Below are 143,810 nucleotides of genomic sequence, written 5' to 3' on the forward strand. Positions count from 1 at the left end.
TTGCAGGGCCTCCCTCTCCTCCTTAAACCTCCTTCCTGCTGTTGCTGGGCAGAGCAGGGAGAGGAGGAGGGAGCAGAGGCTGAGTGAGCTGTTTGTTCAGAGGGGATTGGTTAGACCAGGTGCAGATGCCTAAGGCTGTGGGGGCTGTGATTGGCTGCTACCCCCTCCCCCTACTCCATGTCTCCCTCCACAGAGCCTGGGGGCTGGGACAGCAGAGGGAAGGAGAGGGGGGAGGTGTGGGGGCCCCCAGGACCAGTGTCAGCTCAGCCTAGAAAAGTATGAGCTTGCTGAGGGTCTGAGCTGCCCAGTAGCCTGAAGCTGGCTCTGCCCTCGGATAAACAGCTTGTTCTCCTCACTGCCATTCAGGCTCTCTGATCACAAGGCTGGACACACCATCTCCTCTCTCAGGGGATCTCAGAAGACATGGAGGAGCAGCTTGGTCTTTGCCTCCACCCCAGCCTTTGAGTTCATTCACAAGTGCATGTGCAGGCTCTGCCTCCACTTTTTCCTGGCTCTCCACGGCAGGTCCCAAAGGCCTGGGTCAACCACCCTGCAACTGCCCAAGCCAAGGGCAGAGGCCGGCAGTCCTCCTCTGTTCCTCCCCTCCCTGGGTAAGTGAGAGCTTCTGGGAAAATCCCATACCCACCTCTCCCTGGTCCCAGGCTCACCAGTGGCTCCACACCTCAATCCTATAAGCCAGAGGCATGACCCAGGTCACCAGCCTCTCACACCTCAGCTGTCATGCCCTTCCCCTCTTAGGGAATGTCTCCCTCCCTTCCTCATGAAGAAAATTAAGGACTCCAAGCCAGGTTACTTTGACTGCCAACCCTACCCTTGCTCACACCTCTTCACTCTACTGAAAGGCAAAAGCATTCCACCCCAGACTCCATGGACTCCTAACCTCTAGCACCTCCTCTACCACTCAGGTCCCTGCTCTCCAGCCCAACCCACGTACCCCACAAGGTCTTCTTTAGAATAAAAAACAAATTCTGTGTTTTCCATCCACTCAGACAAACCCCATTGATCCAAATCCCATCCACACTTCAAGCCAGCTTCTCCCCCCTGTAGCATGCCACGGTAATGGTATCGGAACCTGCAAGGGTCTTCTCATCTCCACTTCACTCCTCCGCCCGCCACAGACTGGGTCCCACATCCGCCACACAATGACCCTTTCCTCACTAAAGGCAACAATGACTAGGAGGTTTCCAAACTCAGCAGGTATATTTCAGTTTTCATCCAACTGCACCTGCTTATAAATTTCACAGTTGATTCTTGGTTCTGATTTCTTCAAGAACCTTTTCCCCTGGGATGCTGAGATGGTGAACTCTCCTTATTTTCCTACCAGCTCTCTGGCCCACCTGCTTCAGTCTCTTTCTTGAGCTGCCTTTTCTTCCCCTGTCCTTTAAGCAGTGCTTCCAGTACTTTCCACTCATGGCATGCCTGAAAATGATTATGTTTGTGTAACACAATGGAGGAAAGTGGTGGGAATTTAGAGCTCTGAGCCGCCTGTTGGCAGTTGGTGGGGCTGGACAGCCTGAGGGCTGAGTTCAATAGCTGCTTGCATGGGAATCTCAGCCTTAGCAACTGCCATCCTGGATCTGCTCTTCTGGCTCTACACATTCTCCCTGGGTCATCTGGCCAGCTCTCTTGGTTTCAACTGCCCAATCTCCACTGATGACTTCACATCTCTTTCACCGGTCCAATGTGTTCCACTCTTCCCCCTCTACAACTGCATACCCACTCACGATTGGACCTGTTCCCTTAGATGCCTGAAGATGTCTCCAGTGGATCCTGCCCAAACTATAAGTTCATTTTCTGTCCCCCACCCCATCCTGCCCTTGCGTGCCTTTGTCATTTAAGGCACCGTCGTTCACATGGTCACTCCAGATACAGACCTGAGGGTCACTCCTCAATCCTCCTGTGCCCCTCCTTCCCACATTTGACCAGCCACCAGCTCCTCTGGGTTTCATCTGCTGGGTATCTCAGGTCCACCCCTCCTCTTCATCCCAAACTTACACAGCCCAAATTCAGGACTTCTTTCTCTCATGTTTCCCTGCTCCTATTGTGGCCCCTTCCATCCATACACCTTTGCAGCTCCTGCTCCATCTGGCCTTTCTACACACAAACCTCATAATGTCATTCCCCCTCTTGGTTCCCTGAGCCTCTCAAGACAATGGCATGTTCTTTATCATGCCTGTGCAGCACTCGCAGCCTTCGGTCTCATCTCTTACCATTTCTTGCCCCTGAAATCCATGCTCCAGAAACTCCAACCCACTTGTAGTTCCAGACACACCCCTGGATATTTGCAGGCTCCCTTCTTTGTGTCACGCAGCCTTCAGTTTGCTAGAATGCCTTTGCTCTCTCACAGGCCCCCTCCCAACATGGTACACTTCTTTACATTCTTAGAGACCAGGTCAGTCTTTACTTCCTCCGGGAGCCTTCCCCGACCACCTGGTCTCCTCACGATGGCTTCCATCCTAACTCACGTTGTCACTGAAAGATCACTTCTCATCTCGTGTCAGTATTGACTCTGTGTGTTTCCACCCAGAGACAATCAGCAGGGTCTGAGTATGATTCACCTCAGGTTTCCAGCATCAGCCAGCAGTGGGCATGGCACACATTAGCTTCCCAGGGAGTCCTGACTGACTGAATAAAGGAGTGAATGTGCTGGCCTTTGAGAGTTGGGCATACTTGAGCAGGAAAGAGAGGTGCATTGAGGGGTTCTTGGGGAGGGATGGCAGAGTCAGGACACGCTGGTTGGGAGTAAAGGTCATATAATTGAATGTGTATATCCACCGATTCTACCTGCATATCTACTCCAGGCAATGGTGAAAAGGTAAAGAATGAAGAAGCAGATAGATAAATGCCTTAAGGCAAACACCGAGGAACACTAGGTCAAGGCCCCTGCTGCCACCTACTGGCGGGGTACCCTCAGCTCCTGTTCTGAGAGGGCAAATGACTGTTATTGCCCCTCCAGAGCAGGCTGGCTGTGTCACACCCCTGTGCCTCTGCACAAGCTCTTTCTCCTCTCTCTGCATGGAATTCCCACCACCCTATCTGCCCAGGGGGAGGCAGACTCTATTCATTTTTGCCATGCTAATTTAAGGCTAACACCTTTAGGAAGGCTTTCTTAAAACCCTCTTCAGTGGTATCCGCACATCACCCATTCCAGATTTATACACACACTTCGGACATTTTGGGGTTGTTAAGACTCTATGTATCTGGCCCCTTCAAGACTGGGACATCCCGAGGGAGAGTAGATTCTGTGTCCAACTCTTTTCTGAGTTCTCAGAGTCGGTGGGGACAGGACTGGGCTAGAGGAGCTCTGCTCGGTGGAGATGTGCCCACGTATGAACTGATGAATAAATAAGTGCCCGAGGAGAGGTGTAAGCAAAGCATCATGTTAGCCTGAGGGAGAGAGGGGAATTGTGAGTGGGGTTTGGCCATCAGGGAGCTGGCATTTGAGCAAGGTCTTTAAGGACAAGGATACTGACCAGTGGGGGAAGGAGGGAGTAGATATCCCCTGGACGGCACATAGTACGAGCAAATGCTCCTACGCAGATGAATGGCAGGCTCAGGTGTTTGGGGAGAAGGGAGTGTGGTGTGGTGGGTGTGGCAGCTGGAGGGTCACTGGGTGCTGGGGGCAGCGAGAGGTGTGGCGGGAAAGGCAGGCTGGGACCAGGCATCTGAGGCTGCTGTGCAATGGCTCTCACAGCGCCAGGGGTCTTTGGGTCAGTGCTACCCGTCCTGTGGCGCAGGAGACCTCTGCTTGTTCTTCATGAGTGTGAGAGCTCAGGGTTCAAGAGACCCCTGTTTAGGAAGATGGCTAAGACAAGGCAAAAGGAATTTTTAAAACTTGGAGATAGCAGGAAACTTCAAAGAACATCAGAGGATCAGAGCTGCAGGTAGTGTGAACCCAAGAGTGTGAGAGACCTATTGCAGGTGAATAGCTCGCTTTCCAAAAGGACTGATTAAGGGTGGGCTATGGCTTGATTCAACCCGGAGGGGATCACTGGGAGCTTGATTCAATTTCCATAGTTGCAGGGCCCCAACCCTTTGGGGGAGCACATGTGCCTTCCCGGGTGCGAAGTCACGTGTCACCACACGTGTTCGTGTCCCTGTTCACCAATCCTCACTGATCCCTAGGGAAGACGAAACGAGCAACTTGTGGAGGCCAGACTGTTGCCCAGACCTGTGTGACTCCGGAGCTCATGCTCTTTCCCTTCCCCTGGCCCCCTCACCTGCACGTCGCCAACGATGTCCTCCATGACTACATCGTACTGGACCACGAAGTCGGCCATGATGCCTGAGCTGGAGAAGGCAGACTGGTCTTGCAGTGTCGGGCAGAAGGTGACTCGGACACAGGTCTCTCCCCTCTCAATTCTGGTAGATGGGGGCGAGTCAGCCTCACCTGCATGGGTGGGGAGGGTTGGGGTGGGATGGCATGGAGGGCCCGCTAGCAGGAAGCCAAGCAAGGGGACGTCACAAGGAGCAATATCTGGGGGGAGGAGGGGGAGGAGTAGCCCCTGCACCACCTGCTGCTCCTCTTGGGTACCCACCCTTCCACCTGCCCAAACGCCTCACTCCTTCCTCTGCAAATCCTAAAACCAAGTCCGCCTGCTCTGCCTCTTCCAGCAAGCCCGCCAAGCCTGGCAGACCCGGCCCTCCCTTCAGCTCCCAGGCTCTGGCAGCTTTGCCCTGGCTCACTTGCCGTCCATCCTGAGGCCCAGGGTCATGTCCTCAGGTAGACCAGCAGCCTGCGTCTCCTGCCAGAGAGGCCATGTGTTGTGTGTTGTGTGTTGTGGAGAGAGACAGACACACAGACAGAGCCTAGGTTTCCTCCTATGCCCCTGACTGCTGTGGGAAGTTGCAGTCTATCAGGGTTGTCCTCTGGGGTAGAATTTCATGTATTTTCTTCCCTCTCTGCCTTCTGACTCTCAGAATCACGTGCGTGAATGTGCCTTTTAGCGCCTCATGAAAAAACACACAGATGAATGTCTGGTCCCGGATGTTTGCTGAGCTGGCCATAAGATCGACTCCTCTGGAATTTCTGTCCAAGACAAATGTCCATTTAGACATGTCTCTGTGCCTCTTTTTTTCCAGAAAACGAAAACTTGGGAATTCTGCCACCCACCACCCCCCCTTCTGCTACAGCTGTCAGGAAGTTTAGGGGCAAACTGAGGCCCCATACTCTCTGAGGCGCCCGCTTACATACATTCCCTTGACTTCCTTCCTTTCAGAGGTCTTTGTTCTGTTTTTATCCCCACAGGATTGGCTCTACCCTCTGTTTTAACCTTTAAGGAGCAGGGGGAGGGAGCTGCCATTTTTAGCTTAGGGTGTAAGAGTGCAGGCTCCAAGGACTCAGATGCTGCCTGTGGGGCCCTGGAAAAGTACTCACACTCTCTAAGCCTCAGTCTCCCCATCTGTAGCATGGGAAGGGTAGCTCCTGTTTCACAGACAATGGTTGTGGGGATTGAATGAGACTCTGTAAAGCATTTGCAACCATACTTGGATCTCAGTAGTTGCTCAGTAATTCTAAGGATTGCAGTTATCGACAAATCTTTGTTACTCTGCACCAGTGATTTGCAGGGGGGATTTTCTCACATTCTCGCCATGGTCCTGGGCCCCAGATGGCACCTCCTTGTTGTGCAGAAGGAAAAGTGAAGCAGAGCAGTTGAGTGATTTGCCTGCACCCTCACCTTAGGGGAAGGTCAAAGCTGGGATTTGAGCCCATGCCTGTGTGTCCATCTCTCTTCTCCATGTACCACACTGTCACTCTGGGTTATCAGGGTCAAATTAGGCAGGAACTCCAAGTTAAACAGCTGGGTGAGGGTGGCCACATGACATGGGTGAGTTCTCTGTGCCTGTCCACTCCTCTCTCAGAGCAGGTGGGTGGGCCAGGTCAGTGGTGCTCCGACCTGGCCAGACACCAAGCTCACCTGCAGACTGGTCCAAAACAGGTTCTTGGGCCCCTCCCCTACCCACTGAAGCGGACCCCAGAGGGTGGGGTCCAGGAATCTGTGTTTCTAACATAGTGATTCTGATGTGGCCAGTCTGGCCTTCAAATGCCTCTAGATGAACGTTAAAGCCAGGCTGGCAGCCAGGGCAGCTCTCTGGCCCACAGTGCCTGAGATGATATCCTCAAGGACAGCCTGCAGTTTATGCATCCTCCCACTGCCTGTCCATTCGCAGCGGTGCTCCCAGAGGAAAGCACGATTTGGCCAGTGTGGCTTCCACAACACTTAGTGGAATAAATGGAGAAAGTTTCCCAGAGCAACTTGTTCAGTTATTCCCTCATTCACACTTATTTACTGATTCATTCATTCCTTTACTTACTTTACATTCACCCACTCTTTCCTTTACTCACTCATTTCCTTTCTCACTCACATTCAGTCTGTGTCAATCAAAATACTCTCAAAAGGAGATGGCATGCTCAGTGTGTAATGTGAAGAGAAACTAGTAAGACATAATTTTTGGAGGTGTGAGCAAGGTTAATGAAACCACAAAGGAAGGTTAGATACCCAAGAACTGCATCATCCAAATGCCATTTCCACCTTAAGAATGGAAGGGTCAAGGGGAGGGAGCAGTGATCAGAAAGTGGTGAGATTTATAACCATGGAAGAGGGGCTGCCCACAGGAGCTATCGCCATGTTTGTGGGAACTAGACACATCCAAAGCACAACCCAGTAGATAGGGAGGCATGGGCATAAATAGCCCAGACTCTCGCACTGACCACCCTCCATCCTGTGCCAATGTCCCTTGTTGGCAGAACAAGGGAGCCCAGAAGATGCAATCAACAAAAATCAGTCTCCTGGGGCACAGAATGGGATGGACGTGGGTGGAGAGAAGGTGGAGAAGCACAAATGGGGAGTAACAAGGAGAGACTCTAACTTCTGCCCCCAAGCTGCACTTGTTCTTGCTGTGCCGGCCCAGCCACTTGTCCTACATCAGGATCTTTGATGAGGGCATGCAGTTCACAGTGAACCAAGCGAAACAGCGCAGCAAGAACCACACAGTTTACAATCTCATGGATATCCACGTCGCACCCCACTCCATCTGTCTATGACAGCATGGTGAGAGTGAACTCAACCTCAAAGGCTGCATCAAAGGTGGCTCTGGCCTTTCAGCCCAGGGAAAGTAAGTAAAGAGGGCCCCGTGCCCTACTCCATGGTCTCAGCTAGGAGCCCTCCCTTGTCCCCTCCGGCCCCCAGGCAGGTCACCATGCCCTGGGCTCTATCTGGCCCATCTCTGACTCTATGGCACGAACCTCTTCTATCCAGCCAAGCAGAGTGACCTGCACATTATGGGTGCCAGCTCAATAAAGGGACACATTTTCCTGAGTGTTCAGCCCTGTGCCTGGGCTTGTTAGCACAGGTGCTTGCTGGGGGGGGATTTCTTGGGGATGGGACAAGTGGGAAGTGGGGTGCAAGAAGGAGGGAGCACTCTCTCTCATTGGGCACTGCACAGCCATGGCACCATCTGCTTCCATGTGTGTGGCCTCATTTAATCTTCACAGCAGCTCTGTGGGGTGGGCATTACTGTCACCAGTCTAGGGATGACAAAGCTGAAGCCCACACAGGAGCAGAGAGTGGTCCCAGGTCACACACAACAGGAGCCAGGACTGAAAACCAGGCCTTCCTGCCTGCCCCTTAGCATCCCCACTGTGGCGGTGGCAATGTCACAGGCAAGTCACCTCACCCAAAGGCACGTCCTCATGGCTCCCTTTCTGTTGCCTTCACACTGGCAGCCTCTTCTCAAGGTGGACTCTGACCTCTGACTCCCACCTCTCTAACTCCTCAGAGAAGAGTCAGAGGCCACCGGAGGCATCACTCCCACCTCCAGGCACCACCTGCAGCCAGAGGTCTCTTTGGTTGGGCTGGCCTCGGCCTTGCCCTCATAGCTCAGCACCCAGTTTGGACACGTGGTCATCTCCACACGCATGCTTCCCTCCACACAAATGTGAGCATGGACACGCCCCTGCCTGGCCTCAACCTTCACAGTCATGGGCACAGTGCACCCTGCACTTTCCCATCCACTGTCACTCACGTCAATTACAGTAGCTCTCACCTACTGTGTGCCAGGGAGTGCTCTGGGTGCTCCCCATCCATTATCTAATCTGCACTGGCAGAGACCAGGCTGGGTGAGCTAATGCTGTTCACATCTTACAGGCAGGAGATCCCAGGCCAGAGAGGGGCAGGGACATGTCCCCAGGCACATGGAGACTGTGTGAGGAAGCTGGAGCAGTCTAACCCCCATCACCTACCTCCCAGTCCAAGGCTCCTTCCACCAGAGCACACTGACTGCTGCTGACTCAGAAGCCATAACTAGAATGTGTGTACACAGTGCCCTTATTTGTACATATCAATGTGTGCCTGTATCTGTGCACTTGTGCAGGTGTTCCTCACACACCATCCGTGACTAATAGCATGCCTATACACTGAAGGACAGTGAATCACTTGCTCATCTGGGCTCCCACAGCCCTTCGTGGTTTCTCTCGGTGCTGTCATTGTTTCCCTCACTGGACTGGCTGTGTCTTGAGAACAGGATACCCTTGTACTCAGTACAGGGTCATAAACACTGTAGTTTGTTGACTGGACCGGTGCATGTCCTAATGAGTTGAGCCTCTGTGACAGCTAGGATGCTGCATTGAACCTCTGGAGAGCCCTACTGGAGAATCAAAGCACAAGCCTTAGAGTTTTAGAGCAAAAGCCTTGCCCTTTGTCAAATAACTGCTCTCCTTTTGAGAAACAGTTCCTGGCACCTGGTGATTAATTTAACAAAATTAAATTACTGGCCCTGGTAGACTTTGAATGCCTAACCATATGACCTCAAGTGACTATGCAAGCTGAGCTGCCCATCCTGGCTTTGATGCCCTGTGATCCACCACACCATAAAGTTGAGCAGGCAACAGCAACACACCAAAGGGCGGTGGTATAAACAAAGTCAGTCTGCAGTGGGTCCTAAAAGCTCAAGTGAGTTACAGGAGGCTCACACTCCCATAGCACCTGCTCCTGCCACATTGCTGGCTCTCCCTCAGCTCACACATAGATCCTTGCGGCAAGTTCCCAAAAACTGACTTACTGAAGAAAAACTCCAGGAGCATGGTTTGCAGATGACGCTGCATGATAAGCAGGAACTAGGTGGTAGTTACAACCCCACTCAGGTGCAACTCTGATGGGAAGTAAGGAAGGGAAAGTATCTGGGTGATCTCTTTACCCAGAAAGTGACCTTACCAGGGGCACTGACCAATACCAATTAACATTCTGGACAGATGGTCAGAGACTGGGAAGGAACAACACTGGAGAACTGATAGCAATAACAATAATGCAACAAAATAAGTAAAGAGCACTTATTGTGTGCAAGGCACAGTCTAATTTCTCTGCCTACATATATATGAGGAGTAAGTGAATGGATCTCTCAGGATAGGCTGAGTGTGACAGTATGTGTCCCATCTAAATGCTTTCCAAAAGGAGCATGATGATCCGCCCTGTGGAACTCTGTCAACCTCTTTCTCCAGATACACCAGTGCTTGTTTGATGAACCAATGAACAAAATTGCCGTAGTAGAAGGGATGGGTGTTACACAGGAATTCAACATGGATTTATCTTCGCTTAGGCTGACTCGGCTACCAACACTGTTGGTGGTCAGTGTCTCAACAGCAGAAACCCCAATATGTCCTCATTCCCTGGGGAGACCAGCAAGTGACAGAGGGATTACACTGGACCCTTCCCATCAATTTATCTTTACTGAAATAATCATGTATTCTTGAATGGACTTGCCTCCCTTCCCTCAGTGCTTTTACCAGCACCATCATCCTTGGCTTTTCTAATAACTTTATACCCTTTATATAGCATTGAAATATCCTACACAATACACTTTATATACCACTGAAATATCCTATACAATATTTGTTCTGGACAAGGAACACATATCACAATGGAAGAGGTAAAACAATGGTCTAGTGACTATGATCTTCCCTGTTTTTATCACATACACTATCACCCATAAATATCTGCCCTTACAGAAGGGTGAGGTGGCCTATGGAAGGCTTAGTTATGGCAACAGTTAGGAAACAACACTTTGCAAGGTCTGAGGGCCTACAGAATTTAGTGTATTCTTTGAATCAACAACCAATATATGATGTTCATTATCCCATAAACAGAATACATAGGTCTAGGAACCAAATGGTGGAAGTGGAGGTGACACTTCTCATCACTTCACTTAGAGAAACTCTTTTATTGAATATATTGGGGTGACATTGGTTAATAAAATCATATAGGTTCTGGGTGTATGGTTCTATAATACATCATCTGTATGTTGTATTGTGTTCACCACCCAAAGTCAAGTCTTCTTCCATCACCATTTATCTCCACTATACCCTCCTCTACCTCCCTCCCATCACCCCCTGGCATTCACCACACTGTTGTCTGTGTCCATGAGTTTTTTCTCTTTTTTCTTTTTTGCTCAATCCCTCCACCCTCCTCTGACTCCCAACCCCCCTCCAGCCAACAGCTGTCAGACTACTCTCTGTCTATGAGTCTCTCTCTATTTTGCTTGTTAGCCCATTTTGTTCATTAAATTCCACAGATCAGTGAAGTCATATAGTACTTGTCTTTCTCTGACTGGCTTATTTCACTTATCATAATACTCTCCAGGTTCACACATGCTGTGGCAAAGAATAAAATTTCCTTTTTTGAGGCCAAGTAAAATTTGGACCTACTTGTTCAATTTTCCCAACACCATTTATTGAATAGACTATCTTTACCTCATTGTATGTTTTTGCCTCCTGTGTCAAATATTAATTGACTACAAAGGTGTAGGCTCTCTGTTCTGTTCCATTGATCTACATATCTGTTTTTATGCCAGTAACATGCTGGTTTGATTAGTATGGGCTTGTAGTATAATTTAATATCAGGTAGCATTATTTCTCCAACTTCTTATTCTTTTTCAAGATTCCCGTAGCTATTTGAGGTCTTTTGTTGTTCCATATAAATTTTTGGAATATTTGTTCTAGTTTTGTGAAATACACCATTGGTATCTTGGTAGTAATTGCATTGAATCTATAGATTGCTTTGGGTAATATGGACATTTTAATGTTGTTAATTCTTCCTATTTATAAACAAGATATATGCTTTCACCTTTTAAAATATATATATATCTTTATTGATTTCAGAGAGAGGAAGGGAAAGGGAGAGAGAGAGAGAGATAGAAACATCAATGATGAGAGAGTCACTGACTGGCTGCCTCCTGCATGCTCCCCACTGAGGATCAAGCCCGCCACCCAATAGTTCATTATTGATGTATAAAAATGCAACTGATTTCTGGATATTTATTTTGTATCCTGCTACTTTACTGAATTCATTTATCAGTTCTAGTAGTTTTGGGCAGAATCTTTAGGATTCTCTTTATATAGTATCATGTTATCTGCAAATAATGACAGTTTTACTTCTTTATTTATAATTTGGACACCTTTTATTTCCTTTTCCTGTCTGATTGCTATGGCTAAGACTTCCAATACTATATTGAATAAAAGTGGTGAAATGGACATCCTTGTCTTGTTCTTGATCTTAAGAGAAATGCTATTAGCTTTTCCCCATTGCATACAATGTTGGCTATGGGTTTGGCATATATGGCCTTTATTATGTTGAGGTATGTTCTCTCTAGTCCCACTTTGCTGAGAACTTTTATTATAAATGGATGCCAAATTTTGTCAAATGCTTTTTCTGTATCTATTGCTATGATCATGCGAATTTTATTTTTCAGTTTGTTTATGTTGTGTATCACATTAATTGATTTGCAGATATTGAACCAACCTTACATCCCAGGAATAAATACCACTTGATCATGGTGTATGACCCTTTTAATGTATTGTTAAATTCAGTTTGCTAATATTTTGTTGAGGATTTTTGAATCTATGTTCATCAGGCATATTGGCCTGTAATTCTTTCTTTCATAATGTGTTTGCCTGGTTTTGAACTCAGAATAATGTTCTCCTTGTAAAATGAGCTTGTGAGCCTTCACTCCTCTTGAATTTTTTGGAATAGTTTGAAAAAGACAAGTGTTAATTCTTCTTTGAATGTTTGGTAAAACTCACCTGTGAAGGCATCTGTGGACCAAGACATTTTTAAAAGTGTGAGTATGGCTTTTCAGCTGGAACTGCCCTCTTCGAGTAATTTGCCAAAATGACCAACGCAAAGGGAAAGAGGAGAGGTACCTGCTATATGTTCTCTAGACCTTTTAGAAAACATGGACTTGTTCCTTTGGCCACATACATGTGAATCTACAAGAAAGGTGATATTGTAGACATCAAGGGAATGGTCACTGTTCAAAAAAGAATGCCCCACAAATGTTACCATGGCAAAACTGGAAGAGGCTTCAATGTCACCCAGCACGCGGTGGGCATTGTTGTGAACGAACAAGTTAAGGGCAAGATTCTTGCCAAGAGAACTAATGTACGTATTGAACATATTAAGCACTCTAAGAGCTGAGATAGCTTCCTGAAACATGTGAAGGAAAATTATCAGAAAAAGAAGGAAGCCAAAGAGAAAGGTACCTAGGTTGAACTGAAGCATCAGCCTGCTCCATCCATAGAAGCACACTTGGTGAGGACCAATGGAAAGGAGCCTAAGCTGCTGGAACCCATTCCCTATGAATTCATGGTGTGATAAGTGTAAAAAATAAAAGACCTCTATACTGATAAAAATGTTTTTTTTAATTGGGTAAAAGTGCCCGGCCAGGTATGGCTCAGTGGTTGAGTGTTCACCTAGGATCCAGGCGATCTGGGTTCAATTCCTGGTCAGGGCACATGCCCGGGTTGTGGGCTTGATCAATGACTCATCATTGATGTTTCTATCTCTCTCTCTCCCTCTCCTTTCCTCTCTCTGAAATCAATAAAGATATATTAAAAAATAAGTATAATAATAATTGGGTAAAAGTGTGGTGTCCCTTCCCCCCAAAAAAATAATTAAAGAAAACTTTGTGTCCTAAAAGAATAAAAAATAAAAGTGTAAATATGGACAAAAGTTTGCCATCCATTTTTTTCTCACAAATGGTTGGTCTCTAGTAGGTATTTCTTATTTTATCCACTCCCTCCCCCTCTCCAACATTCATTCTACCTTGTTTTATTCAGTTCAGGTGAAATGTTGCGATAATGCTTGCATTTGCAACATGGAGGCGAGGGGCAGATGAGTGGTGGGCAATCACCCCCAAGAGGGTGAAAATTGGTTCTGGGGGGAGATGAATGAAAAATCAGCTATTTTGCTAGTTTGTGGTTCACTAAACCTCAACCCGACCTGACAAAACCTTATTCCTTAGTATCTAATTTGTCTTACTGGATTTTCTTGGGTATCACATGAGTAGCAATGATGCTGAGGTCATGGAATATACAGAAAATGTAAGCAAGATCAAAGTTACAAAACCATAGAAAATAGCTGTGATTTCAATCCATTCATCACTCACTGTCATAGTCATATCATGAGAAGTGGCCTGCGTGTGTCTACTGGATGCCATTGACTATCTTTTTTTAATCGAATTTATTGGGGTACAGGTTTCAAGTGTACAACTAAAAAAAAAAAAATCATCTGCTTGATCCTCAGTGACTTTGTGTGGTATTTGGTTTTTTTTTAAGTAAATAAAGATGGCTTCTATTTAATTCTACAAAAGTTATTCAATTTATCATTTTGTCAAGTACTGAAAAGAAATAATGTTGACAATACATAAATACCTAGCATCTAGTTAAAAGTTATTTTCCCATATCAAGCAACACTTTAAAGTTCACTAAAAATAGTTTTTATGAAAGTAATCTAAATTGTCAATTATTTTACTTTGTCTGGAAAAATAAGTTTTGAATTAAAAAAAAAAACTGATTACACTGTCTTATCATCATAGTTATATAAACTGCATCACATAGTTATATAAAAATCATAAATAATGTCATACTTTACAATGTATATAAATTACATTTAAAGTTGCTCAGCAAAAGCTATCAGCTTTTTAAGTTTTTAAACTAACTTTTAACTTAAATATTTTAGTCATTATTAACCCTGTATTGAATTTTTAAATCTTTTTATGTATAAGTCACAAATGTACAGTTATTAAATAGATATACAGTATATCTGTGGTACTGAAATTTCATGGGGGGAGAGCAGTAGGACAAAAAATCTCTTAAAAGGCTTCTTAGGGGGTGATAATGAAAAATAAGTGGAGAAACTGCTCTAGGGGCTTTTCCCACTCCTACCCAAGATGCATAATACCATCTAGAATTATTTGTATATTAATTAATGATATACTGAAGACTGAAAATTGTGGGAGTTCATTCATCACAATTGTGGCCTACCAGATAATAAAGGTGGCAAATCATGAACTGGAATATGTACCCATTTCCCCTGCCACTTCCTCTTCCTGGCTCTGGCCACTCCCCACTTGCCTGTAATCAGACTTGATTTCCTCCTCTCTGCCCCACATACCCTCAGTTCTTACACTTGGCAAGTAAGGAAGAGCCAACCCCTTGACTGTCAAATTCTAGGCCTTGTAAAAAGGGAGAAGTGGAGAGCCCTGTAAGCCCAATAGTCCGTGGAAGGAGGATAAGTGGGAAAGGAAGAGTACTTCATGACTATGACTCACCCTTATCTCTATCAAACACTTTGAACTCTATTTTTATTAGAATCAGTCCCCAAGTTTGTTGCCATCCCCCATCATCCCATATCTGTTTCATTTTCAGATGGGTATCACCTGGGAACCTGAGGGAGCCCTGGACATGGTACCCACCCACTTGAGTCCTTTCTAGGCTTAAGCTGCCTCTGACCTTGTCCGCCTCTCCCAGGTACCACCAAGCCCCTGAGGATATCATGGCCCATGGAATTAATGAAAGAACCTCTACTTCCAGCGAAGAACACAACAGTGAAAACAGGTCTCAATTTATGGCCACAGGCAAAGAGCTGCCTTACTCTTGATGGAGTCTTTAGTTTTTTTAAAATATCTGTTCCCTATGCAATAAACATTGTTCCTTAACTGCTTATGGGGGAGAGGCAGCCATTGCTAGGGTCTCACTGTCCATAAGGTTGTCCCATTGATTAGGGGTCGGGTAATCTGGCTATTAGATGGTGAGGGATTCCTGGACAGAAAACTCTAGGGAAATACTCCCTAAAACAAGGCAAAGGTAAATGTCTGACTGAAGGCCCTGTGCCTTAGTGGGGAGTATAGCTGGGAGGATACCTTTAACCACACAAGGGGATTTGGCACCTGGCTCATAGTGCTCCTTTCTACCCCACTCTTGCCACCAACCCAGGTGATTTCATTGTCCACATAGATAACCCAACCAACACAATGGCCTCCCAGGCCATTGACCCCCTCATCTCCAGGAACCGTTATCTTTTCTCCCCTTTAACCACCCACTCCTTGAATGTTAGCATCACTCAGAGCTCTCTCTGCTGTCTTCTTTTTTACTGATTTTTAGAGAGAGAAAAACATCAATTTGTTCCACTTATTTATGCATTCATTGGTTGATTCTTGTATGTGCCAACTGCAGATCGAACCCACAACCTTCGTGTATCTGGACAATGCTCTAACCAACTGAGCTACCTGGCCAGGGCTGCTAAACTCTTAAATTCAATCATCCCACTGTCTGACTAGTCCCCCAGTTCATCCTTCTCATTTTCTTAAAACCCCTTCCCAGACACCTCGAACACTGCTAAACATATAGCAGGCACTTGGTATATTCACTTAACATTTTGCCCTGTTCATGGACTTCACTGGGACTACTGTCCACAAACCACTGCACTGTATCCCAATCTGTTACACAATCTCATCTTCCTCCCCCAAGCCTACCTGGGTCCCACAACCCATCTCTTCCACCGGGCACCTAGCATGCATCGGGCATCGTGGACACAGTAATGAAGATACTGACTTACACACTCACTGCCCTTAGTCTTGTGCCCTTATTCCAGAACCAAAACCTTGGAATAAACTAACACTAATGCTCATCTTGATTCATACAAGATTACTGAGCACCTTGCCATTGGGAAAGGGTCTCCCAAAAATCATGGGCTCCATTCTTTATTGGGGCCTCTCTACTACCAGACATCTTTCCACAGTCCTTGAAGTCCTTTCTGGATTGTCTTCTCCCAGGCTTTCCCCTCCTGTCTCCTCAGGGCCTGGGCTGCATGAGTCAGTCTTCAACATCTCCCTCTCTATTGGCTCCTGCCTGCTCAAGCCTCTCTCTTAGCTACCTACCTGTCTCCTTCCTGTCTCCCCCAAACTTCTCAAAAGGAGAGTCTATACTTCATGTCCAGCCTCCTCTACCTCTTTCTGCTCCAGACTTACCCATCTCAGGGCTCTTCTTCAAAGAGTGCCCTCTGTGCCAACTATCCCCGTGACTCCCCACCCCACCGAAATCCTGCCTGCCCTGTAAGCTAGAGATGAGGCCCAACCTATTACACAGAGGTATGCTAATGTCGCTCCCTTGACTCCAACAATGTCACCTCAAACTAAGTATAGATTGAGGTGGAAACTTTTCCAATTCATTTTTAAATGGAATACCAAAATGTGACAGCCCACCAAAAAAAAAAAAAAAACAACAACAAAAAAACCACGACCAATAAACTCAGAAATGGCAAATAGATTTAATATAGAGTGTCAAATTCAATTGATTGATAGTGGCTGCCTAGGGTGCTGAGTATATTTCTGAGGATGCACCCTGGCATGAAGAGAAAGACTGCTGGGATTAGCAATATCTGAAATCACAAGTAAAAGAAAATTAGAAAGTCAACTGCTACCCACCAAACAGGAAGGAATAAAATGTCAAAAGCAGTGTTTTCCCACACTCTCCGTATGGTCCTCCGACCTTGGCCTTCTTATAACCACCCAGCTCCTCATCCCATCCCCAAGAGCCCTGGCTGCCCTCTCCAAATCTAAGTAGATACCTGAAATCTCACTTGTAGGAAAAACCACAGGCACCAGAGCTACCATTGCTGCTGGCACCAGCTCCACTGAGGCCAGAGAAGAGCCCAAATGTGAGAGTGGTGGTCAGGCTGGCACTGGCACCAAAGCTGCCACTTGTACTGGCACTGCCACTGGCACTGCCACTGGCACCAGTGCTGGCACCACCACTCTCTTGGGCTTTGGCTTTAGCTTCAGCTCCCGCCTGGATCCGGGCTTTGGCCCAGGGTCCAATATCAGCTTCGTCCCAGTTGCAGGGCCCAGCAGCATTCTCAGAGCCAAGCCCAATGCCCATTCGAGCTCTAATCTCGGCTCTCGCCTTGGCTTCAGCTGCAGCCTCAGCCGCAGCCTTTATATCTGCTTCCATCGCCTCTCGGTACTGAGCTGCCCATTCCTTGGGATCCTTCTTTTGTACCTAAAACAGAAATAACAACCCTCAGGAGGACCAGAATCTGAGAAGTGAGTACCTACTGTATTCTAGGCAACATTCTACCTGCTATATACAATACTTCTAGTGATTATGCACTGAATATTCCATCCTTGCCCTGACACTAGCTCTGTGACCTCATACATGTCACCTAACCACCTCTGTGAGCCCGAGTTCTCTCATTTGCAGTAGGGCAACAACACGTTAGTTGTAAGGATTAAATGATTCAGCTAAAAGTGTTTGGCACACTAACAGAGGCTTCAAAATGTTCATATGGAAGCTGCAGGCTACTCTGCACAGCCTACCCATGCTCTTGATATGCCAAGCTTGGGCAGTTCTCCAATTACCTTGCAGGCAAACTTGAGGACTTTCATCTTGCTGGTCTCATAGTAGGAGCGCAGGCCCCAGAAGAACTCATACTCAGGGGGGTTGCTGTTAGGAACTCGGGCGTAGTCCAGGTACCTTGAAAAGAGAGGTTCAAAGCCCTTAATGTCTAAGACCACCCATGGCCCATCTATGCATGGACTGGACAGGCTTTAGGTGGCAACCATCCCCACTAAATACTACAGCTTTTCTTCCAATATTGAGCCCTGTCCCATCAGTCCTGCCCAGTAGCCATGTGAAGGTACGGGGGTACACATGTAGGGTGTTTGTTCATAGGAGGGCCATAAGCTTTGTGCCCTTTGTCACAATGACCCCGGGTTCCTGTTGGGTGTGTTGTAAACAGAGAAGCCATTTCTTCAGGCCCCCTGCTGAGCACACCCCACTGCAGGGTCTCGTCTGTGGCCTGGCTGAGCCCTGGGACAGTCCATCATAGAAAAGGACTGTGAAAGGAAGAAACAGTCCACCAAGAGCAGCAGACACCGTATACACTCCCAACCATACGCGTGCGCACATGTGCTAGTGCACCAGTATAGGTGCACACGTGTTCCCGCAGGACCGAGGACAGGGTGGGCCCTGGCCAGAAAGTCAGGAGGGCCGGGCTCCAGGCCTGAATGGGCCCCGTACCAGCCAGGGCCATGCTCAGACTTCCAGTCTCTGAGCCCTAGGTCAAGCAACTGAAAATGGAGCTGGGATGACAGCACCTATTCTGCAGGGTAGTTATGAAAATGAAATGAGATGTACATGTCAAGTCCCTAGCACAGTAGCTGGCTGCCTACAGCTACTATTTTATGACATTTTAAAATTGAAATTAATTGCTACGAAGCCCTGGTTGGCATGGTAAAAAGAACCAAGGCATTGGGGCCTGAATCTAAAAATGAATCTTTAATTTGCTACCTGTGTAACAATAAGCAAATGACTTCAACACTCTGAGCCTCAGTGGCCTCACATATGCAATGCTGCTGATGACAGTCCCTCCCTTGTAGGACTGTTCTGAGACACATGTGAGAGCACATGCAATAGGTCAAGAAATACGTGCTCTTGTTTTCTGTCATCACCTTTAACATAAGCTCCCACCTGCATACACACACACAAGCACACATGCATCCATCGTGGCTATTATCACTCAGTTCTAAAACAGGCAAAATGGACAGCACATACCAACACCAGTCACTTACTTCTGCTTCACAAACTCATCAGTAATGAGCTTCTTCACATCCCCAAAAAGCGAGTGATGAATACTGACAGCAGAAAAAGAAAAATAAATGAATAAATAAATAAATAAAAATCAGGATTGTGGCACTTCCCAGATGTGTGCAGAGGCATTTCCAAGGTGGAAAAGAGGTTTCCAGCACAAGAGGGAAGCACCATAGAAGATCAAGAGACAGTAAGCTCAAGGGAGCAGGGAGCTCAGGACCATTTCCCCATCCACCCAGGTCAGAGCCATGGGCCCTCTACCCAGTCCAGCACCCCAGCCCACTCCACCAGACCACCAGGCTGATGCAATCCTGGGACCATCCTCTCTTGCCAAAGGACAACACGGACAGCAAGCACTGAGAGAGCCCAATCATACCCAGGGCGCAGCCCCAACTTGCGCAGCACCTCCCAGATGACAGCTGCAAGGGGAGGCAAGAGGAGACAGGGACAGAAAGTGAACACGTGGAATTCTGACCATGGCCACCCATTCAGCTGCATGCTCAGCCACTCACCCTCACTGGACCGATTTCCGTTCATGAAGATGATGCTAAGCAGCACCATGAGGAGACCCAGCTTTGGGGAGTCCTTGGTCCTAGAGGAACAATAGGACAGAGAGAATGTTTATGTCCCACAGCCATCTGCAAAAAACACACCAGCCAGCTCACTAGGCTTGCCTCTCCCAGATTCCTCAGATATGGGAGATTCTGCCCAGTCTATGCTTCAAGCTCTATGTGACCCTGGGCAAGACACTTAGACCCCTGAGCCTCAGCCTCCTATTCAGTAAAACGGGAAAAATCACATCCTCCTCTCCCCAGGTTGCTGAGAGGATGGAAGAAGTCCTGGCAACAGGGTTCAACCCAGGCACTCAGTCAATGTGAGTCCTTATTTCTTTCTCAGAACCCTCAGCCACGAGAGAATTCACAGCCCACTGATCCTCCTGCCCTCGAGCATCACGATCCACCCACACTAGGAAGTCCTCCCTTGAGAACCACTCTATCAAGACCAGTAGGAAGAGACAAACAATGACAGGTCTGCTTTCCTGGGGAGCTTCTGGACAAACAGACAACCTGACAGTACGAATGCCCCACCCCAGGCTTCTACACACTTCAGTCAATTATAATCAGGCACCACTTTTGTGGGCAGGGTTCCAGCTACATGCGGAAGCTGGAACAGGGGCTTTTTAGACCCCATCTTTCCTGACTCTCCAAGTGGGTTTGGGGAGAGAGGACAGGGATGGGGGAAGTATCATGGACAAAGGCAGAAGCCTCTCTCCCACCCCAGCCCTTTCCCAGCTTACGTTCCCAGTATGCCTGCATCAGTGGGCTCCAAGGTGCTGAGAAGAATGTACAAGTGGTCATTCTTATCAATTTCCTTCAACTGGATCCCAAATACCTGTGGATGGGGAGAAAAGGTTGTGAGATTACAAAATTCAGCTTCTTGGGCATCCCACAGCTTCCCATGTACCTCGGTGTGTGTGTGTATGTGTGTGTGTGTAAAATCAGTGAGATAATGCACATAAGCACTTAGCTATGAGGTCAGCACACAGCAAACAGGCAACAAATGTGCTATTGTTATCAACACCATCCCTATGATTAGCAGGAATCTAGGGAGACTGTGAATGGTGAATGGGAGAGGTGAACATCTGAAATACATTCCAGGACCTGTGTAGCAGCAGACAGAACCCAGGATTAAGTTGGGTGGCTTGAGTCCTAGCTATGATTTTACCACTGACTTGTTACGTGACCCTTGGCAAGTCTATGCACCTCCCTAGGCCACAGTCTACCCATTTGCACAGTGATGGGGCTGGCTTACTGAGTCTCTGTGGTCCCCCCAGAAGGGACAAGTACAGCTTTGTTTGATTCAAGGTTTCCCCAATTGCGTCCATCCCCCAGGGCTGCCCCTTCACCTTCTCCAAGGAATAGCCTGCTCGTTCAATGATTTCAGGGTACACATCAGTGTATTCTTTGATGATGTCCTTCAGCATGTCTGCAAGGGGAGAGTGTTGCGAGCACCTGAGCTGAAGTGAAGCCAGGTGGTCCCCATACCCAAACTATAGACCCTTTGCCAACTCTGCTGTTGGTGACATAAACAGGTTCTGCGCTAATGAACAGAGATGCTAGCACTGTCAAGTTAGAACTTTGGGAGGACAGAGGTAGGAGCATAATAGCAAGGAATGCCCCCAGCACACACTGGAAAAGGCAATGGAGGGCAGAACTGGGGGGAGGGAGAGTTAGTATGACTCTACCTGAGCGCTTGATGGGAATCTTTGTCTGGTCTTTAACCAACAGGTACTTCACCAACTCATTCGCCTGGGAGAGGAGGAAAAGGTGAAAAGATCAAAATATACTTGCAGAAGCCCTGAAAGAACAGCAGAGGAAAGGGCAGGCAAGGCAGTGGGTAAGGCAGAGTGGAAAGGACATGGGTCTTACCCTCCCTTGCAAAAGGGCCACATCCCGAGATGGTGGTGCTTCAGGCTCTTGGGATGACTGGAGCTTGGCAGCTCTGCGGCGAGCCTTGCCCCTACGGGCCTTAGGTGACCTCAGGGAGAGCAATGCTCTCCGGGCCCAAGCAGCCAACCGAGTCCTTGATGCCCTGCGGGCCCAAAAGGCTATGGGGCCCCTTGAAGCCCTGCGGGCCATTGAGGCCATTAGGGCCTTTGAGACCCTTCGGCCACCTGTGGTTCCAGAATCCTGACTCTGATCACTGCTGCCCTCCTCTTCCCCATTCAGATGCTTCACCTGTATCAACAGAGAGGAAGCACATAGCACCAGACGAAGCAGATGGTCCTTTTTCCTCATTCTCTCTCTTCCAGAAAACCCCTCTAACCCAACCCCTGTAGTAACAACCTGATTCACTAGATATTTGCCATGTTGAATCTTGGGTTTGTCTTTCACTGGCTTTCAAGCAAGAGTTTCACTGTTGAACCAGACCAGGAGCAATCCAAGGGTAGAATCTGAGGCTTCTCCTCGTCCTGTATCTACCACCTGCTCTGCTTGTACCAACCTGAGCAAGTTCACACTACCTAGGACTTCACTTCCTTCCCTATAAAACTGGATCACTTCCAGGATTTAAGAGATAACCTGTGTGAATGTGCCAGCTCAAAGCCTAACACATGGTAGCTACCATGTAAATATAAACTGCATTACATTCAGATCACAACTATGTGTATTCCTGTCTCATCTCCTCCAAAATCTGTGCTCTCTCTGAAGACATGAATTGTATCACATTCCCCACAGCCTTGACGAGCACAGGAAACTTTCTAAGTGTTTGCAGAACATATGAACCAACTGAGAGAAGAGGAACTGAAAGGCAAGGATGGTTATTGAAGTCTTACCTTTCGGGCTTTCTTGGCCTTGACCTTGGGCCGAGTATCCTGATTCTCCTGAGCCTGGGCAACTGTACCCTCAGGCTCAGGTTCATCTGCTGGAGCCTGAGAGGCAGCAGCCTCATTCTCGAGAGCCTTTGTATTGACCTTAGTATCAGCCACAGAGCTGACCTTTTTGGTCTCAGTGGCAGGCACTGTCACAGCCTGAGGGTCAGCATTCTGCACCTTGGTGTCAGCTGCTGGACTCTTCTTTTCAGCTGCCAAAATCTGGGTATCAGTCAGCTTAGTGGTAGGTGAGACCTTAGTGGCAGCTGCCTCCTGAGCTTCTGGGGCCTTTGAAACCTCTGTGGCCTTTAAGACCCCTGCAGCATTTGAGACCTTCACAGCCTCTGAGACCTCTGGTGCCTTTGAAGCCTTTGGTGTCTCTGACACCTCCAAGTTCTGGGTCACTGTCAATAGGGTCTGCACCTTCAAGCCGCTTTCCTTTTCTTTAGTTTCAGCCTGCAAGAGAAAGCAGGAACCCTCACAGAACTTCTCACACCAGCAAGTAGGCAAATCGCTCCAAAATTTCAGGCTTTCATTTCTCTGACCTATACTAACTCCTACTTGCAGCATGCTCTGACCACCTCAGCACAACAAGGCCTCCCCTTCCTCTGAGCAGGAACTGATGGCAGAAGAGTGATGGACCTGCCCTCTCTCCTTCCTTCCTACATCCATCTTTCCTTCTTCCTTCCCTTCCTTCCTCACTTCCTCTACTGGGGTGGGGGACACCCAGGCAGGGAAGTGGGTGGAGAAAGACAAGGATGGGAGGGGAGGTGCCAAGGGATTTGGGGCAGCAACAGCGGCTGGAAAGGAAAAGCAGCTAGGGAGAGAACAGGAGACCACCTTACCTTGGAGCGGGTTGGACCCGTACCAATCTCGCTGGTGTCAGACATGTCTCAAGTTGGCCTGGCAAGAGCTGAGCCTGAAGGAGAGAAGGCCTGGGTTAAGGGGAGAATCCACTGAAAGTCCTCTCTGCTGTTCTGCCTGGAGGCTGATCCTCACCTTCCCTAGGGCCCCTATCCCAAACCCCTCCCCCACCCCCAACGATTCTGTTTTCAGATTAAGTAATCCACTGCCTCCAGGTCTCAATTCTCTGCAGCCGCACCCTCCCCTTCTCCAGGAAGATGTGCCAGCGCGGCAGCTCTGAGGACCCCGCCCCTTTTCCCAGTGCACCCACCCCCCCAGCCGCAGGTCGACAGTGCGCATGCGCGCCCGCTGCTAGGCCCATCTCAGCCCCGCCCGCTTTCCCAGCACAAGCCCTTTCTTTGAAGTCCACCGTGCACATGCGCATTTTGCAGCTGGCCAGTCTCGTTGCGGGGCCCGACTCTGCACGCCCCTTTCTAGCGATCCATAGTACGCATGCGCAATTGTCGCGGACTCAGTCCAGCACTCTTTCCCAGCACACGCCTCTCTCTAGGTCCGCAGTAGCATTAGGTCCCGCCCCCTCCCCAGCAAGCCTCCTTTTCAAATTGTCAGTGTCTGGTGGTCCCGGCCCCACCCCTACTCACACCCAGCCAGAGTCCACAGGACCGCCTGGTCCCGCCCTTTTTCTTAACACGCCCCCTCCAAACCCGGGCAAAGCACATCTTGGTTCTGCCCCTTCCCTAGTGCACCCCCTCCTCAAATCAGTATTGAGCTAGTGATTCCATCTTGCCAGCCAAACCGGGTTTAATCCCCTCCCTTCCCAGCCGGATGGATCCAGTACGATCCGGTCCTTAGGGCAGGTTTTCTCCAGATTCCCAGAGGGTGGGGCCGACCCCTACAAGCCCCGATCCAGAGCTGGGCCCCACGGCTGCTCACCTCGTCCTCCTACAATTCCAAGAGCGTCCACTCTTCCCGAGCCCCTCCGAAACTCGGAGACTGCCCTCCCCCCTCCAGGCCGGAAGTGGTCCCGCCCCTTTCCGCCTCCCTAGGGGGCCTCGGTCTCAGCCAGTCTGCCCTTCCCCCCGCTCCCTGCTCTTCATTCCTTATACCCCCCTCCGTATTCCCTCTGCCTGGCTTCCTGCTCCCTATTCCCCCAACGCATTTCCTATTTACCCCACAGGATTCCCTATTCCCCTCCTTACATCCTTCTCCATGTCACCTATGCACCCCCTTCCCCAGTATTCCTTAACCCTTCTCTGCATCCCATATTTTCTCCTCTGGATTTCCACTTCCCCTAAGTATTCTTCATATTCCATGTCCGCCATCCAACGTGCCCAGCTCCCCGTTTTTCTCCCCCTTCTCTGCTAGTCTCTGCTCCGCAGTCTGTACAGCCTACTATTCTCTAAGTCCTCTTGGCTGCCTACATCCCACGCCAGGTCACCTCTCCTCCAGCTGCACTGATGCAGTCCTAATTGCCCACCTGCCTGGCTACAGGTTCGAGGGGGCTGGAACCACTGTCTGGCTGCCAGGAAGCCCCAATCTCAGCCTCCCTCACCTTGTCCTCGAGCGAGTCCGGGATGCGTCTGCCCTCTCTCAGTCCCTCTCGAAGTCTCAGCCTCCTGGACTAGAGCAGCAGCCAGCCCAGCACAGCCCAGCCCCTTTCCGCAGCCCCCTGCCACCCCCCTCCTCCTTCCTCGGGGGTGGGGCAATGAGGCCCCGCTCAGGGCTGTCTGACGACAAAGCTCGTGTTTATGCCACTGTACCAGGCTCGATCTGAAGCCCTTCCAACCAAAACCACCCCCTCAAAGCGATTCAGTCGTTGAATTTATTTATTTTTATATCTTTATTCTTTCTTATTACAAAGGTAATGTGTAGTCGAGAAAATTCAAATAATGCAGAAATATGTAACATACCAATTGAAGGTTACCCTTATCTCATCCCCCAGAAATAACCACTACTCACATTTTTATATACATTCTTCCAGATTTTTTTCTGTTCATACACTAATTTGGGTTTTCTTGCCCACAAAGGTACACTGTACCTACTGTCCCGTGACCTGGGTTTTTTTCCAGTTATATATTCTAATCGGTGTTTCATACTGCACATTTTTCTTGACAGCTGCATAATCTTTTCTAGTGTAGATGTCCCATAATTTATTTAACCAGTCCAGGATGCATGGACAGATTGTTCCCTCCCCCCCCCTTTTTTTTACTATTACAAACAATGCTACAAGGAACATCCTTGTATCTGCATTGAGCTTCTGTTGTTGTTGTTATTTATGGTTTAGTTTGTGCTGTTGTTGTTTTTGCTGACTCAAATGCCACACAAAAGCCTTCCATTTTGATACGAAATTTGGTAACTTACTCTCAGAAAGTACATGAAATAACATTCCCACCAACTGACCTCTCTCATAAGTTTGTGTCACATATATTACAAATATTTGTCATGTTATTTATGATAGTCTTTGCTATAAAGAAGGGTTTAATTATTATGTAGTGAAATGCATCAGGTTTTCCTTGCTTACAACTGGATTTTCCCTCATGCTTATAGATGCTTTGCACACTTCTGTATTAGAACAATCCCTGCTTTATTCCAAGCACCTTTATGGCTTTATTATTTACATTTAAATGCTTGATCATTCCAAAATTTGTTTTGTATAAGGATTCAGCTTATTTTCCAAAGTCATAGTCTCTTAGACCATGTGCAAATTAATCCATCTTTCCACCTCCACCAACCACTGATTTGAAATGGCACCTTTATCACATAACAAATTCACTCAAGTAAGTCACAGCCCCTCCTTTTCTTCCAGTTCTAAGTACCCCAAATTTCCATCTCTTCCAAATCATGGCAAGCCTTAAATGCCAAGATATGGACTTTGGTCTTGATCCTCAGAGCACTGAGAGATTATTGAAGGATTCTAGGCTTGGAAATGACATAGATTTATGTTTTAGAGAGAACACCCTTGCTGCCTAATTCATAAGGAGTGTGGATTAGACGACTTCCTGAAAAGAGGGACAATAGTCATCAGATAGGCAGTGATTGTGGTTTGGTCTAGAGTGGTAGCAATAGAGGTGGTGAGAAGTGATTGAATTCAGAAGATATTAAAGAGATAAAAAGCAACAAGACTTTATGAATAATTAGATGTGGAGAAAGGGGTGAGGAAAGTGTCAAAGGGAACTCTTGGGGATCTGACTCGAGAGATCGAATGTGTGGATGGATGGTAACCTCTTTCACTGATATATGGAATATTATATAGGGGGAACTGAGCAATGATTTTGAGGTATCTGTGGGACATCCAAGTGGAAATGTCCCATAGGCAGTTGAATATACATATCTGAAGCTCAGTAAAGAGGCTTGGGCTGAGGTTATAGATCTAGGAGTCATCAATATATGAATGGTTCTTTAATCTATGGGGAAGGGCAAGAGCACCTGGGAAGGATGTGCAGCCTTAGATGGGGCCCAGGGAAGAGCCCTGGAGACCAGCAGTAACTACAGCATAGGTGGAGGAAAAGAAGCCCATGAGAGAGACGGATAAGTAGTGGCCAAGGAGAAAGAGAGAAAATCAGGAGAAAGTAGTGTCACAAAACCAAGGGAAGAGAATATTTCAAAAGGAGGGAGGGGTCAGTAGTGTGGAATGCTACTAAGAGGTGAAGAAAAAGCCTGAAAAAATGTCTAAGGATTTTAATAATCAGGTGGTGGTCTGGTCTCTGGTGACTTCAGAGAATAGTTTCAGTAGAGGTTTGAACACATAGATTGCTAATTGATTACCTTAATATCCATTCTCCTCTGCTTCCTTAGTAATGGAACACCTGATATTTAGCTGGACACATAGCCTCCTGGAATTAAATGGATGTGGACAAGGGTCACACCCTAAGGATAGTGGAACAGTAAACTAAAAAGAACCTGGATCTCTAACAACTTCATAGTGCCACCCTACCAGCTTTGGACTGCCTACCTTTGGGTTTCTTTTAGGTGAGATAAATACATGTGTGTCTTATTTAAGCCATTGTTATTTGGGAGTCTGCCATGCAGCAGTTCTCTGATTGAAGTGGGTTGAAATGGGAATGGCAGGTGAGGTATTAATGACAGTGACTATAGACTACTCTTTCAAGAAATGCCTCAGCCTAATTTCAAGGCTTTCCAAAAATCTAGCTCTAACTAGTTTTTCTTGCTATTTTTCTGACTACTACCTATATATTCCAACCAAACAAGGCACAACTATTACCAGATGTGCCCTGCCTTCTCTTGCTTAGGAGCCTTTGCTCATGATTTCTTCCCCATGGACACCCTCTGTTACATCTACCCTCTGTTTCAACCTCCACCATTTAAAATTCCACAACATTTTTTAAAAATGTATCTTTATTGTTGAAAGTATTACAGATGTCTCCCTCCCCCCCCCCCATTGACCACCTCCACCCTGCTCCTGCTCCCTCCCCAGGCCTTCCCCCCGCACTATTGTCTGTGGCCATGAGTCATACAAGTTTATTGGTTAATCTCTTCTCGCCCTTTTCCCTCTGAAATACGTCAGTCTGTGGCATGCTTCAGTGTCTCTGGATCTTTTTTGTTCGTCAGTTTATTTTGTCCACAACATTTGATGTAGCCTTTGGGATCATTGAGTAACTTTAAAGGAATACAGAGTCAGAACCTTAGGAGATACTGGATTCAAGGGACTCAGGCAAAATTTCAGTCCAAGTCCATTAGAGAGGCATTCCGATAGATTTTCAGTCAAACTTCCCCAGTCCCCTCTCGATACCACCACTTTCATAACCCAATACTATAACCACCCTTATCTTATGTCCTGGGGATCAGAGGACAGGGAGAAACCTTCAGGAGAGAAAAGACGAATCCATTCACAATCTTCACCCTTTGACCAGAGAAATTTCCTCCCTCCTTCTCCTTATAAACTTAGAATCTTTTGACCTTCAGCATCTACCCATAAACTCTGTAAGTAATTGAGTCCCAGACTTGTTTCCAGCATGCATACATCAGCAGGCAAATACCGGAGATCATGTAGATCCTACATATCAACTACTGGAAAAGATGAAAAGCTGATTTATCACCAGGCAGCTCTGTTCAGGAGATAAGGAAAGACAAACTAAAGATTGGTTAGTGCAGAGTATCAGGGGATGAAACTACCTAATCCCGGAGCATCCAAGATTTCAGATGCCTGGAGCTTAAATGAGAAGCCCAGAATATCCTCACCACCAATCCTCTCCTAACACATTTCCCTTCCCCTAAACTATACAAAATCAGTAAGGCTGAGAGCAGGTGGTAATGATTTCCTTCCAAGGTTTCCTACCATTTCTTTAGTCATTTAAGTCGTACAGCACAACATAGCAATCAACTTAAAGTTGGACATCCAATTTTCCTGTGCTTCACATTTCCTCAGCCATTCCCAGGACTGGGAAAGGCATAATTGTCCCTTCTCCTAGACCCCACTCCCCATCACTGTTGGGCCCTTTCTTCCCCTCAACATACAGAGGGTGCAACTTCCCCTCCTTTCCATTTTCAGGCTCCTGTGTCCTCTCTCGAGCTTGGTAGAATCTCATTTTTCTCCTCCTTTTATGTGCAGGGCAATTTAATGTATTTTGTATCACTCTAAGCTCTGAGGGCTATCATTCCACAGCAAGAATGATTACATATTGTTAAACTAAAGGCACATTTCGCATAGATAAGAAAACCTGCTACCCACCTTCGGACTAACACTCCTCCTCTGCTCTTTGCACACTGAGCTCTCCCTCAGCACACATCTGTGAGGTAGGTTCAAGCCATTCAACAGACATCGAGCACTAACTATGTATTAGGCACCTCTACAGAGGTGGCCCTTGCTCTTGAGGGGCTTACATTTCTACTATGTGAATATTAGCCTCATTTTACAGAACACAGAATTGGAGTTGAGGGAGGTAACTTGTCCATAGCAAAGCAACTAGTGGATGATAGACAACTTGAGCCCTGGTCAATGTGATGCCAAATACCAGAGCCTTCACCACTATGCTCTACTGCCTCCATTGTTTTAAGTCCCAGAATATCCTTTCCAACCCTCTTCATAAACATATGTAAGATGCATTACAGTATGAATTTCTTCTGGGGAGGCAAGTTTAACTGACTCTCCAGACACTCATTTTAATATTGTCATAAAGTGTCATAAGATATATGATTATTTTGTTATTGTGAAATAAGTATAATTTTTAAAGATTTTATCTTTGTTAAAGTAGCGTGTGTACATGGTAACAAATGAAATAGGGCAGAAGAGCCTATGATAAAAACCAAAAGTCTCCTGCCTTGACCCTCCCCTTCTCCATTACTCCCTCAAAACAAACTTTTTAACAATTTTTGTTTTTAGTTCTGCAGCTGTTCCTTCACAGTTCTAGATAATATGTATATACTTTGTTTCTTGGTTTATAAAATTTAGACAATAGCCTGTTGATTTCCCAGTATGGCAATGAGAATGTTGTTGATGTACATTGCCTTACTTTTCCATTCACTCCACTGTTGTGTTTAATATTGATATTTCTTTTTGTTGTTGTTTTTTATTATTTTAGTAAAAAACAAAACCTCCCTCAAGCCTCCATTCTTTATTCCACACATTTTTGACAGATAACTTCGACTGCCCACGTTTTAGGACAAGGATTTCAAGGCCACTACCCTCCCCATGCCACTTCAGTCACCCACATGGCCAGTTTCATCCTTCCTTTACATGGTCCAGGCTATTAACATTTACATTTTGTTCTGCAGCCACAACCAGGCCTTCCCTGCTTTGTCCCCAGGTTGGTTATAAAACCTAAACACCAATAAATAGCACCTACATTATCATGACTATGTAAATATTTTTCAAAACCCAGCCAAGTTGTGAGCCAGGAATACACTTCCTTCTCATCAGGTCCAATGTCACAATCTTTGGGCCTCTCAAAGAAGAATGTTTCCACTACCAAGGTCAAAAGGAGTCTCAATTATATTCCATCAGCTGCTTAGAATAATTTTATATTTTATTTTGCTTTATATTTGGATCATTTCTTCTTAAACAGTTGCAGAGACAGAGATGGAAGGAGGGAGGGATGGAAAGATGGAGGGATGGAGGGAGGGAGAGAAAGAGAGAAACAAAGAGAGAGAGAAGAGGGAGATTCTAATAGTCTTTTTTCTTTTTCTTTTCTTTTTTTTTTTTGAATTATTGGCCTGCATTGTATTCATTCATTTAACAAATATTTATTGAGTGTCTACTATGGGCCAAAGCACTGTCCTAGAAGCTGAGGATACAGCAGTGAAGAAGACAGACATCCTTGCCCCATGGACCTGATGTTCTAGTGAGGGCGAGAGAAAAAGAATCAGATAAATACGTAAATATATATAACAAGCTAAAATGTGATGAATGCCATGGAGTAAAATAAATCAGCGTAAACAGGATGAGGAATGCCAGAAAGGGTGGGAAGTTACTGCCATTTTAAATAGGTTGGTCCAAGAAAGACTCTCTGAAAAGGTGAGAGAGCTAGCCTGAGGAAAGAACATTCCAAACAGAAAGAACAGCCAGTGCGAAGGCCCCGGAGTGGGACAGAGCCTGGCATGTTTGTTTGTTTTTTCTCATGCTTGCCATTTTTGAAGAACATAAAGGTCAGGGTTGCTAGAGTGGTGGGGGAAGGCAGGGAAGGAAGTAATAGGAAAGGAAGACAGATAGGTAATGGGGCTTATAGGGCCCTGTAGGCCACAGTGGATTCCACAGGAGGGTTGTTGTTTTTTTCTCAAATTACAGCTGACATTCAATATTATTTTGTATTAGTTTCAGGTGTACAGCATCTTAGTTAAGCAATCATATGCTTTACAAAGTGTTCCCCATGATATTTCCAGTATCCACACAGTTTATGATTTCATTTATATGTTGAATCTAAAAATATGTATAAAGGAACAAACAAAACAGAAACAGACTCATAAGTACAGAGAACGGACCGATGGTTGCCAGAGGGGAGGGGTGTTGGGGGGGCTGGGTGAAAAAGGTGAAGGGATTGAGAAGTACAGATTGGTAGTTACAAAATAGTCACGGGGATGTAAAGTACAGCATAGGGAATATAGTCACAGGAGGGTTTTGAGCAGAGGTGGGAGATCTGACTTGGGTTTTAAAAGGATCCTTTTTGTTGTTGTGAAAATATACTGGTCGGGGGTGGAGCGGGGAACGACAAAGGGGGAAGCCAGAGGACCAGTGAGGAGGCTGCTGCAATAGTAATTGCTTGGGTTGGAACCACTGTTTCCTGGGTTTGCTGTTCTGGGCACCTGTTCTGCAGATCCTTCTTCAGCTTTGGAAAATTAACTTCTAATATGTTTTTGACAAATTATCCTTCATTTTTTTCTCTTCTCTCTGTCTAGAACTCTTATTATTCAGACGTTGAAACTGCTGGGTTAATCTCTGTCTCTTAAATTTTCTTTCATTCTTTGTGTTTCTTTGGTTTTTGCCCTACACTCTGGGAAAATTTCTTAATTTTATTTCCCAGACCTTCTATTGATTTTTTTTTTAATTTCAGCAACTTCTTTTCCATATCGAAGGATTCTTTCTTTTCTCTGATTGTAGCTGTTTTGTGGCATCTAGTTGTTGTTTCATTCATGACGTATCTTCTCGTTTGGGTTGAGGATATTATCTTTCTTTCCTGAAATTCTCTTTTGTTTCCAAGATTCCAGTATTGCTCTGGGCTTAGTAGTTCTATTTGTTTATTTTAGTCACGCTACAAGCTCCCTTAATTTTCCTGAGAATGCTTGGTTATCCTAGTTAAGGGAAAAGGTAGCCAATGTGGGTTTCTCTGTTATTGTGTAATCAGGCTACTTTCTAGCTAGCGCTGTCCCCCATGAGAAAATTCTGACCAAAAAAAAATTAGTGTGGACTTGGGGGAGGTGGCAACTGACAGATAATGAGTCGCCCAAATAGCAGAATGAGAAGGCTTTGTTCTGTGGTATCGAATGCCCTAGAACAAGTTGGAGTGTTCCCCACACAGTTTGTAAAATGCCATTAGAGATTTTGACTGAAAGTGCTATAGCTGCATGTACCCTATGTGGGTGGAAAGAGGTTCTGACTGGTGCTAATGTCCTGCATGCAGAACTTCAAGGAACTTCCACTTTCTCAGCTCCATTCCTCTGTCACCCTCCACAGTACCTACAGACACAGTCCAGAGCATCTCCTGGTTCCTACAGACAGACTGACGCCTATCAACTTGGCATCACCTCACCTCTCCCCCACCTAGGTCTCTGGAAGGACAGGAGCCACCCCATATTTTTTTATTTCAATCAGGTCTCATCCCACTCCAGTCCTAGCAGTTGATATGTACTGAACATTTACAATGTACCAAGCATTCCAAAAATACAGCCTCAATATTCCTAACAACTTTATGAAGTAGATGCTATTTTTATCCTAATTTTATAGATGAGGAAACTAAGGCCACAAAGCAGTTAATTAACTTATTCAATATTACAGTCAGTAAGTAGCAGAACTGAGATTCAAGTCCAGATGGTTTGAATTCAGTACTTCTATTTTGAACCACTTTGTCATACTCTCAGTCTTGCCCTAGCTTGTCTTGGCCTCTGACTATTCTGGAGACTGTGTCTCACGCCTGTGGGACCCCTAATTTTTATGGGACCCTAAGTAAGTCCCTCCTGTCTCAAGGTTAAAGTCAGTGCCAGGAAGGACCAGGATTGGGGCCTTGCCCCACCAACCCGTCTCTTGTATCTGCTACCTTTTTAAGATGATCAATGCTAAGTGACCTTTCTCTGGCCTCAGTTACTGGGCTCCTGTGGATGTTTATAGGAAAGAAAAACCCCACCCTGAGCCAACATAGCAAACAGACAAACCCAACACTCTAGTATGTTTAGTTTCCATTCATCTTACAGCTGGATGAGGGGAAAAAGGGAGGCATGGACTGGCCCCTCTCCAGGCAAGGTGCCAGCCCCAGCTCTTGGACAATCCTGGCTTGTGTGGGCCTCAATGCTACATTCAGAGACTTCCCCACCCTTCAGGATACTCCCTCCCTCTCAAGAGAAGGGATACCTGGAGGTTTAAAAGAGCAAGAGTTTGGACACTGGGCTCAGACCTTCTGGACGTGAACAACCCAGGCTAGAGGTGGCATCATGTCTGGGTGGAGGTGCCTCATCTGTGTCAGCTTTTTTCTGACTATTCTCCTTGAAATGACATACCAGGGACCTCCTGATCCCCCCTCATCAAGCACAAAGGTCAGTTTGGGGATAAGGGAACAAAGCTCTGGGATTTGTAAGGAAATTAGCTCCTTGGGGGGGGGGGGGGTAGGAGAAGGTTATTCAGTCTGTTTCCTCAGATCCATGACTGGTAATCTAGGACCAGAGGAAAGAGTTACTATTCGCTGAGCATATGTCAGATGCTGCATTAGGAACTTTAGAGTTATGATTTCATTTAGTCCTGACAGCATCCCAGTGAGGTAGGCTTGATTAAGCCCATCACATAGAGGAGGAAACAAAGGCTCAGAGGTTAGGACACAGTTAGGAAGTGGCAGAACCAGAATTTGAACCTAAGTACATCTTGTCCCAAATGCCCTCATTTCCCACTGTTCCACACTGAGAATAAACTAAGTGTGCGTAATGTGTGGGTAGATGGAGAGATGATGGCTTCAGGAAAGATGAAAGAGAAGATCGGTATCTTACTTGCTGTGACCTCAGTCTCTGGGCAGTTGACACACCCATAAAATGTGGGCAATAACAGTACATAGTTCATAGAGCCAATGTGGAGATTAAATAAGATTATGGATGCCAAATGCTCATTATGCTTTAGTTGTATGATTGCGCTTGTCAAGTACAATTCTTTATACCTGAGATCTTAAAGAGGAAGAGCCACACTCTGTGCCAAACACCCGAGGATGTGTTTTTATTAATTTTTAGAGAGTAAGGAAGAGAGAGAGAGGCATTGATCGATTACCTCCCACAGGTGCCCTGACCAGGGATCAAATTCACAACCTGGGTATGTGCCCTGATCGGGAATCGAACCCGCAACCTTTTGGTGCATGGGATGACACTCCAACCAACTGAGCCACCTGGCCAGGGTTGCTCTATTACATTCTAAAGCCTTGTTTCTCAAAGGAAAATCCATGGATCTGCAGCATTAGCATCACCTGGGAGCTTGTTAGAAAGGTAGAATCTCAGGCCCCACCCCAGAAAATTGCTGAATGAGAATCTACATATTAACAAGGTCTCCAGGAGATTTATGTGTACATTAAAATTGGAGACACACTTATTCAAAGATCCCTTGATTTGTGATATTCTGTGAGTCTTTGATTCTGAGACTTGGTAAAGCCCACTGAAACATTAGGCAGATCCACGAAATGGATGATAGAGATTGTTTTCCCTCTCTAGACCTCAGTTTCTCCACTTGTACCCTCAGGCCTGTCCAGGAGTCCTCGGTGCCCAAGTACTAGTCTATCTAGGCCAAGGATACAGTCTAGCTAACCCACCTCCCTGCCTTCTTTCCCAGCTGTTGATGACGAGTTATTCCATGCGTTCTACTGTGGTTTCCCGCTATGCCCACACCTTGGTCACTTCCGTCTTGTTCAATCCACATGCTGAGGCCCATGAAGCCACCTTTGACCTGGATCTGCCTCGCCTCGCCTTTATCTCCAATTTCACTATGTAAGTCTGCTTCCAAACTCACTGCTTCATTCATTCGCGTGCACATTCGTTCATTATTTTTTAGCAGAGCACAGTGACGAAGAGCATGCACTCTGAGATCAGACTTCTTGAGTTTGAATCCTGGTTCTGACTGCTATAGGACTCAGGACAAGTTACTTTACTTCTCAGAGGCTCATTGGTAAAGTGGAGATAAAATTAGAACCCATCTGCAAGGATTAAATGAGTTAATATATGCGAAAATACATGCTAAAATCAGTGCTGGGCACATAATAAGTCCTTGATAATATTAGCTGGATTATTTTTTTAACAAACACTTACCAATGTGGACTGTGTGACTTACACTGCACTGGGTACTACGGAAAGAGGAAGATGAATTGCACATGGTCCCTGCTCCCAAAGAGTACATGGTCTAGTGGGGGCCTGAAAAAGCAAGCGGATAATATTAATGAAGTGTGCTGGGAATAAGGAGAAGTGTGAATACAGGGTGGTAGGACTGGTGAGGCCTATCAAGAGACAGTGCTCAGTTCCCTACCCCTAGACAGTCAGAGAAAGCCTCACAAAGGAGACACCTAAACTGAGGCTTGAAATATGAGATGTTCACCACGCAAGCAGGGCCAGGGCAGTGCTGGGGGGTGTGGGCGAAAGGAGCACAGGAGCATATGTTCCCTCATTAGGGAAACTGCAAGTACCTCAGTGTCACTGGAGTGTAGGGCACAAGCTGGGGCAGAGAGAGGTCAGAAATGAGACTAGAGAGGTAAGGAAAGACTAGGTGGTGGAGGGCTTCCAATGCCAGACCAGGTATCTAGCCATTACCTTGTGTTTGGACAACCATTAAGAAACAGTTGACCATGTACACCCCAAATATGTATATTTGTTAATTTATAAATTACATAAATATACTCTAAGCAAATATATTAGATACATTATAAAGTATATGCAGAGATATAAAGGATGAGGAAGAAAAACTCTATAAGTAGAATGTTATTCCTTTCCCACACCCTCATGATTTGTCCCCAGCACCCCAAGGAGCATGAGCACCTCACGTTAGAAATAACTGTGGCCCATAATGAGGAGACATAGTATAGTTTTAAGCAAAGAGTGATGACAGTGAAGTGGGGTGGATTGGTGGGGCCTGCCGGGAAGCAGGGAGCTCAGTCGGGAGGGCCGCTGAGGGCTGGAGTGCTGCAGTGGCAGTGGGATTTGAGAGACAACAGGGAAGAAACAGCCTGACTATATGGGTAGTGAGTAAACTGGTTTCAGCTTGTCTGACCTGGTAGATGACAGTGCCTTCCTTGATGTGGTGAACACGGGAGAAGGAGTAGATAAGGGGAAGTTTGGGGGGCGGTGCTCATTAGCCCATATAGGACCTTAGTGTGAGTTAGAAAAAGGTGCTTGGCTTTGAGGAGAGGGATTCAGATTTGGCAGATGGGTGAGGCTGGCACAGGAAGAATTTCAGCCCTTGTTCAGACTCCCTCACCAGAGTGAGGGAGGTGGCCTTCTGCAGTAAACTGCCTGTGAGCCTCAACAGCAGGCCTGGAGCCTGGGCTTTGTCATCAGGAACCTCCTAGTCTAAATGGACAGATGGCACTACTCTGGAGAGAGGACAGGTTGGTTGGAGGAGGTGAGAAGTGTACCCCTGGCCAAGGAGTTCAGGGGAGAGGTATGAGGTAGTCAAGGAGGGCTTCCTGGAAGCAAGACTTTCATGTGGGTAAGATTTGAAGGGACCAGGATCACTGCGTGTGGGGGACCCAGGGGGACCAAAGGCAAACAAGTTTGGAGGATGGGGGCTAATCAGAAAGCTTGTTGATCAAATGATTCAAGAGCCAAGCAGGCAGGCAGAATTTGGATTTTTGCTTCAATAGAAAAAACACCAAAAGAAAAAAAAATTTAAACTAAGCAAAGCAGGCTGGAGGAAATGTTCTTGGGCAGACTCTGTGGAAAGTATGCTGGCTGGAGGCAACAGACACACACAGAGACCCCAGTGTGTTGCTGCCAGACCAGCTCCACCCTACACCCCCACGCCCCCCAGGAGACTCTGGGGCGGTTCCAGCTAGGCCTACCCCCACGCTAGTCCAACCACTGGTCTGTTTCAGCTGCCTAGAAACACTTCCCGCCTGAGTGGTCTCTTCTGAAATCTGCGTATCCTCCTCAAGTGCTCCCAGAAGCTGCTGCTTTGGTCAAATAACTTTCTCCCCCACCACCACCCCAATACCTGTGCCTCAGTTTCTCCACTTGTAAAATAGAGACTGTTGTTCCTGCCTCTTACAGAGTCTCACTAATGTACTCTAGGACACTGAGCTACCTGTCACTCCTCAAAAGCTAGCTTTGACTCAACCCCCCACTTTTCGAAATTTAGCCATGACTCTCATTCTCCACAGCAAAAGTGTTCACGGCCCTGAGTTTACTGAGTCTGGTGTTCAAAGCCCTTTATTCTCCAGGCCTACCCAACCACTCCAAAATTCTCTCCACACTTCCTTTCCTGCTCCTCTACTCCAGCCAAATCTGACTGACTACTGCTGTTCCCTGAAACACATTCTGTGTTTTCCTGCTGTCTGTCTGTCTGTCTATCTCCCTGTCTGTCTGGAATGCCCATTCCACAAATAATTGTTGAGTGCCTGATGTGTGCCAAGCTATATTCTAGGCACTGGAGATACAGCAGCAAATAAGACAGACAAAAGCCCTGCCCTCAAGAAGTTCACAGTCCAGTGGAGAAAAGAGACAAGGAAAAAATAGACAAGGAAATATAGATCAGCTTGTGGATGAGAAGTGCTACAAAGAAATAGAAAGTAGAGCAAGGGAAATAGAGAGTGAGTGGGAATGTGTTATTTTAGAGTGATCAAGGATGTCTCTCTGAGGAAATGACATTTGAACAAAGACCTGAAAGAAAAGAAGGTATAAGACTTGCAAAGATCTGGAGAAGAGTGTTCCAGGCAAAAGGAACAGTAATTGCAAAGACTCCGAGCAGGAGTGTGCTGAACAAATTCAAGAAACAGCAAAGAGGCCAGTGTGGCTGGCGCAGAATGAATGAGGGAGGTGTAGGAGGAGATGGGGTTAAAGAAGTGACAATGAGCCAGGCTGTATAGGGCTATGGGAGCCCTAGTGAGGACTTTGGTTTTTACTCTGAGTTGAGATGGGAGCCACAGAGACTCTGAGCAAAGAAGGGACACTGGCTTAGAATTTAACAGGATCTGTCTTACTGGTGTGAAAAAAAATAGATAATAAAGAGGCAACGCTTTAAAGAGGGAGGCCAGTTAGGAAGCTAATGCATTTATCTGAGCAAAAGATGTTGGTAGTTTGGACCAGGGTAGCAACTGTGGGAGTGGTGGGAAGTAGATTGTGAATGTATCTAAAGATAGAGCCAAAATTCCCTGATGTATTAGATGTGGAGTGTGAGAGGAAGAAGGGAGTCAAGCACAACTCTAAGATTTTCAGCTGAACAACTACTTCCTGAGATAAGGAAAACCAGGGCAGGAGCAGATTGGGGAGGTGGAGGAGATACCAGGAACTCAGTTTTGGATATATTAAGCTTTAGGTGCCTATTGGACATTCTAGTGGAGATACCAAGTAAGCAATTGGATATATAGATCTGGAGTTCAAGGGATAGGTCCACACTTGAGATACATGGATTTAGGAGTAATCTCTGTATAAATGATATTTAAAACCATGGGGCTAGATGACCTCACCTAGAGAGTGACTGTAGAAAGAACAGAGAAAGGGAATCGGAGGGGAGAAGAAGGGAAGGTCAAGAAGAGAGGAAGAGAGCCCTGGCCTGGTAGCTCAGTTGACTAGAACACCATCCCAGTAGGCAAGGTTGTGGGTTCGATCCCCTGTCAGGGCAAATATAAGAATCAACCAATAAAAAAGAATCAACCAATGAATGCATAAATAAGTGGAACAATAAATTGATGTTTCTCTTTCTCCCTTCCTCTCTCTCTAAAATCAATAATTTTTTAAAATTTAAAATAAAAAAAATAGAGGAAGAAAAGGAACCAGAAAAGGAGACTGAGAAGGCAAGGCTGGTGAGGATCATTTATCCAAATCCTCCCTATCTTTCAAGCCCAGCACCAAAGCCACATCCTCTAGGACCCTTTCTTGAAGACTTGAGCAAAAGTGCTCTCTCCCTTCTTTGAGGTCCTTTCCACTCTATTACCTTCCTTAGAACAATGGGGAAAACAGGGGTAAACAAGTCCACTGGTCTCCCAGCAGTCTCTGAGCTCCCTGAGGTGCAGGACCTCTCCCTAGTCAGGCCCAGATGCCTTTGCAGCAATTCGCATTCTGCTTTCACAATTTTTACTGCCTGTACCAACTACCATATTATTTACTTAATATATTTTCTTTAAATAGATAAACTGTTTAAGACTACCTTAGTTAGTCTTATCCTAAGCAAAAATATCTGTGAGCTCCTGGGCTCAATGTGCTACTTATATGTTTAATATGCATTACAGTTAATAACATAACAATTGTCCTATAAATGTTCGGTTGTGTTCTACCTAAAATTATTTTATGTGCCAAAACATGGGATTCATTTAACACTTTGGGAAACGTGAAGTCCTAACACCAGATCCACCATATGCCAACTGCTTCTATTTCCCCGTGTGACAAACGGAGATGATGGTGACTGCACACCTGCTTCACGCCCTCGCCTCCCCCCTCGTCCCTGCCCTCGCTCTGCCTTTACAGCACTATTTTGCCCTTTTTCTCTCCCCATTCTCCTCCTCCATCTTCCCTATGTGTCTCTTTCCCTCTCTGATCATTTCCTTTTTTCATTGCTCTCTCTGTCTGTCCTTCCTCTTTCCCGCTCCATCAGGACTGTCAACAATAAAGTCTACGTTGCAGAGGTCAAAGAAAAGCACCAGGCAAAGAAAATCTATGAGGAAGCCCATCAGCAGGGAAAGACAGCCGCTCACGTAGGCACCAGGTACGCTCCACCCAGTCTGAAGCGTGGCGGGTACATCTTAGCTGTGTGATCAGGGCCTTACACGTGTTCTCCCTGGCTCTCAGTCTCTACTTCACTAAAGTGGGGACAGTGATCTCTACTTCATGGCATTACATGAAGATTATATGAGTTAGCCTGGCCTGTGATAGAGTAGGTGCTCAATAAATGGGAGTTTACTTCTCCATTTCCACTTTCCTCCTGCCAGCAGGATGTGGCTTGTTTAAGAATTGGCACCTTCCGGTGAGGTTATGTTCAAGTGCCTTTTCTAAAGCAAATCCCCTTTCCTAACTGAGTTCCATTCTGCTGGTGGGAATGTATTGTGTTCCTTCAATGTTTCCTCCTAGTTTCCAAAAGAGTTTCATCAAGCGAGACAAGCTTAGTCTAAAGCATGGAACAGGGGTGGGTGTGAGGGGCTATTTGAAGAGGAAGAAGAATCCTATGTGAATTGAAAACTCTTTTCCTAAAATGAATCATTAGCCCCTTATTGTTCTATTCTAGATTCAGATTTTCACTGAAAGAGTATCCTAATGATAGAATTCCTGAGATAGAATTTCTCAGGAAGAATATTTAGGAGTGAATGAGGGAGAGAGACAGATTAATGAATGGATGACTAGCTGTGGGCAAGAGACTTGGTAAAAAACTAAAACCCTTGTCCGGTCTGTGAGGCCAGGGTGGGGATGGGCAGAACTAGGTCATCTAATAGCTCCCCTCCCCCTCATGACATCCCATCCCCTTCCCACCCTCCTCCCTTTCATGCCCAGGGACCGGGAATCAGAAAAGTTCCGCATCTCCACCAGCCTGGCAGCAGGCACAGAGGTGACTTTTTCCCTGGCCTATGAGGAACTGCTGCAGCGGCACCAGGGCCAGTACCAGCTGGTGGTGAGCCTGAGGCCTGGCCAATTGGTGACAAAGCTAAGTATAGAGGTCACAGTATCAGAAAGGACGGGCATTGGCTATGTTCACGTACCACCTCTGAGGACCAGCCGCCTGCGCACCAACACCCACACAAGTATGTGGGCAGATCTATGGGTCAGCCATCAGACTGGCCTTCCCTGAATGGGAATCTTTCCCTTCTCCCTGGGCTTCCTTCTAGTACCACTTCTGCTCTGTGCTCACTGACAAGATCCCGCCCCATTCAAGCAATGAGAAGAGAACATGTTAAGACCCAAAGATTCGGGGTTAAAACTTGGTCTGGTCCTTGCAAGCTATGAGAACCAGCAAGTCCAACAACTTCTCAGAGTTGTGATTTTCCTCATGAAAAAATAAAGATTAAGGGAGGGGTTGCTGGGTGGGCTCAATGAAATCATGTGTTAACAATGCTGAGGGCTCTGAAAGCCAAATCGTGCTTTCCTCTGGGAGCACCGCTGCGAATGGACAGGCAGTGGGAGGATGCATAAACTGCAGGCTGTCCTTGAGGATATCATCTCAGGCACTGTGGGCCAGAGAGCTGCCCTGGCTGCCAGCCTGGCTTTAACGTTCATCTAGAGGCATTTGAAGGCCAGACTGGCCACATCAGAATCACTATGTTAGAAACACAGATTCCTGGACCCCACCCTCTGGGGTCCGCTTCAGTGGGTAGGGGAGGGGCCCAAGAACCTGTTTTGGACCAGTCTGCAGGTGAGCTTGGTGTCTGGCCAGGTCGGAGCACCACTGACCTGGCCCACCCACCTGCTCTGAGAGAGGAGTGGACAGGCACAGAGAACTCACCCATGTCATGTGGCCACCCTCACCCAGCTGTTTAACTTGGAGTTCCTGCCTAATTTGACCCTGATAACCCAGAGTGACAGTGTGGTACATGGAGAAGAGAGATGGACACACAGGCATGGGCTCAAATCCCAGCTTTGACCTTCCCCTAAGGTGAGGGTGCAGGCAAATCACTCAACTGCTCTGCTTCACTTTTCCTTCTGCACAACAAGGAGGTGCCATCTGGGGCCCAGGACCATGGCGAGAATGTGAGAAAATCCCCCCTGCAAATCACTGGTGCAGAGTAACAAAGATTTGTCGATAACTGCAATCCTTAGAATTACTGAGCAACTACTGAGATCCAAGTATGGTTGCAAATGCTTTACAGAGTCTCATTCAATCCCCACAACCATTGTCTGTGAAACAGGAGCTACCCTTCCCATGCTACAGATGGGGAGACTGAGGCTTAGAGAGTGTGAGTACTTTTCCAGGGCCCCACAGGCAGCATCTGAGTCCTTGGAGCCTGCACTCTTACACCCTAAGCTAAAAATGGCAGCTCCCTCCCCCTGCTCCTTAAAGGTTAAAACAGAGGGTAGAGCCAATCCTGTGGGGATAAAAACAGAACAAAGACCTCTGAAAGGAAGGAAGTCAAGGGAATGTATGTAAGCGGGCGCCTCAGAGAGTATGGGGCCTCAGTTTGCCCCTAAACTTCCTGACAGCTGTAGCAGAAGGGGGGGTGGTGGGTGGCAGAATTCCCAAGTTTTCGTTTTCTGGAAAAAAAGAGGCACAGAGACATGTCTAAATGGACATTTGTCTTGGACAGAAATTCCAGAGGAGTCGATCTTATGGCCAGCTCAGCAAACATCCGGGACCAGACATTCATCTGTGTGTTTTTTCATGAGGCGCTAAAAGGCACATTCACGCACGTGATTCTGAGAGTCAGAAGGCAGAGAGGGAAGAAAATACATGAAATTCTACCCCAGAGGACAACCCTGATAGACTGCAACTTCCCACAGCAGTCAGGGGCATAGGAGGAAACCTAGGCTCTGTCTGTGTGTCTGTCTCTCTCCACAACACACAACACACAACACATGGCCTCTCTGGCAGGAGACGCAGGCTGCTGGTCTACCTGAGGACATGACCCTGGGCCTCAGGATGGACGGCAAGTGAGCCAGGGCAAAGCTGCCAGAGCCTGGGAGCTGAAGGGAGGGCCGGGTCTGCCAGGCTTGGCGGGCTTGCTGGAAGAGGCAGAGCAGGCGGACTTGGTTTTAGGATTTGCAGAGGAAGGAGTGAGGCGTTTGGGCAGGTGGAAGGGTGGGTACCCAAGAGGAGCAGCAGGTGGTGCAGGGGCTACTCCTCCCCCTCCTCCCCCCAGATATTGCTCCTTGTGACGTCCCCTTGCTTGGCTTCCTGCTAGCGGGCCCTCCATGCCATCCCACCCCAACCCTCCCCACCCATGCAGGTGAGGCTGACTCGCCCCCATCTACCAGAATTGAGAGGGGAGAGACCTGTGTCCGAGTCACCTTCTGCCCGACACTGCAAGACCAGTCTGCCTTCTCCAGCTCAGGCATCATGGCCGACTTCGTGGTCCAGTACGATGTAGTCATGGAGGACATCGTTGGCGACGTGCAGGTGAGGGGGCCAGGGGAAGGGAAAGAGCATGAGCTCCGGAGTCACACAGGTCTGGGCAACAGTCTGGCCTCCACAAGTTGCTCGTTTCGTCTTCCCTAGGGATCAGTGAGGATTGGTGAACAGGGACACGAACACGTGTGGTGACACGTGACTTCGCACCCGGGAAGGCACATGTGCTCCCCCAAAGGGTTGGGGCCCTGCAACTATGGAAATTGAATCAAGCTCCCAGTGATCCCCTCCGGGTTGAATCAAGCCATAGCCCACCCTTAATCAGTCCTTTTGGAAAGCGAGCTATTCACCTGCAATAGGTCTCTCACACTCTTGGGTTCACACTACCTGCAGCTCTGATCCTCTGATGTTCTTTGAAGTTTCCTGCTATCTCCAAGTTTTAAAAATTCCTTTTGCCTTGTCTTAGCCATCTTCCTAAACAGGGGTCTCTTGAACCCTGAGCTCTCACACTCATGAAGAACAAGCAGAGGTCTCCTGCGCCACAGGACGGGTAGCACTGACCCAAAGACCCCTGGCGCTGTGAGAGCCATTGCACAGCAGCCTCAGATGCCTGGTCCCAGCCTGCCTTTCCCGCCACACCTCTCGCTGCCCCCAGCACCCAGTGACCCTCCAGCTGCCACACCCACCACACCACACTCCCTTCTCCCCAAACACCTGAGCCTGCCATTCATCTGCGTAGGAGCATTTGCTCGTACTATGTGCCGTCCAGGGGATATCTACTCCCTCCTTCCCCCACTGGTCAGTATCCTTGTCCTTAAAGACCTTGCTCAAATGCCAGCTCCCTGATGGCCAAACCCCACTCACAATTCCCCTCTCTCCCTCAGGCTAACATGATGCTTTGCTTACACCTCTCCTCGGGCACTTATTTATTCATCAGTTCATACGTGGGCACATCTCCACCGAGCAGAGCTCCTCTAGCCCAGTCCTGTCCCCACCGACTCTGAGAACTCAGAAAAGAGTTGGACACAGAATCTACTCTCCCTCGGGATGTCCCAGTCTTGAAGGGGCCAGATACATAGAGTCTTAACAACCCCAAAATGTCCGAAGTGTGTGTATAAATCTGGAATGGGTGATGTGCGGATACCACTGAAGAGGGTTTTAAGAAAGCCTTCCTAAAGGTGTTAGCCTTAAATTAGCATGGCAAAAATGAATAGAGTCTGCCTCCCCCTGGGCAGATAGGGTGGTGGGAATTCCATGCAGAGAGAGGAGAAAGAGCTTGTGCAGAGGCACAGGGGTGTGACACAGCCAGCCTGCTCTGGAGGGGCAATAACAGTCATTTGCCCTCTCAGAACAGGAGCTGAGGGTACCCCGCCAGTAGGTGGCAGCAGGGGCCTTGACCTAGTGTTCCTCGGTGTTTGCCTTAAGGCATTTATCTATCTGCTTCTTCATTCTTTACCTTTTCACCATTGCCTGGAGTAGATATGCAGGTAGAATCGGTGGATATACACATTCAATTATATGACCTTTACTCCCAACCAGCGTGTCCTGACTCTGCCATCCCTCCCCAAGAACCCCTCAATGCACCTCTCTTTCCTGCTCAAGTATGCCCAACTCTCAAAGGCCAGCACATTCACTCCTTTATTCAGTCAGTCAGGACTCCCTGGGAAGCTAATGTGTGCCATGCCCACTGCTGGCTGATGCTGGAAACCTGAGGTGAATCATACTCAGACCCTGCTGATTGTCTCTGGGTGGAAACACACAGAGTCAATACTGACACGAGATGAGAAGTGATCTTTCAGTGACAACGTGAGTTAGGATGGAAGCCATCGTGAGGAGACCAGGTGGTCGGGGAAGGCTCCCGGAGGAAGTAAAGACTGACCTGGTCTCTAAGAATGTAAAGAAGTGTACCATGTTGGGAGGGGGCCTGTGAGAGAGCAAAGGCATTCTAGCAAACTGAAGGCTGCGTGACACAAAGAAGGGAGCCTGCAAATATCCAGGGGTGTGTCTGGAACTACAAGTGGGTTGGAGTTTCTGGAGCATGGATTTCAGGGGCAAGAAATGGTAAGAGATGAGACCGAAGGCTGCGAGTGCTGCACAGGCATGATAAAGAACATGCCATTGTCTTGAGAGGCTCAGGGAACCAAGAGGGGGAATGACATTATGAGGTTTGTGTGTAGAAAGGCCAGATGGAGCAGGAGCTGCAAAGGTGTATGGATGGAAGGGGCCACAATAGGAGCAGGGAAACATGAGAGAAAGAAGTCCTGAATTTGGGCTGTGTAAGTTTGGGATGAAGAGGAGGGGTGGACCTGAGATACCCAGCAGATGAAACCCAGAGGAGCTGGTGGCTGGTCAAATGTGGGAAGGAGGGGCACAGGAGGATTGAGGAGTGACCCTCAGGTCTGTATCTGGAGTGACCATGTGAACGACGGTGCCTTAAATGACAAAGGCACGCAAGGGCAGGATGGGGTGGGGGACAGAAAATGAACTTATAGTTTGGGCAGGATCCACTGGAGACATCTTCAGGCATCTAAGGGAACAGGTCCAATCGTGAGTGGGTATGCAGTTGTAGAGGGGGAAGAGTGGAACACATTGGACCGGTGAAAGAGATGTGAAGTCATCAGTGGAGATTGGGCAGTTGAAACCAAGAGAGCTGGCCAGATGACCCAGGGAGAATGTGTAGAGCCAGAAGAGCAGATCCAGGATGGCAGTTGCTAAGGCTGAGATTCCCATGCAAGCAGCTATTGAACTCAGCCCTCAGGCTGTCCAGCCCCACCAACTGCCAACAGGCGGCTCAGAGCTCTAAATTCCCACCACTTTCCTCCATTGTGTTACACAAACATAATCATTTTCAGGCATGCCATGAGTGGAAAGTACTGGAAGCACTGCTTAAAGGACAGGGGAAGAAAAGGCAGCTCAAGAAAGAGACTGAAGCAGGTGGGCCAGAGAGCTGGTAGGAAAATAAGGAGAGTTCACCATCTCAGCATCCCAGGGGAAAAGGTTCTTGAAGAAATCAGAACCAAGAATCAACTGTGAAATTTATAAGCAGGTGCAGTTGGATGAAAACTGAAATATACCTGCTGAGTTTGGAAACCTCCTAGTCATTGTTGCCTTTAGTGAGGAAAGGGTCATTGTGTGGCGGATGTGGGACCCAGTCTGTGGCGGGCGGAGGAGTGAAGTGGAGATGAGAAGACCCTTGCAGGTTCCGATACCATTACCGTGGCATGCTACAGGGGGGAGAAGCTGGCTTGAAGTGTGGATGGGATTTGGATCAATGGGGTTTGTCTGAGTGGATGGAAAACACAGAATTTGTTTTTTATTCTAAAGAAGACCTTGTGGGGTACGTGGGTTGGGCTGGAGAGCAGGGACCTGAGTGGTAGAGGAGGTGCTAGAGGTTAGGAGTCCATGGAGTCTGGGGTGGAATGCTTTTGCCTTTCAGTAGAGTGAAGAGGTGTGAGCAAGGGTAGGGTTGGCAGTCAAAGTAACCTGGCTTGGAGTCCTTAATTTTCTTCATGAGGAAGGGAGGGAGACATTCCCTAAGAGGGGAAGGGCATGACAGCTGAGGTGTGAGAGGCTGGTGACCTGGGTCATGCCTCTGGCTTATAGGATTGAGGTGTGGAGCCACTGGTGAGCCTGGGACCAGGGAGAGGTGGGTATGGGATTTTCCCAGAAGCTCTCACTTACCCAGGGAGGGGAGGAACAGAGGAGGACTGCCGGCCTCTGCCCTTGGCTTGGGCAGTTGCAGGGTGGTTGACCCAGGCCTTTGGGACCTGCCGTGGAGAGCCAGGAAAAAGTGGAGGCAGAGCCTGCACATGCACTTGTGAATGAACTCAAAGGCTGGGGTGGAGGCAAAGACCAAGCTGCTCCTCCATGTCTTCTGAGATCCCCTGAGAGAGGAGATGGTGTGTCCAGCCTTGTGATCAGAGAGCCTGAATGGCAGTGAGGAGAACAAGCTGTTTATCCGAGGGCAGAGCCAGCTTCAGGCTACTGGGCAGCTCAGACCCTCAGCAAGCTCATACTTTTCTAGGCTGAGCTGACACTGGTCCTGGGGGCCCCCACACCTCCCCCCTCTCCTTCCCTCTGCTGTCCCAGCCCCCAGGCTCTGTGGAGGGAGACATGGAGTAGGGGGAGGGGGTAGCAGCCAATCACAGCCCCCACAGCCTTAGGCATCTGCACCTGGTCTAACCAATCCCCTCTGAACAAACAGCTCACTCAGCCTCTGCTCCCTCCTCCTCTCCCTGCTCTGCCCAGCAACAGCAGGAAGGAGGTTTAAGGAGGAGAGGGAGGCCCTGCAAACTCCCAGCCCCTGGCAGCAATGGAGCTGGGCCCCAGGCTCACTTTATAGAGAGAGGTTAAAACAATAGTTACAGTTCCTGGAGCCCAGGCAAAATGTCCCCAGGGGCCCTCAAGACTGTGCAAGCCCAGCTCTCATGGACAGGAACTCACATTTTACAGAGATCCTGCTCCTTGGAGCCCTGGGCCGAAAGCCAGTCTCCACAGTTCTGGGGCAGGTCCTAGACTGACAGTCTAAACAGAAGAGATACAGTTCTGGTGGGGGAGATGGACACTGAAGAAACAATGGCACAAATGCCTATTTAACTAGAAACAGTGATAAGGCCTAGGAAGGAAAAGAGCTGTTTGTTATGTAGGAGAATATGAGGGGACTGGTTTAGAGCAGCTTTCACAGTTCTTGTGGTTTCACTTCTTTTGTCCAGATTTACGACGGCTATTTTATTCATTACTTTGCCCCCAGAGGCCTTCCACCTGTTGAGAAAAACGTGGTGTTTGTTATTGACGTGAGCGGCTCCATGTTTGGTACCAAGATGAAGCAGGTAATAAGACACCTGGGGACCTCTCAGACCTCCTCTTTTTAAGTCTTAGCAAGTAGACATTGCTGAAACATTGGTTCCCTGGGGCTGGCGCCCCTACCATTCCATCACCCTTGGATCGTATAGGCCTGGGTCTACTTTAGGGCCCTGGTACCTTAAGTAATCAGGAACCATGCAGACCTGGAGCTACATAATTTGAGGCACACTGAAACACTGGACTATGGGGCCTGAACCGTTGAAACCCCGCACCACAAAACTCCTGGGCTGGTAAGGTCCCAGAATCGTAGAGTCTTTGACCTAGAGTACTCTGGTATCATAACACCCGAATCAAAAAATAAATGAAACCTTTGTCATTTTAGACTATGAACATTTCCAAGGCTTCAGGTTTTCTTTATTTTTTACTTCATAGCCAGAAAAATACAGTGTGCTAGCATTATAGTGCTTAGAAATCATAGAGTCTTGCATCCAGCTAGACTTTAATCTTGTAGCCCTTCTACCAGAGCACCCTTGAATCAGAGCGGTAGGCCAAAAAGATTTTGACTTTAAAGCCTGAATCCTTAATGTTCTGGAAGCAGTATTTATAACCACAGTACTCTGGGACTCTAGAATTATAAGAGTCAAGTGTTCTGGGACAGTATAGCCTTTATACGTAGTTGTTCTGAACCACAAAGCCCATGGTACCTGAGGCTAACCTACTTCTGTTTTACCGAAGTGTAGCCACACTTGAGGACCCTAAATATTGAAAATTGTCTCCCTTTAGCCTTCATTGTAGAAGATAAGATATATGCAACTGCAATCCTTTCTAGCCTTGCCTTTTCTCCTAAGGAGGCAGAAAGCTGAGGAGAACTTGTGAAGATCTTATTCCAGCAACACAGATGCCCTAAAAGAGTGAGACCTAATGATAAAACTGCGATGCTTCCCTTCCCCAACCCGTTACCACCGCCATCTACAAGTCTTGTGTATAACAATAGTGGTTTCAGCTGAAAGAACTGGAAGGCTAGACACTATTTATGAAAGAATCTCTAGGGATACACAAGACAAACAGAGGACATAAAAACAAGGACTCCATAAGAAATTTTAGGTTCTGACACCTGCACTTGTAGCAATCAGCAAACACAATTTAACTTCTCGCCAAATAAACATAAGACCTCACATTATAGTCCTATGTCAGTACCTTTTACCTGATACATCATATCTGACTTTCAGCAAAAACTTACAAGACATGCTAAAAGGAAAAAACACAATCTGAAGAGATAAATCAACATTAGAACTAGACGTGTTGAAATGATCAGAAGCGAAAATTTTAAGTAATTCACTAATATGCCAAGGGCTCTAATGCAGAAAGTGGACAATGTAGAAGAACAAATGGGCAATGTAAACAAAGATAGATACCCTAAGAAAGTAAAAAGAAAATGCAAGAAATATAAACTACTCCAACAGGAATACAGAATGCCTTTGATGGGCTCATTAGGAACCCAAACATGGAATCAATGAGCTTGAAGATATATCAGTAGGAGCTTCCCAACCTGAAAAGCAAAGAGAAATAAAATGGGGGGAAATCCTTCAGAATATCCAATAATTGTGCACAATTACAGAAGTGTAACATATGTGGAATGGAAATAACAGAAGGAGAAAAAAAGAAAGTAACAGAAGAATGGTTGAAGGAATAATAGATGTAAATTTTCCAAAATAAATGCCAACCACCAAACCATAGGTCCAAGAAAGTAAGAGAACCCTAAGCACGAGAAATCCAAATAATCCACAGATAGGCGCATCCTACTCAAACTGCAGAAAATCAAAGACAAAAAAGGAAATCTTAACTCTGTTCTAAGAAAGCCTGTATTGTGGAGACTTAGTGCAGTGCTCATGTAAATTCTAATAAACAAATGGTTTTTGCAGCCAAAAAAAAAGAAAAAGAAAATCTTTTTTAAAAAGCTAATAGGAGCCCGGCCGGGCATGGCTCAGTGGTTGAGCATTGACCTAGGATCTAGGCGATCGGGGTTCGATTCCCGGTCAGGGCACATGCCCAGATTGCGGGCTGGGCAGCCAATCAATGACTTCCTCATCATTGATGTTTCTATCTCTCTCTTCCCCTCCTTTCCTCACTCTGAAATCAATAAAGATATTTTAAAAAAAAAAAGCTAATAGGAAATAACACCTTACTTATGGAGGAACAAGGATGAGAATTACATCAGACTTCTCTTGAGAAACCATGCAAGCAAAAAGAATGTGGAGTGAAATGTGTAAAGTGTTAAAAGAAAAAACCCACTAGCCTAGAATTTTGTGTACAGCATCATTGTCCTTCCAATGTGAAGGAAATAAAGACTTTATCAGCCAAACAAAAATTGAAGGAATTGTTACTAGTAGACCTGCCTCAAACAGGTAAATATTCAAAGAAGTTCTTCAGAGAGAAGAAAAATAGTATAATTCAGACACTTGGATCTACATAAAGAAAGGAAGAGTGTTAGAGAAGGAATAGATGAATAAATAAGTAAGATAAAATATTTTACATTTTAATTAATTTATCTAACAGAAAATAGTTTGTTCAAAATAATAATAACAATAATGTATTCAGGAAATATAGCTTAATAATAAGTGAAATTAATAACAGCAATGTTATAAGGGACAGCAGGGAAGAATTGGGACTCCTGTTGGAAGGTGCAGATGCTCCTCAACTTATAATGGGGCTATGTATCCAATAAACCCATCATAAGTTGAAAATATCATAAGTCGAAAATGCATTTAATATACCTAACCTACCAAACATCATAGTCTACCTTAAATGTACTGAAAGTACTTACATGAGCCTATAGTTGGGCAATTATCTTGAATTTCATCTCAAGAGTAATTGCCTTTTTCTTTTTTTTCTCACCAGAAACAGGTGACATAGATTGACGTTTTGTGACATGATGGGATGTGAAAACACAACACACAACATCCAAAAATATTGGTAATACAGTACACTGTGGAGTATCTGTTGCTTACCCTCATGATTGTGTGGCTGACTAGGAACTGTGGCTCACTGCCACTGCCTAGCATCACAAGAAAGTATTGGTCTTCATATTGCTAGTCCAAGAAAAAATCAAAATTCAAAGTACAGTTTCTACTGAATGAGTATCCCTTTTACACCATCATAAAGTTGAAAAATCATAAGTTGAACCATCTTAAGTCAGGGACTGTCTGTACTTACACTACACATGAAGCTCTATAGTGTTATTTGAAAGTGGATTTGCATTAGTTGTAAAGGCATATTGCAGACTCTAGGTTAACTACTAAGGAAAAAAATTAAAACATAATGGACATGCTAAAAGATAAGAGTAAATGGGATCATATAAAACAATTGAAATCAGAGAAAGTAGCAAAAGAGTGGATAATAATAATAATAGGGCAGCAAATAGAAAACAGTTTAAAATATGGCAATTATTAATCTAACTATATTAATAATCACTTTAACTATGAATAGTCTAAATACACCAATTAAAAGACAAAGATTGTCAACATTGATTTAAAAACAAAACAAAAACAAACAAATAAAAAACAAGATTTAACTATATGTTGCCTATAAGAAACCCATTTTTAAATATAAAGACACAGATAGATTAAAAGTAATAGATATGATGGAAAAAAGATGTTCCATGCTAACACTAATCAAAGCTGGAGCAGCTGTATTAATTTCAAACAAAATAGACTTCAGAGCAAACATATCATCAGGGATTAAGAGGTACATTATATAATAAAAAGGATCAATTCTCCAAGAAAACATAGCAATCCTTAATGTGTATGTACCTAACAATAAAGTGTCAAAATACACGAGGCAAAAACTGATGAAATTACAAAGAGAAATGGATGAACCCACTATTATAGTTAGAGACTTCAACTGTCTTCTATCAGAAATGGACAGATCCAGCAGGCAGAAAATCAGTAAGGACATAGTTGAACTGAACAACACCATCAATCAATTGGATTTAATTGACATCTACACAATACTTCATCCAACAACAGCACAATACACATTCATCTCAAGCTCACATGGAACATTTGCCTAAATAGGCTATATCATGGGCCATAAAACACACCTTAACAAATTTAAAAGAATATAAATCATATAAAGTATGTTCACAAGCCAAATGAAATTAAACTAGAAATAAATAACAGAAAGATAGAGGAAATCTCAAAATAATAAAAGATTAAACAACATACTTCTAAAAACATAATCTATCCCTGGCTAACAAGAGCATCTCAGGAAAAGCCATCCTCTATGTCTTAGCTGTTTCAATAAAAACAGTATTATGGTGTTCAGCTCCCTATCCCAGATGTGTGACCTATCCCCTGAGTTCATTCTATGGCAGGAAAGACTGATTCACTTAGGAACATTCAAGCTTTCTTCTGTCAGTTTAAGATATAGAAAAAGGTGGGCCACAAGTGTCCTTCCTGTGGTTTCTGGAATTCATAAAGGGTTGAAGGTATAATATTGTGCTTAACATCACTGGATTTAACACCTCCAAAATGTGAAATTGAGTCCCTGGTCCATCAACGATTAGCATGTAACCTTAAGCAAGTCACTCCACCCCTCTGAGCCTCAGTGTCATCACCTGTAAAATGGGAATATTAGTATCTTCTTCGTTGTGTTGCTGTGAGGATTAAATGAGCTGATGCACCTAAAGTATTTCTCACAGTCCCTGGAAAATAGAAGCATCCTATAAATGGTACCTAATACTAGAACCTACACACCTTATTTACTGAACCTCCTTCCTGTATGCCTTGCCCTATGCTAAGTACTGTCATGGAGAAGGGAGCCAGGAGGAAGAAGCATTCTAAGCCCTGTTCTCAGAGGGCTCAATATCTGGATGGAGAATGAAAATATTCTGCATAAGACAGCCAATAAACAGTCTGGGAAAAAGAATGTCTGGGTGTGAAGGGCATGGGTCAGAATAGGCAATCAAGGAAGAGCTGCCCAGAGAAGGAACAGTGAAACTATGAATAAGTAAAAGGGAAGAGGGAAGGTCTACTATCTAAAGGACACAACAAGAGGAATAGTTGTGGAGACAAAATAGAATTTGGGCTATCTGGGGACTGGTGAAAAGACCGGCCTGGAAGAAACAGAGAGTGAGGTAGAACAGATTGGATGGCCCTGCTTGTGTGGCTAAATGGTTGAGCATTGACCTAGGATCCAGAAGATCGAGGTTTGATTCCCGGTGAGGGTACAAGTCTGGATTGTGTGCTCGATCCCCAGCAGGGGGCGTGCAGGAGGCAGCCGATCAATGTTTCTCTCTCATTGATGTTTCTCTCTCTCTCCCTCTCCCTTCCTCACTCTGAAATAAATAAAAATATTTTTTTAAAAAGAAGAACAGATTACACGGAACAGAACCAAGCATGCACAGTCATTGAAAGACAGTTATAAAGACCTGGAATCATAAAGGTCTTAAATTTTAGAGTCCTGGAATCATTGAATCCTGGGTCATGGGGTCCAGAAACCATAGAACACATGAATCTTAGCTCTCCAAAAGCATAGAGCTTGAACCTTCCAGACCACCACTGTCCAAGAGAACTTTCTGGATGATGGAAATGTTTTAAAATTCTGAGGTTTCCAATACAATAACCACTGGCCACTTGAAATGTGGCTACTGCAAGTGAAGAAACAGAATTTTTAAATTTTTATTTGCTTTTAAATAAGTTACGTTTACATTTTAAAAAGCTCCATGTGGTTAGACGCTACCATTGGACAGTGGTGTTCTGGGCTTTGGGCCATAGAGCCTATAGAGCATCTTGACCTGAGAATCCCACACTTACAGAGTGTTGGAATCAGAGAGTCTTAGACCTTAGTACCTTGTATAGAAAGAGCCTTTCAGTCTTGAGCAAGACCTCAAGTCTTAGTCCATCTCTTTTTCACTTTATCCATATCCTACAGACTAAAAAGGCCATGAATGTGATTCTTGGTGACCTGCGGGCCAACGACTACTTCAACATCATCTCCTTTTCTGACACGGTTAGTGTCTGGAAAGCTGGAGGCTCCATCCAGGCCACCATCCAGAATGTACACAATGCCAAGGACTACCTGGGTCACTTGGAAGCTGATGGTTGTAAGTATTAGACCTACCCACCCAAATGGGCAGGCTGTGGTGATGTGGGAAATTCTTAAAATGCTTTCTTCATTCTCTCATCCACCTCACCTCTCACAATGCCTGGAATATCTCTGTTACATTTTACACAAATATGTGCCTCTGTGTTCCTTTTCCTAGTGGAAAAAGCACAGCTGATTCTTCATGTATTTTAGGGTGCATTCCCCCTTTGGACCTGAGTTTCCTCCTCTTTAAAGCACGTAAAAGAATTTGCTAAGACTTTTTAAAAAAATCAATAATCTAGATATTTATTTTCAAGCATTTGAGCAAGTTGCTGCCCTGATTCTGGCTTTTGATTAATTGTTTCTCAGACAATTACTAATGTCTCCCCACCACCATCACTTCCTCTCAACTCAGCCCTTTCTTTCCCTGTAGCATGGAGGTGTGGGGTGCTATCCTTGAGAAGCTGCCAATCTGACTAGAGAAGGAGACATTCCCTCCTAGAAACAGGCAAAGCACAGTCTGAGTTAGAGAGTGAGAAAATCTAAGGACATGTGGGTCCCAATGACAGATCTCAGGGAGCCTGTGTGGGATTGGGGACTTGGGAAGGATAAACAGCATAAAAAATGTGAGCAAAGATCAGGTGATATGACAGCCTGGGAGGTTGGTGAGGTGTCCAGTGTGTCTGAAATGGGGGTAGAAGTAATTAGAAAAAAATGGTCTCACAGTCTGCTCCCCAATTAGGGACCGACATCAACACAGCTCTGCTGGCAGCTGCTTCAGTGCTGAACCATAGCAACCAGGAGCCTGGGAGGGGCTCCAGTGTGGGGAGGATCCCTCTCATCATCTTCCTGACAGATGGGGAGCCCACAGCCGGCGTGACGACTCCCAGTGTGATCCTCTCCAATGTCCGTCAGGCACTGGACAACAGGGTGTCCCTTTTCAGCTTGGCCTTTGGGGATGATGCTGACTTTCCACTGCTACGTCGCCTGTCCCTGGAGAATCGAGGAGCAGCCCGGCGCATATACGAAGACACTGATGCAGCTCTACAGCTACAGGGCCTCTATGAGGAGATCTCCATGCCTCTGCTGGCAGATGTGCGTCTCGACTACCTGGGCGGCTTGGTTGGGGCCTCCCCTTGGGCCCTTTTCCCCAACTACTTTGGTGGCTCAGAGCTGGTGGTAGCAGGCCTGGTGCAGCCAGGTGAGCAAGAACTGGGCATCCACCTGGCAGCCCGTGGCCCCAAAGGCCAGCTTCTCGTGGCCCGCCATAGTGAGGTGGCCACCAACAATAGCCAGAAGGCCTTTGGTTGTCCAGGTGAGCCAGCCCCCAATGTAGCCCACTTCATCCGACGCCTCTGGGCCTATGTCACCATTAGAGAACTCCTGGAGGCACGCTTCTTAGCCCGTGACACCACCACTCGACACCTGTTGGCTGCCAAAGTCCTCAATCTGTCCCTTGAATACAACTTTGTCACACCTCTGACTTCACTGGTCATGGTGCAGCCCAAGGAAGCCAGTGAGAAAGCCAGGAGACAGACTTCCACCACAGCTGGACCAAGTACCATCATGCCTTCATCCACCAGCAGGCATGGCCTAGGGGCAGGCACAGCCCGGCCTGCCTTGGTGCCCAAGGTCTCTCCCAAATCAAGGCTCGCAAACCCAAAGTTCTACTTATCCTCTACTACTCCTGCCTCTACAAAGAAGATGACCAGTTCCAGGGAATTAGAGCCACTGGGTCAGAGCCCTAGTACGCTATCCACCCCAGCACACCCAAGGACCAAAATTCCAGGAAAACACGATTCTGGCACCATGGCTAAGCCAACTCTCAGGACAAAACCTGCTGCCCTTGTGCCTTCAAATTCTGGTGCCTTATTGCTTCTGAAGCCCAGCACCCCATCTCACCAAAATCCTGGGACCCTATTACCTATAATTTCCGAGACACAAGTCCCACCTTTGAATTCTGGCTCCCTACTCCAGTCCAAAGTTGGCACTATGAAACATGTCACTCCACTGCATTCCAAACCTGGCACTCCATCACAACCTAAACTGAATGCCACATCACATCCCCAGCCTGGGGTACTCACATCACAGTCACCTAAAAATCTGCCACAGCCCAAGCCTGGAGTCGCCACACTTCAGATCCCCAAATACCCACCACACACCAGACCAAGGGTTCCTGTTCCCAAGATCCCAAACAGCCTGTCGCACCCTAGACCTGGAATCCTCTTACCCAAGACCCATAAAGTCCCATCACCTCTTAAACCTAGTGTCTCACCTCATCAAACTTCCCCAAGCTTATCATTTTCTAAAGCTAGCATACCAGTCCCCAATAAACCCAAAACGCCATTACCCTTCAGGCCTGCCAGACCCAGGCCCCCACCTCCTCGGAGCCTAAGCACAGTCCCAAGCACAATCTCAAATCCCACAAGTCCCAATAGTAACATGACTGCCTCTGTCCTTGGAGAACCCCTCCCTACCCCCTTTCTTCCCACCCTGCCCTCTCTGCTGCCCCCTGGAAGGCTCTGGCATCGGCATGACCTGCTGTCAGTGCCCCAAAGCACAAAGGAAATTCTGGGACAGTCTGTGTCAGGAGTCTCAACAATAGGTCTACCCAACAGCTCCAGGCCTATGCCAGAAGGCAGCCCCCCAAACCTGCCAGTCTTGCTGCCTTCTAGCACCCTCCCCGAGGCAGTCAGCCTGCTCATTGTCCCTGAGGAGCTAGAGCTGCTGTCTGAATCAATGGTGGAGTCCAAGTTTGTGGAGTCCTTGAACCCACCGGCTTTCTATACCTTCCTCACTCCTGATGAAAATGGTGAGTACCATGAGCAAGAGGACAAGACGTGAGAGGGAGGTATGAATGGAGAGTAGCAGGAACTGGGAGTATGTGACACTTGTGCAGATTCCAATGATAGTACAGCTGCTTCATTGCTTGCTTGCTTGCTTGCTTACTTTGAAACTTTGAACCAGATACTTAACTTCTCTGGGCCTCAGTACACAGGCACAGAATCAGAGGCCCTGGGAGAGAAGGGCTCTTAAGACTGAAGAGGCTGAACAGAAACACCTGGCCCAGCTGTGGCTTTGACTTTTGCTTTGTTGGAAAAGGGAACTGCTAGTGCTTTCCAAACAGGAGAGGGATGTGGAGTTATAAATGGGAACATCACTGTGCAAGGCATGTCTGGTTGGTTCTTTTGTGGTCTGTGAACAACACTGTTTAATAAAAGGGGTATAAAAATTAGGGAAGATAACGACAGTTATCTTTCAATTTCCCAGAGACTGTGAAATAATAACACAACATTTTTGAGCTCTTCCTACATGCAGGTGCTGCTGTACTTTAGCCCCACACTTAACCCTCATAGGAAATTACTAGTATCTTCATTTTACACATGTGGAAACTGAAGCAGAGAAGCGCTGTAACTGGCTCCATGTCACATGGCTAGTAGGAGATTTGGGCTTAGATCATCTGGTCCCAGACTGAATATGCTTCACCACTCCATTATTCTGCTTTCCTGAGAGGAGTCATACTTCCTGGGTGACCTTATAGGGCAGGATTAGAATCAGTTGGGTGTGCAGGAAGTCACAGAGATACAAATTTGGGCATGACATCTTTGACATGCTGCTCTCCCTCACTCCCCCTTGCCAATAGCCCATCCATCTTCAGTTCCTGACAATGTTACTTCTAATATATTTGCCAGTGCATCCACTTCTCACCACCCCAACTATCACTATTGTAGGACAGAATACCATTGTGTTTCACTGTTCCAACCTCCTCACTGGTCTCCCTGCTCTCTTTAGAGAACCACTTGAGCATTCTTCCACTCCAGCCAATCAGATCTTTTAAAAACAGATGTTACTTTATTTCCCTTCCCTGCTTAACCCCCTAAGGTTTTTACCTTCATACCTAGAATGAAGTCCAAAGTCTTATTTATGGCCTACAAGGCCCTTCATGACCTTCTCTCTACCCCATACCTCTCTGACCTCACCTTCTCCCACTCATTTTGTGAACTCTAGCCCCACTGGCCTGCTCTCTGTTCCTCCAATGGGCCCTGCTCCCACTCCCACCTCTACTCAGGTACCTCTTTTGAAGCTGTTCCCCCAGCTTGGCAATCTCTCTGACCACCTTGCCCTGTCCCCTTCCTACCACCCTCATCTTTTCTGTTGTCACTCACACTCCAGCTCTGACTTAGATCTCAGCTCAGATGCCTTTTCCATTCATCCCACTACCCCAGATTATATCAAGTATCTGTTAACTCCCTCAATCACTCTATTATTTTTTCTTATAGCATTTATCACCATTGGTAATTATTTCATTCATGTCTGCCTCCCTGACTAAAATATGAACTTCATCAGGTCAAAAATCATGACTACCTCTCTCACCACTATATCCTTGATACCTAAACAGTCCCTGAATGAATTAAGTGCTATGAGGAAGAATTTTAAACATAACTGAGCTTGAAAGACTACTATGCTGTGGAGAGTATAAGGTTCCAGTCTTGGCAATATGCCAGTCAAATTGGAAGCCAATGAGGACACTCCTGGTCAGAAAAAAAGTGTCCCCTCTGGTAGGTCCAGGGCATCTTTGCCCTGAGAGTGTGAATGATTCCTTTTATTTCTTTTGCTCTTGGCAGGAAATCCACATTGGGAAGGCAATTCTGAAGAGATCCTGGGAGCAGCTGGAGGCAGCATGGAATCTCAGGGAAGGTCTGCAGGGCTAGCAAAAGGTGAACAAGGAGCTCCGCTGACAAAGATCCCTAAGCTTTCATTTCCATTCCATTAGAATTCTCATAGGTAATGTGTGAGTCCAGAGGAGAGGCAATGTATTAGTTTGCCATTGCTGCATAACAAATTACCACAAACTTAGTAGCTTCAAGCAACACCCTTTAATTATCTCCCAGTTCTATATGTTAGAAGTCTGGGCACAAGTTAGTTGGATTCTCTGCTTAGGGTCTCAGAAGATTGAAATAAAGGAGTCTGTCAGATTAAGTACTCATCCTCTTCCATGTGCATTCAGGTTGCCCGCAAAATTCAGTTCGTTCTGTGCATAGGATCCTTATCTGCTTGCTGGCTATTGGCTGGAAGTCACTCTCAGCTTCTAGAGGCCACCTGGGCCACTTTCAGGTCCTAGAGGTCCTCTACATTCTTTGACACATGACCTTCTCCATCTTTAAAGACAGCTATGAAGAATCTCTTTCATGTAAAATCCTTCTCACACTTCAAATCTCTCTAACTTCTCTGACCCAGATTTAAAGGGCTCATATTATCAGGTCAGGTCCACCTGGATAATCTCCCTGTTTTAAGGTCAACTGCACCACATACCATAACTTAGTTATGGGAGTAATATCTCATCATATCACAGTCCTGGAGATTTTACAGGGTGTGTAAAACCTTAGAATTTCTACCTACCACAGGCAGAAAGTAGGAGAAAAAGCATTTGAGTTGGCCAGGAAAGATAACTAGAAATTGACCCTTGGTAGCTAAGGAAAAGAAAACATTCCAGGTGGCAGGAAAACAGAAGCTATGGGTCACTAGCAGAAGGCAGGGTATACGTAAGACTAGTTCAGTTAAGCTGGAGCATAAACAGAAGACTGGAAAGCTAGGCAGGGGCTAGATTCCAGAAAAGATTTCAGTGCTGAGCTCAGGAATTTAGCCCATATTTGAGAGGAGGTGACTGAGAGGCCAGGGTGTCCCAAAGCTCCTGGGAATGTGATAGATCAGTCCCTTATCAACACAGTCCCCCTCTCTTTTGCAGGCATGTTACCAAGCATCTTCACCTTCTCATCCTCAGGTAAGCCAGCCACCATCACTATGCTGTTTGAGTATAGGACAGCTTGTGCACCAAAACAGGGCTGGGCTCTCTCTCTCGGGAAATGGACATGGCCTCCTACATTCCTCTCCTCTCCCTTGCCCTCTCCTCTTCTCCCATTACTTTTAGGGCCATAACTTCAGAATTTCATCTCCTGCCTTTCAGTGGATGGTGACCCTCACTTTGTGATCCACATCCCACACTCAGAAGAGAGAATCTGCTTCACACTGGATGGGCGCCCAGGGGACCTGCTACAGCTCATAGACGACCAAAAGGCAGGTGAGAGCCCCAAGGACTCCACTCCACATAACACCACAGCCAGATATACTTATGTCAATACCCCCAGACATTTGTGGACTAATCCTCACAAACACACAGCAGTGCAACTCACTAATCACAAGTAAACACCCAGACACATGAAAACACACATGACTATACTCTAACACCAAGATACTCACAGATATATACACATACCAGGGCACATAGTAAACTCACATGAACACACACTCAGACACACATATTTTGACACCCTCCATACCCCACAGTAACATACAAATATGTACCCAGGTCCAAATTGACATACAATACATACCCAGATATACACAATGACACAAATATCAACACACTCAGACGTACATACACTGATACCCCAGATTCATCCCAATACTCAGGAATTCAACACATACAAGCACACATACTCTGCTACTCTAGACATATGAAACACACCAATGCACTCAAATACTTACCACGACACACCCAGATACACATCAGTATCTACCAAAACACAACCAGACACACACAACATAAACTATTCACCAAGACATATAACACCAACATATCCAGAGACACACATAAACACACAACCAAAAAATATACACTTTAACATAGCACCTTCCCCAAATATGCAGATGCACTGATAGGCCCAGAGATACCCATGTAAACATAACCAAACACACAAATTTACACACTCAGATGCAAACACATGCATGCAAACAGCCCCACTGGGGTGAGCATGTGCAACCTACATTTATGCCCACACATTGCCCAGGAAAGAACAGCTGGATGGGTTGTGGTAGAAGCATTTTCCCCAGGAACTAGCTCTCTAACCACAAATCTGCACCCTGGGCCCTGAGACCTCATCTCTCTCTGTGTTGTGGGTGACCAAATAAATGACTGTTTGAAAGACCATGCTCCACGCACTGACTCTTCTCCCTCCAGGGCTGCATGTGCATGGACAGTTGCTTGGGGCACCACCGAGGCCAGGCCACAAGAACCAGATCCGCACCTACTTTCAGATCATCACAGTCACCACAGACAAACCCCAGGCCTACACTATTAACATCACTCGCAGTTCCATATCTGTGCGAGGCGAAGGTACCTTGCTTCTGTCCTGGGACCAGCCTGCCCTGCTGAAGAGGTCCCAGCTGGAGCTCCATGTGGCTGCTGCAGCCCGCCTCACCCTCCGCCTTGGACCCCATCTCGAGTTCCTAATCCTCCGGCACCGCTATAAGCACCCCAGCACCCTACAACTACCACATCTGGGCTTCTATGTGGTCAATGGCTCGGGCCTTAGCCCCTTGGCCAGTGGCCTGCTGGGTAAGTGCTACTGAGGCTGAGAGGGTCCAGGGAACACCAGTCCCAAGAGAGACTCTACCAGGGTGAAAGGCCAGTGAGTACCCAGCACCCAGACCCCCCAACCACAAAAAGGAACAGAGCCAAGGTCTGCCTTGGGGAGCTCCTGGCCTGGGGAGAATATAGACCCAGACATCAATAGTGATCTCAGGAGCTATCAGTACTTGATATAAAGTGGCCCAGGGCACTGGTGGAACCCAGGGTGGGGCACCTCACTCAGCTCAAGAAAAATCTCCTGGAGAAGAGAGACCCACAATCTGAAAGGCTGGCCAAAAGTGGTAGAAGAAAGGCGTGGAGGTTAGAGGAGCTGGAGCTGGAGTGGTTGGAGCAGAATGCCCAGACAAGGAATTTGGATTTATCCTGAAGACAGTGGAGAGCCATGAACAGTTATAAGCAGGGGAAAGATACAGTCAGATATGAGTATAACAAAGATCTTTTGGAGACTTCCGTGAAGGGGGACTGCAGAAAGTCAGGCTATATGTCAGGATACATTGGCAGAGCCTGAGCAGAGGCCCATACCGAAGAGTTTGCGCAGTGATGGTGGGTTGGACAGATAGTCTTACTTCCTCTGGGCCTCCCCACTCGTCTCCTGTCCTTCCTTCCAATCTGCCCTGTCATTGCCTCCAAGTCTGACTGCTCCCCTTCTGCAGCCATCTCATCAACCTTGATACACTCCTTCCATGATACACTCTTGTCCCATTTGGCTCCTCCACATTTCCCACAATGCCCAGCCTCTTTTTTCCTCCAGACCACTGCTGCACCTCACCCCTCCCTCTTTTCCTTCTAGATTTCCTGCTTTAAGATCTTCTCAGAGTTTTCAATGGAGACTCAAGCCACTACCTTGACTGGTGCTGCATCTTTCTCCCTCAGGGCAGTTCCAGCATGCAGACATCCAACTGGTAGCAGGGACTACAGGGCCATGCCTGCGGAGGCAGCAAGGCCCAGATGTGCCTGTGGTTCTAGGCAAGAAGCTACTAAAGGACTCACCAAGGCTGCTGCCCCGTTGGTCCTCCTGTTGGCTGGTGAACCGCTCTCATGTACAACAGCTGCTGGGACACCCCTACCTTGCCTATGTCCTGTGATCGCCCCTGAACCCCAATGCCAGGAAACCTGAGTTAGGAGATCCAGAGGCCAGGGTATGGAGTGAGCCAGGAACAAAGACCTAGGAACATGAAAATACACACAGAGAAACGCTCTCACACATGCACTAAAAGACACATATACAAAGACATACAAACACACACAGACATGTGTACATATGGACATAGAGACTTAGGGATTCCTGCCTCCTCACAGTTCTTCTTGTCTCCAGTATCCACTCTCTTCAATCCATGCTTCATACCAACTTTAGAGGTGACTTTCTTAAATCTGACTGAGTCACTGGCCCTACTCACAATCTTCTCTGGCTCCCATGGAGTATTTAAGGCTCTTGGAGTTCCCCTAACAAATCATGCTCTCTCCCATCACTGGGCCTTTGCCTGTGTTTTTCCTTCTGCATGAGATCCTGTTCCTTGGCTTTATGTAGGTGGATTTTACACATCCTTCAACTCTTGGTTGTCATCTTCTCTAGAAGGCCTTCCCTGACCCCACTCCTAGGTAGAATTCAGTCCTCGTCTGTGTTCTCATAGCTCACCCCGTCCCATCCAAGCTCACAACATTTATCATACTATGAGTAATTATCTGTTTACTTGTCTGGATCCCTGACTTAGACTGTGAGCTCTTTGAGGGCAAGGACCTTTTCTGAATCATCTATGTATCCTCAGTGCCTGACACATAATAGGTGCTTAGTAAATATTTGCTAAATGAATGAATGAACAAAAAGAGAACCAATGATACAGCAGTAAACACACACATATACATACTCACAACCAAAGACACAGGATCACAACAAGGACACAGATGTGAATGGGGAAACAGTGTGATAGAGACATTCAGAAACACAAGGCTTAAGGATCTCAAAACCAAGACAATAAACATAGGGAAATAGAGGCATACAAAGAGGAGGACAAGGAGCCAGAGTGACAGCATCAGGGACATAAACCCAGAGTTCTCTTGCTATACCTAAGTAACCTCATTTTGAGGTACATTTTGAGATACTGTCCCTATCACAGATAAAGAGGCAGAGAGACAAAAACAAGATCACCAGGGATAAGCACACAATAACTATTGTGAAGAAATTAAAACATAACAACATACAAACTAAGAAATAGATATGCACAGAGATCCAGACACAGGAGCAGAGGGATCAAGACACAGTGACACAAAGACACAAGGACACAGAGGTAACCAGGGAGACATTGGTCAAGACCATAGTCCAAGACACCGAGGATAGAGAAGTAGAAACACGGAGACACACTGTCATGCTGACTTGCATATATGGGTTGTAGATGAGAGGAGAACACAGAGACATGGGGCCAGAGACCTATAAGTATGTAGAAACGGACATTACACAGACCTATATGTGGTGACAAAGACCCAAGGACACAGTCACATGCAGAGGAACACACTAAGAGTGAGACAGGAGTGCAAACTTATATATTCAGAAATTCAGTGACAAAGACATGGGGATGCACACACATGAACAGTGACAAAAACCAGCAAAGAGATAAGGATCAGACCAGGTAACAGAGATATAAGGGCAGGCAAGTGAATTCCAGGTAATAATGGGGACATTGTGACACAGTGACAAGGACAGGAATTTAGAGACAAAGGTCCTAGAACAAGTACAAATGGGGATGTGTATCCACAAATACAGTCATATGGATACAAACTAGACATAAGAACAGAAACACAGGGACACATCTGGTAAGATCAAGACAGGAACAAAGAAACCTAGACACATAGAAACAGACACACAGAACATAAGCAAATGGGCAGAGACACAGTGACAAGAATATCTATCCAGAGAGACAGGGATGCAAAAAGACACAGAATCAAGATATACCTGGGCACACCCAGAAATAGACACGCAAACAGACAACCAAGGCCACAAATGAAAATGAAGGGATGGGGACAGTGAATCAGACCCAGGGACACAGAGACAGTGGCTTGAAAATAAGAAGACATGGATCCAAACACCAGACACAAACAGAGGGATGGGGACAGAGATGGTGAGTCAGTTCAAAACAAAACCAGGGACAGAGCAAGACAAAAAAAGAAACAGATGCAGAGAGACACACTGACCAACAGACCCATAGAAACAAGAACACAGAGAACAAGACAACTTAAGACACAACATAAAGAAATAATAATACAAAGACACTTTCAAAAGCTAGGGAAACTAAATGGAGAAGTGGGATAAATACCAAATCACAGACATGGAGAAGAGCAAAGTCCCAGAAATGTACTGAGTCACAGAGATGTCAGGGACTCACCAACAAAGGGCATATGCAGATTCATGAACACAGATGCTGGAATACAGAGGCTCCGAGAAAGATGCCCAAACACAGGAATACAGAGACTCCGGGATACACTTAAACTGGATCACTGAGGTTCAGGGATATGCAAAGACTTGGGGAAATACAGACATAAGAACACGCAGACACTGGAACACAGAGGCTCATGGGCACCCAGACACAGATGCACAGATGTTGGATCACATGCAAATACACAGGGACATGTAAAGATTCAGGGATGTGCCAATTGAGGAATGTACAATGACTCAAGGCCACATAAATACTCAGAAACATGCAAAAATTCAAGGACATTTAAAGTATCAAAAACTCAGCGATGCACAAAAAGGGATGCACAAACACTTGAACACAAAGGCTCATTGGATGCCCAGACACTGAGACACAGAGATCCATGGGCACACTGAGACACGGAGACAAAGACACTAGATTGCAGAGGTTCAGGATGTGCAAACACTCAAGTACATTCAAGGACAAGATGCACAGGCACTAAAACACAGAGATCAGGGCCACACTGAGATAAAGACATAGAAGCGGGGTAATACAAACAGAGACTCAGGGACACCCAGAGACAGGGATATATAGACACTGAGTCACATAGATTAATAGGATGTACAGCACAGGGATGCTTAAAGAATGGGACACAGAAACTCACAGACTTATGGGGGGACCAAGGACATGCAGATACTGGATCACAATAAACAACGGAAACTGCAGACACCAGAACACAGACATTGGGACACGGAAACCTTGGGAAACTGAAATATGCAGGCACTGGAACACAACCCAAAACTTGGTACACACAGCCATTCAGAAACAGGCAACCACTAACATCCACAGAGACACTGACACATGCAAACACTTAACACACATGGACATTAGAACAGACATCAGAACACAGAGGGATGCTCGTGCACAGAGATGATGGAACCAGATATTGCTACACAGGTACTGGTACATACAGACACTGGGATACACAGAGAGACAGATAGAACCTATGACACACACACACATACACACACTGGTTTACACACCACTGGGACACAAGGAGACTGGGGTACAGAGACTGAAGCACACAAAAACGAAACTCAAAAACATACAGTAATATGCCAACACTGGGAAACATAGACAATAGCATACAGTCACTGAGGCACACTTTGACTCACAAGCAGTGGAACAAGCAAACAATGAAATATACAGACACGGGGCTACAGATACTGAGGTCCACAGAAACACTGAAACTAAGAGACACTTGCAACATGCAAATGGTCACTGGGGTACACAAATGCTAGGACATATAGAAACTGAGGAACACAGATATTGGGATGTATACAGACACCAAGACACACACAGACACTAGAACACACAGTCATTAGGACATAAACAGGTAATAGGATACCCAGGCATTAGAATACAGAGAGGCTGTGACCTACATTACAGATACTAGGAAATATACAGACACTGTGACTCACAGTCATTTCAACTGGTGAACAGTGAGGGTAGAGTTAGAAATTGGGACTTACAGATAGTGAGGTTCAAATACACTGGGATACATAAACATTGAGAAACACAGACACTTGGGTATATAGACACTGGAACAAAGCCCCTGAAAAACATAGACACTTGGAGGTACAGAGACGCCGGGGGATACAGTCACTGAGACACTCGGGCACTGGGAAACAAGGTGCACAGACACTAATACAAATAACCACTGGGACATACAAACACTGGGACACACAGATACTGACACATACATATGTTGTACACAGATAATGGAACACACAAACACTTGGGTCCTCAGAAACTGGGACATACAGACACTGAAAAACACAGATACTAGTAGCAAACACTTAACAGATACTGGGACACACAAACACTGGAATATACAGACACTGGGATATAGTTTCTGAGGCACACAGAAACACTGGACTAGGGTGGTGACAATGAGTTAGAGAGATGAGGGCAGACTGCAGAGATAATAAAGATGTAGAAGGGAGAAATTATGACAACTGGTTTAATTGCAGGTGAGATAGAAAAAGGAGTCTAGCATGACTTCCATGTTTATTTCTAGCTTGGACAACTGGCTGAATGATGCAGCCATTTTTAAGATGAGGGAACATAGGAAAAGAGGTAGACTTTGGTGGAGAGCCTATGTTAGTTTAAGGTGTCTGTAAACTTCCCAAATATTTATTCATTAATTAACCTCACCTCTTTTTCCAAATGTCTTGAGATTTCATAGATCTCTTTGTTAGGATGATTTTGGTTACAAGCAATAGGAAATCCAACTCAACTTGCCTTAATAAAGGAAATTTATTGGCTCATATAACTGAAAACAAATTCAGAAGTAGGGTGGATTTCAGATGAATGCTGAATTAGTTCAGCTGCTCAATGATGTCACCAAGGCAACATCCAGCTTCTTTCTATCTCTCCACTCTGCCTTCCATAGACTCACTCTATCCTAAGCTTGGCTCCCCTAATCGCAGCAGCAACAATCACCAAACAAAAGTCCTGAGCTTCACTCTAACTTGGATACGTATCCACTTTAGAACCAATCATTGTGTTCTGGGATATAGGGTTGTGTTCCCTGGCTTAAGCCAAATCTGGGCCCATTCTTAGATGTAAGGGTTGGGTCAGCCCCACAAGGCTACATGGCTGATGCATATTAGGTTAGGGGTGAAATGGATGCAGGGTAAAGCACCAATCAAGTCACTACATTAGAACAAATGGTATAGCTATAATAAACACTGTAAACCAGGTCAAAGGAATACGTACCCAGTAGAAATTGTACCAGAAGACCTATGCAGGATAAAGCTACTGCAATGCAGGCAAAAAAACCTAGAGCTTTCTAGAAACCATGACACAAAATGACAAGACAGTGGTGAACTCTGAAGGTGATCAGCATGTAGCTGCTTCCTCACAGTAGCAAATGACTGCTGTCCTAACACTCACAATCCTCTCTATCTTTTATGTAAGTCAGGTAGAATCAACAATTTGGCAGTGCTGCTATTAACAGAGGATAAAAGTGAGGCCAAGAGGGTGTGCATGATTTACCTGAAGGACAAACCAAGTCAATGGCAGAGCCAGGACTAAAACCCCCAATGTGTCTTAGCTGTAAGCAATAGAAATAAACTCTGGCAGATTTAAGTAGAAAGGAATTTGTTAAACAAGTGTTAAATAACACAGATTCTGAGAGAGCTGAAAAACCAGATACAGAGACAACAGAGCCAGAAATGATGCCCAGAATACCACCTCAGAATTTCCCCAGAGGAGACACTGCTCATGACACCACTGGGAACTGGATGCCACCGTTTGCAGTTCCCACCCAACTGACCCTTCCACTGCCTCTAGAAACAAGATGTAGCTACTGAGGCTGCACTAGCCCATCACCAGAATGGATTCCATGTAGCTCCTGCTTCTTTAAGCATTAACTCCGGATTATAAGTCCAGGATAAGTCAATCCAATTGTTGGACTCTAATCTTGTCCAGGTCCTAGTTGCAAAGGAGGCTGACAAGTGAGTAGGTGGCTTTTTCAGCTTCCATGATAGCAGGTGGGTTCTGCCTCATAAGGCAGGGGATTACCAAGAATAAGAAAGGAAGTGGTAACCAAAAATAGTGGTAAATATCCACTATGCCTGGTTTACTGCCACCCTACCCAGGACTTCTACAATGGAGTCCCTTATTCTGCAACCAGTGGCTCAATAAGTATTTCCCAAGAATGGTAAGCTAGCAACACTAGAAGGAAAATTTAGTGGGTGGGAGAGAGATTTCCTCACTGTCCTCCTCCCAGGCTGGCTGTAGTGTTTCACAAACACAAGATCCCTTTGGCAAACAGCACCAAAAACTCTGTAACAAGGTTTAAGGATGAAAGAACTTCCAGAGGAAGTGAAGCTTGGTCTGTATCTTCAAAGATGGGTAGACTTCAGAGAGGAAAAGAAGAGGAAGAGAACACTGCATTTAGTTTCTATCCTCAACTCAGTTCTCTCTTATCTGGTCCCTGCCTGGTCTCTGGTTGTCTGAGTACCTATTCATATTGCAGCTAAAAAAACCTTTGGGATGTCTAGAGGACAGTTGAACATCATCAGTGTCTCTGAGGTCCCAGGACTAGAGCTCAAGGGCCACCCTGAGGCCAACAGCAGACAGGCACATAGTACAAATGGCCGGATGGTGCAGACTGAATGAGGTCCAGCAATGGTCTTCTCCACTGTCCCCCACTTGAATGGGTGACCACATACACCATTTTCTTCTCCCGTGCTATGTGACCACAAAAGTCAGTCAGTTCCTCCCTTTAAGTTTCAGACTTTGCTCTGTGAAATGGACAGAATCGAGCCTATTTTTCAGGGCTATGAGATTGAAATAAAAAATAAGTATGTATTTATGTATGTATTTACATGTACATTACATACATTTATAGCGCACAGCTCAAGAATTGACATATACATGATACCTGATGTTATTATTATTCCTCACAGAATGTCAGAGGTAGAAAAAACTTTTAAAATTACCCTCTCCACACTTCAAAGGAAAAAAAGTATAGGACAAAATCCCTGATGAACATAGATGCAAAAATACTCGACAAAATACTAGCAAACTGAATTCAGCAATACATTAAAAACATCACACACCACGATCACGTGGGATTTACTTCTGGGATGTAAGGTTGGTACAATAGCCACAAATCAATGATCGTGATACACCATGTAAAAAATGAAGGTTAAAAATCATATGATCATATCAATAGATGTAGAAAAACATTTGACAAAATCCAGCACCCATTTATGTTAAAAACTCTCAGTAAAGTGGGAATAGAGGGATCATACCTCAACATAATAAAGGCCATATATGACAAACCTACAGCCAACATCATATTCAATGGGCAAAAACTAAAACCATTTCCCTTAAGATCAAGAACAAGACAGGGATGTCCACTTTCACCACTCTTATTCAACATAGTACTGGAAGTCCTTGCCACAGCCATCAGACAGGAAGAAAACATAAAAGGTATCCAAATTGGAAAGGAAGAAGTTAAACTGTCATTTTTTGCAGACGACATGATACTGTATATAGAGAACCTTAAAGATTCCACCAAATAGCTATTAGAACTAATAAGTAATTTTAGTAAAGAACTCATGCAACTCAAAACTAAAAATACAAGCAGTCCAGCTAAAAAATGGACACAGGGTCTGAATAGACACGCTCCAAAGAGGATGTACAGGTGGCCAAGAGACATATGAAAAAATGCCCAATGTCACTAATCATCAGAAAAATACAAATTAAAACCACAATGAGATATCACCTCACCCCTGTCAGAATGGCTACAATCAATAAACCCTCAGACAACAACTGTTGGCAAGGATGGTGGAGAAAAGGGAACCCTTGTGCACTGTTGGTGGGAATGCAGACTGGTGCAGCCACTGTGGAAAACAGTGTGGAGCATCCTCAAAAAATTAAAAATGCAACTGTCTTATGACCCAGCAATTCCACTTCTCAATATATATTTGAAGAAACCCAAAACACTAATTTGAGAGAATATTTGCACCCCTCTGTTCATGGCAGCATTATTTACAACAGCTGAGATACGGAAGCAACCCAAGTGCCACTTATAGACGAGCGGGTAAAGAAGAGGTGGTACATATACACAATGGAATATTACTCTGCCATAAAAGAGAATAAAACCTTACCATTTTGGACAGCATGGGTGGACCCAGAGGGTATTATGCTCAGTGAAATGAGTCAGTCAGGGAAAGACAAATATCATATGCTTTCACTTATATGTGGAATCTAAAGAATAGAACAAAATTAATGAACAAAGAAAACAGAAACAGACTCATAGATACAGAGAACAGATTGATTGATGGTAGCCAGAGAGGAAGGTATTTGGGGGCTGGGTGAAAAAAAATGAAGGGATTAAGAGGTACAAATTGGCCCGGCAGGGCGTGGCTCAGCGGTTGAGCGTCGACCTAGGATGCAGGCTATAGGGGTTCAACTCCAGGTCAGGGCACATGCCCAGGTTGCAGGCTATACAGCTGATCAATGACTCTCTCATCATTGATGTTTCTCTCTCTCTCTCTCCCTCTCCTTTCCTCTCTCTGAAATCAATAAAGATATATTTTTTTTTTTTTAGAAAAAAAGAGAGGTACAAATTGGTAATTATAAAATAGTCATGGGATGTAAGTACAGCATAAGGAATACCATCAGTAATATTGTAATAACTCTGTATGGTGCCAGTTGGATACTGGAAATATCGAGGGGATCACTTTGTAAACTATATAATTTTTAAGCACTATGCTGTACACCTGAAACTAATACAAATTAATATTAAATGTAACCTGTAATATTAAATTTAACAGTAATATTTTAAAAAACTGACTCTTCACCTTGAGCCTGAACTTGTCTATCTGTATTGTTCTCTATTTCTGCCATTTTGTTCCTATACCTACCTCCACCTCTCTATTCAGGTTGATTGATGACTCCGGTACAGAAACTGCTTTTGAATGCAATCAGTGTCAGTGTGGGTAATCCAGGAAGGATGCTCTGGGGCTGCTAAACTAAGCCTGAAGTTGTGCCTCTTTGATTGGATCCTTTTTACTTGTTTTCCACCCTTCTTACATCTGCTCACCGGGTAATGAAGAAAGGCTTGAGGTTTGAAATACTACAAAATGCTAAATATATCCCATTTCCACAGGAAATTAGGGCCAAGGGCCAAATAGACTAACTTGAGAAATTAAAACCATCCTAGATAGCGTAGAGTTGTTTAACATTAAGATGTCTCAATATAACAAGATTCTCCTGGTTAATCACAAATACTGATGATACACTCAACCTTTTTCCAGGTAAACAAAATACTGACATGTGTCTCATGTTCAGGACTCTTCACATACTATCCCACAGACATTTGCTTGCACAGTAAGCGACATTTGCATAGCGAGAGTACTCCATGACAAGCTCCCAATGGATAAAGTTGAACTTGATTAAACCTGAACAACAGCAAAATTTTATATAATTTTTCACTTAGTTTGATTTACAGGCTGGCATTTTTATCATTCTCACACCAACCACATATGCGAAAGCAAATTAAGGTCAAACTTACAGAGAATCTATTAACTACTAAATTCAGAGAAACACTAAATTCCCAATTCAGCCTTTTCCTCACTCTGACTGTTATCCTATTTTTCCAAGATTTTTGTGATCTCTTTGAGCATCAGCATCATTCCTTGACTCAACAAACTTTAGTAGCCTATCCTTGCCAGGCACTCTGCTAAGCACTGCCGTTGCAGAGACTGATTGGACTCACTTCCTACCCAAGACAACTGGCCCACTGAACATGACAAATATCATTCCCAGGACCCGTGAGCCCTTCAAAGGGCCTGAGAGTGTTTGAGACCTGAAAATAAGTGTATTTGTTCCAACATACAAAAAATAAAAGTGCAAAATTGAAAGTAGTAAATGTGAACTCGAATGTCTACAAAATACAGTATTGGGTCAATTTTATTAATTGTTCAATTTAGAATTCATTAAATTTGGAGTATCCATTACATTTGAAAACAAATTGTAGATTAGATTTTCTCACATCACAAAAGTTCCCAAGTCAGCAGAATTTCTTATAGCTGAGAAATCTAACCCAATTACAAATTGAATGAGGTACTTGTAAACAAATATTTTCAAAAAGCAAAACTATAACAATCTTTTCAAAATGTTTTACAGAAGGAACATATATTTAATGAGATATGTAGAAGCATTTTAGTTTGTTTAAAAAGTTACCAAGTGAAGTCACCAAAAGCAAGAGTACTCTGTAAAGATCTTAGTGAGGGCCTGGCTCTAACCTTCAAAAGAATCATGGGCTTCAGGCAAGCATGATGGCCTTTTATCTTTTTGCTTGAATACCCTTTAAAAGGATCTTGAAAAACTGTGTACTGCCTTGTATATTTTTAAATGACATCTGAAATGTTTTCACCATATTTAACAACTTTCAAAGGATGTCATTTTCAGTTCGCTGTAAACATTTCAATTCAACTGTCACATCATCCTTTTAAATCTATCCAATGGAATCTAAGTGTCATAGCCATGTGACTATTAGAAATTTTATAGCATTTCTCCTTCAACTGGGTTTACATTCCACTTCTCCCACAGAGTTTTATCTTAATAAAATATTCTTATGTTTGACATTATTTCTTGATTGCCTGCTACCACACATCTCAGCAACAACGACAACAACTACTATAACATTTTTTATCTCCTTGGATAAGTCCCTAAGTATTAAATTTTTCACCCAAGATTGAGTTGTTATTATTATAATTGTTCGCATATAACTGATAAAAATAACATAAATTACAAATTTGAAAAAAAAATAGCATAAAAGTTTTAAAAAATTGAAAATGCATTCCTTAATGAGATAAGTGGAGCTTTTTAAAAATTGGTTCATGTATCCATGGATCAACATAATTTACTGCTAGAATGAAACAGCATTAAGCAACGCTTCTATTCCTGTTTTTCATTTATCCAGATTTAAGCGCTGATAAGTAATAAGTAGATGGAAATGAAAGAAGTTTTGTTATAACAATGTCACTCAGTTCTTTGAACTCCTTATGATTATATGCTAAAATTACATAGTGATCCACCTTCAAAATTATTTATAATGATTTACCAACTGCCAAATCCATTAGGTTCTTCTTTTCCATTTTGTTGAAAGCAAAGAATTGGAAAGCATCTGGTTCACAAAAAGATTTATTTCCTGGTAGTACAGTAACTCAGTTTCTCAACACTAAAACAAGTATTTCAAATTTCCCCTTTTTGGATACCCAGAGGCTTTTTGACAATCCAGGGGTAGGGCACTAGGGTAAGATTATGGACTGATGTAAGATCTGCCCTTTGTAAAGGGAAAGAAAGAGGATTGTGAAAGGGGAGGTAGTGAAAGAGAACCAGTACTCAGGCAGATCAGTTTTAGAAAAGATGAAATATTGAAGTTGAGGATCTGAAAATTAATTCCTTTAAAACTCTTTCCATGAACCCCTTGTAAAGTCTTTGTGTGACACCAGGAGTAACTATACCCATTTGAAGGCTGTTGGCCTAATAGACTGAGCGTAATTCTCAGGTGACCAATACACTGTTAAAGAAAATGCATTTGGTTTTCCAAAGCATTCTCTCAAATATTTGCTTCTTGCCACTGCCCAGGGAGCTACTAGTGGCTGGAAGGATTGTGATTTGCCTGTGGCAGATAAAGAACCTGTGGCACAGAGAGAAGGAAGGGTTATTTGTACAAAAAGCACAGCCAATTATTCTAGTTCCCTGTCTCCAGCAGCAGAACTTCTAGGGACACTCCACATTGCCTCTCAAGCTCTTGTCCTAATCAGTCAGACATCCATAACTACTTATTGGGTGCCCAACATTATGCCCAACAAGCCTCATCCTCTGTCTTTTTTTCCCCACTAAACCTTTCTCTCTCGGTGTCTAACTCACCTTAAGTTAATTTGCTGACATTTATTGAGCATTCACTGCCACTCAATAGTGCTTTATGTAGCAAATCTCATTTAACCCTCACAAAATTACAATGGAGTGGGTACTACTTCTACACTGTTTTAAAGGTCAGTCCTTATCATTGGGGATGCCTGACCACCTTAGGTGAGATACTATTCTATTTTTTCACCACTGTAAAATAGAAATGACAAGATAACAGGAGACCAAGGCTGGGTAGTGGTTTTCATTCCACTTTTGTTCTCTAATTTGGCAATTCCAGCTATTACCTCTAATCAAGCCCTTTGCCTTGAGATAAGCAGTCTCAGGCCCCAAACCTGGATTGGAGACAGAGAGCACAGTTTCATATTCAACCTGTGCCTGAACCCCAGCTGACCCAAAGAGGAAATGTTCAGGGTGGCCACATAGGGCTCTGAAATTTGTGCACGGCACAAAGTTGCCGATTCAAAGGGGCAAGCTGGGGCTAAAATCTAGGACATGCTATACTTGTCAAGTCCCACCCATGCAAGACTGCAGCCAACCCAGTAAGGAGGCTCTTTCCTTAATCAACTGTTTAAACAGATCTCCTTTCTCTCATGTACACAGGGCATCCTATAGGCTGCCATATGTCCTGGAAATGTTCTGTCTCTGTCACAATAAAGTAAATCATGTGTACTGATTTTCAGTTTTAGAATCAACCTATATACAAAGCCTGGTAGACTTAGAGAAGAGACATGTTATCAACATTAAAAATATAACAACAAAATGACTGTCAGAGGTGGGAAGTAGAAGAAAAAAATAAATATCTTCATTTTATGTAGATGGGGTTGAGATACTAAGTACAGGTAATGGAACAAACATAATCAAATTAGGCTTTTAGCTCAAGGAGCTAGAAAACAGAGCAAAAAAAAAACAAGGAAGCAGGACAGACTGGTAAAAAACACAACATAAATTACTTAGTTGAAAAATTAAGAAATAAAGCTATAGAATTCATAGTTACAAAGGTAACCAGAAGAAAAACAAAAAATAATAGTTTAACTAGGCTACAGCTACTCCTCTGTCCAGCCTAGGCCCCAAGACATATCCTTCCATTGGCTCTTTTGACACCATCCTCTTCCTCCCACAAAGTCTCTCCAGCCTCCTTCCCTGTGGCAGCCCAAACAGTGCAAATAGGACCCCCCTCCCTGTTTTTCTCTAATTCTCTCTATCATTTCTCTCTGTCTTTCTGTAACTCTGGCTCTACTTTCCTGGCTTCTTCCCCATAAGTTTCAAAAGTGCACAAGTCTATACTGTTTTCAAAAAGAAAATACTTCTGGACTATGCATACCACACCAGCATTTCCCCCTTGTCCAACCTCAACCCACAGCACGGCCAAGCTTCTCACAAAAGGGCTGTACACTCTGGGGTTTGGCCTCCTCATCTCATCTTCCCTTCAGCCCTCTCCCCCACTGCAAGCAGGCTCACCCCGATCCTTCTGCTCAGTCTACTCTAGGACAGGGAGGAAGGGCTCCTTGCTCTCATATCCAATAATTCTTTCCTCCTGAATGACTCTCTCCTCCTACCCCTTTCTCCCTAACTCTCTCCTCTTCCCTCCCCTCCCTTCCTTATTCACCTTCTACCCACTCCTCCTAGCTCTGTCTCCCCAGCTTCTCTCATCTGCACAGTCCTGTTGCTAAAGTTCCTCTGGACCAGGCCAGAGCCCCCTTTTGTTCTTTGTTTCATTGCTCTGCAAGATTCCCCCGGGTAACCTCATTTGCCCTTGTGGTCTCAACCACCAGTCCCAGCCATATTCTTACTCTTCCAGAATCTGAGAAAACTACAGTCCCAGTCCTCCCCCCAAATGTACACAATAGGGCATTCTCCTCACCATCTGGGGGAATCATGACCTCCTGGAGGTCTGTCCATGGCCACAGAACCACTTTGCCAGCTACTTCCTTGAAACTCTGTTTTCCTCTGGTTGCTGAAACACCACTCACTTCTGCCCTTCTCTTGCTTCTCTGGATGCTCCTTCTCAGACTCATTATTGGCACAGTCCTCTGCCTCTGTTCACCATTATACACCTGAATCCTCAGGGCCCTGACTTCCCCTTCTCCAAACACTCTCTGAGAGAGGTCTTGCCATCTATGCCCCTGTCTTGGTAGAGAAGGAGCCCTTGGGGTGGTTCTTGGGAGATGAGCAGGAAATTCCTGTGGCAGCTGTAAGACTCAGGGGTACGGGGCAGATGACCTCTCTTGAAAGAATGCCTGCCTGCTGCCTCCTAGGCTGCAGACACAGGACGTTAAATACATGTTCTGCACTTACTGGTTTTATAGCCTTCATCCTGTACTGACTTTATCAGGATGCCCTAAATGTGCCATATTCAGCTTTTTTCAATAAATTACAAAAATTCAGCAGTTATAGCTACTTTTCCAAGGCAGTAATTGGCTCCTAAATCACTTAAATGGTGTTGGGGGAAAGCCCCAAAAGTCTAAATTCAGGATCGATTCCGAAGAACTAGCACGTAGCCTTATTGAAAGTCACAAGAGCTTCAATAGGAGGAACTTACATACACAGGCAAAGCAGCTGCGCTCCAGTGGTGGCCGACCAGGAACTGTATACACCCTTCCCAGGACAGGGTCTCTTTTTTATGGGGGCTAATAGTAAAAACATATGCTAGGTAGTCACGTAGACCACCAGAAAGAACAATGCATTCCTAAGTTAACAGTTTCTGGCAGTTGTCACACTCTATACATTCATTAACCTCCTTCCGGGGGGGTATGACGTTTGTCTTGGGCGGTTTTCTGGGTAGTTAGCCACGCCTGAGGCTACAGAGAGTTAAACAGTCACAGAAAGTTAAGCAGAGTCCAACATTTCCCAGACTCCTTTGCTGCTGAAGCCATGTTGCATTTCTAAGTGAGTTCCCCTACGAATGATAACTAAAAATCCTAACTCCACGGATACAGGCAAATCCACAAATTGCCCAGAAAATTTCTTGTGCAGGTTTGGCTGAAGGAAGACCAAAAGGGGCGACTGAAAATTAAAAGTACTTATTTTCATGTTCAATAAAGGAAATGACTGTACTTTGGCCAAAACCCCAAGTTGTAAACAAATAACCACCATTATTTAGTGATAACTTTGGATCCATACACATGCTCTGAAAATCAACCAGTCAGCAACAGCCCCATTCCATCAACGACAGGCCCAAGTTTCTCAAAGTCAGCCAGAAAAACCCAGTCCTGAAAGTCAGCCAATGAGTGCTAAAAATCCTCTGAAAGTCAATCAGTAACAAGCCCACACTTCTAGACAACAGTCAATCAGAAAGAGTTTGTGCCAGCTGCCTGTTCTGAAGACTGCTGGTGGACAGCAGCCTTCCTCCAGTGAGCGCAGAAACAGGCTGGAAGTACATCAGTGCCTTCATGCTCCTTCTTCTCTACACCTGCCAATCCCTGTATGCCCTGTTCCTTAAAACCTCCCCCAAACACTGGCTTTATTCTGGAAAACTGCACCTTACAAGTACATCTCTTCCTTGCAGGAAAAAAAGGAAATCCATCCTTTTTGCATCAAACATCAAGTTTAATTTATTATTAGTTCACAAGTTCACAGACCTTTCACAACTGCTCAACCTCTTTTCATAATTAGCTATGAGTTTGGACTTAGAATGACACATACTTTTCAATTCTTGTGGTGATTGCTATGTTTATTTTTATTTGTGTATGTTTAAATCCCAAAATGCCAAAACACAAAGTATAAATTTCATGATAAAATTTAGTAGACATTTATTAAATGAGGAAAAAGTAGACATTTATTAAATGAGGAAAATGTCCTTTTGAAGGTCCTTATTCAGTATGCAATTGTTAATTCAATATAAAAAATGGTAGAAAATCAGAAATAAACTAGCATAAAAAAGCTAAGCACAAGAGTTGTATAATTTCCTCAACTAGTATCAAAAAGTGATAAAATAGCAGATATTTAATTAAGAGAAATTTAAATTCTGTTTTTAATTTTTTGAGGCACCTACATACTGTTTTCCATAGTGGCTGCACCTGTCTGCATTCCCACCAGCAGTGTACCAGGGTTCCCCTTTCTCCACATCCTCACCAGCGTTTGTTGATGGCAGCCATTCTGACAGGTGTGAAGTGATACCTCATTGTGGTTTTAATTTGCATCTCTCTGATGATTAGTGACATTGAGAATCTTTTCATATGTCTCTTGGCACCCGTATGTTCTCTTTGGAGAAGTGTCTATTTGGGTCCTTTGCCCATTTTTTAATTGGATTGCTTATCTTTTTGGTGTTGAGTTGTATTAGTTTTGTTTTTGTCCTCACCCAAGGATATGTTTATTGATTTTAGAGAGTGAGGAAGGGAGAGAGAGAAAGAATGAGAGAGAGAGAGAGAGAGAGAGAGAGAGAGAGAGAGAGAGAGAGAGAGAAAGAGAGAGAGAGAGATCTATGTGAAAAAGAAACATTGATCGGTTGCCTCCTGTATGCACCCTGACCAGGAATCGAACCCACAATCTTTTGATATACAAGATGATGCACCAACCTACTGAACCATCTGGCCAGGGCTGTATGAGTTTTTGTAAATTTTGGATAATAATGCCTTATCAGATGTTTTGGCAAATATGTTCTCCCATTCAGTGGGTTCTCTTTTCATTTGGTTGATGGTTTCCTTTGCTGTGCAAAAACTTTTTAATTTGATGTAATCCCATTTGTTTATATTGTCTTTTGTTTCCTTTGCTCAAGGAGATATATCAGAAAAAATATTACTAAGAAAAATGTCCAAGATTTTACTGTCTATGTTTCCTTATAAGACTTTTGTGGTTTCAATTATTACATTTAGTCTTTAATCTATTTTTATTTTATTCTTGTTATATGGTCTAAGAAGGTGATCTATTTTTTTTTTTTTGCATGTATCTGTCCAGTTTTCCCAACACCATTTATTGAATAGAATGTCTTTATCCCATGGTATGTTTCTACAGCCTTTGTTAAATATTAATTAAGCATATAGGTGTGTGTTTATTTCTGGGCTCCCTATTCTGTTCCAGTGATTTATGTGTCTGTTTTTATGCCAGTGCCGTGCTGTTTTGATTACTATGGCCTTGTAATACAGTTTTATACCAAGTGGTGTGATTCTTTCAATTTTGGCTCCTTTCTCAAAATTGCTGTAGCTATTTGGGGCCTTTCATGTTTCCATATAAATTTTTGGATTATTTGTTTTAGTTCTGTGAAATATGTCATTGGTATTTTTATAGGAATTGTGTTAAATATATAGATTGCTTTAAGTAGTATGGACATTTTAATGGTGTTAATTCTTTTTATTCATGAGAACAATATATGCTTTCATTTACTTGTATCTTCTTCAATTTCTTTCTTCAATGTCTTATAATTTTCTGAGTTCAAGTCTTTTACACCCTTTGTTAAATTTATTCCTAGGTGTTTTATTTTTTTTGATACAATGGTAAGTGGGTTTGTTTTCTTAGTTTTCCCTTTCTGATAGTTCATTATTGGGGTTTAAAAATACAACCAATTTCTGTGCATGTATTTTGTATCTTGCCACTTTACTGAATTCATTTATCAGTTTTAGTAGTTTGGGAGGAATCTTTAGGGCTCTCTATAGTATTATATCATCTGTAAATAATGATATTTTTAGTTTTTTATTTCCAATTTGGATGCCTTTTACTTCTTCCTGTCTGGTGGCTGTGGCTAGCACTTCCAGCACTATGTTGAATAAGAGTGGAGAAAATGAACATCCTGGTCTTGTTCCTGATCTTAAGGGAAACACTTTCAGTTTTTCCCCATTGAGTAGAACATTAGCTGTGGGTTTATCACATATGGCCTTTGTTATGTTGAGATATGGTCCTTATAATCCCACTTTGATGAGAGTTTTTATCATACATTTATGATAAAACATAAATTTGGATTTTTTCAAATGCTTTTCTGTATTGATATGATCATATTATTTTTATCCTTCATTTTGTTTATGTGATGTATCACTTTAATTGATTTGTAGATATTGTACCAGCTTTGCATCCCTGGAATAAATCCCACTTGATCATGGTGTGTGATCTTTTTAGTGTGTTTCCAGACTTGGTTTGCTAATATTTTGTTGAGGATTTTTGCATCTATGTTTATCAAGGATATTGGTGCATCAAGGTTATTTTTAAAAGAGACATTACATATGAACAAGTAAAGAAATTTTGACTTGTAGTAGCTAATTATTATGACACTTGCCATGACTACCTTTTCAAATGGATTTCACCCCTTGCATAATTTGATTCTTTTACATGGATGTTACACCAAATATTCTTCTAGCATGAGAACAAGTGGGATCACCATGTATAGTTTTGAAGATGGGAATAAATATTAGTGATAATGCTGTTTTTGTCAAAGGACAACATTTTAAAAAATCATTGATACAGAAATGCAATGTAATTTTGAAGAACGGGCAAGCAAATTATGCCATGGAAGATGGTTTCTATATGCTTCAACAAATGAAATTTAAAGACCAATTCTCAGAGTTGTTCTGCCTGTACATGTTCAAAATAATTGCTCATAATGTTAATGTTCAGCATTTTTTCTCATTAAACAATGTTCAGTGAACAAAATAACAAAATTAATTAAATGTGATCGGTATATTAGCCATATTACCGTATAAATGGAACAAAGGCTAACTGCAAGGAATTTTATAAACAAATTCTTCAAAACTAGAAACTGTTAAGAAGGGCCAAATCATCAAATAGAATTAAAGAAAAGGGTATATAATTACTCAGCCAGTGTGGCTCAGTAGTTTGATTCCTGATCAGGGCACATGCCCAGGTTGCAGGCTCCATCCCCATTAAGGGGTGTGCAGGAGGCAGCCGATCAATAACTCTCTCATCATTAATGTTTCTCTCCCTCTCCCTTCCTCTTTCTAAAATTAGTAAAAACATACAGTTTTTAAAGGGTATATAATTTAGATACAACTTATTTCAGATAAACAATAAATAATTGTTAGTGTCATATATCTCATGTAATGTTTTTCTCTTATCTCAGTGAAGATATTCATAGGCAGTCAGGAGTCAAATTTAACTGGTTGTCCTATATTTTTATTTTCTAAATGTGGCAACCCCATAATAAGGAAAATTTGTACCACATCTAGCAATCGAAACTCTAGAACACACACACACTTGGAAAACTTTGGTTAAAATGTAGTTCTAAGAAATCCCATTCTATGACTATCTCAGAATTAGGAAAGTGAATTAGGATCAAAATGGGCCTGCTGTATTAATGCAGATCTCAACTTTAAGGCAGTGAGGAGACTGCTTGAATGAAAAAGAATTGCTCTGATTAGAGCGGATATATGTATAGAGGCGTAAATGAAAGGATGAGAAAACACTGGTGTGGGCAAGGTCAAGGGGAAGACATTTGAGTGGGAAGAAGTGAAAAGGACATTGTCTCTGTGCACAAGCAAGGCGGTGTGCAGAAGAGAGGTGAAGAGACACAGGGTTTGAATGACTGAGTTGTTTTACTCCTAGTGAATTAAATATGTGTGGGACACTCAAGCAGAGATGTATAGCAAGCAGTTGAATATGGGGGTTTGGAGCTGGAGAAAAGGTTTGGCTTGCAGATATACAGTATAATTCTAAATGAAGATATAGATGATAATTTGAGAACACTGAAGAGCAGTAGCAGAGAAGGAAGAGAAAAGTCAGAATGTAGAGAATTTAATAAAATGTGAGAGGTGGGAAAGTTTAAGTAAAATGAAGAATGATAAGTATTCCAAGGGACCTTCATGATAAAGGTCACTAGTGGGGCCCAGAGTGGTTTTAGTGACATATTTGAGTCAGGAGCTTGAGTGGGGGTAAGGAATGGCTAGTAGAAAGGCCTGGAGGAAGCACAATATGTTCTCTCAAGCTCAGCTGTGAGGAAGAGAGCAAAACAGCAACCACCTGGCAGGAGTAATGCAGGAGGAGATTGTTGCACTGAAATGTACATTCATCTGTTCGTTATTGGCTTTCCCCAGAAGAATATAAGCTCTATGTTAGCAAGGGTGTTTTATTGCTAATTCCCCAGCACTTAGAGGAGTGCTCGACACATAGTAAAGGCTCAGTATATATTTGTTGACTACAAGAACAGATACCATGAATGGGGAAATGTTCCCACAGCACAGGATCATGTACTGTGCAAGAGTTAAATAGAATGAGAGGGATCTGCACATACTGACAAGATTAGAACTCAAGCCTATTGTTGAATAAAGCTGAAGATAGATATGTAAAGTGGGATTCCTGTAATGAGAAGGAACTGAGGAGGATGGAGTATATAGAAAAGGGAAGAATTTGTCTGTGAAAGGGACTGGGCAGAGGAAAGCCTATAGAGAACACTAAGAGTGGGCAAGACAGAGACACCCAGGTATGGGTAGGACTTCTTAGATCAGCCTATTGGGAAAAGAAGGGCTCTGATATGGGTGGGACTCAGCCCATAAAGGTTACAGCCCATAAAGAAGAATGTCGCTAATGGAGGTGGAACTGAGTACAGGCCTAAGTACAAAGTGATGACCCCCATGCCTGACTTGAGGCTTGATTACAGAGAAGAGAAAGGTCCAGTGTTAAGAACTAGTGAGAGAAGTATTGTTGAGAAGATCACTAGTGTAGACAATGCTGAACATGAAACTGCCTGTATAGACTAGAAACACTCCTGCCGGGAGGAGGCACCCTGGCCTGGACATCAAGAATTCTGGGCAGGCTTCCAAGAATGGAAAGAACCCTCCTATGGGTCAAGGTAACTATATTTATTCCTATTCTGCCTGTGGGGGAGAAAAATATCTGGCCCAGAGCATGGCTGACCAGGAGCTTGAAAATAATGAGGAAGACCCTGGGATCTGGGTAAGGGTTTCTGCTTCAATAAGTGGGAAATGGCAGGTGGTGCCTGGTGTGGCCCAGGGTGCTCCAAGCATGGTCAGGTTGGAGGCTGTCCTCATATGTACTGAGTAGAGTAAGGGTCTTGGTGTTTGACAGGCATGAACAAGGAGTGTGTGTCTCTGGGTGTGACTAGAATGGGCATGCAAATGAGCAGAACAGAAGCGAGGGGTTCCAGATATGAGAAAAGGCTGTCCTGATGCATGTGGGGAGCACTTTGGGGCCAGATTTGTATTGATAAGAGCTGGTTCAGGGGTTGAGTGATGGGGAGGAGGGTCCTGTCCTGGACAAGGCATTACCAAGAATGCCTACTGTCTGGATTGGAGATTTTTCGAAAATCTCTGTAGGTCAATGATATGGTGTACGCCTCAGCAGTAAGCAAAGCCATGAAATTAATCTCCATCAGATTTCATCCACACTAATTATCAACGTGTGAATTTCTCTCTCCACAGATTTCCCTACTTTACTAAAGTTCCTGGCCTCACAGAGAAAGGCCTTTCTTACTACCTGTAGGGCTGAACCCTTGTAAGCCAATGCTTCTCAAACTCTGAGGCAAAGAACTCTTTGTGACAGGATTTAGTAAATATTACATAATATTTTTCCAAGATTATAAGCATTTTTATGCAAGCTGTGTTTTCAGAAATGATTGAGTGCTATTTATATGGATAATCATATTACTAAGGTACTAAATCTCTTGTGTGTGAAACAATTCTGTGTGTCATCCAACCTGGTGGAGAGTGAAGAACCACATCTGACCCAGACCTATTCACAAGCAGCTCAAAGATACATATTTAAAACATCATAGCAATGATCACAATGCAGCATATTTAACTCTCTGTATAAAGGAGATTGATATCAACATAGCCACATGATCAGTTTCCATAGAAATACAGGATGCCAGAGCTGCAAAGAACCACCAAGTTGAATTCCCTCAGTTTTCAGATGAAGAGATACACCTGGTTCAGCTTTGCTATGCAAGCATTTACTGACATCGACTGTGTCCTAGGTGGTGGTCAGGATGTAAGGGGGAACACAGATGATGCAGACAGGGTGACTGCCCTTGAGCAGCTCATAGTGTTGAGGAGAGACACATGCACAGACAACCTGAATCATCACCTTGATTGAATCTCTACTTGGTGCATTTGTCACTCCACAAAGACCTTAAGACATAGGGTCAAACCCCTTTATACAGATGCAGACAAGGCTGATGGTGGTTTGGTAACTCATCTAGTAAGTGGTAGAACTTGGAATATACACTCAGGTTTGCAGTCCTCTTCCCACCCATCATGGCAACTTCATTTGTTTTGTAGATGCTGAGATGTAGGTGTCATTCCTAATGACCCAGCCACTCTTTCTCAACATAGTTCATAGCAGGACAATCCAGGCATCTATCAGGGCAGGGAATCCCTGTAAAGTGCTAGGTCAGGCCACTGGGTCAGATCTAAGATGTATGTGAAACGAATGGGATTGGAGTACTGCTTTCTGACCATTTATTAATCTGTAGGACAGGCAACTTGGAAAGTGACAGATTCAGGAAAGATGGAATCTTTTACAGCATGAGGGGTTAACCTTACTGTCTCTGTCCTTTAAGTGGGACCTATTCCTAAGGTAGTGCAGCTTCCCAGAAACTGCTGTTACCATAGAAAGAGGAAGTAAAAGGCCTGCCTCAGATCTCTATACCTCTCTCAGCTGGGCAGTTTCACCTCCAGGGCCCCTTGTGGGGAGGAAAATACTAAGAGACTTCTAGTAATCTTTCCCTAGAAGTTGTCTCCAGGTAATATTCTAGGCAGCATTTCACAGATTTTAAGAATACAGGGACAAATAGAGCCACAAGAAAAAAAGGTAGAGCCTGTGAAATATAATAGACGACACTATTATGAGAGAACTTGGTTTAATGAAAAGAGCATGAGACTGAGGAATTAGATATGCCTAGGGCCTTGTGACCTTGAGAAAGTAATTTAACCTTTCTGACTCTCAGTATTCTCATTTATAAAATGGGGCTAAGGTGTTTAAGTTTGTAAGTGGAACCAAACATTAATCAAAGGCTGCATAAATGTTGATTGCCAATGTTTGCTAGACTTACACATAGTCTAAGATTTGTTGATTGAATTTAAAAGCTTAAGGGAGAACTAGGCTTGGGGATTTGAAACTTTAATAATTGAAGTATTAATCTTTAAAAATGTAATCTTCTGAATAAGCTTTTCTAAGCCCCAAAACCACCCTAAAGGCACCAAAACAATTAGTACACATTCATGTCTCACACATACGCTCTCCAATCCAAACTGAACCCCATTCTTCACTCTGCCAAAAGAGACCTTGATAAGGTCACTGATGACTTCTTTGTTGTTGACTCCAACAAACCCTTCTCAGTCTTCATCTTACTTGGTAAGGGTTTGACACTATTTACACTATTAGCCACATTTGACACTATTAAGCCACTCCCTCCTACTTGCAACCTTCTATTCTTTTGGTTTGTATGACACAAAAATCTTCAGGCTTTTCTCTGACCCTGCAACTTTTTCCTTCTTACCTTTGGGGATGATCTTCCTTCACTTGGCCACGAAACATGGTTCATCAAGACTCCATTCTAGTCTTCCTCCTAGCCTCTCTCTTTTCTCAAGAATTTTATTACTACTGATGACTTCAATCACCACCTATTTCTACATGTGGCACTGTGTCGAGAGTCCTTAAGACCATCTCCAAGTTCAGTAACATTAGGAGGACTCATAGGACTCAGCATATAGTCATACTCGTGGCTAAAATTTGTTACAGCAAAGGGATACAAACAAAATCAGCAAATGGAAAGAGGGATGGGACAAACTCTGGAGGCAACTAGACACAATCTTCCAAGATTCCTCTTCTACTGTTGTCACACAAGACATGCTTAATTCCTCTAGCAACCGATGTGACAATCCATGGGAAATCTTGTCTACCAGGGTGGTTCATCATAGACTCAGCATCCAGGATTTTTACTGGGACTGGTCATGTAGATGCCCTCAGCCTGCATACCCTCTGCCTAGCATGTACCAAAATTCCAGACTCCCAGAATAAAAGTAAGTGTTCAGAATAAACCACATTGTTTATACAGACATTTTAGGCACAGTGAACCACTCATGTCAGTTCTGGGAATGGTAAAAACCTTCCTGAGATCCAAGGTTCAGCCACCAGCCAAGGGCCAACCTTGCAATCAGGTTTTTCAAGGAATAGCTGTCAAACCTGCTATGTTAAATCTGTTTTGCACACTTATAAGCTGTGCCTCCAGCCCCGATGGCTCCTCTGAACTCCAGACCTATATTTATAACTGCCTGCTTGATAACTCCACTAATGTATCAAAGATAGCCGAGATATCTTTGAGATATAAGCTACCAGTTATTGAAAATTTACTCTGTCCCTGGCACTATTCTAAGCACTTTAAATATACTAAGATGCTTAATCTTCAGAGCAACCGTATGAAGTAATATAATTATCTGAATTTTATAAATAAGGAAACTGAAGCACAGAGAGGGTTAAGAACTTACTTCTAGATCATGAAGTTAGTAATTTATTGAACCAGTATTCAATCCCAGTCGATATGACTCGAGAACCCATATAATTAGTAACTACTCAGTAGTCTCAACATATTCAAACTAAGCTCATTATCTTTCTTTTCAACTTCATTTCTCGTCCAGGTTTCCCTCTCTCTATGACAGTCACCCTCATATATCCCACCAGGTAGGGCACATCCTTGGTAACTTTCCATCTCTCACCTCATCACCCCTATAGCTAACCTATCACTAAGTTATGTCTATCTTTCTGTTACACATTTCCTGAATCTATACAGGTTTCTCAATCTTTACCTTCACTGGGCTAATCTGAGCTACCATCAGGTAGGTCACTGCAATAGCCTCTGCACTGATCTCTAATCCTATGGAGCACATGGATGTAATCAACCACTTAGTGACTGTGAAGTAACAAGATGGAAGAAGCCTGGGCTGTGGACAGACTTCACAAAGCCCACCTGACATATCAGCTTGCAACTTTTACATAAAAAGAAGTCCATTTCTGTCTTGTTTAAGCCATTGTTACTTTGAGTCTTTGTAAAACGCAGTCATATCATAACTGATATAAAGTGTTTCTTCCTTATGGAACATATGCTAAGGACAGGCGAAAAAAACTGCATCAAGAGGCATTAAAAATATTATTTTACATGAAAATAACACTGACATATTATGGAGAATACAAAACTCAAATGAATTTTTAATATGTTTTTTATTTATTTTAGAGAGAGAGGAAGAGAGATAGAGAAACACCAATGAGATGAGAGAGAAACATCAATTGGCTGCCTCCTGCCTGCCCCCTACTGGGGATTGAGCCTGCAACCTGAGCATGTGCCTTGACCTAGAAACAAACCAAAGACTTCTGGGACGATGCTCAACCAACTGAGCCACACTGGCCAGGGTGAAGCTCAAATGAATTTTTAAGATAAAGCATAGAATCTCAAAGAAATCTAATTTCCCACTTGTAGCAAGCTTATTCTAGCTCTGTCCCCAGATTCTCCTAAATATCAATTTATTCTCTTCACCCACTGTGTTAGTAAAGCTTGAACATTCCTCTCTGGGGCGCAGAGCTATCAGTACCTGAAGGCCATATAGTCTTCTCCTTGTAATCACTGACTTGGAGAATATCAAGCCACTCAGATAAGTATGATAACAAAGGGATTTCATAGGTAGTACTGCTCAGGAAGGAAAATAACATATTCAAGTCAGGAGAAATTGTTATATTCAGAAATATGTATGGGATGAGTACTTGTAAGATATACTACGTAGTCAAGGATTTTGAGAATATTTTGTCCATTATGTTTTGCTGGTAGAAGCAAAATATATTGATCAGGAGGATTAGATTATTATTTGGTCAACAAAAACATGTATCAAAACAATAAAATGTTTGGAAATACAGGAATAATAAAAAAATAAGAACTAGTCTAGTATGCAAGGAGCTTGGAAGTTCTCATTGCATCCTAACAAGTAAAAAGAAAAAAAATTTTTTTGAAAAATCAGCACCTCTGTTTAGATCCATTAGAGAAGTTAGGTTACAAGGTAAACCAATGCCCCCCAAATTGGAGACAGACAGGCAAATACAGATAATCACAACTTACTGAAGCAGAAACCCAGGAGCAGAAAACTCCCTGGGTAGTTCAGGGTAGGAAAACCTGAACTATAATTGATAAATTGCCGGAGGCCCAGTATGTCTCAGTCTGAGAGCTAAAACTTCAGGGGGAGGCAGTCATAGGGACACTTCACATTTGTAAGTTTTACTTTCAAAAGCTCATCCAACCCTGGCTGGTTTTGCTCAGTGGTTAGAGCTTCAGCCCACAGACTGAAAGGCCCAGGTTCGATTCCAGTCAAGGGCACATACCTCGGTTGCAAGCTCGGTCCCCAACCTCTGGGGTCCTGCAGGGGGCAACCAATCGATGTGTCTCTCTCACCTCTCTCTCTCTCTCTCTCTCTCTCCCTCTCTTCCTTCTACTTTCTCTGAAAAACAATGGAAAAAATATCTTCTGGTGAGGGTTAAAAAAAAACAAAACACAACCTCATCCAAGCTCTAACAGTGAGTATCGAAGTCCCCTCATGCTTCCAGCAAGGGGAAGAGAAAAGGAACAATGTTAAAATATGCCAGAGAATTTTGTTCATTTCAAAAAGACCTGCCCTCAAGAGAAACTCATTTACCAGAACCTAAACTATTGGAGTTTTATTAGAGCCTAACCAACCTAGGTAAAAAGAAATACCCGGCTCCAAACCCTATAACCTTCCATGTGGTGGAAGGGAAATACCCAACTCCATCTACCTCTAGCCATCCTGTCCCACCTAAAAGGAGAGGGGGGAAAAATGAGAAACACTTGTTAAGTTCACAGTTCAGAGGTACAGGTTCACTGAGAAACTAGGACCTAATCATAGGACTATAGAATGCTTCCCTTTCCCACACCTTACTACCACATTACTAAAGGTGGATTTACAGCAGTTTATTTCACCCAGTACATCATGTATTATGCTAAGCGAAATAAGGCAGTCAGAGAAAGACAAGTATCATATGATCTCACTCATACGTGGAGTCTAATGAACACAACAAACTGATGAACAAAATAGGTCCAGAGGCATAGATGCATGGAACAGACTAACAGATCTCAGAGGGAAGGTGGGGAGTGGGAAAGTTAACCAAAGAACTTATATGCATAACACATGGACACAGACAATAGTGCTGTGAAGGCCTTGGAGGGTGGGACCCAGGTAGAGGGGTTCAGTGGGGGGGGAGGGGGACATCTGTAATACTTTCAATAATAAAGATAAATGTTTAAAAATACTTTTCAAATTGTACACTTTAAATATGTGCAGTTTGTTATATGTCAATTATACCTTATTAAAGCTGCTTATATTTTTTAAAAATTTAGAACCATGTTTCTCACTGTAAAGAATAGAGTTACAAATATGGATTGAAATAGAATGTTGGTTTAGAATTAAATTTATTGGTGTGAAACAATAGAGACAGAAACAGAGATGCAGACAGAGAAACAGAGATAGAGAAACAGAAAGAAAAGTAAATACACATGTAGGTGTGTACATACAGAGACATATGTATCTTCCCTGTGTCTGTCCACTGAGAGAGCTTGGAGCAATGGCACCACAATAGCAGTGAGCATACTTCAATACACACTCAGTACTAATATTTCTAAATATCATTTTCCATTAAAAGGGTTCCAAGGAGTACTAAAAATAATTGGGCTCTGTCAAAGAATACAAGAGCCAGCTTGCAGGGACTTCCACTGGCCAAATCTGAAATAATTTGAGCATCAAATTATATAATGATAGAAATACATCTGGAGAATATTATGCTAAGCAAAATAAGCCAGGCAGAGAAAGAAAAATATCACATGATCTCACTTATATGTGGAATCTAAAGAACATAATAAACTGATGAACAAAACAGATTCAGTGACATAGAAGCATGGAACAGACTAAGGAATCTCAGAGGGAAGGTAGGGGGTGGGTGGGTGGGGAGAGATTAACAAAGGAATTTATATGCAAATATGCATAACCCATGGCCACAGACATTAAGTGTGATGAAGGCTTGGGGCAAGGAGTGGGTGCTGGGTAGAGGGGATCAATGGGGGGAAAAGGGGACATCTGCAATATTTTCAACAATAAAGATAGATTTAAATAAATAAATATTTTCAGCAGCAAAAAAAAGAAGTAGATTATAACACACTGAATAAATTAGAAAACCATGAGTGGTCTAAATAAACAAACAGTAAAATTTTTAATAAATGGGATATCAACATATTTTCAAAGTATCTCACAAAAAAATATTTATGAAACAAACTTTATAGTAGAGAAGCCTGGCAAATAGCACCTTAGTCAAATGATTCAAGTGAACATCATCAGGAATGGGAAAAATTGAATTGCATATCACCTTATAGGATGCAATAACAAAAACACAGCAACACTCCTGTGATAGTTCTGCCAAAGTTGCATAACCTGAACTTAATGATGAGAAAACATCAGATAAACTCAAATTGAGTAAAACTCTAATAAGTAACTGGCCTATACATTCAAAAGTGTCAAAGCCACAAAGTCAAAGAAAGACAAACACATTACTCTCAATTAAAAACACTATAGAGCCCTGGCCAGTGTGGTTCAGTTGGTTGAGCGTTGTCCCATGCAATTGAACTGGTTCAATTCCCAGTCAGGGCACATACCTAGGTTATGGGTTCGATCCCCAGTTGGGGAGGGTACAGGAGGCAACTGATCAATGTTTCTCTCTCTCTCTCTCCCTCTTTCTCTAAAATCAATTTTAAAAATATATTTTAAAAACACTATAGAGAAATGACAGCAAATCATGTAATATATTATTTTAACTAGACCCTTTTACTATAAAGGATACTATTGGGACAATGTGAAAAATTTAATTGGGATCTGAGAATTAGATGGTAGTGATGTATTAATGTTATTTATTTCAATAATTGTTTGGGGTTATATAGGATAATTTCCTACTTCATAAGAAATACATACTGCCCTAGCCGGTTTGGCTCAATGGTTAAAGCATTGGCTCATAGACTGAAGGATCTTGGGTTCGATTCCAGTCAAGGGCATGTGCCTCGGTTGCAGGATCTATCCCTGGCTCTGATCAGGGCACATTTGGGAGGCAACCAACCAATCAATGTGTGTCTCTCACATCGATGGTTCTTTCTCCCAGTCTCTCTTTCACCCTTCCACTCTCTCTGAAAAGCAATGGAAAAAATATCCTTGGGTGAGGATAAAAAGAGAGAGAGAGAGAGAGAGAGAGAGAGAGAGAGGAAGGAAGGAAGGAAGGAAGGAAGGAAGGAAGGAAGGAAGGAAGGAAGGAAGGAAGGAAGGAAGGAAGGAAGGAAGGAAGACTAAAATATTCAGGAGTGATAGGATATCATGTTGGCAACTTAATTGCAAATACTTTAGGGAAAAAGTTCAGTATATTCTTCAAATTTGTAATTTTTTCTTAATTTATCTATATACACACATATAGATATATGTTAAATCTTTAAAAAGAGATACTGGCTTCAGGTTCCACTGTATGCAACTATAAAAGCTGCGAAGAACACATGGAACAATTATTTTAATTATCCTCTGTACTTAATGCAGCCAGAAAATAAGAAGTGGGCACCAGGACACAGACTGAGAGCTCCAGAAGTCTCTACCTCTGCTTAGAGGACTAGGAAAAGGAACTTCTAATGCTCAGTGGGATTATGAAGATCTCTCATTGTTTTTCACTTTTCCATTTTCATTCCATTCCATGTGCAACCCATCACCCAGGTAATACCACCATGTCAGAAGTAACAGAAGCTGAGATGGGTCCACTACGGTGGTATAGAACACTGAACATGCCCCTTCCCACAAACACACCACTGAATATACACCTACATTTAGAGCAATTCTTCCTGAGAAACAACTGAGGACTGAACACCTTCTACAGAACAAATGAGAGAGGGGCACTGCATAGAGAAGGTTAGGGAAGTGCAGCACTTTTCAAGGATCCGAGGAAACTCTCTGGGATCAGAAGTGCCAGTGAGTGCTAGTGTTCACATTCCTCCTCCACATAGATAGTACAAGCTGGAACCCTATCCAGGCACTCTGGCTGGCCTGCAAGGCTACTGCAACATGTTCCTGGATGCCCCATCCTGGAGCTCACTTCAGTGGAACCAATAGGAGACTTCTGTGTATGTACAGTTCAGAACAACAGAGTACTACTGTGCATGCGCACACTGGACTGCTTAACCTTGATATCTATCAGGAGTGAACAAGACACTGTGGTGAGCGCATAGGAAGCTATCCGGCCCAAACTCCACTCCCGTTCTGGACGACCAGAACAACAGGACACCACTGCATGAACATACACAGAATCACCTCACCCAGAGCTCGCTCCAGTGGGACAAACAGGGCACCAGAGCATACATGCATTGAGCCCACAGTAGTTGCACAAATTACAATCTCACAAACAATGCACGAGGGTTCCCTTTTCTCCACATCCTCGCCAGTGCTTGTTTGTTTATTTGTTGATGGTAGCCATTCTGACAACAGTGAGGTGATATCTCATTGTTTTAATTTGCATCTCTCTGATGATTAGTGACATCAAATTCATACCAGTGGGACCAAAAGGGCACTGCAGCACACATGCACTGGTCTGCCCAGCCCAAGCATCAGTCCGTCCATGGGTGACTGAAAAAATAGGCACCACAAAGAGCACACACATCAGGCCAACATGCTCAGAGCAAGCTCTGGTGGGAGCAACAGGTCACAACAGCATGCATGCACTGGAATGATTGCCTGGACCCCATTCCAGCTGCAGACTCCCATACCAACAGAGAGAACCAGTGCATGTGTGCACGTGCACATGTGAACAGAGCCACCATACACCAAACCCACTCTTCCAAGGCAGCCGGTGCCCCAGGCACCACACAGGCCCTCCCTGACTCCAACCAACCTGGCAAAACCACATGGCTGGCACACAGTCTACACAGAAGCACCTTATTCACAAGACCACATTTTCAAAATTGAGAGAAATAGCTATCTCATCTAATTCATAGGAACAAATACAGAAAGTCAAAATGAGAAGGCAGAAAAATGTGCAACTAATGGAGGAACAAGAAAAACACAGAACAAAATCCCTAATTGAACAAAGATAAGTAATTTGGCTGATAAATAATTCAAAGAAACAATCATAAGGATGCATGCCACACTTAAGAATGTAATAGAGGAACCCAGGGAGAACTTCAACAAAGAGATAGAAAATATAATAAAGAATAACTCAGAGCTGAAGAATACAGTAACTAAAATGAAAAATACCTTAGAAGGAATTGAGAGCAGATTAGATCATCAGAATAATGGATTAGCAGCCTGGACGGTAGAAAACAGGAAATCACCCAATCAAAACAGCAAATAGAAAAAAATAGTTTTTTTAAAATGAGGATGGTTTAAGGGACCTCTGGGAGAGTATCAAGCACACGAACATTCACATTATAAGTATCACAGAAGGAGAAGAGAGAGAAAAGAGCAGAAAGTTTATTTGAAGAATAATCCCTGAAAATTTTCCAAATGTGGAAAAGCATAAAGACATCCATGTCCAGGAAGCACAGAGAATTGCAAACAAGATGAACTCAAAGAGGCCCACACCAAGACATGTTGTAATTAAAATGGCAAAAGTTAAAGAGATGGTCTTAAAGGGAGCAAGAAGATTAATCACATACAAGGGAAATCCCATAAGGCTATCAGCTAATTTATCAGCAGAAACTTTACAGACCAGAAAGGAATGTCAGGATATATTAAAAGTGCTTAAAGGAAGAAAACTACAACTTATAATACTCTATGCAGCAAGCTTATCATCCAGAATTGAAGAGATGAAGAGTTTCAGACAAGCAAAAACTAAAGGAGTTTATTACCACTGAACTGGCTTTACAAGAAATGTTGGAGGATCTTCTTTAAGCAGAAAATAAAAGGCCATAACCAGAAATAAGAAAATATATGAAAGAAAAAATCTAACAGTTAAAAGCAAATATACAATAAACACAGTGACTCAGCCACTTAAAAAGTTAGCGTGAAGGTTAACAGACAAAAGGAGCAAAATTAACTGTAACTACATAGACAGTTCGGGGATACATAAAACAGAGATCTAAAATATGATGTCAAAAACATAAAGCAGCCCTGGCCGGTGTGGCTCAGTTGGTTATGTGTCGTCCCACAAACCAAAAGTTTGCTGGTTAGATTCCTCATTAGGGACATGCCCAGATTGCTGGCTCGATCCCTCAGTTGGGAGCGTGCAGGAGGGAGCTGATTGATGATTCTCTTTCACACTGATGTTTCTCTCTCTCTCTTTCCGTCTCCCTTTCTCTCTCTCTAGAAATTATATATATGTATATAATTTTAAAACATAAAGCATTGTGTGGAGAGTAAAATTATAGTGCTTTTAGAATGCATTTGCACTTAAAAGCTTATCAGCTTAAAATAGGATATATATGAACATTGTGGTAACCAAAAAAAATTAAAAAATGAACAAAAATAAACAGAAAGAAACCCACACAACATTTAAAAAAAAAAAAAAAACAGCAAACCAAAAAGAAAGAGATCAAGGGGAAAAGAAAGGAAGAGAAACAAACTACAAAAACAAACCAGAAACAATTAACAAAATGGCAAGAAGTACATACCTATCACTAATTACTTTAAATGTAAATAGACTGTATGCTCTGATCAAAAGACATAAGGAGGCTGAATGCATAAGAAGAAAAAAGACTCATCTATATGCTGCCCTCCAGACACTCACTTTAGATCAAAAGACACGCACAGACTGAAACTGAAGAGATGGAAAAAAATATTCCATGCAACTAGCAATGACAAGAAATCTGGAGAGGCAATACTAACATTAGACAAAAGAGATTTGAACACGAAGACTGTAAAGAGAGACAAAGGACATTGCATAATGATGAAGGGATCAATAAAAGAAGAGCATATAATAATGGTAAACATCTATACACCAACATAGAAACACTTAAGTATATAAAACAAATACTAACAGCCATAAAGGGAGAAATAGTCTACAATAATAGTAGGGGACTTGAACCAACTTAAATCAGTGGACAAACCATCTGGACAGAAAATCAAGGAAACAATGCCCTTAACCTTCACATTAGACCAGATTGACTGAACAGATATTTTTAGAACATGTCCTCCAAAAACTGCAAAATACATGTCCTTTTCAAGTGCACATAAAACATTCTCCAAGATTTATCACATAAGCCACAAAACAAATCTCAGTAAAATCAAGAAAACTGAAATCATGCCATGCATCTTTTACAAACACAATGCTATGAAACTAGAAATCAACTACAAGAAGAAAACTGGAAAAAAACAAACGCAAATGAAGACTAAACAACATGCTACTAAAGAACCAAAGGATCAAAGACTAAATCAAACAGGAAATCCAAAAATACCTTGAGACAAATGAAAATGAAAACACAACTCCCCAAAATTTATGGGATGCAAAAAAAGCATTTCTAAGAGGAAGTTCATAGCTATACAGGCCTACCTCAACAAACAAGAAAATCCCAAATAAACAACCTAACATTCCACCTAAAGGAACCAGGAAAAAAAGAAAAAAAGCCAAAGTAAGTAGAAGGAAGGAAATAGTAAAGATCAGAGCAGAAATAAACAAAATAGAAACTAAAACAACATTAAAAAAATCAATGAAACAAAAAGCTGGTTCTTTAAAAGGTAAGAAGAATTAACAAACCTTTAGCCAGAATCATTAAGAAAAAAGAGTGAGTGCCCAAAATATATAAAATAAAAGATGAAAGAGAAGTTACAATAGATACCACAGCAATACAAAGAATTATTAGAGAATGCTATGAATGCCCCGGCCCATGTAGCTTGGTGGTTAGAGCATTGGCCTGTGCACCGAAGGGTCACGGGTTCGATTCCCAGTCAAGGACATGTACCTGGGTTCCAGGTGCAGGAGACAAACGTTTGATGTGCCTCTTTCACATCAATGATCAATGTTTCTCCCTCCCACTCTCTCTCTCCACCCCCTACTCTCTCTAAAAATCAATGGGAAAAAATATCCTCTGGTGATGATTAACAGCAACAACAAAAAGAGTACTGTGAACAATTATATGCCAACGAATTGCACAACCTAGAAAAAATAAATAATTTCTAGGAGAATCCAATCTTCCAAGACTGAAATCAGGAAGAAACAGAAAATCCAAATAGACAAATTACTAGCAATGAAATTAAAGCAGTAATCAAAAAACTCCCAACAAACAAAAGCCCAGGACAAGATGACTTCATAGGTAAATTCAATTAAAATGTAAAGAAGAATTAGCACCTATTCTTCAAACTATTCCAAAACATGGAAAAGGAAGGATGCTTCCAAACACATCCTATGAGGCCTGATACCAAAATAAAAACACTACAAACCAATATTCCTGATAAACATAGATACAAAAATTCATAACAAAACATGAGCAAACAGAATTCAACAATACATAAAAGAATTATACACCATGATTAAGCATGAATTATTCCAGGGATGCTGGGATATTTCAATATCAGCAAATCAATCAACAAAACCAAGGAAAATATATGATCATCTCAAGAGATGCATAAAAAATGTGACAAAATTCAGCATCCATTTATGACAAAAACTCTCAACAAAATAGGTATAGAGGGAACATACTACAACATCCATAATAAAGGCTATATATAACAAACCCCAGCTAACATCAAACTCAATGGTAAAATAGCTGAAAGCTTTTCCTCTAAGATCAGGAACAAGACATGTATGCCCATGACCACCACTCTTGTTCGATATATTATTGGGAAACCCAGCAAAAGCAATCAGACACTAAAAAGAAACATAGCTACGGCATCCAAATTGGAAAGGAAGAATTAAAACTGTCACTATTTGCAAATGGCATAATACTAAATATATAGGAAACCCTGAAGATTCCACCAAAAAACTATTAGAACTGATAAATGAATTCAGTAAACTTTCAAGATAAAAATTAATATACAGAAGCCCATTGCATTTCTATACACTAATTACAAATGATCAGAAGGACAAATTAAGAAAATAATCCCATTTACAATTGCATCAAAAATAGTAAAATATCCTGGAATAAATTTAACCTATACTCTGAAAACCATAAGATACTGAAGAAAGACACAAATAAATGGAAGTTATACCATGCTCAGGGATTCGAAAGAAAATATCATTGAAATGTCCATACTACCAAGAGACGCCTACAGATTCAATGCAATCCCTATCAAAATACCAATGGCATTCTTCTCTGAACTAGAAAAAATAATCCTAAAATTTATATGGAACCACACAAAAACCTCAATAGACAAAGCAATATTAAGAAAGAAGAACAAAGTTGGAGGTATCCTTTAAAAATTAGAAATGAAATGGAACTACCTTATTACCCAGCAATTCCACTTAAGTATTTACCTGAAAAACTCCAAAGCACTATATAATAGCTAAGATATGGAAGCAACCTATGTGCCCATCAATAGGCGAATGGATAAAGAATTGGTGGTATAGCCCTGGCTGGGTGGTTCAGTTGGTTAGAGCATCACCCTTACACCAAAAGGGTTGGGGGTTCCATTCCCAATCACAGCACATACCTAGGTTGCAGGTTAGGTCCCTGGTCGGGGCCCATACAGTAGAAAACCGATTGATGTTTCTCTCTCACATTGATGTTTCTATCATCTATCTATCATCTATCTATCTATCTATCTATCTATCTATCTATCTATCTATCTATCTATCTATCTATCTATCATCTATCATCTATCTATCTATATCTATCATCTATCTATCTATCTATCTATCTATCTATCTATCTATCTATCTATCTATCTATCATCTATCTATCATCTATCATCTATCTATCATCTATCTCCCTCTTCCTCTTTCTCTAAAAATCAATAAACATATCCTCAGGTGAGGATTAAAAACAAAAAGAATTGGTGCTACGTATATACAATGAAATATTATTTGGCCATAAAAAGCAATGAAGTCTTACCTACCATTTGTGACAACACTGATGAACCTAAAGCAGAGATTTTCAACCTTTTTCATCTCATGGCACACATGAAGTAATTACTAAAATTCTGTGGTACACACAAAAAAATTCTTTTTGCTGATCTGACCCCCAAAAAAGATATAATTTTGATTCATTCCCATTGTATGGCTGTTGTTGTGTTGGCTGTTATCATTTTTTTGTTGTTAATCCTCACTTGAGGATAGTTTTTCCATTGATTTTTTTTTTTTTTAGAGAGTGGAAGGGAGGGGGGGGAGAGAATGAGAAACATTGATGTGAGAGAGACACATCAATTGATTGCTTCTCACACATGCCCAAACCGGGCCAGGGATCAAACCTTCAACCCAGGCACGTGCCCTTGACCAGGAATCAAACCAGAGACCCTGAGGTTCGTGGGCCAACGCTCTAACCACTGAGCAACACCAGCCAGGGTTATTGTCATTTTTTTTATTTGAGAATCTAAGGGAAAAGAGGTCAGTGCCCCTGACTAAGTAGTCAGGAATTGCATGTTTTAAAAATTCTTGCGGCAGAACAGTGTGCCTCTTGTAGCACACCAGTTGAAAATCAATGACCTAAATGTCCCACAGCTTTTTTATCCACTCATCTACTGATGGGCACTTGGGCTTTTCCAAATCTTAGCTATTGTAAATAGTGCTGCTACGAACATAAGGATACATATATTCTTTCTGATTAGTGTTTCAGGTTTCTTAGGATATATTCCTAGAAGTGGGATCACTGGGTCAAAAGGCAGTTCCATTTTTAATTTTTTGAGGAAACTCCACACTGTTTTCCATAGTGGTTGTACCAGTCTGCATGACCACCAGCAGTGTACTAGGGTTCCCCCTTCTCCACATCCTTGCCAGCATGTGTCTTTTGTTGATTTGTTGATGGCAGCCACTCTGACAGGTGTGAGGTGATACCTCATTTACAACTCTCTGATGATTATCTACATTGAGCTGTGGGACATTTACACCATGAAATACTATGATGCTGTAAAGAAGAAGGATATCTGCTCAGCTGGGCATGGCTGATATCACATGATCTCACTTATACGTGGAATCTAAAGAACTTAATAAACTGATGAGCAGAATAGATTCAATGGCATGGAAGTATAGATGAGACTGATGAATGTCAGAGGGATGGAGGAGGGCAGGTGGGTGGAGGGGGAGAGAGTAACCAAAGAATTTATATGCATATATGCACAACCCAAGGACACGGACAATGGTGGGGAGAGGGACTGGGGAGGGGGAGGGAACAGGGTGGAATGGGTCATTGGGGAGAAAAAGGGACATCTGTAATATTTTAAACAAAAATAAAATTAAAAAAAAATAATTTTAAATGACCCAAATAATGTAAAAAAAAAGGAAAAATTTGTTAAATTCGATTTCTTAAAATTTAAAAAGATTACACTTCAAAAGATACCATTAAGGAAATAAAAAGACAAACCATAGACTATGAGAAAGTACTCACAAATCATATGTCACATGAAGGTCTTATATCTGCAATATATAAATAATGCTTACAATTCAACAATATGAAGACAAACAACCCAACTCTATAAATTAGCAAACTATTTCTATAGACATTTCACCAAAGATAAGACAAGAATGGCTAATAAGCGTGTGTGGAAATTCTCAGCATCATTAGTCATAAAGGTAATGCAAATTAAACCACAATGACATACCACTGCACAGCTGCTAGAATTGCTATAATAAAAAACAGACAATAACAAAAGTTTAATAAGATTTGAAAAAACTGAACCTTTCATTCATTGCTGGTAGAAATGTAAAATAATGCAGCCTCTGGAAAACAGCTTGGCCATTTCATAACAAGTTAAACATAATTTTACCATATTATGCAGCAACTCCACTCTTAGTATCAAAACATGAAAAATAAAAACATATGTTCACTCAAATTTTGAACATAAATGTTTATAGCAACATCACAATAGACACACTATGGAAAAAATCCAAGTATACATCATCCAGTGAATAAATAAAATGTCATAGACCCATAAAATGGAGCACTATTCAATATTAAAAGGAAAGAACTACTGAAACATGCAATTTCATGGAGGAACCTCAAAAACATTATGCTGAGAGAACCAAAAGGCAGAAGACTGCATATTACATGATTTTATTTATATGAAATGTTTAGAAAAGGCAAATACATCAGAGACAGAAAATAAGTTAATGGTTGCTTGGGATTCAGGATGGGAATTGGTATTAAGTGTCCATGGGCATAAAAGCTTTGAGGGAGGATGATGTAACTGTTCTAAAAATGGACTGAGGTAATAAATGCACAATTCTGTAAATTTACTAAAAATCATGATATTGTACATTTTTTATTTAAGTATAGTTGATATACAATATCATATTTATTTCAGGTATTCAACATTTTATATACCTTATGACATCAGATGTAATCACCACACTAAGTCTAGTAACCATCTGTCACCTTGAAAAGTTATCACAGTATGATTAACTACATTGCTGGTCACCTTTTCCACCCATCCCCCCACCATCCTCCCCTCTGGCAACCATCAGTTTGATCTCTGTTTCTATGAGTCTGTTTTGGTTTTGTTTCTTTTGTTTGTTTGTTTTTTAGAATTCACACATAAATGAAATCATGTGGTATCTGTCTTCCTCTGTCTTGACATTTCACTTAGCATAATACCCTCTAGATCCATCCATGTTGTTGCAAATGGCAACATTTCATTCTTTTTACTACAGAATAATATTCCATTGTATATATACTACATCTTCATTATCTATTCATCTATCATTGAACACCTAAGTTGGTTCCATATCTTGGCTATTGTAAATAATGCTGCAATGAACATAGGAGTGCGTATATCTTTTGAATTAGTGGGGTTTTTTCCCTTTGGATAAACACCCCAAAGTGGAATTGTTTGTTCTTGCTTCTTGCTTCCATTGTCATAGATTAATTAACTTTTTAGGCATGGTTGATTTCTACATTCTCTATTCTGTTCCATTAATCTATGTGTCTGTTTTTATACCAGTACCATGCTGTTTTGGTTACTTCTAAGCTTGTAGTATAGTTTGATATCAGGTAGTGTGATACCTGCCCCTTTGTAGTTCTTTTTCAAGATTGTTGTAGCTCTTCAGGGTTTTTTGTGTTTCCATACAAATTTTTGGTTTATTTGTTCTAGTTATGTGGAAAACATCATTGAATTTTTGATAGGAATTGCATTGAATCTATAGATTGCCTTGGGTAGTATGAACGTTTTAATGATGTTAATTCTACCAATCCATGAACACGGTATATTCTTCCATTTATTTACCTCTTTGGTTAAATTTATTTTTGCGTATTTTTTGACATAATTGCAAATGTGATTGTCCTCTCAGTTTCACTTTCTGGGAGTTTCTTATTGGTATATAAAAATGTAACCAATTTCTGAATATTACTTTTGTATCCTGCTACTTTACTGAATTCATTTGTAAGTTCTAGCTAGTAGTGTTTTGGTGGAATCTTTGGGTTCTTATGTCATCCGAAAATAATGACAGTTTTACTTCTTCCTTTCCAGTTTGGATACCTTTTATTTCTTCTTGTCTGATAGCTTTGGCTAAGGGTGGTGAGAGTGGACATCCCTGTTTTGTTCCTGATCTTAAGGAAAATTATTTTAGTTTTTACTGATTGAGTATAATGTTAGCTGGGGGTTTGTCATATATGGCCTTTATTATGTTGAGGTATGTTCCCTCCATTCCCACTTTGCTGAGAGTTTTTATCATAAATGGGTGCTGGATTTTGTCAAATGCTTTTTCTTCTATTGATATGGTGATAAGATTTTTACCTTTCATTTTGTTTATGTCGTGTATCACGTTAACTGATTTGGGGATATTGTACCTACCTTGCATCCCAGGAATAAATCCCACTTGATCATGGTGTATGATCTTTTTAATGTATTGCTGAATTCAGTTTGCTAATATTTTGTTGAGAATTTTTGCATCTATGTTCATCAGGAATATTGATATATAATTTTCTTTTTTGTAGTATCTTTATATGGCTTTGGAATCAGGATAATGCTGGGTCATAAAATAAGCATGCTAGTCTTCCTTTCTCTGGTATTTTTTTTTTTTAATATATCTTTATTGATTTCAGAGAGAGGAAAGGAGAGAGAGAGAGAGAGAGAGAGAGAAACATCAATGATGAAAGAGTCATTGATCGGCTGCCTCCTGCACGCCCCCAACTGGGGATTGAGCCCTCAACCCGGGCATGAGCGCTGACTGGGAATTAAACCCCGATCGCCTGGATCTTAGGTCGATGCTCAACTGCTGAGCCATGCCCGGCCAGGCTGGTATTTTTTGAAATAGTTTGAGAAGTATAGGTGTTAGCTCTTCTTTGAATGATTGGTAAATTCACCTGTGAAGCCATCTGTTCCAGGATTTTTTTTTCCATTACGGCTTCAATTTCATTAGTTGCAATCATTCTGTTGGGATTTTCTGTTTCTTCTTAATTCAGTTTTGGAAGATTGTATGTTTCTAGGAATTTATCCATTTCATCCAGATTGTCTAATTTGTTGGCAACAAATTGTATTTCTTATAATCCTTTGTATTTCTGTGGTATCTGTTGTTATTTCTCTTTCATTTCTGATTTTACTTATTTGGGTTCTTTCTCTCTTTTTCTTTATGATTCTGGTTAAAGGTTTATCAATCTTTCTACCCTTTCAAAGAACCAACTCTTGGTTTCATTAATCTTTTGTATTGTTTCTTAGCCTCTATTTTATTTATTTACACTCTGATCGTATTTCCTTTCTTCTACTGACTTTGGGCTTTGTTTATTGTTCTTTTGTATGTTTTTTATTGATTTTAGAGAGAGAGGAAGCGAGGAGAGAGAGATAGAAATTTCGATGAGAGAGAAACATTGATCGGCTGCCCCTGCACGCCCCCTACTGGGGATCAAGCCTGCAACCCAGGCATGTGCCTTGACTGGGAATTGAACCTGTGACCTCTTGGTGCATGGGAGGATGCTCAGCCAACTGAACCACACCAGCCAGGGCTGTTGTTCGTTTTCTAATTCCTTTAAATAAAAAGTTAAATTGCTAATTTGAGATTTTTCTTGTTTATTGAGGTAGGCCTATACTGCTATAAATTTCCCCTTCAGGACTGTTTTACTGTGTTCCACAGGTTTTGGGTTGTTGTGTTTTCATTTTCATTTGTCTCAATGTATCTTGATTTTTTTTCTCTGATCTCATTGGTAAAGCATTTATTGTTTAGTAACATGTTATTTAGCTCATTTGTTTGTGTTTTCAGGGTTTTTTTCTAACTGACTTCTAGTTTCATATCATTGTGGTCGAAGAAAATGCTTAAAATTATTTTAATCTTCTTACATTTATTGAGGCTTCTTTTATTATCTAACATGTGATCTATCCTAGAAAATGTTCCATGGGCACTTGAAGAATATGTGCATCCTACAGTTTTAGGGCATAACGCTCAGAAAATATCAATTAAATGTATCCCATCTAATGTGGCATTTAAGGCTGCTGTTTCCTTTTTTCTGTCTAGAAAATCTATCCATTGGTGTAAGTAATGTGTTTAAGTCCCCTACTATGATTTTATTACTGTTAATCTTTCCTTTATGTCCATCAATATTTTCTTTACATATTGAGGTGCTCCTATGTTAGGTGCATAAATGTTTACAAGGGTTATTTCTTCTTTTTGGATTGATCCCTTTACCATTATGTAATGACCATCTCTGTCTCTTGTTATAGCCTTTTTTTTTTTTTTTACTTCCATTCTATATAATGTAAGTATTGAGACCCTAGCTTTTTTTTTGTTTTTGTTTGCAAGAAATACCTTTTTCCATCCCATTACTTTCATTCTGTGTATGTCTTTCATTCTGAAATAGGTGACCTGCAGGCAGTATATACATGGGTCTTATTTTCTTATTCTTTCAGCTACCCTACATCTTTTGATTGGAGCATTTAATCCATTTACATTTAAAGTGAATTATTGATAGGTACATGTTTATTGCCATTTTATTATTTATATTTATGTTCCTTTTTCTTTTTCTTCTTATAGAAGTCCTTTAACATTTCTTGTAATACTGCTTTGTCCTTTAGCTTTTTCTTATCTAGGAAGGTCTTTGTTTCACTTTGAATTTTAAATGATAGCCTTGCTGGGTAGAGTAGACTTGCTTGTAAGCCCCTGCTTTTCATCACTTTGAATATTTCATGCCATTTCCTTCTGACTGAAACATTTCTGTTGGCAAATCTGCTGACAGCCTCCCTTGTAGTTAATGAGTTGTCTTTCTCTTGCTGCTTTTAAGATTCTCTCTTTGTCTTTAATTTTTGCCATTTTAATTATGATGTGTCTTGGTGTGGACTTCTTTGATGCATCTTGTTTGGGACTCTGTGCTTCCTGGACTTGTGTGTCTTTTACCTTAGGGAAGTTTTCAGTCATTATTTCTTCCGTAAAGCTCTCAATCCTTTGCTCTCTCTCTTCTTCTGGTACTCCAATGTGGATGTTTTTACACAAAATGTTTTCCTAGTGTTCCCTTAGACCATCCTCATTTTTTAAAATTCTTTTTTTTGTTTTGATGCTCTGCTTAGGTGTTTTCTGCTATATTATCCTCCAAATCATTGATTCAGTCTTCTGCTTCATCTAACTTTCTGTTCATTCCTTCTAGTGTATTCTTCATTTCAGATATTGTATTCTTCATTTCTGACTAGGTGTATTTTATGATTTGTATGTTCTTTTTTATGCTTTCTATATCCTTGTTTAAGTTTTCACTGAGTTCATTCCCTAAGTTCCTGAAGCATTTCAATAACCATTGTTTTGAACTCTGCATCTGGTCACTTGGTTGACTCCATTTCATTATTATTTTTCTTGAGATTTCTCCAATTCTTTCATTTGGGACATGTTTCTTTGTCTCCCCATTTTCTCTGCCTCTCTGTATTTGTTTCTGAGTACTAGGTAGATCCCAATCTTGTTAAGGTGGCCTTATGTACTAGGCGTCTTGTGGTGCTCAGTGGCTCAGTCTCCCTGATTACCTGAGCTAGGTGCTTCAGGAATGTCGTTTGTGCGAGTTATGACAGCCCTTCTGTTGTAGTTAAGTCTTGATTGCTGTTTGCCCATCTGTGGATAAGGTTGACTGTCAGGTTGGCTGATTATTAAGATCGACCCCTACCAGAGTGTACAAGTTGCTGTGCAGGAGCTGACCACATGAAGCAGAATTGACCCCAGCAAGTTCTGGTGCATGCTGGGAGCTCCCATTTTCTGTGTTTCTTGTGGAGCTAATTGAGTAGTGCTCTGGTGTGATCTGAAGCTTGCCACTGGGTGTGTTGTTTCTGGAGCCTCTTGGGAGCGACTCTGGTGCCTGTTTCTTTTCTGCATAAAGAAGACCCTTTACTATTTCTTGTAAAGCTGTTTTAGTGGCTATAAACTCCTCTAGTTTTTGCTTGTCTGGGAAAGTCTTTCTCTCCTTCAATTTTATTTTATTTTTTTTATTTTTTAAATATATTTTTATTAATTTCAGAGAGAAGAAGGAAGAGGGAGAGAGAAACAGAAACATCAATAATGAGAGAGTCATTGACCGGCTGCCTCCCGCACGCCCCCGACTGGGGATGGAGCCCGCAACCTTGGCATGTGCCCTGACCGGGAATCGAACCCCAATCTCCTGGATCCTAGGTCGATGCTCAACTGCTGAGCTATGCCCAGCTGGGCTCTCCTTCAATTGTAAATGATAAGCTTGCTGGATGTAATAGTCTAAATTGTAGCTTCCTTTCTTTAAGCACTTTAAATATTTCTTGACACTCCCTTCTGGCCTGTAAAGTTTTATTTTGTTTTTGTTAATCCTCATCCAAGGATATTTTTTCAATTGATTTTTAGAAAGAGTGGAAGGAAAGCAGAGAGAGAGAGAAACTTCGATGTGAGAGAGACACTTCGATTGGTTGCCTCCCACATGAACCCTTGACCAGGGCCAGGGATCAAACCTGAAACCCAGGTATGTGCCCTTGACCAGGAATCAAACCTGCAACCCTTTAACCACATGGGCCAGCGCAGGCCTGTAAAGATTTTGCTGAAAAATTAGCTATACCTAATGGGGTTTCTCATCTTTGTGATGTGTTGCTGTCAAGATTATCTCTTTATCCTAAATTTTTGTCATTTTAATTACAACATGTCTTAGTGTGGGCCTCTTTTAATTCATCTTGTTTGGAACTCTCTGTGCTTCCTGGACCTAAAGTTCTGTTTCCTTCCCCAGATTAAGAAAATTTTCATCCATTATTTCTTCAAGTATACTTTCTGCCTCTTTCTCTCTCTTACTCTGGGATTTCTATAATGCAAATGTTAGTGCTTTCATCTTATCTCATACGTTCCTTATACTATCGTCATTTTTTAAATTATTTTTTAATTATTTTTAAATTATTTTCACTTTTTGCTGTTCTGATTGGATGATTTTCACTATTGTGTCTTCCAGGTCACTAATTTGTTCTTCTTCTGTATTAACCATTCTGTTGTTGATTCCTTCCAGTGTGGTTTTTCATTTCAGTTATTGTGCTCTTCATCTCTGATTGGCTCTTTATTTGTTTTCTAACTCCTTGTTGAAGTTCTCTCTGAGTTCCTCTATTCTACTGTCAAGTTTATTAAGTACCTTTATGACCATTTTGTTGAATTCTTTATTGGATAAATTACTTATGTCTGTTTCATTAGAGTTTTTCTGGGTTTTATATTCTTGTTCCTTTATTTGGGCCATATTATTATGTGTCCCCATTTTCTTTTACTTCTTGTGTTTGTTCCTATCAGTTAGATGAAATAGTTACCTCTCCCGAGGTTGAAAAAGTAGACTTATGTAAAAGTGGCTTCTGTGTAGACTGTATGCCAGGTGGTTTTGGAAAGCACAGTGGAATTGGGGCAAGTGTGTGTGGTGCCTATGGGCACTGCCTAGCTAAAAGAAGTAGGTTTGAGGTAGGGTAGCCTGTTGTGCATGCATGTGCAGTAGCTCCCTGTTGTTCTGGCTGTTAAAGGCCAGACTGGAGTTAGGGTGCTCAGCCAGGTGTGTGTATACTTCTTTGCTTTACAGGTCTGGGTGGGGCAGCTTGTTGATTTGATTGTCTGTTACTGGAGCATAGAATGGATGTGGAGCCCACTAAGCATGTACACTACAGCACTCTGCTGGTTCCCTCTTACTCTTGGTAGGGCCTCCCACTGTGTGTGTGAGAGACATGCCCTGTTGCTTTGACTGCTGTCGGAACCCAGTTGGAGGTGGACTGGTTTATAGTCATAAGCACCATGGCACCCTACTAATTCCCTTTCATTCTGTGTAGGGCTGCCGAGTATGCACACATGCTGAGGCTCCCTGTGGTTCCACTTTTCTTCTGGGTGGGATAGTCCAGTAGTTGCATGCAGCAATGGTCTGGTGCAAACAATCTTCAGTGCCCTGTTGGGGCCAATGGATATTGCTACAGATGGGAGGGGCTTTGTGTACACCTGCTATGGCGCCCTCTTGTTCCTGCTGGAGATAGCTCCAGGTGGGACTGCTGAGAATGTGCTACTGTGACCTTGCAGGTTGGTCAGAGCACCTGTGTAGAGCTCCTGCCCTTGCTATCCAAGTGCAGGGGGAATGCAAACAATGGCGCTCACCAGATCCTCCAATCCTGCTGGGTTACCTCAGATTCTGGGGAGCTCCCGTGGTTCCTCAATCTTCTCTATGCATTCTCTCTCTCTTCTTTGTTGTGCCTAAGCTGTTCAGTTGTCCCTCAGCTGTCTCTCAGGAGGAATTGCTCTAAATATAGGTGTGCATTCAATGTGTTCATGATAGGGGTTGAGCTCCATGTCCTCTTAAACTACCATTTTGGACCTGCCTCCTCAGTATTGTACACATTTAAAATTGTAAAAACAAAGTAAAAATAAATAAATCCACAATTATAGTTGGAGATTTCAACACTCCTCACTCAGCAACATAGAACCAGTAGATAAAAAATTACCAAAGATATGGAAGAACTAAGAGAGCCATCATTATCTTTTTTTTTTTTAATATCTTTATTGATTTCAGAGAGAGGAAAGGAGAGGGAAAGACAGAGATAGAAACATCAATGATGAGAGAGTCATTGATCAAGCCCACAACCCAGGCATGTGTCCTGACCGGGAATTGAACCCCAATCGCCTGGATCCTAGGTCAACGCTCAACCGCTGAGCCACGCCTGGCCGGGCGCCATCATTATCTTAATCTAATTGATATTTTTAGAACAGCTTGCCTATCAACATCAGAATGAATATACATTCTTTTCCATTTCACATAGAACATTCATCAATATAGACCACATCCTAGGACATGAAAAAAACCTTAGCAAATTTAAAAGAATATAAATTATACAAAGTATGTTATCAGATAATACTAAATTAAAGTAGAAAGAAATAATATAAAGATAAGAATAAAATCTGCAGGCACTTAGAAATTAAACATCAGACTTTTAAATAATCCATGTGTCAAATAAAAAGTATCAGGATGAATTAGAAAATATTTTAACTGAATGAAAATAACACTAAAGCATATCAAAAGTTGTGTGATGCCACTAAAGCAGAGCTTTATAAAAAGAACAGCAAAATAAATGCAAATAACCCTGGCTGGTGTGGCTCAGCTGGTTGGACATTGTCCTGGGCACTGAAAGGTTGCCCCCTGGATTCCCAGTCAAGGCACACGCCCGGATTGCAGGGTCCATCCCTGGTAGGGAGCATGCAGGAGGCAGCCAATCAATGTTGCTCTCACATTGATGTTTCCCTCTCTCTCCCTCTCCTTTCATCTCTCTCTAAAAATCAATCAATCAATCAGCTAATAAATGTAAATCAAGCAAAAGGAGTTTAATAAGAATAAGAGCAAAATCAGTAAAATTTGAAACCAAACAACAATGCAGAAAATCAACGAAAGCAAAAGCTGATTTCCTGAGAGGATTGTTAACATTGACAAATCTGATAAATCTGACGGGGGGAGGGGGGGTCAAAATTATCAAAATCATAAGTGAAAGGCATATCAGTACAGAAACTAAACACATAAGGATAATTGGAGAGTACTTCAAATAACTCAGTGCACATAAATTTAATGATTTAGATTTAATACATCTATTTTTAAAACACCACCAATCACCAAAACTTGCCCAAGTTGAAATAGATAACCTGAATAGTCCTAAAACTTCTGAAAATCAAAATCTCCAGGTCCAGGTGGTTTCACTAATTCTACCAAACACTTAAGAAATAATTAAAATTCTGCCCAGCTGGGCGTGGCTCAGCGGTTGAGCATCAACTTAGGATCCAGGTGATCGGGGTTTGATTCTCCATCAGGGCACATGCCCGGGTTGCAGGTTCCATCCCCAGTCGGGGGCGTGCAGGAGGCAGCTGATCAATGATGACTCTCTCATCATTGATGTCTCTACCACTTTATTCCTCTCCCTTCCTCTTTCTGAAATCAATAAAAAGGTTAAAAAAAAAAAAAGAATTAAAATTCTGAACAACCTCTTCCAGGAAAAAGAAGAGGTAACACTTCCCAAATAAATTTATAAGACCAACATTTTCCTAATACTCAAACCAGACAAAGACATTATAAAGCATGGAGGGAGTTCTATAACAATCTCTCTCACAATTGTTAGTGCAAAAATCCTGGACAAAATTGTTGCCAATCAGATCCAACAAGATAAAAATAATATCCGACAACCAAGTTGGGTTTATCTCATGAATTCAAGGCTGGCTTAATATTCAGAAATTAATCAATGCAATCCACCATATTAACATCTATAGATATAAAACCACATGATCATCATATAAATTGGTGCATTAAAAGGATTTGACAAAATAAAACATCCATTCATTACCAAAAAGTCTCAGTAAACTAGGAATAAATGGAAACTTCTTTCTGATGGACATCTATAAAAATCCTATATTAACATCATGATTAATGGTGAAAGACTAAATACTTTTCTACTAAGATTAAGAACAAGGATGGTATGTTTGCTCTCACCAGTCCTATTCAACATCATGCTGGAAGTCTTAGCCAGTGCAATAAAGTGAGAAAAATAAATAAAAACATACAAATTGTAAAGTAATAAATAAAACCTAGCCATAGTCAACATGATTTTTTCTATATAAAACTGTAAAAAGTCCATTAAAAAATATTTTAGAACTAATAAGTTATTCTAGAAAAGTAGCAAATTACAAAATCAACACTCAAAATCAATTACATTTCTATACACTAACAATGGATGACTGGAAAAGAAAATATGAAAGTTGATACCATTTACAACAATAACTCAAAAAAATAAGTAGTTTTAAAGTTAAGAAAACATATACATACTGTATATGCTGAAAACTACAAAATTCTGATGAATACAATCAAACACATAAGTAAATGGAGAGACATTCATGTATTCATGGATTGGAAGAAAATATAATTTAGAAGTTAATTCTCCCCAAATTTATATATATATTTAATGAAATACCAATCAAAATCCCAGCAGGATTTTTGTAGATATCAACAAACTTATCTAAAATGTATTTGGAAAAGCAAAAAAATAGAATTAGAAAATTTTTGAAAAAGAATAATAAAATTGTAAGAGTCACACTACCTGAATTTAGAACTTACTTATAAAGCTACCGTAATCAAAACAGTGTGTTGACAAAGGAATAAACACATGAATCAATGTAACAGAATCAAGAACCCAGAAATAGACTCACACAAGTAGGTGCGGACAACTAATATTACAAAGTTGTAAAGGTGACTCAATGGAGAAAAGATAATTTTTTCTACAAACACTATTGGAACTATTAGACATCTATATGCAAAAAAATTTCAACCTAAACCTCACACGTTATACGAAAATTACATCAAAATGAATTATAAGTCTAAATGTAAAACTATAAAAATTTTAGAAGTACACATAAGAAAAAAATCTATGTGACCTTGGTTTGGCACCAAAAGTATGATCCAAAAAATATTTTGCTAAAAAAATTTGGACTTCATCAAAATTTTAAATGTTTATTTTGCTAATGACACTATTAAGAAAAATATAAAACAACTCATAGACTTGGAGTTAATATTTATAAATCACATACCTGACAAAGAAATTGTAGCGAGAGTATACAAGTTAACTCTTAAAACTTAATAAGAAAACAAACAATCCAATTAAAAGGTAAACAAAAGAATAGACACTTCATTTAAAAAGATATAAATACGACAAATAAGCACATGAAAAGCTGTTCACCATTATTAGATAAATGCGAACTGAAATTGTAATGAGATAATACCACACACCTATAATAGCTAAAATTAAAAATAATGACAATGCCCAGGGCTGGTGAAGATGTAGGGCAACTTTAAGACTCATAGATTTCTGGTAAAATGCAAAATGATACACCCACTCTAGAAAACAGTTTGGAAGTTTCTTATAAGATAAACATACACTTATATATGACCCAGCAAAACCGACACCTGGCTATTTGTCCTAGGGAAATGAAAATAAGAAAGCCTTCATATGAATGTTCATAGCAGCATTATTTGTAATAGACAAAAACTGGGAATAACCAAAATATCTTCCAAGGGGTGAATGGATAAACAGACTGTGGTACATTCATACAATGGCGTACTACTCAACAATAAAAATGAACAAACTTTTAAAAATATTTTATTGATTTTTTTTTGAAAGAAGGATCGAGAGAGAGAGAAACATGTCATACATTTATCAAATGGTGAATACATGTCATTATACATTTATCAAAACCCGTAAAATACCTAAGACAAACAGTGAAACCTAAAATGTAATTTATGGACTTTAGCTAATAATAATGTATCAATATTGGCTTAATTCTAAGGAGTATACCACCCTAATGCAAGATGTTAATAATATGGGAAACAGTGGGGGGAAGTGGGGAGTGTAGATATATGAGAACTCTCTGTACTTTCCACTCAACTTTTCTGTAAACCTCAAACTGATATTTTTTAATCTATTAATTTTTAAATAAACAAATAGCAAGAAAAACACAGATGGACATAATACATAAGGAAGCAACTAGAACTGGGACTCTTGACTTTGGAGGGTAAGATGGGCGATGTGGAATGGTAAGATGGAGGCTTTTTTATTCTGAGCTTTTTAATCCTGTAATAACTACTTAATATAAAGCAATAATTACTTTTACAAATAATGTAATTGATTTTTAAAGGACAAACATAAAATCACAAAATGGCCATTACTTATCCTTTCCTAGTAAATTCCAGTGCAGTTTATTTATATGGTCACCTTGGATTAAACACTCTGTGCTAACATCCCCAGTTACAATTACTGGTGCTTATTCCCACAGATTTCCACACAGTATATAAAATCTCTCAGAAACCATGAAATTCAGCAGAGAAAGGGTGGAGTGGATGGTTGGCACTCACTGGAGTCTTCCTCTAATATTAGAGCATCTTCAGTCCTGAATAGTCAGGGACTTCATAAAACCATTTTGGAAATGTATGGGCTCCCAACAAAGCTCACATGTAAGAAAACCACAAACCAATCTCACTTATAAATATTGGTGCAAAATAAATAAAATATTAAGGAATGGAGTCCAGTAGTAAGTAGAAAGACTACAAGAAGTGAGATCCATTCTGAGAGTGCAAGAATTATTCAATATTAGGAACTATATATACTTTGCTATATTAATAGGCAAATTGAGAAAACCCACATGATCATCTCAATAGGTGTTCAAAAGATGAATTTAATGAAAGTCAGCATGTATTCCTGCTTTAGTTTCTAAGAATGGATACTTCCTTGACAAATTTTATATGTGTTTCTAACCAAAAGCCAGTATCATGTTGAATGTGAGAATTTCCATTAAAGTTAACAAAGAAGTACACAACCCCAATCATCACTAAATTGTTCTCTAAAACACTACATAATACAATTACACAAGAGAATTAAATGAGTCATAAACCTTGGATAGCTAGGAGCAAAATAATCTCTAATTGTTGATGACATAATTATATAACTTGAAAACCTGAGGGACACTGTGGAAAACCCATTAGAAACAATAATAGGATTTATTGAAGTACTGGTAATTGCTTTCCCAAAAGAACCAGTTAAAAAAGATAAAGGGGGCCCAGCTGGCGTGGCTCAGTGGTAGAGCATCGACATATGAACCACGAGGTCACAGTTTGAATCCCAGTCAGGGCACATGCCCGGATTGCAGGCTCGATCACCAGCAGGGGGCCTACAGGAGGCAGCCGGTCAATGACTCTCATCATTGATGTTTCTGTCTCTCTCTCCCTCTCCTTTCCTCTCTCTGAAATCAATTTTTTTTAAACTTTTTTTTTTAAAGATAAAGAGGGAATTCTCCTTCACAATAGCAACCAAAAATAAGAATAACCTAAGATGGAATATACAGAACATAGAATATAGAGAATATTTTTTAAAATCTTTAAAATTCTACTAAGCAGCATAGAAGACTTGAATAAATAAACCCACACCTTGTTCTGCGATAAGACTCAATATTATAATGACAACTGTTTTCTCTAAATTAACCTATATATTCAATATAATCCTTATCAAAATATCACTAGGTTATTTGAGATTTTTTCCCCTTGACAAAATAATGCTAAGGTTCACCTGCAAGAATAAATATGTGAGAATAGGCAAAAATTTTCTGAAAAAGATAACAAGAGGCCTGGCTATGTGGCTCAGGTGGTTGGAGCATCATCCATACACCAAAAGGCTGTGGGTTCAATTCTCCCTCAGGGCAAATACCTAGTCAATGGCGCTCTCACTCTCTCTCTCGCTCTCTCAAATCAATAAAAAAAAATACTCTTGGGTGAGGATTTTAAAAAATAAAAAAATAAAAGATAACAAGAGGCCTGGCCCTACATGATATGAAACTATAGTATAAAGTTGCATTAATTAAAAAGGGGTGGCACTGGTGCAGACACAGACATTCATATCAATGGAACAGAACAGAATGTGCAGAACTACACCCAAGCACATATGACAACTTCATGTATGAAAAAAGGTGACATTTCAAATTAATGGGCCAAAAATTATTATTCAATAGATGGCATTGAGACAACTGACTTAGCATTTGAGAGGGAAAAGGGGTTAGACCCCTATCTTAAAACCTGTCCCAAAATAAATTGCAGACTAATCAAAGATTTAACTATAAAACTGAAACCATGAATTGACTAACAGGAAACATGAATCAGTCAGTTTCAATATACAATTTTTTTAAGGCATAAAATGAAACACATAAGCAATAAAGGAAATAATTGATAACTTGACCATGTCAGTTTAAACAAAATTCCTCTCTTCATATACTACAAGCAAAGTCAAAATACAACAAATAAGCATGGGGAACGTTTGTGCAAATACATACATAATATTTATTTCAACATTACTTCTTATAACAATGATAAAAATAGAAGAAAATAGTACCTATTAAGAGGGAGCTAGTTAATTAATTCTGATACATTTATAAAATGCAATATATGAATTTGTTTTTTTAATGAATTAATTGTATATTGACCTGGAAAGTTGTTAATGATAAACTGTTATGTGGAAAAAAACAAGTTGCAGAACTTCCACTGGTGTGAAAAACAGAGTATGTGCATATTTGTCTTTATAGAGAGAGAGATGTGTTTGTATATGCATAGAAAATATCTGGGAAAATGTAGACCAAGCGGTTAACAGTTACTGTCTCTAGAAATTGGTATTGGGACAGAAGAGGGTTAAATAAGGCCTTCTCTTTTTAATTTATACATTCTTTCATTCAACAAACAATGACTGAACTTCTATTACGTGGCAGTATTGTTTTAGGTCCTGGGAATATGGATGAGGCCTCTGTTCTTAGTGTTGAAGGAGAGCCAGGCAATAAACAATTACATAAATGAACAGCACAATTTCGGACACAATTTCCACACAAGTTCTATGCAGGAAAAAAAAAAAAAAAGAAAGAAAGAAAGAAAAGAAAAACCATGAGGTGATACGACAGAAAGGTACAGGGAAATAATTGGGTGAGCTATTGCACATTGCATGGTTGGGGAGGTGTCTCTGAGGAGGTGATAATTTAGCTGAGACCTAAATGACAATATGGAGCCAGCCACCAGAAACTCAAGAAGAAAAGCATTCCAAAGAGAAGGAACACTCAGTGCAAAGGCCCAAAGTCAAGAGCAACCTTGGTGTGCTTCAGAAACAGAGGCCAGTGTAGCTGGAGCTTGGTAAGTGTAGAAGAGAGTCAGGGAAGCTGACTGAGGGTCAAATACATCATGTGTATATTGATTATTTTTCTTTTATCTTTTTTACAAGTTTATGATAATTTTTTAAAAATAACAATAACAGCCCAGCTGGCATGGCTCAGTGGTTTAGCATCTACCTATGATCCAGGAGATCGAGGTTTGATTCCCGGTCAGGGCACATGCCTGGGTTGTGGGCTCGATCCCCAGTTGGAGGCGTGCTGGAATCAGCTGATCAATGACAACTCTCTCATCATTTATGTTTCAACTCTGTCCCTCTCCCTATCTCTCTCTGAAATCAATAAAAACATATTTTTTAAAAAACACACAACAATAACATATTAATGTCTTAAAAGAGAGTAAGAGAATCAAATAGACTAGCTCCATCACCTACTGGCTGTGTTACCTTAGTCAAGTTAATCTCACTAAGCCTCAGTTTCTTCACTTGTAAAATGAGGGAAAGTATACTCATCTCAGAGGGCCAAAGTGCAAACCTATGTAAAGGATTGTTTTGGTCAAGGCTCTTTTGGATGCAAGAACATAAACCTAGTCAAGCTAGATCAAAAGTCAGAAATGTGCCTGGCTGGGGATGGCTCAACGGTTGAACATCGACCTAGGATCCAGGAGATCGTGGTTTGATTCCCAGTCAGGGCACATGCCCCTGTTGCAGGCTCAGTCTCCAGTAGGGGGTGTGCTGGAAACAGCTGATCAATGACAACTCTTTCATCATTTATGTTTCAACTCTCTCCCTCTCCCTTGCTCAATCTGAAATCAATAAACTTGTTTGTTTGTTTGTTTGTTTTAAATTTTAAAAAAAAAGTAAGAAATGCAAGGGCAAGAAGTTAAGTACAGTAAGAGCTCATTAAGCCTGGAGCTGCAAGAAAATTCTGGATGATGCATGGACCTCTGTTCTAGAGCTTTGCCATTAACGTGACTCATCTACACTACATGTCTGCTTCTCTCTGCACATTTCCCCCATGCTCCTCACTCAACTCAGAATTGCAGCTTGCACTTGACCTGGTCCATAATGCTCACTCCTCACCAGCATCCTGTTCTACTGGGCCTGTTGGCTCAACTAACTAGCAACTCCCTTCTGGAGCTCTTATTTCACATTCGCAAAAGAGCAGTCTGATTGGCCCACCTCATCTTTTCAAGTGGGTCATAAAACTCACAGGTTGTGGGGCTGGCCTTGGATCAGGTGCAATTGGCTGTACCCTAAGGGAGGGGAGGATATAGTCCATAGATAGGCGTTGCTTGACCATTCAGCAGGAGCTTTAAGTAAAACACATTATTCCAGAGGGGGTGTAAGGACGGCAGGCAAGAAGTGGCATTTCTGATGTATGCATGTGGCAGAGTGATTGGCACATAGTAGGTGTTCAACAAATGGTCATAATTATTAATAGTAACATTATCCCACCTCTTACAGGGAGCCTTCTCAGAATTCTCAAGTTTCCCAAACTCCCCTCCCCCCCAGAACAGAACCTGTACTTCAGGAATCATCCAATTAAGAAATTGATGAAATTCCTTCATTCAGGACAGACTTTGAAGGCCTCCTAGTTATGAAGTACTGTGCTGCGCTGGCAGGAAGGATACACAAATGAATCAGGCCCTTCTGGCCTCAAGGGTCTCCCAGGATAGTGCAAGAGAAAAGGGAACCTAAGCCAGGAGATATTCAAAGATAGGGAGATCTGGGAGTTCAGAGAAGGGCAAAGACTATTGTTTATCCATATGTATGCTTGTCTCCTGGATACCTCCCCTTAGATGTCCCAAAGGCACCTCCAACTAAACATATTTAAAACTGATCTCATCTGTCCCCTCCCAAACATGTTCCTCTTCTCTGATTCCTTGTCTCAATGAGGCAAGTTCATCCACCCCAGTTGCCCAAGCTTGAAACCTGAGCTGCACCCGCTTACAATGTCAGCTGTTGCAGTTGCTAAAGTTGTCCCTGAACCTTTGGTGCGTGTTTGTCTTGCCCCAAAGGTCAGAACTAATAATAAACTTGAGCATTGCTGCAGGATGGAGACAGACAAGACCCGGAGTTCACTACGGTTGATTTCGGATTTGGCCCCTGGTATCAATGGGCACAATTCCTTTCAAGAAAATGGGTGGGCAAGAGCCTAAAATATGTTCATGCCATTTTCCCAGTAATTCGGCTCCTAAATCAATATCCACCTGCCCTCACTCACAAACAGGAAAGGCTCTGAGCACAAAACTATTCTTTGCAGGACTATTTTCTGATGGTCAAACACAGGGAAGTAGTCTTAATATCCAAAAAGAAGGAAGAGTTAAGTGAATCGTGGCACAGCTGTCTGATGGAACATTCTACAACCATTACTGAGGGATGACGGCTGTGGAGATTCTATAGCAACAGGGAAAAATTATTATGCTGTAACTAAGGATACAGGGTTATGTGTACATTCCAATTGCAACAACGTAAAAACTGCGTGGGCTCAGGATCTGCTGGTGGATATTTAAAATGCCATATATTAAAAAAAAAACAAAAAACGAAAAAAAAAAACACCTAAACTCTCTTTATGTAAACTATGAACATCTCTGAGCTTTTTTTTTTTGGGGGGGGGGGCCTTGCTTTTTTTTTTTTTTGTCTTTTTCATCAACCAGTCAGCCCCTTTTGTACCAGGCCCAGGCCCTCCGTTAGGTGCTGGGGGTTGGAAGGTGAATCACCCATGGTCCTTTTTCTCTTGTAGGTTAGGGTAAAAGAAGAAAGAGATACAAAAATAAACGGTTTCAAAATTTATGGGTCACTCTGTGTGGGCCCACTTGAGGACGTGTGCAGGCACGGTCACCCCCTGGCGGTCACCTGACTACCTGCCGTTGGGCGGCGCTAACTTCCTTCTAGACAGCGGCTTCCACGCTTGAGCGCCCAAGCCCAGGCTAAGTTCTCAGCGCGTCCAAGACTCCTCCCTCTCCCCTCTTCTGGGACTTCCATCTCCTGGGAGGCGCTTCAGCCCGAACTGGACCCAAGTTCACCCCACATCGCTACCCTCACTCGAGCTCCTTCCTCCCCCAAAGCCCCGTTCCCGCTCCAATCTGCAGGATTACGTCATTATCACTGGTTCGCATGCGCTCCCACTACCAGCCAATCGGAGCGCCTCTGCCACAAGTGGGGCGGAGTTTCGGGCTCCGGAGTTCTTTCCCTTTTCCAATGTAAAAAGGGGCGGCACCCTGCTCGTAAGAGATTAATGGAGGCACACTCGTGGTACTGAGACAGCGAAACCCAAGAAAAGCTTCGAACCCCGAAGTTCCGCCTTCGTCCCACCTCCTCCCGAGACACACCGCTCCTTTCTGACTATTCGACTCCGGCCTCCAAGCGTGGGAATCGAAGCCGGGCCCCGTGTACATCTTATTCGCCCGCCGCTCCCCGGTGTGCACGTACGCCCGGGCGGGGCCCGCGGAAGGCTGATGCAATCTGGCCGGGCAGGCGGGGCATGTTGGATGAGAGGGGTACCAGGTATTGAAGAGGAATGTTCCAGCCCGTTTAATAACGCTAGTCAAAGTGAAACCCTAATATAGAAGGAGAACTTTGTGCCCTTTCTTGAGAGCTGGTGGACAGTGTCTATTAAAAATTTTAAATGCGTGATATCCTATTGGCTCAGCCATCCCATTTCTATATATACACCCAGGACTCCTAGAACAATGCATGAAAATCACGGAGAGGGCTTGTTAAAAAGCAGGTTGTTGCAGCCCACGCACAGAATTTCTCATTCAGTAGATTTGGAGTAGGGCCTGAGAATTTGCATTTCTAACAAGTTTGGGGTAATGCTGATGCTAACTGGTTGGGGGAACGCACACTTCAAGAACCTTTTTATCTAGAAGGGGGAAAAACTTTGCAAGGAAGCATGTATGAACAAGTATAACCCTTGCTAGTTTGTTTGCAGTAATAAAAAATTGAAAGCATCACTAGGAGGGTGATTTTATCAGTTAAAAGTGGGATACATCTCTAAAAACTTATGTGGAAAGATATTGACTGTGGTGGTGGTAATAATGATGATGATAGCTAATATTTACTGCGCACTGACACTGTCCCAGGCACTGTGCTAAAGACTTTATACTCATTTAATTCTGCAAGAACTCTTGCTAGTATGGACCATGCCTAAGTAACCCTATATTTCCAGACCAGAAGAGGTTCTGGCACCAAGGATCTTGTCAGTATGTTTGTGGCCAAATATAATCTGACCCATCCCCAGTTTGATGGAGGAGACAAAAATACAGGCAGAAGAAGGCTGTAGGAGCTCAGAGGAATGGATGAGGCAGGCTTTCAGGAGGAGGTAGAACCTGAAAGGTATGTAAGAGTTCGCCAAAAGAGAGGAAAAGGCCATCTGAGACTAAATGAGTGAGTGGCAAAATATCCCATTCCCAGACTTTAGGACTTCAAAGGCCAAACAATATTTTAAAACTTTGTGAGATGACCTCAAATGCTGTCGAGGCTGAGGAGCAACAGGAACTCTCAGTCATGCAAAAGGGCACAGCTACTTTTAAAGATAGTTTGGCTGTTTCTTACGAAACTAAACATACTCTTACCATATACGCCAGCAATCACATTCCGTGGTATTTACCCAAAGGAGTTGAAAACTCATGTCCGCTACAAAGATTCTTTGCTCAACCAAGCTTCAGTCAGGCTCTCTGAACTCCCTCCCCAACAAGGCCCATCCATGTAATTCCTTGTAGAATCCAGTTTTAGCAAGAATGCTGATGGGCCACTTTAATGTTAATTCCCCACCCTTAATATCTGACCAACTACTTATCCCCACTATGCCACAGGTGATATCTGAGCACCTTGGCCTGCCTTCAGCAAGAATCCTGTTAAGTCAGTTCACTCAGAACCCTCTCAGACTTGATGTTTCCTCTTAGTAATTTTCTATCCACCAATGCACCCTCAACTTGCTCCTTAGCTATAAATCCCTATTTGTTCTGGTTGTATTCAGAATTAAGCCCAATTCTATATTGGAGTCTCTCTTCCCATATTGCAATAATTTAACAAATAAAATGTATCTTCACTGCTTTAACTTCTGTCTGACTATGGTTCTCATTAACAGTTTTTGTTGCCACAACTCGGATCTGGATGACAACCACCATCAGACCCTCAGGTGGGACAACTACGCCTCCCAGCTCCCACCAAGACCTTCTGTCTCCAGTTTGCTTGCTCATTTGGGTATCCAGTAGTGAGCCTGAATCCAACCAAAGTCCAGTGCTCCAGATAAATGTCCACTGAAGCACAGTAAGGATTGATTTTGATTCTTAAGATTCTGCATATACTCTAGAAGCTGGATTACAATCCTAGGCAAGCAGCGGCCAGTTAGAGCAGTTAGAGTCCTAGGTCTCTCCATTTGTAACAAGCTGGGCTAGAATGCCAGGCAAGTAGCTGTTTCTAAGTAGCTTGGTTAGAGTCTAATTTGTAAGAGGCTAGTCTCTGTAAGGAACAGAGCCTGGGTTAGAATCTCAGGATTCTCTGTTCATAAGTATAAATCTGCCATTAGTCAATAACATGGGAACTTCTCAATCACTGACTATATGTTTTGCCACTAAGGTCCACTTTCGTTCTCACTAGCAAAACTTTACTAAAAGGTCTCTTTTTAAATCTTTATTTATTGATTGAGAGGGAGGGAGAATTCTTTGGTTGACTCTTGTATGTGCCCTGACTGGGGATCAAACCCACAACCTTGGTGTATTGGGTTGACGCTTTAACCAACTGAGCTACTAGGCCAGGACTACTGAAAACTCTCTTGAGCTACAGTGGCCCCTCTGTGGTTCCTGGGATATGCCCAGATTAGTCCACCTACAGGGAGTGCTAGAGCAAAAAGGAACAAAAATCTCAGATGCACGACGTTCTTCTTTTTTCTCTTGGTATGAAAAAGCCAAAGAGATGCTAATAATTCAAACCTCATTCAAGCTATTGAGGTTCTTAAACAATGTCTTCAGAAAAATTGTTTTGACCCAGTAACCCTCTAGCATCCTCCATAGCATCCTCATATTCTCCTTGAAGCTCTCTTTTATATCTTCCTCTCCCAGAATGCCCCTCACCAATAGCACCTCCGTCCCTCACCTCCTGATAACTGTAAGGTTCACTGGGCCTGCATCTCTTGTAGATGAAGCCCAGGGTGCAGCCAGTACTCATTCTCAAATGAGGCCAACAGAAGAGATAATATTTAAACCTTGATTGGTTCAAATTACATGCCGTCATCAAGGACTTTCCTGGCCCCCAGAAAGAAAGAGAAAGACATTGAATTTAGGATTGTTTGGGGAGTATATTCTCCAGGATTCCCTCATTTGTATCAACTTATCCACCCATTGGTTGTACCTGGGTTTGCCTCCCTTTGGTTTGAAAAGGTCAAATGAAACACCATTCCTGAGGGCCCTCAAGGGTCTCAGACTACCCCTGATTCCTACTGGAAACTAAGGGAATTAAGAAAAAAAATGCCAGGAGTCATCCTCAAGTCTGTCCCACCAAAACTGATTGATCGTGTATTCTGAATTGTAATCAACAAAAACATGAAACTGTGGCTAACTATTGCCATCTATTTAAGACAACATGGGGGCAGGGAGGTGGGAGAGGGTAAAAGGGGGATAAATGGTGATGGAAGGGGACTTGACTTGGGGTGGTGAACTCACAATATGATATACCAAAGGTGTATTATAGAATTATACACCTGAAACCTATATAATTTTATTAACCGATGTCACTCCAGTGAATTTACTGAGTTGAATTTTAAAAAAAGACAACATGAAAAGAACATTTGGGACTGGAACTGACTTCCCAAACAGCTTCTGATCTGACCACAAGCTTCGTAAATGGTCTCAGACTGGAACTCCGTGACACATTACAGAGGAATAGTATTAACTGGCAAAATGCAAACATGTGTGAGCTCCAGACATTAGCCCAGCATTATGAAGGTAGTACTTTAAAAAATATACAATACAAGCTTATGGTATTGCAATTAAAACAGCTAGAAATTGGTCAAATATATGGTGACAGAAGATTTGACTTTCGGTGATGAGCACACAATGAAATATACAGATCATGTATCATACAAATGTATACCTGAAACCTATATAATCTTATTAATCAATGTCTCCCCAATAAATTTAATTTTAAAAAACAGTTAGAAATACCTGGACATTTTAATCTATGGCAAACTCCAAAATCATGTTCTCCCGTTGATTGGGACACTTGCCAAAATTATAAGGAAAAAGACACTGGGCCTGGGAGCGCCTGGACCTCCCAAGGAAGAAAAAAGCTGGAGCCCCCTCCTCACCAGACCCTTCTCTGGGGGAGTAAATGTCCAATGCCCTAAACTGCCATTAAACTTGCAAGAGGAAATAACCCTACAAGTTGAAGGGTACCCCACCTCATTTCTCATCATAGCAGGGCAACATGTTCTATTCTTAGCACCTCATATTTCCTGCTACACTTACTTGGAGTCACCAAACTGCACCAATGGAGGATTTTGGTCATTTATTTCATGATTTGTCTCTATCACAGCTCCTTAAAATTTCTATTGGACCTCTTTTTTTTGGATTAAACAATTAACATTTATTTCTCACAATTCTGGATGCAAAGAATTTTAAGATCAAGGTGCTGGTAGATTAAGTCTGGTGAGGGTCACTGGTTTGCAGATGGCTGCCTTCTCATGTCTTTACATGGCCTTCCCTTGTGCATGCATGAAGTGAGAGATTATCTTCTGTCTCTTTCTCTTTTTATAAGGCATTAATCCCATCATGAAAGCCCCACCCTCATTACCTAATGGAACCTTAATTACTTCCAAAGGCCCCACCTCCAAATACCATCTCAGGGCTTCAACATATGAAGTGGGGGCAGGGACCACAAACATTCAGTCCATAGCACCCATGACAGGATACTATATAACAATTAGAATGAACAAGTTGCAAGTTGTAACTACATGTATCAGGATGAATGAACTTCAAAACTGTAATGTTGAATGAAAAAAGATAGTCATAAAAGAAAACACACTCTATGATCCCATTTATATAAAGTTCAAAATCAGTAATATTAATGTGTGCTGTTAGACATTAGGAGGCTAGTTATATTTGGGACAGGGGAGTAACAATCCAAAAGAGACATGAGAAAGACTTCTGGGATCACAATATTTTTGTGTTTCTAGATCTGGGTCCTGGTTGTTTTTCATCTTTTGTTTTTGTTTTTATTTTCATTTTACCTCTTAAAATGCAACACAGGCTTTTTACTCCCTTTCACCTCTATGTCCACTAACAACTTTGTCCAACTTCTCTGAGTTCCTTTATTCACTTCAACGTAATAACTATTTCACTGAAGATTTAAATCAGCTATTAGAATTCCCTCTTCTTTATGGGCAAAAAATTCCACTGATATTGGATGTATATGGGATGCAGAACCCTTTAAGGTAAAAATAGATCTTTCCATGATCCTCCCCAGGATTCCTCACTATCATTTAAAGCCAGAAGGACTTGAAGGGCTCTGCTAATAATTCAAGTTTCGTAAAACAAAAACTTCTAGTCCCCATCAGTAGTCCATGTAATAATACCATTCTGGCCATCTAAAAAACAAATGATCTGTTAGGCCAAGATCCAAAATCCAATAAAATTGTCAAATCCAGATTTCCCTTGGTGCCTAATCCTAATGCTATCCTGTCAGCTATCCCTTCCAACATCCAATATTTCACAGTCATCTATTTGTATTTGCCTTTTTTAGTATCCTCCTTAATAGGGAATCTCAATACTTCTTTGCCTACACCTAGGATAACCAACAGTATACTTGGACTGTTATGCCCCAAGGATTTACCAAGGCACCTCGCTACTTCTGTGCACCCCAAATGCCAATTGGAGTGACTTAAAATTACCAAGGGAGCCCTGGCCGGTGTGGCTCAGTTGATTGGGTGTCATCAGGTGCACCTAAAGGTTACAGGTTGGATTCCCAGTCAAGGCACATGCCCGAGTTGCGGGCTTGATCCCCAGTAGGGGACGTACAGGAGGCAGCCCATCTATGTCTTGCTTTCACATGGATGTTTCTCTCTCTTCCTCCCCCCTCCTTCCTCTCTCTCTGAAAATTAATAAAATATCTTTTAAAATAATATATATTTTTAATTACCAGAAGATTTCACTTTAATCCAATAGGTAGATGACTTCCTTCTATGTTGTGACAGTTAAGACAATTTGGACACTAAATACCTTCTTAAAGCATTAGCAGGAAAAGGCCACAAGGTGGCCAGCAAGAAAATTTAGCTATGCTCTCTGTCTCATATCTGAGTCACGCTATTTCAGCCACAGATAAAACTATCTACACAGACTGAGACTTTACTCTCAACTTTTTCCTCTCCCTGAAACAAAAGGACAACTGAGAGGTTTTAGGGTCTTGTGGGTTATCGTAGGAAAGGGATACCTAATTTCTCTATGATTGCCTCACTCTCTACGCCATGACTCGAGAGGCATGTAGTCTGGAGCCCCCATGCAAAGATGCTTTTGATTACCTGAGAGTCCTCTGCTTTCATTACCCACCCTTGGACATCCCAAATACTCCCTCCCTTGTTCCTTGTTTGTGCATGAATGAGAGGATAATGTCCTTGGAGTATTATCTCAGAAGCATAATGGACACCAAAGAACTCTGGGATATTATCATTGGGCCTTAGACCCTGTAGCTAAGGTGTATCTCCATTGCCTGTGACTTGTTGCTATAAATGCCAAATTTGTCCAAGCTACTTCTGATTTAGTATTAGGTCATCTGCTTAACATACATGTTCCCCATGTTGTGCAGACCCTATTGCTTAATGAAAACACAGCACTTTTCTGTGTCTGACTTACCTCATGAATACTGCTCTTATGATCCTTTGCATTTCTGTAGTATCAATTGTAATGACTCCTTTCTCGTTTCTGATTTTGAGTCTTCTCTCTTTTTCCCTTATAAGTCTAGCCAATCGCTTGCCAATTTTGTTTATCTTTTCAAACATACACTACCCCACACCCACACGCAAACCTCCTCATTATCAACATCACTCACCAGAATGATACAATTTTCAAAATTGATGAACCTATATTAACACATCATAATCACCCAAAGTCCATAGATTACCTTACGGTTCATTGTTGTTGTACATTTTATAGGTTTGGACAAGTGTATAATAACATGTATCTGTCATTATAATATCATAAAGAATATTTTCATTTTCCTAAAATCCTCTTTGCTCCACCTATTCATCCCTCCCCCCACTCCAAACCTTGGCAACCACTGATCATTTTACTGTCTCCATAGTTTTGCATTTCCCAGAGCGTTATATAGTTGGAATCATACAGTGTGTAGCCTTTTCAGATTGGCTTTTTTTTACTTAGCAATATACCTTTAAGTTTTTTCCATGTCTTTTTATGGCTTGATATCTCATTTTTTTTATTGAATAATTTTCCATTATCTGGATGTAGTACAGGTTATTTATCCATTCACCTATTAAAGGACATCCTGGTTGCTTCCAAGTTTTGGTAATTATTAATAAAGCTGCTTTAAACATCCATGTACAAGTTTTTGTGTAAACAGATTATCAGCTCCTTTGAGTAAATACCACGGAGCACAATTGCTGGATCATATGGTAAGAGTATGTTTAGTTTTGTAAGAAACTACCAAACTTTATTCCAAAGTGGCTGTACTATTTTGTATTTCCACTAACAATAAACAAGAGCTTCTGCTTCACATCTTCACCACTATTTGGTGTTTTCATTGTTCAAGATTTTGGTCATCCTAATAGGTGTGAAGTGGTATCTCATTGTTGTTTTAATTTGCATTTCCCTGATAACATATAATTTCACATCCTTATTTGCCATTTATTTACTTTCTTTGGTGAGGTGTCTGTCAAGATCTTTGGACCATTTTTTAATCAGGTGGTATGTTTTCTTATTGATGAGTTTTAAGAATTCATTGTAGCCCAGCCGGGCGTGGCTCAGCGGTTGAGCGTTGACCTAGGATCCAGGTGATCGGGGCTCGATTCTTGGTCAGGGCACATGCCCGGGTTGCGGGCTGCAGCCAATCAATGACTCTCATCATTGATGTTTCTATATTTCTCTCTCCATCTCCTTTCCTCTCTCTGAAATCAATAAAGTTATATTTTTTTAAAAAATAATTCATTGTATATTTTGGATAACAGTCCTTTATTAGATGTGTCTTTTGCAAATATTTTCTCTCAGTCTGTGGCTTGTCTTCTAACTCTCTTGACATTGTCTTTCATAGACAGATTTTAATTTTTTTTTTAATCCTCACAAGGAGATATTTTTTCCATTGCTTTTTAGAGAGAGTAGAAGGGAGGAAGAGAGAGAGAGAGAGAGAAAGAGAGAGAGAGAAACTTCGATGTGAGAGACACATAGATTGGTTGCCTCCTGCACACACCCCAACCAGAGCTGAGGATCGAGCCTGCAACCAAGGTATTTGCCCTTGATCGGAATCAAACCCAAACCCTTCAGTCTGCAGGCTGATACTCTAACCACTGAGCAAAACCAGCTAAGGCAGAAGATTTTAATTTTAATGAGGTACAACTTATATTTATTTTATAGATCATTCCTTTGGTGTTGTATCTAAAAAGTTATTTGCATGCCCAAGATCATCAAGGTTTTTTATTATGTTATTTTCTAAAATTTTATTTTCATATTATACATTTAGGTCTATAATCAATATTGAGTTGATTTTTGTAAAGGATGTAAGGTCTGTGTCTAGATTCATTTTTCTGTATGTGGATGTCCAGTTGTTCTAGGACCATTTGTTGAAGAAAATATCTTTGCTCCATTGTGTCAAAGATCAGTTGGCTATATTTATATTTTGGACTCTCTATTCTGTTCCATTGATCTACTTATCTATTCTTTCTCACTGTCTTGAGTATGGTAGCTATATAGTAGGTCTTGAAGTCAGATAACATCAATCCTCCAGTTTTGTTCTTCTCCTTCAATAATGTCTGGCTTTTCATATCAACTTCTGAATTACTTTTTTATCCACAAAGTAGCTTGCTGGGATTTTTACTGGGATTGCATTGAATTTATAGATCAATTTGGGGAAAAATGACATCTTGAAAATATGGAGCCTTCCTATCCATGAGCATAGGCTAACTCTTCATTTATTTTGCTCTCTTTTGATTTTATTCATTAATACTTTATTGTTTTCATCATATAGATCTTGTACATATTTTGTTAGATTTAAACCTAAATATTTAATTTGGGGGCAATAATATAAACGATATTTATGTTGACTTTTTATATTAGCATTGTATCCTGAAACTTTACTATAATCACTTATTAGTTTCAGTTTTTTGTTAATTCTTTCAGATTTTCTGCACAGGCAATCATGTCATCTATGAGCAAAGAGTTTTATCTCTTCCTTCCCAATCTGTATACATTTTTTTCCCATTTCTTGTCTTATTGCATTAGCAAGGACTTTCAGTATTATGTTTAAAAAGAGTGGTAAGAGGGAATATCCTTGCTCAGCCAGCGTGGCTCAGTGGTTAAGCATCGACCTAAGATCCAGAAGATTGAGGTTCAATCCTGGTCCGGGGCTAGATCCCCAGTAAGGGGTGTGCAGGAGGCAGCCAATCAATGACCCTCTCCCTTCCTCTCTCTGAGAAGTCAATTTAAAAAAAAACAAAACATATTTAAAGAGAGAATACCCTTGCCTTGTAGCTGATCCTAGTGGGAAAGCTTCAGGATTCTTACCATTAACTAGAATGTTAGATGTAGATTTTTCATAGTCTTTATCAAGTTGAGAAAGTTCACCTATATTCCTGGTTTACTGAGTTTTTATCATGAATGGTGTTGAATTTTGTCAATTGCTTTTCCTGCATCTTTTGATATAATCATATGATATTTCTTTTTAGTTAGTTGAAGTAATGGATTTCATTTATTGATTTTCAAATGTTGAAACAGTCTTGCATGACTGAGACAATTCCCACTTACTCATGGTGTATAATTCTTTTTATACATTGTTGGATTTGATTTGCCAATATTTCATTAAGGATTTCTATATCTAATAACCTAAATTTAAAAATACAATGTAGGTGACATTAGCATCATGGTGGATTAAGAAGACCTTTCTTTGTATCTCTCTTTAAATTTATAAGTTGGACAAAGATAATCCAACAAAGGTTTCTCTGTTCCACACATAAATATACATGAGAGATGCATGCATCGATACATCTGAAGGTGGGGGTATCTGAATGAATAGAGGAAGCAGGATAGAGGGAAGGAAAGGGATAATGTCCAGACCATTTTGGCATCTGCCGCAGCCCAAGTTAACACAGTAGCAGTTGGAGGAGTCAGGCTTCTGCCTTCACATTCTGGCTAGGCAGAAGATAAGAAGGGGAAAAAACAGCTTCTGTACCTGAGAAGCTGGCTCCCATCGCCCACATATATTGCAACAGAAGCTTGTAGCAGCAGCATAGCCACATCTAAAAGCATAGTGGTACCAGCAGCCATAAGTAACGAAGTGTCATTGCTACAGGCTCACAAACCTGACTGCCCCCACCTGTCATATCCCCTTCCATGGTGGTGGTGTCCCAAAACCAAGGCAACCCAGATACAGCAAGGACACCCACAACCCCAGGGTGTGCAGCAATTTCAAAAACCAAAGCAACACCCCCACCACAATAATCCCAGAGGATTAAGTAGCACAGGTAAGGGAAAATAAAAACTTGTACTGTAGCGCCATCTACTGGAAAACAAAAGGCCATGACTTAGCAACCTGCTGATTTAAGAGCAAAACTGTATCTGAACAAATAAAGAGTTCAGTACCTCAAATGCACAGGCAAATAAACAATCCATCAATTACCATGCATAACCAAGGTAACATGGTAACCCAGAAAGGAAACATCTCCAGTAACCAAACTCAAGGTCATGGAAGACTGTGATTTAAATAACAGTGAATTCAAAATTTGAGTGATGAGAGAGAAAAAATTTGAGTAATGAAGAAATTCAATGAGATACAAGAAAACTCAGACAGTTCAATGAGGAATAAAACTAATGAGGAAAAGGAATACTTTAAGAAAGAGATTAAAACTGTAAAAAAGAACCAAACACAAGTACTGGAGCTGAAGAACTCAATAAATAAGATAAAGAATACATTATAGAGCATTGAAAATAGAGCAGAACAGATGGAAGAGAGAATTAGCAAGCTCAAAGATAGAAACCTAGAAATTATGCAGATGGAAGAAGAGAGCTAAGAATTTTTGTTAATAATATGGGAACTATCTGACCCCATTACAAAGAGCAATATAAGGATAATGGGTATCCCAGAAGGAGAAAAGAGAGAAAGAGAAAGAAACAAAGAGCCTATTCATACATATAATTGATGGGAACTTCCCAAACCCAGGGAAGGAGCTGGACATTCAAATACAGGAAGCTAACAGAACACCTAATTATCTCAGTGCAAAAGACCTTCTCCAAGACACATATTAAAACTGTCAAAGTTTATTATAGACAAGAATTCTCAAGGCATCCAGCGTGGGGGGTGGGGGTATAGTAAACCACAAAGAAAACACCATATGATTATCATCAGATGTCTCAGTAAAAACTCTTCAAGCCAAGAGAGAGTGGAATGACATGATTATCTATGTAGAAAGTCCAATTAAAACTACAAAAAAATCTGATAGAAATAAGTTTATCAAGTTTTCAGGATATAATATCCATATCCATACAGAAATCAATTGTATTTTTATGTACTAGCAGTGAATAATTAGAAATTGAAATTTTTTAATGTTATTTATTGATTTTAGAGAGAGAGGAAGGGAGAGGGAGAGAGAGAAACACTGACATGAGAAACTTCAATCAGTTGCCTCCCATATGCACCCAACCCTAGGGGCCGAACCCACAACTTGGGCATGTGCCCTGACTGGGAATTGAACCAGTGACTACCTGGTGCAGGGGACGACTTTCAACCAACTGAGGAACACCGTCCAAGGCTAGAAATTGAAAATTTTAAAATACCCTTTAGAGCTTGTCTGGGCATGGCTCAACCGTTGAGCATCGGCCTAGGATCCAGAAGATTGGGGTTTGATTCCCGGTCAGGGCGCATGCCTGGGTTGCGGCTCGATCCCCAGTCGGGGGTGTGCAGGAGGCAGCCGATCAATGACTCTCTCATCATTGATGCTTCTCTCTCTCTCTCCCTTCCTCTCTCTGAAATCAATAAAGATATATTTTTTAAAAATACCATTTATAATAGCATTTAAAATACAAAATATTTAGAGATAAATATAAAAAATGTGAAAGACCTGTACAAAATATTGCTGAGAAAAATTAAGAAAGCCTAAGTAAATGGAGAAATATATCTTGTTGGTGAGTCAAAGACTCAATATTGTTAACATGTCAATTCTCCCTCCACATTGATCTATAAATTCAATACAATCCCAGTCAAATAAACAAGTTGATTCTAAAATTCACATGGAAATGCAAAAGACCCCCAAAGAAGGGAAACAACTCCAAGAAAGAACAAAGCTGAAGAACTAAGACTATCTAGTTTCAAAAATTATGAAGTTACAATAATCAAAACATTGTGGTATCCAGTCACAGGGATGTAAAGTATAGCATAGGGAATACAGTCAATAATTATTGTAATTAGGTATGGTGCCAGGTTGGAAATATAGGGGGGAACACTTTGAAAAGTATGATTGTCTAACCACCATACTGAATACCTGAAACTGATACAAAATAATATTGAATGTCAACTGTAATTGAAAAATAAAATAGCATTGTGGTATTGGCATAAATATAGAAAAATACAGCAATGGGACAGAACAAAGTTTCCAGAAATAAACTCACACATATATAGAGAATTGATTTTTTATTATAGATTTCAGAGAGAGGAAGGGAGAGGGAGATAGAAACATCAATGATGGGAGAGAGTCATTGATCAGCTGCTTCCTGCATACCCCTGACTGGGGATCGAGCCGCAACCTGAGCATGTGCCCTGACCAGGAATCGAACTTTGACCTCATGGTTCATAGGTTGATGCTCAACCACTGAGCCACACTGGCCAAGCTATAGACAATTGATTTTTGACAAAAGCACTAAGGCAATGCAATAGAAAAAGGACAGTTTTCTCAACTCATGCTACTAGAACTACTGGGTAACTATATGCTAAAAAAAAAATGAACACTGATCCATACCTTGTGCAGTATGCAAAAATTAATGCAAAATGGGTCATAGACCTAAATCTAAAACATAAAACTATAAAAACTTATAAAAGGAAACAGAAAAAAAACCTTTGTAATCTTATGATAGGTAAAGATTCATTAGGTATGACACAAAAAAATATGATTCATAAAAAAAATTAAGATGAAATTAAACTATCAAAAGTAAAAAAAAATTCTCTTCAGAAGACACAGGTCAACAAATAGTGTTGCCAAAATTGGATACCCATATGCAAAAGAATGAAACTGAACCCTTACCTTATACCATATACAAAAAATTAACTCAAAATAGATCAGAGACCCCTCAATGACTCTCTCACTATTGGTATTTCTATCTACCTCTCTCTCTCCCCCTTCTTCTCTCTGAAAGTCAATAAAAACATATTTTTTAAAAAATAGATCAGACCTAAATGTAAGAGCTAAAACTATAAAACTCTTAGAAGAAAACATGGGGGGAAGCTTCACGACATTGGATTTGGCAATGATTTCTTGGATATGACAGTAAAAGTACAGGCAACAAAAGAAAAAGTTGGAATACATCAAAATAAAAAATTGTGCAGAGGCATGGAACAGACTGACATATCTCCATGGGCAGGGGGAACGGGAAGAAATTAACCAAAGAACTTATATCCATATATGCATAGCCCATGGACACAGACAATAGTGTGGTAAAGGTTTGGGATGGGGTAGTGGCTGGGCAGACAGGGGCAAAGAGAGGAAAATGGGGGACATCTGTAATATTGTCAAAAATAGAAATATATATATTTTTAAAAAGAAAATAGCATTTAAAAGAGACATAGCAGCCCAGTTGACATGGCTCAGTGGTTGTACATTGATCTATGAATCAGGAGGTCATGGTTCGATTTCCAGTCAGGGCACTTGCCTGGGTTGTGGGTTTGATCTACAGATTGAAGAATCACAGGAGCTCCCCAGAATCTGAGGGAACCCAGCAGGATCAGGGGATCTGGTGAGCAGCCAATCAATGACTCTCTCATCACCGGCATTCCTATCTCTCTCTCCCTCACCTTTCCTCTCTTCCTGGGAAAAAAAAAGAGAGAGAGAGAGACATAACAATTCCATCACCTTTGCATTTTTGTATAACTTTAAAATAATTTCATAACATAAGATAAATCAAAAGAATTGTAATTTTAAACGGGGTTTCTTTTTTCCAGGTGTTTGCTGTCTGGTTTTTATTCTAAAATGGAATGAAGTTAGATGGTTTTAAGTAGGAAAATGATGTGATCTGATAATTTACACAAATTAATTTTTCCCATTCTCTGTAATGCAGCAGCACAATGCTGGCACATTATTGAATAAATCAACAAATAAGTTCAATTACACCCCACGTCTTATTTTGTCTCTTGAATAAATAAATAAACATTTGCTCAACCAAAAAAAAAAAAAAATCAAAAATTGTGCATTAAAGGACAAAATCAACAGAATGGAAAAGCAACCTACAAATGGGAGAAAGTAATTGCAAATCATATATCTGATAAGGGGTTAATGTGCAGAATATATGAAGAACTTCCACAACTAAATAACAAAAATCAAACAACCCAACTTAAAAATGGGCAAAAAGTCATTACTCAAAGAAGATATACAGATGAACAATAAACACATAAAAAGATGCTAAACATCACTAACCAATAGAGAAGTGAGAATCAAACCCACAATGAGATACCACTTCACAACAATTAGGGCGACTACTATAAATAAAAAAGAAATGAAATGTTGGCAAGGATGTAGAGAAACTGGAACCTTACAGCACTGTTGGTGGGGATGTAAAATGGTGCAGGTACTACAGAAAACAAAATGGTGGTTCCTCAAAAAAATTAAAAATATAATTACCATATGATCCAGAAATCCCACTTCTGGATAAATACCTAAAAGAATTGAAAGCAGGGAATAAATATTTGTACAGCTAAGCTCAAAGTAGCATTATTCACCGTAGCCAAAAGGTGGAAGCAACCAAAGTGTTCATCAACAAATACATGAGTAAACAAAATATTGTATATACTACAAACAAATATTATTCAGCCTTAAAAAGGAAGGAAATTCTGATGCATGCTGCAACATGGATGAACCTTGAAAACATTATGCTAAATGAAATGAGCCAATCACAAAAGGACAAATACTGTATGAGGTACCAAGAGTAGTCAAATTAAGAGACAGAAACTGCTCAGTTGGCATGGCTCAGCCATTGAGCATCGACCTAGGATGCAGGAGAACACAATTCGATTCTCAGTCAGGGCACATGCCCGGGTTGCAGGCTCGATCCCCAGCAAGGGGGTGTGCAGGAGGCAGCCAATCAATGACTCCCTCTCATCACTGATGTTTCTATCTCTCTCTGTCTTTCTCTCCCTCTCCCTTCTTCTCTCTCTGAAATCAATAATTTTTTTTAAAAAAAGAAACAAAGTACTATGATGGTTGCCAGGGGCGGCGAGGAGGAGGGGAGAGAATTAGTTAGTGTTTACTGGATACAGTTTTGCAAGATGAAAAGAGTTCTGAAGATAGATTATGGTGATGGTTGCACAATAATGTGAATGTATTTAATGCCACTGAACTGCACACTTGAAAATAGTTAAGGGAGGGGAAGAAGGTGGCCCCTTACAAGAAGCACAGTGCCCTTGCTCCCAGCCATGGACTGGATTTACAGCTAAAATACTGCATAGCCAGCTTGGAAAAACAAGAGGAATATACCTGAGTGGAAATATTTCAACTAAGGAGCACTGAAGAAACATCATAGAGTCTGGTAAGAGAGGGGGCGCATAGAAAGGGGGAGTCCCCCCTGAAGCCAGTGCCTGGCTGGAGGCCCGAAGGTTAGAGGCTGCAAAGCTCCCTCCCCTTGGAAGTGTGGACTGGCATCCAAAAGCTGGGATCTCAAACCCAGAGCAGAGGAGAAGGGAAGAAGAGCTGGTGCAAATAGGGCAGAGGGGCCCAGGGGAACAGTGTGCCTGCGAGGAGGGGACCACGCCTTCTCAGGGAAACAACACGCCTAAGGGTGGCAGTCAGGACTGGAGAGTTCCACCCCAGGTGCTGACCTCAGGAAAAGCTGTCCCATAGGGTGTGGCTTCCTATGGGCCTCAGGGTGGGGCCAGAGGGCTGCACTCGGCAGCCACCTACAGGGACTCTCTGCTTTCCTGTAAGGCATTGTACAGAGCCCCAGAAAACATTTGAACTGTGTGGCATGGGGAAGGGGAAGAGAGACCTCCTTCCACCAGAGAGGGACCAGAGCCACCAGAGTGGTGGATCCGGACTCCAGCCACTAGAGCTGCTGGTGGGGTGAATCAGAGATGTTTGACCCGCTCTGGCAGGAGACTGGTTAGCACACAAGGAGCTGCCCCACCTTTACTGAGATCAGCTGTACAGAGGACTTGCATGGGGCTGACTTTGTGACCCCTCTTGCTTGGTTCTGAGGTGTGGGGGTGCCGCAACCTCACAGGCCTGTGTGTTGCTTTGTGCATTTTTGAGATTTTGATTGCTGAACGGGCATCCACCTTCCTAGATTGCAATGGGGACACAGACCAGTGAAAGCTGGGATTTGTGTCTGCATTATGGAGAGTTTAAACTGAGCTCCCTGGGAGATCATCCAACCAGGCTTAGGAAAGGAGGGGAGGCTAGGAGCACCCCCATAACAGGAAAGGGGCGGGTTCAGCTCACTGAAGCCCCAGATATTCCCCGCAGGGCACAGGCCTGCGGGGGAAGGGAGAACAGCTCACAAAAGGACATTACAAGAATAAGACTCTCAGGGACTATTGTTTGGGAACTGGAGGAAAAGATTAAAACCCCTTCTGGGGGCTGGGCAGGCAACGTGCTCATTGGTGTCTTTTTCAGTCAAACCCACTGAAACCAGGCCACTGTAACTGCCCATACAGAAAAGGAAACAGACTGAATTCAATCTGAACCTGAAGCAGGCCAGTGTATGGGGAAGTAGAATTGGAGGGTAGGGTAAAAACTGAGGAGTTGGCTTTGAAGCAGAGACTAACTTTCCCACAGTGAGTGCCAGACAGTGAAGCCTCTAAGTAAGGGGAGCAATATCCCAAGCTACACTAGCCATTCTGCACCCTAAAGACTCTGAAGTAAGACCAGGCAACACAAGGGGGAGGCAAATTAGCTGACAGGTGGAGGTGGTCCACAGAGAGGCTCAGATCAGCCAACTACCTAAGGACACCAGAGCCAAACCCAGACAGCTCCTGACATTGGCTGACACACAAGTACCTCTCAGGAGACCCAAAATCAGCATACAAAACAGAGAGCCTCAGACAACATAAGCTGCCCAGAGGAAACTGACCTGATTGACTTTTCTTTTTTTAGAAAAAAGAGGAAAAAGAAAAATTTTTTTCTTTTTAAATTATTTAATTGTTTTTCATTTTTTAATTAATTTTTCAAAAATTTGTTTTGTTGCCCAGCCAAGCATGGCTCAGCGGTTGAGCATCGACCTAGGATCCAGGATATCAATGTTCGATTCCTGGTCAGGGCACATACCCGGGTTGCAGGCTTGATCGGCAATGGGGGCTGTGCAGGAGGCAGGCAATCAATGATTCTCTCATCACGGATGTTTCTGTCTCTCTCTCTTCTTCTTTCCTCTCTCTGAAATCAATAAAGATACTTTTTTTTTTTTTTAATTTGTTTTCTCTTGGTTTGATTGTTTTATTTGCTTTGTTGCGTTGTTTTGTTTTTGGTTCTATTATCAATATTTTCTTTGCTTTATTGCTGAGGTATTATCATTATAACCAATAAGTTTATTGCTTTCCTCTATAGTACCCCTATGTCTCTTATTGGACTCCCTTCATAACCTTGCTTTACCTCTCTCTCTTCTCATTCCATTGATATAGCTTTCTTTTTTCCTTTGTTCCCCTCTGCTTTTATTCTCTGTCTTCCTATCTTTTTGTTTGTTTTTGTTTGTCTCTCTATTTTATTTTTTCATTTCAACCATTTTCATATTCCTAAGCCCTACCCTTATTTTTTTTGCTCACCTTTCTTTCCAAATCTTTACTCTGCTCCTTTTATCCTCTAGTAGCTTCTCTATTTTTTACTTTTTATTTTATTTTATTTATTTATTTTAATATATCTTTATTGATTTCAGAGAGAGGAAAGGAGAGGGATAGAGAGAGATAGAAACATCAATGATGAGTCATTGATTGACCCTGCAACCCGGGCATGTGCCCTGATGGGGAATTGAACCCTGATCACCTGGATCCCAGGTCGAAGCTTAACCGCTGTGCCATGCCCGGCCGGGCTATTTTATTTTTTACTATTAGTAATAATATCCTTTTCTCTCTCTCTCTCTCTTTTTTTTTTTTTTTTTTTGCTTTAGCATTTTTGCTTTTACTTCATTCTCCCAATCTACTTTCCCTTGTGATGTTTTCATTGTGATTGTCAGGATATTTTGTAAGTCACTGTTTGTTTCCTAGCAGTTTGATTGTATTTTGTTTTGCCCTTTCAGGACCTGTACAACAACTCATATGACGTGGTTGGGGCTGAGCTTCTCAGCTCACCAACCTGAGAGAAGAATCCTCCCAAGAAGGGGTCAAAAACAATCTAGACCCAATCACAATAGGAGGGCCCAAAGAACCCACAAAAGAGACACCCACAAAAAGGGACACACCTAGAGCAAATAGCTCAGAAGTATAAAGAAAACACACCTTTGGGTCCCACTGGACATTTACTACAAAATCCCAACCCACAAGACTGGGAGACAGCAAATATATCTAATATACAGATACAAACACTAATAGTCACTAAAATGGGGAGACAAAGAAACAACCCCAAAACTAAAGAAAAGAAAAAAACCACCAGAAAAATACTTTGATGTGATGGAGTTAAGCAAGTTATCAGAAATAGAGTTCAGAGTAATGGTTATAAAGATGCTTAAGGAAATTAATGAGAACCAAAAGACACTTAATGGGAAGGTCCAGGAACTTAGTGAGACCATGAAAAAGAGATAGAAATAAGAACCAGGCAGAAATGAAGAATTCTTTATCTGATATCAAGAATTCTCTGGAAGGAATCAAAAGCAGGCTCAGTGAAGCAGAGGATAGAATGAGTGAATTAGCAGATAAGGTAGAAAAAAAAACACACCCAATCAGAGTAGCAAAAAGAAAAAACACTTAAAAATCATGAGGACAGTATAAGGGAACTTTGGGACAACATGAAGTTAAACAACTTTTGCATCATAGGGGCCCCAGGTGGGGAGGGAAGTGAGCAAGGGATAGAGAACCTGATGGAGGAAATAATGACAGAAAACTTCCCTACACTGGTGAAGGAGAAAGACACACAAGTTCAGGAAGCACAGAGGATCCAAGCGAGAGGAACCCAAAGAGACCCACTCCAAGACACATCATAATTAAAATGGCAAATGTTAAGGACAAAGAGAATATTAAGGGCTGCAAGAGAGAGAGAAGCAGTGACCTACAAGGGAACCCCCATAAGGCTGACAGCAGATTTCTCAACAGAAACACTTCGGGCCAGAAGAGAGTGGCATGAAGTTCTCAAAGAAATGAAAAGCAAGAACCTGCAACCAAGACTGCTTTATCCAGCAAGGCTATCATTTAAAATTGAAGGAGATATAAAGAGCTTCCCAGACAAAATAAAGCTAAAGGAGTTCAGTAACACCAAACCAGCATTGTAAGAAATACTAAAATGACTGCTTTAAGACGAAGAAATATTGAGAGAAAGGTACATGGGCATAAAGGGGAAAATGGCATTAAATAATTATATATTAATAGTAAGCTTAAAGGTAAATGGAATATATACTCCAATTAAAAAACATAGGATAGCTAAATGGCTAAGAAAGCATGACCCATATATATGCTGTCTACAAGATACTCATCTGAGAGCAAAAGATTCACACAGCCTAAAAGTGAAGGGACGGAAAAAATATTCCATGCAAATGGAAACAAAAAAAAAGCTGGAGTAGCAATACTTATTTCTGACAAAATAGACTTCAAAATAAAGACCATAACAAGAGACAAAGAAGGTCATTACATAATATTAAAGGGATCAATCCAACAGAAGGAAATAACCCTTATAAATATATATGCACCCAAAATAGGAGCACCTAAATATAAACCGTTTCTTGGTTGACTTTAAGAGGGAGATTGACAGCATGATAATGGGGGACTTTAACACCCCACTGTCATCATTGGACAGATCATCAAAACAAAAAATCAACAGGGAAGCACAGACCTTAAATGACACACTAGATCTAACAAATTTAATTGACATTTACAGACATTTCATCCCAAATCAGCAGAATACACATTCTTCTCAAGTGCACATGGCACATTCTCAAAAATAGACATGCTAGGGCACAAGGCAAGTCTCTACGTGTTCAAGAAGATTGAAATCATATCAAGCATCTTCTCAGATCACAATGGCATGAAAATAGAAATCAACCACTATAAAAAAAAAAAACCACAAAACCTCAAAAGTATTCAAACACATGGAGGCTCAATAGCATGTTACTAAACAATGAATGGGTTACCAATGAGATCAAGGGAGAAATCAAAAACTTCCTGGAGAAAAAAAATGAAAATGGACAGACAACAACCCAAAATCTATGGGACACAGCGAAAGCAGTCCTGAGAGGAAAATTCATAGCAGTACAGGCATACATCAAGAACCAAGAAAAAGCTCTACTAAACCATCTAACACAACACCTGAAAGAATTAGAAGGAGAACAGCAAGAAAAGCCCTGGGGAAGTAGAAGGAAGGAAATAATAAATATCAGAGCACTAATTAATGACATAGTGACTAAAGAAAACAATACAAAAGATCAATGAACCCAAAAGCTGGTTCTTTGAAAAGATAAATAAGATTGATGAACCTTTAGCCAGACTCACTAAGAAACAGAGAGGACCCAAATAAATAAAATCAGATATGAAAGAGGAGGTATAAGAATCACCCAACTGAAATACAAAGGTTCGTAAGAAAATACTATGAGCAACTATATGCCAACAAACTGGACAACCTGGGTGAAATGGACAAATTTCTAGAAGCATACAACCTTCCCAAGATGAATCAGGAAGAATTAGAAAACCTGAATAGGCTGATAGCAACTAATGAAATTGAAGCAGTAATAAAAATACTCCCAGCAAACAAAAGTCCTGGAGCACATGGATTGACAGACGAGTTTTACCAAACATTCAAAGAAGAATTAACACCTATTGTTCTTAAACTATTCCAGAAAATTCAAGAGGCAGGAAACTCCCAAACTCTTTCTATGAGGCCAGAATCATCCTAATCCCAAAAACAGATAAAGACATACAAAGAAAATTACAGGCCGATATCCCTGACGAACATAGACGCTAAAATCCTCAACAAAATATTAGCAAACTGAATCCAGCAATACATTATAAAGGTCATACACCAAGACCAAGTGGGATATATTCCAGGGATTCAAGGCTGGTATAATATTCGCAAATCAATAAATCACATAAACAAAATGGACAAAAATCATATGATCATATCAACAGATGCAGAAAAAACATTCAACAAAATCTTACACCCATTTTTGATAAAAACTTTCATCAAAGTGGGAATAGAAGGAACATGCCTCAATGTAATAAAGGCCATATATGACAAACTTACAGATAACATCATATTCAATGGGTAAAAACTCAAACCATTTCCCTTAAAAACAGGAACAAGACAGAGTTGTTTGCTTTTACCACTCTTATTCAACATAGTACTGGAAGTCCTAGCCACAGCCATCAGACAGGAAGAAAACATAAAAGGTATTCAAATTGGAAAGGAGGAAGTAAAACTGTCATTATTTGCAGATGACATGATATTGTACATAGAAAACCCTAAAGACTCCATCAAAGTACTACTAGATTTGATAAATGAATTTGGCATGGTAGCTGGATACAAAATTAACATCCGAAAATCAATGACATTTTATACACCAAAAATGAACTCTCAGAAAAAGAAACTAAAAAAAATACCATTTCCCATTGTAACTAAAAAAACAAGATACCTCAGAATAAACTTAACCAAGTATGTAAAAGACCTGTACTTGGGCCTGCCTGGGCATGGCTCAGTGGTTGAGCATCGACCTAGGATCCAGGAGATTGCAGTCTGATTCCCAGTCAGGGCGCATGTCCAGGTTGCAGGCTCGATCCCCAGTAGGGGCTGTGCAGGAGGCAGCCAATCAATGACTCTCTCATCATTGATGTTTCTTTCTCTCTCTCTCTCCCTCTCTCTTCCTCTCTCTGAAATCAATAATGATATATTAAAAAAAAAAAAAAAAAAAAAAAAAAAAGACCTCTACTTTGAAAACTACAGGACACTGAAAAAAGAAATAGAGGAAGATATAAACAAATGGAAGAATATGCCATGCTCATGGATTAGAAGAATATCATTAAAATGTCCATACTACCCAAACCAATCCATAGATTCAATGCAATTCCTATTAAAATAGCAACAGCATATTTCACAGAGCTAGAACAAATATTCCAGAAATGTATATGGAAACAAAAAAGATCCTGAAGAGCTGCAGCAATCTTGAGAAAGAAGAACAGAGTTGGAGGGATCACTTTACCAGATATCAAACTATACTACAAAGCCATTGTAATCAAAACAGCCTGGTATTGGTACAACAACAGACATATAGATCAATGGGACAGAACAGAGACCCCAGAAATAAACCTACACCATTATGGTCAGTTAATATTTGACAAAGGAAGCAAGAGTATATAATGGAGTAAAGGCAGTCTCTTCAATAAATAGTGTTGGGAAAATTAGACATGTACACGTAATAAAATGAAACTAGATCACCAACTTACTCCATATAGAATAATACATTCAAAATGGATAAAAGACTTAAATGTAAGTCGTGAAACCATAAAATTCTGGAAGAAAACATAAGCAGTAAAGTCATAGACATCTCACGTACTGGAATTTTCACCGATACATCTCCTAAGGCAAGAGAAACTAAAGAAAAAATAAACAAATGGGACTATATCAAACTAAAAAGCTTCTGCACAGCAAAAGAAATCAGCCTCAAAGCACAAAGGAACCTCAAGGTTTGGGAGAACATATTTGCCAAGGATGCATCTGATAAGGGGCTAATTTCCAAAGTGTACAAAGAACTCATACAACTCAACAAGAGAAAGAAAAACAATCCAATTAAAAATGGGCAAAGGACCTGAATAGACACTTCTCCAAAGAGGACATACACATGGCCAAGACATGAAAAAATGCTCAGCATCGCTAATCATCAGAGATGCAAAATAAAACCACAATGAAGTATCACTTCACACATGTCAGAATGGCTGCCATCAACAAATCAACAAAAGACATGTGCTGGCGAGGGTGTGGAGAAATGGGAACCCTGGTACACTGCTGATGGGAATGCAGACTGGTGCAGCCACTATGGAAAACAGTATGGAGTTTCCTCAAAAAATTAAAATTGGAACTACCTTATGACCCAACAATCCCATTTCTAGGAATACATCCTAAGAATTCTGAAACACTAATCAGAAAGAATATATGCACCCCGATGTTCATAGCAGCACAATTTACAATAGCTAAGGTCTGGAAACAGCCCAAGTGCCCATCAGTAGATGAGTGGATAAAAAAGCTGTGGGACATTTACACCATGGAATACTACGCAGCTGTAAAGGGGAAGGATCTCTTACCCTTTGGGACAACATGGATGGACCTGGAAAATATTATGCTAAGCAAAATAAGCCAGGCAGAGAAAGACAAATATTACATGATCTCAGGTATATGCGGAATCTAAAGAACATAATAAATTGAACAAAATAGATTCAGTGCCATGGAAGCATGGATCAGACTGACGAATCTCAGAGGGAAGGTGAGGGTGAGTGGGGAGAGATTAACCAAAGAATCTATATGCATAACCCACGGACACAGACAATAGTGTGGTGAAGGCCTGGGGCAGGGAGTGGGTGCGGGGTGGAAGGGGTCAATGGGGAAAAAATGAGACATCTCTAATATTTTGAACAATAAAAAAAAATGGTTAAGATGGTGCCCTGGTCGGTTTTGTTCAGTGGTTAGTGTTGGGCTGTACTCCTAACGGTCTTGGGTTTGATTCCTGGTCAACAGCACATACTTGGGTTGTAGGTTTGATCCCCGGCCCCAGTTGGGGCTCGGGAGGCAACCAATTAATGTGTCTCTCTCACATCGATGTTTCTCTCTCTCTTTCTCCACCCCTTCCGGTCTCTATAAGAATGAATGAAGCTGGGCATGGCTCAGCGGTTGAGCATCAACATAGGATCCAGGAGATCGGGGTTCGATTCCCGGTCAGGGCACATGCCCGGGTTGCGGGCTGCATCCTATCAATGACTCTCTCATCATCGATGTTTCTATCTCTCTCTCTCCCTCTCCCTTTCTCTCTCTGAAATCGATAAAGATATATTTGAAAAAAAAATCAATGGAAAAAATAATCCTCGAGTGAGGATTAACAAAAAAATTTTAAAATGTTAAGATGGTAAATTGTATATAAATTTTACCAAATTTTTTTAAAATAAAAGTCTGTTAAAAATCTTTTTCGAATGTAGACTGGTACAGCCGCTATGGAAAACAGTCTGGTAGTTCCTCAAAAAATTAAGAATAGTGTTACCATATGGCCCAGCAATCCCTCTCCTGGGTACCTACCCAAAAACCTTGAAAACATGGATTCACAAAGATATATGCACCCCTATGTTTACTGCAGCATTATTCACGGTGGCCAAGACATGGAGATAACCGAAGTGTCCTTTGATAGAGGACTGGATAAAGAAGGTGTGGTGCATGTACACAATGGAATATAACTCAGCACTAAGATGAAATGCTGTTATTTGAGACAAGATAGATGGACCTTGAGAAATCAGTCAGGCAGAAAAAGCTAAGAACCATATGATTTCACTCATATGTGGGATATAAAACTGAAACTCATGGACACAGACAGCAATGTATTGGTTTCCAGAGGGAAGGGGATGGGGGAGCTGGAGGTGTCCTAATATATGGTGACGGAAGATGGTTTAACTTTGGATGGTGGGCACACAGTGCAATATACCGGTCTTGTATCACAGAAATGTACACTTGGAACCTATATGATCCTATTAATCAATGTCACCCCAATAAATTTAATTTTAAAAATTTTTATAAAGCTTTTTCGCAATGAAAAAAAAGACACTTTTTTAGAAAAGACAAGCCACAGACTGGGAGAAAAACGTTAAAAGGGACATCTGTGATACAAATACAAAATGTGCAAGAGATCTGAACACTTTGCCAAAGAAGATATACAGATGACAAATAAGCACATAAAAATATGCTCAAATCATTAGTCAGAAGGGAAATGCAAATCA

At 42.2% G+C, this 143,810-nt stretch overlaps 2 protein-coding genes, 1 long non-coding RNA gene and 1 pseudogene across 7 annotated transcripts; 3 read left to right on the plus strand and 1 right to left on the minus strand.

The window, feature by feature from the left end:
- Nucleotides 1-12,182: 12,182 nt before the first annotated feature.
- Nucleotides 12,183-12,665, plus strand: LOC308550737 (large ribosomal subunit protein eL21 pseudogene; annotated as a pseudogene). The gene has a single exon. The product of its transcript is annotated as a large ribosomal subunit protein eL21 pseudogene (transcript).
- Nucleotides 12,666-16,600: 3,935 nt separating this feature from the next.
- On the minus strand, nucleotides 16,601-24,946 carry LOC308551829 (melanoma-associated antigen D2). 4 transcript variants are annotated; one of them, XM_081126502.1, is made up of 13 exons: nucleotides 24,727-24,946; nucleotides 23,156-23,229; nucleotides 22,275-22,766; nucleotides 21,370-21,678; nucleotides 21,186-21,249; nucleotides 20,847-20,926; nucleotides 20,238-20,332; nucleotides 19,453-19,532; nucleotides 19,317-19,359; nucleotides 18,922-18,984; nucleotides 17,710-17,824; nucleotides 16,920-17,350; nucleotides 16,601-16,730 (listed from the first exon to the last, which is right to left on the minus strand). In XM_081126502.1, exons 2-12 carry the CDS (start codon nucleotides 23,198-23,200, stop codon nucleotides 16,928-16,930), a joined length of 1,809 nt encoding a protein of 602 aa, XP_080982628.1. In that variant the 5' UTR covers nucleotides 23,201-23,229; nucleotides 24,727-24,946; the 3' UTR covers nucleotides 16,601-16,730; nucleotides 16,920-16,927. The 4 variants fall into 4 exon arrangements, with proteins under 4 accessions (XP_080982628.1, XP_080982629.1, XP_080982626.1 ...); XM_081126503.1 differs by lacking the exon at nucleotides 24,727-24,946 and adding an exon at nucleotides 24,108-24,213; XM_081126500.1 differs by having other exon boundaries at nucleotides 16,601-17,350.
- An 8,323-nt stretch (nucleotides 24,947-33,269) lies between these two features.
- Nucleotides 33,270-63,065, plus strand: ITIH6 (inter-alpha-trypsin inhibitor heavy chain family member 6; the record flags this gene model as incomplete). Its single annotated transcript, XM_081125800.1, has 13 exons — nucleotides 33,270-33,371; nucleotides 34,639-34,793; nucleotides 39,601-39,711; nucleotides 40,491-40,738; nucleotides 42,875-43,044; nucleotides 47,706-47,822; nucleotides 53,728-53,899; nucleotides 54,623-56,692; nucleotides 58,506-58,598; nucleotides 59,627-59,662; nucleotides 59,846-59,959; nucleotides 60,899-61,276; nucleotides 62,183-63,065. The coding sequence occupies 13 exons, from the start codon at nucleotides 33,270-33,272 to the stop codon at nucleotides 62,392-62,394; spliced, it is 3,978 nt and encodes a 1,325-aa protein (XP_080981926.1). The 3' UTR covers nucleotides 62,395-63,065.
- Nucleotides 63,066-118,524: 55,459 nt separating this feature from the next.
- On the plus strand, nucleotides 118,525-137,588 carry LOC308551377. Its single transcript, XR_013998017.1, has 3 exons — nucleotides 118,525-118,808; nucleotides 120,394-120,575; nucleotides 136,940-137,588. It is a non-coding gene; the product is annotated as an uncharacterized lncRNA (long non-coding RNA).
- Nucleotides 137,589-143,810: the final 6,222 nt, after the last annotated feature.

This window comes from Miniopterus schreibersii (assembly GCF_964146895.1).
Source record: "Miniopterus schreibersii genome assembly, chromosome: X".
Taxonomy (NCBI): Eukaryota; Metazoa; Chordata; class Mammalia; order Chiroptera; family Miniopteridae; genus Miniopterus; species Miniopterus schreibersii.

Coding starts and splice junctions, on each gene's coding strand:
- LOC308551829 (XM_081126502.1), bottom strand. CDS start 23,200: ATGTCTGACACCAGCGAGATTGGTACGGGTCCAACCCGCTCCAAG. Junction 20,927..21,185: donor GATTCCCATCAAGCGCTCAG/GTAGAGTCATAC, acceptor CTCCCCTTGCAG/ACATGCTGAAGGACATCATC. Junction 20,333..20,846: donor CAGGCTATTCCTTGGAGAAG/GTGAAGGGGCAG, acceptor CCCCATCCACAG/GTATTTGGGATCCAGTTGAA.